This window comes from Callithrix jacchus, chromosome 14 (assembly GCF_049354715.1).
Source record: "Callithrix jacchus isolate 240 chromosome 14, calJac240_pri, whole genome shotgun sequence".
In the NCBI taxonomy this organism is placed as follows: domain Eukaryota; kingdom Metazoa; phylum Chordata; class Mammalia; order Primates; family Cebidae; genus Callithrix; species Callithrix jacchus.
The window spans coordinates 28,885,614-29,029,792 of NC_133515.1; the positions used below are offsets into that span (position 1 = coordinate 28,885,614).

The 144,179-nt window shown below is 37.8% G+C and overlaps 1 long non-coding RNA gene across 4 annotated transcripts; it reads right to left on the bottom strand.

The window, feature by feature from the left end:
* Positions 1 to 13,477: 13,477 nt before the first annotated feature.
* On the bottom strand, positions 13,478 to 114,071 carry LOC118147258 (uncharacterized). Of its 4 annotated transcripts, XR_013526066.1 has the most exons (11): positions 113,908 to 114,071; positions 84,855 to 84,901; positions 48,279 to 48,381; positions 39,803 to 39,949; positions 35,146 to 35,291; positions 28,261 to 28,339; positions 25,738 to 25,770; positions 23,938 to 24,047; positions 22,353 to 22,423; positions 21,262 to 21,338; positions 13,478 to 13,615 (listed from the first exon to the last, which is right to left on the bottom strand). It is a non-coding gene; the product is annotated as an uncharacterized LOC118147258 (long non-coding RNA). The 4 variants fall into 4 exon arrangements; XR_008476248.2 differs by lacking the exon at positions 23,938 to 24,047; XR_013526067.1 differs by lacking the exons at positions 23,938 to 24,047; positions 25,738 to 25,770 and adding an exon at positions 108,852 to 108,958.
* Positions 114,072 to 144,179: the final 30,108 nt, after the last annotated feature.

The window sequence follows — 144,179 nt, forward strand, 5'->3', positions numbered from 1 at the left end:
CATCCTGATTTTGAGCTCTACTTGGGATGAATTTTCCTCCTGAGCATGTTAGAGAGTCAGATATTCTTGCTATATCATGTAATCATGGGTAAGTGATTTTCTCAACTCTTGTTTAGTCCTCACCCGTAGAACAAGTTGGATTGAATAGTTTATAACAGAGGTCTCTTTAGCTGTACAAACAGATCCTGTCTTGAGTTCTTTTTTCCAGAGGACAGAATGAGTTAGGAGCTATGTAGTCATGAGTATGTGGTATCTGTCCATATATGATTGTCCCTAGTTACCAGGTGGGAGGACAGCTGCCCAGAGTTGGTGGGGCTTCAAACCCTGAGTCCAAACAGAGCTCAGGGGAGCACCACCATTTCAGGGTGGAACTGGCAGACTGTGAAGGGGAACTGTGCAGAAGCTGTGCACTCAGAAGGTGAGACAGGTGAGGATACCTTACAAGTGGCTATCCAGGATGTACCTTTAAGCCAGGCATCCACATAAAACCTCAAAGGCTGGGCTGACATTTCACATCTGACTGTGGGGCCTTGATTGACCCTAAGCCACATCAGATCCTGCTGTCGCTGCTGCTGCTAAGCACACGGTGTCAGACATAACTGGCTTACAAACAAGGCCAGGGCCAGGCCTACTGCTGAGGGGCACCAGTGGTACCAGTAATAGGAGTTGGAGAAGCCACGGCAAGGTGACAAAAGTGAGGCCGTGGAGTGCTGATATAGCCTAGAATTTCATCAGCTCTCAGGCCTGGACTAAAGTGCTGCCTTTCTTCCTTCCTTTACTTCTCGTCTAGTTATTAAGTGGTTCGCCTGTCACCTGGAGGCTGGACTGCTTTTTGGTCAGTGATGCCTGTCTTCGGTGTTTGAAATGTAATTTCTCTGCTCTTCACATACATGACAGCTGTCAAAATTCATTAGCCAATCATCATTCCGGCAGTGGTTATTGAAAACTTGTCAGGAAAGATTGAAGGGCTTGTCTGTGGATTTCTGGGATCGTTTTTAAGGCTTATCACTAGCCTGCCCCTTAAAACCTTCACTCAGCTACGCCACCTACCACTCCACCCCTCATGGCTGTTGACAGTCCATGTGGACTTTCTCTCTTCTCTTCCCTCATCCCCTCCCCTAAAGTCTCATTCATGATTTGGAAGAGCTATGCTTTTCCTTCTAAGACCAGCCCCAGAACAACTCTTTCAATTCCATATTTTCCCAGGGGAATTGATTTTCTATTCTAGTTGTTCCCAGCATGACTGTTTGTAGCTTTCCCTTAGCACTGATTATAAATTGGTTTGCAGCCAACATTTAAAGAGCATTGACAAAGTTACTAATGTAACTATTAGTACAATTAGTATTAAAATGATACTAAGTTACACTGTGTTGGGCTATTAACTACCTGTTTATCTCATTGATTCCCCTCAACAATTCTATCCAGTGGATACTGTTATTAGTCTTATTTTATATGAGAAAAAGGAGTTTTAGAGACTAAGTGGGCACAGATATGGCTTATAAACCCAGATACTCTTTATTTGTCCACACCCTGGCCTGGAGGTCATACAATTCACTTACGTGTTTTTGTTGTTGTTGTTGTTGTTTGTTTGTTGAGATGGAGTCTTGCTCTGTTGCCCAAGGCTGGAGTGCAACAGAATGGCATGATCTTAGGTCACAGCAACCTCCACCTTCTGGGTTCAAACAATTCTTCTGTCTCAGCCTCCTGAGTAGCTGGGATTACAGGCGTGCACCAACATGCCCAGCTAATTTTTGTATTTTTAGTAAAGACAGGGTTTTACCTTGTTGGTCAGACTCTCAAACTCCTGACCTCATGAACTGCCCACCTCGGCCTCCCAAAGTGCTGGCATTACAGGTATGAGCCACCGTGCCTGGCTGAATGTGTGTTTTTTTTTAAGATATTTACAAATATCTTTTTGTATTCACTAGTGTGCTTCCTATTGCTGTTTTCACTATGACCCTGTGGCACTATGACCCTGTTCCTGAATATCCATGTTTATTGAATTGTTTTGACTTATGTAAACAGAAAACCTGTGGACTTAGGAAAATGCAGTGATCAATGGCTCCCATGAAAACATTTGCTTATGTTGAAAATGTACCATTTTTTGACCACTGTACTACATTTTAGGTACATTATACATTTTAGAAATGCCTCTAGAGCGCATATGAACAAGCAAATATACCCCAATTCAGCATATTGGCTCCATCTGGCAACCTAATCTTATGCAATTCCACTGAAGGAAAACCAAGTAAGACAGTGGAAGTGATGGGCTCCAAGTTGGAACAGGAGTCCACTCAGGACCTAGCTGGGCTCAGCGTCCCCCACTTAGATGTCCAAATCTGGCCCTCTCAGAGGGAGGTCTTAGAAAATACTTTAAAAGGCGCTCCAAAGCAAGGAAGAGCCATGAGGTGGGGACCAAGGCAGGATCCTATTGGCCTGGGTGTAAAGTGTGGTGCTGACTAGAAATATGTGATAGGCAAGTAATGGTTAATAATTCTGATAGGAGACTTTATAGGCATATGTCAAACTCTGTATTCAGTGGGTACTTAAATACCAAACTATATTCAGTAGGTGCTTAATAAACACAAAGTATCTGAGTATCACACAAATTACTTTTGAGTACTAAGTTTATATTCAAGTTCTTGCTTTTGCACAAGATCTGTGATTGGACAAACAACTGAGTTTTCTGAACCTGTTTGCTCATAACTGTAATGGACAGTGAGAGCTCCCTGACAGGGCCATGTGCACAAGTGCTGTTGTGATTGTAACAGCCTGCATTATTAAATTCCTGGGTGCCAAACACTGTTCTAAATGCCTTACATAGATTACCTCTTTTATCCCTCACAATAACCCTTTGAGATAAATTCTCTAATTTTCTTTTCATAGATGAGAAAATGAGGCACAGAAAGGTAACTCCATTTGATCTGTGAGTTTAATGCCAGGATCATCATGCCATATCACCTGGCTCAGGCCTTCCCATGCCTGGCTGCATGGTAAAATTGCTTGAGCAGATTTTTCAAAGGTACCAGTGACCAGGCATCACCCCCTCAGAAATTCCACTTTAAAGGCCCTGAAGTGGAGCATGGGCATCAATCCTTTTTACAGCTCCCTGGGTGATTCTTATGGCAGCCAGAGCTGAGAGGTCATTGAGAGCAGGCACACCAACCATGAACTCGAGTCGCATCTCAATCAGGGTGACTCAACCTTGACAACAGATAATTAGTGAGTGTTCCTGTGGGCATTACAAAAGTAAGTACTTCGCAATATAAGAAATTCTCAATCAAGTAACTGCTTTTACCACTGGATATATGTTAAGCTTGTACTTGCCTAGGGTCCACTCTGTTAATTCCACTGAGCAGAGTATCAGATATATACAGAGCATCTCTGAAGCAGTGGCATGAGTGGGAAGGCTGGGGAGATGATGGGGTTGTGGAAGTGGTCTGCTACAGTGGAGAGACGTATTTTATTATTGATAATGTTTAGAATTGCTATGGTGATATGGTTTGGCTTTGTCCATACCCAAATCCACTTTGATTTGTAATAATCCTCATGTGTTAAGGGTGGGACCAAGTGGGGATAATGTAATCATGGGGGTAGCTTCTGCTATACTGTTCTTGTGGTAATGAATAAGTCTCATGAGATTTCTTGGTTTTATAAATGGGAGTTCCCTTGCACAAGCTCTCTTGCCTGCTGCCATGTAAGACATGACTTAGCTCCTCATTCACCTTTTGCCATGATTGTGAGGCCTCCCCAGCCATGTAGAATGGTGAGTCAATTAAACCTCTTTCCTTTATAAATTTCCCAGTCTCAGGTATGTCTTTATTAACAGTTTGAGAACAGAATAATACACAGGACATGGTGATAATAGGATCTAAATAAACTCTTGGTTGGTTTTATTATTGTTAGAATTCTCTGCAAACAATGCACCACATTTATTGCAAACACCTGGGGAGGACCACATCCATCCTTTCCTCTTTGGTAGCTACCTCTTGGTATGTTATTGCTACTACTTCTAAGTATATCAACAAATGATAAATTTAATGTATATTTGTATATATAAACATTCAAATAAAATTATCCATAATTATATATCAATGCTATGTACTTTATAATGTTAACATTATGTTTATATGTAAATTATTTATAATTTTATTTATTCACCTTTACTATGTAAATATATGAATAAAATTAAATAAGCAAAAATGTTTATCACTAAAACCTTTAGAAAAAAGTACTCTTTTCTGTATTTTACAGATAAAGAACTTGAAACAGAATTAGTGCCCAGTGCTAGGAAGCTTGTAATAAGTAGGAAACATTTACTGTGCATTTATTGACTGATTTCCCTGTATTATTTCTCTGAATCCTTTTAACAATCCTATTAAGTGATACTATTATTGGTCTTTTTTTTTTTTGAAAGAAGAAAGCCACAAGAGAAAGATAAAAAGGAGTCAAAGTCACAGGTTAATTTTCCCAGACTAACCCAACCAGGAAGTGGGTGAACCAGAACTTGGCCTATGTGGTATGGATCTGATACTGTTCTTAAATTTATACTATATTGTCTTTTGTGTAAGGTAGTAAGAGGAGGAACTCAAACACTTTTTTTTTGGTTACTGCCCCTTCTACTTCACCCTCTCCACTGTCTTCTTTGATTCTTTCACCTGGTCTTTTTCCCCTAGATCCCTGTCAATATTGCACACAGCTTATTGGGTCCCCATTTAATCTTACAACCTGAGCATTTCTTTCTGGTTCAACCATGGCTATCTCATTCAGGGTGTCAGAATTGGACTCTTGCCTGCCCTTCCATCTGCATCTCCTTCTGTATCGGGATCCTGGTTAGCTGCATCAGCATCCATGGGCTCTTGCACTTGACTTGCACGTTTCGTCTGGGAACTGTTTTATTGCCTCCTTAGGAATGTGGCTGCAGGGCACATAGAGCTGGCTTCCATGCTCTCTCTCCTAATCCCTGTCTGTCTCCTGAGTACCTCATACTTACCATAGTGCTGAATCTTGTAGATTATAGTACAAGGATTATAATATATACTATTTTATAAGACTATAGTAACAGGATTAAGAAGAATTTGAATTGAAATGTAGTGGCTGTGTGACTTTGGAGAAGTTAACAAACCTCCCTCCTAGATCCTTTCATCTCCAAAATAGGGAGAATGTTAAGACTCTGAAAGAAGTCACAAGTTGAAAAAGTGTGGTAGAAAAGCATCATTACTGGGCATGGTGGCTCATGCCTGTAATCCTAGCACTTTTGGAGGCAGAGGTGGGCAGATCATGAGGTAAGGAGTTTGAGACCAGCCTGGCCAATGTAGTGAAACCCCATCTCTACTAAAAATACAAAAATTAATCAGGCGTGGTGGTGGGCACCTGTAGTCCCAGCTACTCCAGAGGCTGAGGCAGGAGAATAGCTTGAACTTGGAAGTCAGAGGTTGTAGTGAGCCAAGATTGCGCCACTGCACTCCAGTCTAGGTGACAGAGACTCCATCTCAAAAAAATAAAAAATAAAAAAGAAGTCATTATTGCAGGAGGATACACTTCCTTGCAGGGGAGAGAGGACATACTTATTTTGCCTGTTTTTCCCTCTTGATTCAGTGTGAAATGGAAGCATGGAGTTTGGAGATGTGTTTTATTTCATCTGTGTTTAGAAGTAAAAAGTTAATATGATCACTGTTATGGACTGAATTGTTTCTCCCCACTTCCCAATTCATGCGTTGGAGCCCTGATCCTCAAGGTAATTTGGAATACAGGACTTTGAAAGAGGTAATTACAGTTAAGTGAGGTTATAATGGTCTTAATCTGATATGACTAAGATCCCTAAAAAAGAGATAGAGCCAACAGGGATGAAAGAGTAAGCCACAGCAGGCACAGTAAGAAGGCAAGCCAAGGAGGTAGGTCTCAGGGGAAATGAAAACTGCCAATACCTTGATATTGGACTTCCAGCCCCCAGAACTGTGAAAAAAATAAATGTCTGTGCCTTAACCTATTCAGTCTGTGCTATCTTCTTATGGCAGCCCCAGAAAATGGATATAATCACCTTTGTGCTACAAATCTTATTAAAATGTAATTGTTCCAGTGTGTTTGTAACTGCTTGGCAGCAGCATAGTTGTGAAAAACATTCAGTGACTCTCATCATTGCATTATAAGAAAGAAATGATCACCTTAATTTACATACAAAGAATTTTATCTCTAATGACCCAAACTGCATAAATATCATCTTTTTGGAAGGAAAAAAAAATCAGTTTTTTCCTTGTACTATACTTCTGGTCTTTTGTGTCATTTTAGGGATCTGACCCTTTAAAAATACTTTGATGTTTGTCCCAATTTTATTTTTATTATTAAATTTCTCTGCCTGGCAGGGATTCGAAGTGGAAGCTTATGCCATCCTCCCCTTTTTAATTAGATGTAAAATTGAGTGACAGATCAAATGATCTTAAATTAATAAAAATGACAGATTGCCCTCGGATGGCACTTGTACATAAAAGGAAACGCTTCTATTAAACAAATGTTATGTCATCAAGAAACCCATTAATAGTGCTGCCAGTGATCATAGCTGTATAATTTTTCTCATCACTCTTAAGAACCAGCAAAGTTATAATTGCATATTGAGCTTAATTAAAATTTTCTATCCTATTAGTGAGTGCTCAGGCTTTAGATCTCCCATTAAATACTCTGCAAAATTTAGACCATATTTCTTGAGGTCCAGATTTTTAGAAGACATAAAAAAGTATGGACAAAGATGAGATTGGATTATAAAATCTCAATATGCTGCAATTACCAATTGTTGGATATTAGAGGTGGAATTGGCTTTAAACATTATGTAATCTAATTCCAGTATTTTAAGCTGATTTTTATTTTACATATTTATATCTTTTAAAGGCAACATAATATGAATAATGAAGAAAATTTTTATTTATTTATTTATTTATTTTGAGACAGAATCTCACTGCACTCCCAAGCTGGAGTACAGTAGCATGATGTCAGCTCACTGCAACTTCCACCTTCCAGATTCAAGCACTTCTCTTTTCTCAGCCTACCAGGTAGCTGGGATTACAGGCATGCACCACCATCCCTAGCTAATATTTTTAGTAGAGACGGGATTTTACTATGTTGGCCTGGCTGATCTAGAACTCCTGACCTCAAGCAATCTACCTACCTCAGTCTCCCAAAGTACTGGAATTACAGGCATGGGCCACCATGTGTGGCCTAAATTACCTATTTTTAAGTAATTTAACCTTTTACTTAGCAAGTAAACCTGTCTCTTTATAAACTTTTTCATTTTTACATCTTTTCCCTATCCATTTATTTACATATTGTGGCACAGACTGGCCATAAGCTCACCAGGCCCACCTTCACTTCTTCCTGGGCATGCCCCTATATTATATCTTATTGCCCCCTTCATCAGGTTGGAGCCAGGGACATGTGACTTGTTTTTGCCAATGTCCATGAGCAGAAAGCATGTTTGTAATTATAGGTGGGGGCAGTTAAGAGCAGGTACACCTCTCACTTTCTATATCTGCCTTCCAAAGGAGGAGGATCTAGATAATGAGGTGCTAGGAAGTGGTAGAGCCACTAGCTGGAAGAATCTGGGATCCCTGAATCACTGCGTGGAGCAGAGAACACCCAGAATTCCTTGCTGACCTTAATTAGACTATGGTATGAATGAGAAATTAATCTTTATTCATTTCAGCCACTTAGATTTCAGAATAATTTTATAGCACTTAGCCAACCATGATGCATACATTTTATCTAATTTCATAAGTAGTTATAATATTTTGTTTTACTTGTTTTACATTTGAAATTGCTGGATATAGTTGCTGTATGCTATATAGTTTTCCATGTGCTATAGAGTTATAATTTTTATGCCTGGATAACATTCTCTGTTAAATGATATGCTGAGTTAACATAATTAATTTTTACATATTATATAGATTATCCTTATGCTTTCTTCTTTAGGAAATATTTTCATTTACAGAACACATTTCTTTTGAATTATGTTACCAAATTATTTTTTACAGTCATGTTCAGTTTGCATTCTCCTTTGCCATTATGAGAATATGAGTTTTCAAATTAAAAATTTATTTGTTCTTTTAAAATTTATTCAACATTAAATTATACTTTATAAAAAATACAGTATATAAATACATTACATTTAGCCTCTTTATTTATAAATATGAAGACACACATAATTTGTGTTTCTCTGATAACTGGTGAGTTTTATATTTTCCAAATACATTTTCTTATTACTAATAGCTTCTTTGACATAGAGAATTTAATTCTTTCCATTGGAGAGCATACAACTCCTCAGTTTAACAGATGACAGAACTGAGAGGTGAAGTGACTAGTGAGAGGAGGCAGTGTTGAGATAATGAATGAGTTAGTACAGAATACTGATTTTTAATTTAATACAGGAATTTTTCTATTATAGCAAAACTTCTATATTTATGAAATATGGTGTGTCATTCTAGACCTTATGACTACCATCCTGGAAAGAATGATTATGATATAAATAAAACATGTCTTTCACCCTAGATCATCTATTTTCACTTAATAGACAAGATGAATTCAATAAAAGCCTCTGGCCACCCAGTGGAAGCACAGATATCATGATCCAGCTCACTCTAGTCATATACAGAGTCAAGTACAACAATGTATTTCACAATCTAGACTCCTAGGTTTTGTCTATATAACATAGGAATGAATGTTTTAGATGAGTGATAGGGTATTAATGCTTGAATAATTGAGTACTAGAAATGGCAGGAAGAAGGGCAGAGGCTTATGATATTTTAGCATTCACTGGTCAACCTGTGTGGAGAGTTTATCTAGAAAAGTTAGAGATAAGGGTGAATAGACAAGTTAGACTTGGAGCAATTCAATTTAGTAAATGAGCATTGAGTTCTTATCAGGAACTGTCCTAGTTATGTATTGATGACAGTCAAATCAGATAAAGGTCTTGCTTGAGTTGCTAATCAAATAAGGAAGATTATAGGTTAGTGAAGAAGACAAGATGCTTTGGAATTAGCTTTGGGTTTGAGTCTCAACTCTAATTTTGTGAGCTTGGTGTGTTAGTCCATTTTCACACCCCTGATAAAGACATACAGAGACTGGGACATTTACAAAAGAAAGAGGTTTAATGGACTTACTGTTCCACCTGGCTGGGAAAGCCTTACAATCATGGTGGAAGGCAAGGAGGAGCAAGTCACATCTTAAATAGATGGTAGCAGGCAAAGAAAGAGCTTGTGCAGGGATACTCTCCTTTATAGAACCATCAGATCTCATGAGACTTATTCACTATCATGAGAACAGCATGGGAAAAATCTGCCCCCATAATTAAATTACCTCCTGCTGGGCCCCTCCTATAACATGTGAGAATTCAAGATGAGATTTTGGTGGCAACACAGCTAAACCAAATCATTCTACCCCTGGTCCCTTCCAAATCTCATGTCCTCATATACCAAAACCAATCATATCTTCCCAATAGTCCCTCAAAATCTAAACTCATTTCAGCATTAACTCAAAAGTCCACAGTACAAAATCTTATCTGAGACAAGGCAAGTCCTTTCTGCATATAAGCCTATAAAATCAAAAGCAAGTTAGTTACTTCCTAGGTAAAACAGAGGTACAGGCATTGGGCAAATATAGCCATTCCTAATGGGAAAAATCGTTCAGAACGAAGGGATTACAGACCCCATACAAGTCCAAAATCCAATGGGGCAGTCATATCTTAAAGCTCCAAAATGATCTCCTTTTACTCCATGTCTCACATCCAGGTCACCCTGATGCAAGAGGTGGGTTCCCATAGTTTGGGGCAGCTCTGCCCCTGTGGCTCCCTCCTGGCTGCTTTCACAGGGTGGCATTGAGTGTCTGCAGCTTTTCCAGGAATACGGTCCAAGCTGTCAATGGATCTACCATTCTGGGGTCTGGAGAACGGTGGCTTTCTTCTCACAGCTCCATTAGGCAGTGCCTCAGTAGAGACTCTGTGTGGGAGCTCTGACCTCACATTTTACTTCTGCACAGCCCTAGCAGAGGTTCTCCAAGAGAGCCCCACCCCTGCAGCAAACTTCTGCCTGGACATCCATGCATTTCCATACATCCTCTGAAATCTAGGTGGAGGTTCCCAAATGCCAATTCTTGACTTCTTTGCATGGGCAGGCTCAACACCATGTGGAAGCTGCTAAGGCTTCACCCGCTGAAGACAGGGACCAAGCTCTATGTTGGCCCCTTTCAGCCATGGCTGGAATGGCTGGAACACAGGGCACCAAGTCCCTAGGCTGTACACAGCATGGGGACCCTGGGCTCAGTCATGAAACCACTTCTTCCTTCTAGGCCTCTAGTCCTGTGATTGGAGGGGCTGCTGTGATGACCTCTGACATGCCCTGGAGACATTTTCCCCGTTGTCTTGGGGATTAACATTTGGCTCCTCATTACTTATGCAAATTTCTGCAGCCAGCTTGAATTTCTCCTCAGAAAATGGGATTTTCTTTTCTATCACATTGTCAGGCTGCAAATTTCCCAAACATTTATGCTCTGTTTCCTTTTTAAAACTGAATGATTTTAACAGCACCTAAGTCACTCCTTGAATGCTTTGCTGCTTAGAAAGTTCTTCTGCCAAAAACCCTAAATCATCTCTCTCAAGTTCAAAATTTCACAAATCTCTAGGGCAAGGGCAAAATGCCACCAGTCTCTTTGCTAAAACAGAGCAAGAGTCACCTTTGCTCCAGTTCCCAAGAAATTTCTCATCCCTGAGACCACCTCAGCCTGGATTTCATTGTTCATATAATTATCAGAATTTTGATCAAAGCCATTCAAAAAATCTCTAGAGAGTTCCAAACTTTCCCATATTTTCCTGTCTTCATCTGAGCCCTCCAAACTGTTCCAACCACTGCCTGTTACCCAGTTCCAAAGTTAATTCCACATTTTCAGGTATCTTTTCAGCAGCACCCCACTCTACTGGTACCAATTTACTGTATTAGTCTGTTTTTATGTTTTATGTCACTCTCAGAATAAAGACATCCTGAGAGTGAGCAATTTACAAAAGAAAGAGGTTTAATGGACTTACTGTTCCACGTAGCTGGGGAAGACTCACAATCCTGGCAGAAAGTAAGGAGGAGCAAGTAACATCTTACATGGATGGTAGCAGGCAAAGAAAGAACTTGTGCAGGGAGACTCCCCTTATAAAACCATCAGATCTTGTGAGGTTTATTCATTGACATGAGAACAACATGGGAGACTTGCCCCTACAATTCAGTTACCTCTCACTTAGTCCCTTTCACAACACATGGAAATTCAAGATGAGATTTGAGTGGGGACACAGCCAAAGCGTATCACCTGGACAAGGGACATAATACCTCAGTATAACTTTCCTTATATGTAAATTCAGGATAACTGCAGTACATAGGGTTATTGAAAATCAAACCTAGGACTTTACCCATAAAAGCTCTAATGCACTTCCTGGTACATAGCATACCCACTAAAATGCTAGCTATTATTTTTAAAGTATAATTAACTGGGGAAACCAACTGTCAAAATAGTTATAATATATCACGATTAAAATAGTTACTATATATCATGATTGAATGTAGACACACATACAAGAAACAGAGTTAGCAAAGAAAAGGCCTGGGAACATAGTTAAACTGAAAGATTGAATTATTGGTAACAGTTTGTGATTCCTTCTGTGTCCCTGGCCTTTGCCATATGACTTAATGCAGTTCACCCTGTCTTCACAGGAAAATTATACTTTCTTTTCCCTTTATTTGGCCAACCATCCTATTTATCTTTGATGTTAGCAAACTTGAGGAAAATAGAGGCTTAAACTGCACTTGAAGAATTGTGCATGCTGCTCTTGCACTTCTGCTGAGCCCTGAGAAGAACATGTCCTGATAACTGGATTGTTCTCACAGGAAGATGAGAGACTTGTAGACACAGGATGTAGACCCACAGATCTGTAGCTTGAAGCAGAATTACCTCTCTAAATCCAGTTTAGATCAGCCAAGTTCCAAACTTATGAGCAGGAAATAAATGTTCATTGTTGTATGCCAATTAGATATAGACATTTTTCTTTCTACAACAATGTTGGGCTGATATAGGGTGATGTTCAAAGATGATCTTTCAGAAGAAGTAATTTATAATTTGGATTTTGAAGGAGGAATAGGAATTCATTAGGAGGAAAAATGATGTAAGGATATTCCAGATGAAAGAATATAAAGTAGAAAAATTCTGAGGTATGAAATGCCAAGATTTAGCATTTCAGTATTTGGGCCTTGATTAAAGCATTTAGATTAATAAGGGAATCAAAAAAAAAAAAAAAAAAAAGAAGAAGAAGAAGACAAAATGGACATGAGAGTTAAATAGAGACATTAGGATAATATTTTCTTTTCTTTGAGACATAATCTTTTTGTGTTGCCCAGGCTGGAGTGCAGTGGCATGATCACAGCTCAGGGCACTGTCAATCTTCTGGGCTCCAGTGTGTCAGCTTCCCAAATAGCTGGGACCACAGGCATGCATCAGTATACCTGTCAAATATTTAAATTTTTTTTTGTAGAGACAGGGAGGGTCTCACTCTGTTGCCTGGGCTTGTCTCAAACTCCTAGGCTCAAGCAATCCTCCTACCTCTGCCTCCCAATGTTCTGAGATTAGAGGTGTGAGCTATACTCCTGACAGGATAATGTTTCATACATTAAACAATAAATGGAAAAGGTTATTAGATCACTTACTAATTTAAATTATGAGCTATCTGGGTTGCCTTCTCTGGGTTGTGGTTCTCTAGGTTTTTTGTTTTTTTTTTTTTTAATGTAAAACAAGCTTAGATTACATAAACTTCAAGGCTTCTTACAGCTGTAACAGTTTATAAATTTGTGACAAAATGCTAGCCTTAACTTTTTGTAAAAGTATCCTCTAGGCCTTTCTTTTATGCTATGGGGTTTAACTAATGGCAAATCAATATATCCTGTGGTATCTGAGAGAGCAGTTTATTGCTAAAAATTACATCTCAGTTCACCCATACACAAAATCCTAAAGGACATTTGATGTTGAACAGGTATTTGAATCCACAGCTTCCTTTTCTGGGGTTGACTGACATAGACCCACCATTTTTCAAGTTTATTTTGGAACAGTAGCTAATCAGATAGTTCTGTTGCCTCTTGCTGGGGGTTTAAATGATCACCTGATGAACTATAAATATAACTAGATTGACATTGTAGGAGTAAAATCCTTTATGAGTTCATAATCATAGATAGCCTATTCTCTTTCAGGTTCTCAGGTGGGATTCTATAAATCACTGAATGGCATAATTGCTCCCTGAATAGTAAAGTAAACTCATTAGGAGCCCATGAGAAATTAACTCTCATGCTGAAGAAACTATAAATTGGCCAATTTCCTAGTTATTTCCAAAGATAATGGGCACCCTATTGGCCAGCAGCTCTTAAACTTTTCATCAGAGGACTATATACAAGGCAAAATATAATAATGACCTTTTTTATTTTGCACAGTTTCAAAAGGAGATTTTTTTTGTTTGATTGTTAAGAGATTTTACTGTAGATGAAAATTTTGGGGGAAATTATGTATCCATCTTGTAGCAATGGTGGTAAGCAGGAGATGCATCATCTTTTACCTGAAAAAAATATATAAAGCCTATTTATTTAAATAATCAGTAAAATATCTTGATAAACATATATATTACTATGCATGGTATATTTAGAAAATAACCCCCAACAAATGTAATTGATAAGGATAAAATAAAACTCAAAGTGTTTCAAAATTAGAAAGCAAGAATGTCAGCCAATGAAAATGCTAACCTATTGAAGACAACACTGGTGATGTATGGACAATCTTGTCTTATTGTATTATCAAAGATCTCCAAGTATATATTGAATTACAGATTTTCACAGAATTGCCAATAACTACAGAGGCATTAAGAATTTGAGGACTTAGTCAAATACTTACTAAAGATATGTTTTCTTTTTAAAAATAGCTTTATTGGCATATAATTGATATAAAAACATCACATATTTAATGTGTATAATTTTTTTAAGTTTGGGCATATGCAGATACCTGTGATACCATAATCCCAATCAAGGCAATAAACATACCCATCATTTTCTAGAATTTATTTTTCTGTGTGTGTTCAAAATACAAAATGAAACCTATTTTCTAATAATTTTTTATGATCACAATACTGTATTGTTCACTATAGGCACCATAACGAACGATGTGTCTGTAATTGACTTATCTTGCATAACTGGTACTTTGTACCCATTGAACAACAACCCTTTTTAGTCATCACCTGAGATAGAGGAAGAGACAATCACTGGTTGCTCACTAAATATCAGGCCTTTTGCTAGATGTTTAAAAGCAATAGCATGTTTTACCTATGCCATTGTGTTTAATATTTTAATAAGTTTATGAAATACTTATTATAGATTAGAAGGCAGAGGCTCAGAAAATTAATTACTCAAGTAAATTTACAACTAGTAAATATTGAAGCTGATAATTGAACCAGTATTTTTTAGTTTCAGAAGCCTGTTCTTTTCACATTGTTGTTTCCCACAAAGGTTACAGACATCCTTCCCCAATATTTAATACAAGGAGTTTGCAAACACTCTTACCATCAGTCTGATAGATTTGCCCATAATCTTGCTCGTGGTCAGGGGACTACAACAAACATGAATGCAGAACCACAATGAACGACCCACATTGAGGTTTAACACATGATGTGAGTGTCTTGGGAAATTTTTTAGAAATAGAATTGACTAATTTCAACCTCTTCACATGATAACACAAGGAAAATTATGTCTTTCTTCTTTTTAAAAAAATCAAAGGAATGGAGAACTTGGTAAGTACTACCAACTAATCCTTTGAAAAGAAGACCAAGGAGAGGAACATTTAACTTCCTGGGAATATGAAAAAACTTTCAAAGCCAGTAATATCACATTTCATCTGCTCTTATCCCATAAGTCTATCCCACTAAGGAATGTCACTGGAGAATTCTGATGATCTTTAGAGCAGAATATCAAAGAATAGGTAATGAATAAGTTATAAAATTGGAGAGAGTGTTTAGCCACTTTGCTTTCAAGTAGGATGCTCCAGAGACAGCTCTGCAATGAAGACAGGTGAAAATAAACATCTTGCTCCTATGAGCATAACACCAGCAGCCCTGCCAGTAATTTATGTGCATAAGTGTCTATAATTACACATGTTCATACATATTCATTCACATGCTCCTAATTTTAGAGAACAGAAAAGTGAATAAATTGATTAGTGATTTGATTGTATTTGATTCCTCTGGCTCTCCAAGTTCCTTATAAATGTCCCAGGGTAAGTTTCTACTAATAGAGAATTTAGCCAGAGACCTTAGGGAGCAGTCGATTGACTGATGATGAAGTGATTGAGCCATTTGTTTATTTAAACATTTTATTTATTCATTCAACAGTTAGGCTCTTCTGTGCCCAGGCACCATGTCAGGTACAAAAGACATCCAGTTTGATAAGTGATTGGATCTGACCTGCAACTTCTATCCTTGTGGGAAGATGGTCTAGTAATGAACTCATTGACTGCAGGATAATGTGGCCAAGCACTAAAGATACCCAATGCATGCTGTAGTTTCAGGATTGATTCCTTAGAGATAGAGAAACCTGAGCTGCTTTTTGAAGGAGGGTTAGAAGTTACCTGGATGGTGAAAGATAGAAGGCATTTCAGATTGAGGCACAACAATAAAAAGAGTATCATATTTCCAGCATTTTTTTTTTTAACCATTAGAAGGAATTGGGGAGGATGGCTGAAAAAGAGGAAAGGTCAGATATTTTGTGATATCTGAGGAAAAAGAGGAAAGGTATGATATTTTCTGATAGAGTTGTAGTTTATCTCTCCTAAAAACTAGGGTCAGATCAGGAAGGTTTTAAGTCTAGGAGTGATATCTGGGTTTTAAGTCTAGGAAATCATCTCATGAAAATTAAGTTTGCTTCTATGAGAAAACCATTCAGGACATAGGCATAGGCAAGGACTTCATGACTAAAACACCAAAAGCAATGGCAACAAAAGCCAAAATAGACAAATTGGATCTAATTAAGCTTAAGAGCTTCTGTGCAGCAAAAGAAATTTTCATTAGAGTGAACTGGCAACCAGCAGAATGGGAAAAAAATTTTGCAATCTACCCATCTGACAGAGGGCTAATAACCAGAATCTACAAATAACTAAAACAAATTTATGAGAAAAAAACAACCCCATCAGAAAGTGGGCAAAGGCTATGAACAGACACTTCTCAAAAGAAGACATTTATGCAGCCAACAAACATATGAAAAAAAGCTCATCATCACTGGTCGTTAGAGAAGTGCAAGGCATCTCTCTGAACCTGGACTAGGGAGACACAGATGCAATCTCTATGATTTACAGCTCAGGTGGTAGGCTTCCCCTTGTAGAACATTGACTTGAAAACTTAGCTAACCACCAGCTATGAATTCTAGTTTCCCCCAGAAAATCCTGGCTGCCTGTGAAGATCACTCTCAGAGAAGCCCACTAAATTTCCAAACCGAAGAAAACCCATTTGGACTCTGATGGTAGCAACACCTTGCTTGGCCACAGCAAGTTGTGTCCACACAAAGTCTAGTCTTGGATACTCTGTGCCCAGTGGTCAAAGACTTGGAGGTAAGGAGCTCTGGGTTGATGACAGCAGGCTCTAATGCTGCCCATGTGCCCAGTCCCAGTGAGTCTGCCTAACCAACCATTCTTCTAGCTGGATTTAGATTTTTGGGAGGATTAGACCATTTGGCACCTTTGCTTGTCAGTTTCCCATCACAGAGGACCTGTGATCCTGGGGCTTTAGGCTGAGAGCCCAACCTGTTTTTTAGGTGTCCTTAAGTTGTGACTACTTTTTGTGTCTTAACTTTATGACTGACCTTTGCTTCTCACAATCTCTTTACATCACTGTAAACCCTATTCAATAATCATATTCTTTCTCACTGTGAAAACTGCTTTGATGGATGTGCTTTCTACTCTCTCGCTTTGGCCTGGCTGCTCCTAAGACTCTTAGACCTTTCAGACAAGGCTCTTGGAACTCTAATATTGGCTTCAGCATGAATTCTTCCTGCCTTCCTACTTCTAAGTAATCTCACTTTCCCCCAACTGCACCCTGGACAAGCTGTTCCTGGGCGCTGTCAATTTATACTGGCTTCTATTTGCTTATATTTTTCTCTGCCACTGCAAGAGCATCTAACTAGCAGAGCAGCCAATGTCAACACCTGTCTCTTTTCCTTATATATACAATGGCCATCATTTGTTGTGTATTCATTTATTACCCTGGAGTTTGTGAAATGAATGTATAAAGAGAGAACAGAGGCATGTGTTCTGCAAGGGAGATGGGGAAGCTGGATCTGTCACATCCTCCTTTGTAAGCCATGCTGGGCAGAAGCCAGCCTGCTTAGTTAGCTTAGGGGAGAAATAGAGAACATTCACATAACAGGCATAGGCTCTGGAAGTATACTGCCAAGACCCAGCAGCCAGCCTTTTGGAAAAGGAGGTGTAGAAAGACCGTAGGGAAATGGAGAAATCAGCTGAGCCTGACAAGATAGAGGAGAAGGAATGTGAAGGGACAGACATGTGGATTAACCCTACTTGAGATAGGTTTGCTAGGACCATGCCACGAATTTGAACTTTATAGACTCACAGAACATCAGAGCTAGGAACACTGCGAGATCATGTTAGAGCATCTCACAAGGGCAAGGGGGGCAACCTAAATAAGTGAGTCAGTAGGGATGGCAGCAGACAGTGCGTGGTCCTTCTCCACACAGACAATTGGTAGCATGCAGTAATGTGGGCCAGTGTTGCAAGAACTTCATAGTTTTCCAAAAAAAGCCAGAAATCCAGATTTTATATAAAGTTTCCTGACTTCTATATGCTATCAAATAATTAATGTTGTTTTAACACAGAAAAATCAAAGCACATCTGTGGGCTGGATATAGCCTTCAATCTAAATGGGCCCTATATTTTTAAGGTGATAATAGCTGAAGAACAGGAAATAAGTGTTTTTCTCTGAAGTCCAATAATTTACTTGGAGAAAGAGAAGTACTTGATGGCTTAGTATACTGTCCTCATTCTCTTCCTCTCTCCGATTCAACACCCTATGGAGATGTGGGAACATAAGGTGTTCTATTCCCTCCTCAATAACAGGTGATGGAGTAGGGCCAATGACCTGCTTTTGCATCTTGACTTTTTACTAACTTGGCTCCTCCCCTGTGAGGTTGGTCCCCATTCAGTGCAGTGAGAATGTGAAAAGACCTGGGTTATATTATAGCCCAGGCTGAACTATTTACCATGTGGCCTTGGAAAATTCTCTTCTATTCTTTGGACCTTATTTTCCTCACAGACAAAGTATGGCTGTCAGCTTATGTAAATTCCAAGTTCCTATATAAGTCAACCCAAGTGAACCCAAGCTTGCTTTAAATATCTGTCTAAGTTCTCATGTCATCACCCTTCATTACCACTTTCTTCTATTCCATCCCTCCCTCCCTCCCCACACATGCCCTCACACCCACGCCAACATCATGAGTACCTGGTGTTTTCAAGCTGCTGCTCAACCCTGGAGTCCCACTGACATGCAACATGGAGATCCACCCTTCATTGCCCATGTTAAGATTCATTCAAAATCACTTTACCAATCAAAACTCACCACCAGGTAGAGAACTGAGATGACTAAATATTGGAAATGAGTAAATAAACTTCTCAGTATATGAAGATTTAACTGAAAAACTTTGGAAAATCATTAGAACTGATGAAAGAATTGAATAAAATGGTCTGTTGTAAAATAAATACACAAAGTCAATAGTTTTTCTCTAGCTAAGCTGTAACCAGTTAAAAAATACACACATACACTCTTCTCCTAAAAATGATCATTAAAAAAATGTATAGGACCTACATAAGTAAAACAGCACACCTTTACCATTGTGCATAAAAGAAGATGGGACAAATGCTTATGAGAGAAACCATATTGTGACAGATGTTCTGGAGGTTAATCTATAAACTCAGTGGCTTACTTCCAGTTTGGTACATTAATAGACTGCTAGTAAAAATCTTAATCACATTGTAGATGTGGTGTAGAGGAAGTTATAAAACAATTCTTAGTTTCATTTGGAGTAATGAGGTACTACATTCTAAGTATACCCAGGATCCAGTCACTTATTTCCACCTCCTTTGGTCCAAGCCCTCAAGGTTTCTCATTTCAGTAGCCTTGTAATAAACCTTATACTTTGATCCTTGCTCTTTTCAATCTGTTCTCAGCACAGCTCCTAATGTATTCCTATCAAAATGCAGGTTAGATAATGTCACCTTCCTGATCAAAATCTTTCAATGGCTTTCTATCTTTTAGCAAGTAAAAGCAAAATTATCCTGATGGCCTGCAGTGACCTACATGATCTGAACCTTGTCATAAGACTTCCTCATCTCCTGCCTCTCCACCACCCACTTAATCTAGAAACACTGTTTTTCTGGGTGCTCCCACAGGCACCCTGTACATTCCAGCCTCAGGGCCTCTGCACTTACTGTCATTGCTTCCTGGAATGCTTCGACTCTAAATATCTATGTAGTTTACCTTCTCACATCTTTTGGTATTTAACCCATATATTATCTTTTCAGTGAGATATTTCTTGTATATCCTACATGATATTTCAAACCTCTCCCCTCAGACATCAATTACTATTTTTCTCTGTAGTCATTATCATAGTTTCAGCACACTATATATTTTATTTTTGTAAAGTCCGTGAGGGCAAAGAGTTTTGTCAGTTTTGTTTACCGCTGAATTTTCAGTGCATGTGCTTAGCTAATCATAAGCACTCAATAAGTACTTGTTAGAAGAATAATGAGGAAAAACATACTACAAGACATTAAAATTTATTTTAAAACTCAAATAATGAAAAGGGCATGGAATCAGTAAGCTGAATAAAAGAAAAAAATCCTAGAAGAGACACATTCTAAATATCAATTCGGAACGTATCAAAAGTGGCATAATTCTTATTTAGGGCCACTAGAATCATATGACTCATTTCAATCAGTGGAATTAAGAGAACTAGTTAGGAATAAGAATGCATAACTATCTTGTAATATGTATACATCAAAATAAATGACAGATGGACAAAAATATTTACCTAAAAATCATCTTCTACAAAGACAGGCCCAGGAAAAATTGGCCTTATTTGTAAATTCTAACAAACATTTGAAGAATAATTAATTCTAATTCTTCACAAACATTTCCAAAAATAGAAGAGGTAGGAATACATCTCAACCCATTCTATGAGACATTGTACTGTGATATAAAAATCAGACAAATAAATTGCAGGAAAATAAAACTACAGATCAATTTCGCTAGTGAAAAAAGGACTAAAGAAATTACAGAATCTAGCAATATGTGAACAGGATTCCACACCACAACCAAGTGGAATTTATCCCAAGTATCCAAGAGTAGTTAACATTTAAAAGTAAATAAATGTAATAAAACTTACTAATAGAATAAGACAAACCCAACATAGTAATTTCGAAAGACAAAGAAAAAGCTTTGGCAAAGTTTATATAATAAACCTTTTTATAATAGGGCACTCCAAAAGCTAGGAATAGAAGGGAATATCCTCAACCTGATAAAAGGCATCTACAAAAAGAATCCTACAGCTTATATCATTCTTGTGAAATACTAGATGCATCTTTTTAAGATAGCAATCCTTCCTAAGTTGATCTACAGATTCAATGCAATCCCTATCAAAGTCCTAGCTATCATTTTTACAAAAATCAATAACCTGATTGTAAAATTTATATGGAATAAGGGACCTAGAATAGCCAGAGCAATGTTGAAAAATAAGTACAAAGTTGGAAGACTAACATTTTCCAATCTCAAAACTTACTACAAAGCTGTAGTAATAAAGATGGTGTGAGACTGGCATACAAAGAGGCAGGGAGATCCATAGAGTAAAAGTGAGAATCCGGAAGTAAGCTCCTACAAATGTGACTGATTTAATTTTATAAATTGTGGTAACATTTAACATGAAATCTACCAGTTAAACAAATTTTTATGTGTACAGTACAGTATTGTTAACTATAGGCATAATATACAGCAGATATCTATAATTTATTAATCTTATATAATTTAAACTTTATGCCTATTGACTCACAACTCCTTGTTATTAATAACAGCCCTGACAACCACTATTCTACTCTCTACTTCTATAAATTTGAATCTTCTAAGTCGCTCATGTAAGTAGAATCATATAGCATTTGGCATACCTGGCATATTTTATTTAGCATAATGTCTTCAATGTTCATCCATGTTGTTGCATATTGCAGGATTCTCTTTTCTAAAGCTGAATAATATTCCATTATATTTATATGCCACATTTTAAAAAGCATTCACCCATCAATAAACATTTACATTCTTTCCAAATCTTGGCTATTACAATGTATCAATTTTTGACAAAGTTCACAATTCATTGGAGAAAGAATTTTTTTTCAACAAATGAGATTAAGATAACCAACTATTCACATGAAAAAGAATGAAGTTGGACACTTCTTCATTCTTTACTAAAAAAACTTAAATGTAAGAGCTAAAATGATAAAAACCTTGGAAGAAAGTATCTTCATACTCGGTTTTGGCAATGCCTTCTTATATGATACCAAAATTACAACTGACCAAACACAAAAATAGATAAATTAGACTTTTTCAAAATTAGAATCTCAAAGGACATCATTAATAAAGTTAAAGCATAATTCCCAAAACAGGAAAAAAATTTCAAATCAAATATGGTCTAGTATTCAAATTATGTGAAGAATTGTTTAAAAGATGAATAACTCAATTAAAAATGGGTAGAACATTTTACTTCTCCAAAGATTTACAAATGGTCAATAGACACTTGAAAAGATGTTATTTTATCCCCTTCCTTACACAAATTTTTATTTCACGTTCCTTTGATTTCCACTTTTAGACCTGACCTGTGATCACTTCTGATTAGCCCTTCATCCTCTGTTTGCATTTTTTTAAACTAGAACCAGTATTTAATTATTCATTCATTGTGAAACATAAAGGCTAGTGTCTTGACTGACTGCCAGAAATCTGAATTCCTTTACATCAACAGTTTTGAAAACTCCAAAAGTAATGGTCTTTCATGAAAAATACCTTCTGGTCTGTTTATTGTGCAGTCAGTCTATAGCTCAGTCAGCTGATCTAACTGTCAGGAAATGTAACCTCGTATGGCCTTGTCTGGATGTACTTATTTGATGTCATAGCTGTTTTCTTAAAGTCTTACCTTAGTGACACCCTGCTTAAGCTGGTTAGTCTGACAGTCTGCATCCATATAGCTCTAATACTCAAAGAAACTTACTTCAGGTCTTGTCTTTTTTGCTTCTTCTTCCTCATTCCTTCTTTCTCCTTATGTGTTTTTCATTCATTTTCCTAATATTGAGGAATAAATGGATGAATGAATGAATGAATACCTGGCACACAGGATTTTAAGAATGGCAAGGCCAATTTTTCCACTTAGGGGATTATCTTTAGTGGCAGATGGGAGGATGCCCTAGATAGAGAAGAGACTGCACACTGAAAAACCATTCAGTGGACTATTCTTATTTTTGATAGTTATGGTGGTTTATTTTGGTGACTGAAGGTCTGTCAAAATGTCACAGTGCCATTCAGAGCATCAAAAATTCAAGTATGTTTTTTGTGCTTTGACTTTCAAGATCACTAACCTTGAAATTAGCAATAAAGCATCCATTTGAAAACCATAATACATTCATTCATTTATTCAGCAAATTCTTGTTTAGCATCTACTGTGCTTTGGCATAGCTAAATTGAATACGCAGCAAAGGAGAAAAACAGTCACAGTTCTGGATACTACACTCTGGCAACAGACAGTAAGTAAACCAAATAAATGTGAAAGTGGATATGTGAATAGACTACAGTTATGTGAACTGGAACTGAAGGTCTGGAAAAAAAAGTAATGGAAAAATAAAAGTAGTGAGGTTAGGAAGGGCTGCCAAAGAAAGATGAGCCTTGCAGGCCAAATGATGATGATCCTGTTGCTGCTGTAAATGTTAGCAGTACTGCTTGGTGTTCAGGTAATACTGTCACCTTCATGAAGTGTTCTCATAACTGTTTAATAATTGTGCCTTTTCTAAATGAAATGCGAGTTTCACAAAAAAGTAAAATTAAGTCATCTGTGGTTACAGATTTGCCAGAGGCAGAGGTGGTGTTCGAACCATCTTTTGTGATTAGCATCTCTAAATATGCGTCGCTGCAGAACAGCTTATTAACACAAAATCTCACGCATAAACCCATTCCTCATTTTGACCCTACCTGAATATTGCCCTCTATCCTCCTGTCCCCCACCCCCCAGGGCAAGGTCTAGGCTCCAAGGAATAGAGTTTGGAAATTCTTTTTTTTTTTTTTTTGAGATAGAGTTTCGTTCTTGTTGGGACTGAAGTGCAATGGTGCAATCTTGGCTCACTGCAGCCTCCATCTCCCAGATTCAAGTGATTCTCCTGCCTCAGCCTCCCAAGTAGCTGGGATTACAGGCACCAGCCACCATGCCCAGCTAATTTTTTTTATTTTTAGTAGAGACAGGGTTTCGCCATGGTGGCCAGGCTGGTTTTGAACAACCTGACCTCTGGTGATCCACCCACCTCGGCCTCCCAAAGTGCTGGGATTACAGGTGTAAACCACCATACCCAGGCCAGTTTGGAAATTCTTATACGTTATGCTTGCTATGGAGACCTGAAATACTGGGAAATGAATTTATCATGTAAGTCTAATAAATGTACTCTGGTCTATATGCAACCTCATGCTTTCTATCTAAGCATTGCTAGAGAAACGTTGTCAATGAATGTAGTATTGTTTGATCCCCATCATATCAAATAGGGCTGTTTGGCTAGTTACAAGGGAGAAAATAATCTAAGGAGACTTATATGTACCGCTCTGTGCTTGGTGAGAACTTTTCACTCTGCTCTGGTGATGCTGTCCTTGTGCGAGCTCTAGGATGTGCCAGCTTTCCTACTGTGCTCCCTGGTTGCTGCATATTAGCCTGTAGTTCAACATTTTAAAGTCAGGACATTTCTTTCTAAGCCCAGGAAAATTGATACTATGGAGTTCCTTTGAAAACTGCCATTCCTGGCAGAGGGTCCTCCTATTTCTTACTTTCTTACAGACAGATGGTAATTTTTCTGGCTAGATTTAACCTATTTAGGGAATAATCAACCTTTGCTAGCCCTCTTTAGACTGGCGTCCCCACCTGGCCCCCTCTTTGACCACGAGGAACACCGTTCCTTCCTGTCTTTTGAAAAATGACGTCATGACATTTTTTCTATTTGAGTTTCTCTCAAATTGATCACTCAGACAACCTCAGACTCACTCTCCCAGAGATATCATTTTCCCAATAAGAACTCTGCTAGTTAGCAGCTCCTGAACCAGATGCTATCCCACTGGCAACCTTGGATCTATCAGTGGAACAGGTATGAAAATCACAGTGTCACAGAGTAGACCTTATAGTGTGGACAGGGCTGCCCGATGCCCACATGCCATGGGCAGAAGGCAATGTCTCACCCCAATATGTCTGCTGAGTATCTATGAACTTTCAGTAATTAGCTGAAAATCTCTCCGTGCTGAGTTCTATTGTGTCCCTTTCCCATTCATGTTCACCTGGAACCTAGGATGTGACCTAATATTGAAACAGTTCTTGTGGATACAATTCATTATGATGAGGTCATACTGGATTAGGGTAAGTCTTAAATTCAAAGGCTAGTGTCTTTATAAGACGATTATGTGAGGACACAGAGACACACACAGAGGGAAGAATGTGACAACAGAGACAGAGATTGGAGTGGTGTGTCTGCAAGCCAAGGAGCAACGAAGATTTTCAGTAACCACCAGAAGCTAGAAAGAGAGGAGGAAGGATTCTTCCTTAAGCTCCTTCCTAAGGAGCGTAGGCCTTCTGGCGCCTTGATTTCAGACTTCTGGTTTCCTGAACTGTGGGAGAATGCCTTTCTGTCATTTTATCCACATAGTTGGTGGTAACTTGTTACAGAAGTCCAGGGAAACTAATACAGTCTCTGTTCCTCTGAGGCCTTTTTGACCACTCTGATTAGAGCTGAGAATTTTCTTCTGAATGTCCTGTGCTGGTTAATTTTTTTTTGTCCCCACATTATTCTTTGCACTTCCATGCCCTTTTCTGCTCCCTGAGATGTGAACATAGAGGGATGATATCACCCAACTTTCTTGCCTTCTGGCTACTACTTGGGTTGGTCAATGAGAGGCTGGAAGGAAATCTAAGGGGGAGAATAGAGAGACACCAGTGGTTTTGACTTGGCTGGCTCCCTCTACAACCAAGCCTTTGTCAATTGGCCTTTCTTCATGGACCTACTATTGGAAGAGTTTTTGTAGATGTATTCATTACGATGAGGTCATACTGGATAAGGGTGAGTCTTAAATCCTTTCTTCTTGGAAAAAAGGCCAATTAACAAAGGCTATAGTTGTGGAGGAAGCTTCCTTCCCCTAGCTCTCAAATGGGCTCCAGTTATATTGTTTTTTCCCCTTGACCCTTTCAACTTAGGATGGTAACTGCTGGTCCTCAACATCCCCTGCAGATGTTCTTAACCTTGCCCACAGTTCCATAAATATTTTCTTGACTTAAAACTCTACTCACATCTCTCCTCATAGCATGCACAGACACAGCTGTCTCTATGCCTCTGTCCAGTGGAGAACTTGAGAGCACTCACCTGTGCTTATGTCTGTCTCTCCCAGACCATGGGCTGTGAAGCACAAGCATACTTGGACTTAATAGTTTCAGCATTTCTCACAGAGACTATTCCATAGTAGTTGCTTAGTAAATTAATAAATGAACACATGAGGAGGAAAGCCCTTTCACAATCTAAAAGTACTTAATTTAGAAGTTCATGTTCCTGAGCTCCTAGAAACGGTAGGCTGGGTTTGGGAGACACGTCAGAGTACACTGTGTAGATAATAAGAAATGATTATTGAAGCCCAGTATGTTCACAGAGCGCTGATGCATATTTCATAACACTTGACCTTAATCACAACCTTATGAGAGAGAAGAGAAAGTCAGATATGATTTCAGTTCCCCAAAAAGATAACATACCTAAAGAAATTAAATATATTATCATTAAGTACTTATATTTCAATTACTATTCAAAGTCACGATTTAAGTTTAATTAATAAACCTTAAAATTTTTCAGCATAAAGTGAGATATATAAACAAAAGAATTTTATTTGGAAACAAATACAATACTGTAATTGGGGAAAGAGACCATCTTTGAGGGGAGCTATTATTAATGGTCCTTCATCCATTCGCCTTCTACTCATCTTCTATTGTTTTAGTTGAGAACTGAAGGATAAATAAGGAGTTACTGAATTGAAGGCATTACAGGTTGGGGTGAAGAGGATTTTGTGCAGAAGGACTAGTTCGTTCCAAAATTGAAACAAAGATTAGTCCATTTGAGGAGTCAGAACAGTCCAATGAGGCTGAAGTTTGGTAAGGTCGGAGCAAAGCCATGGCATTGGGAGTTCTCACAGGCTCCACTCTTCCCAGAGGCTCACAGCCTCCCAGCACGGAAAAGAATGCAACCGATTATTCCTTTCTACCTGGAGTCCTTGCACTAAGAAATTTAACAAAACTTTCATTGAGGGGGAAAAACGCTTCAAATCCTTAATTTAATAAAATTAGTTTTTATTATATACTTGACCCTCTCAGTACTTAGAAAGATCAGGAGATACACTAAAGTTGTTGGAAAATTAGTTATAGATGCCTACATTTTCCATAACTAATTTTTATAAACAGAATAGAACTAGTATCCTAAATGAAAAAGTTGCTGTACCATGTCAAGAATCAATTGTATTATAAAGAGAAAAATTTTATTATGTGAGAAGTATAATGAAAAATATAGTGACATAGTAGGATGTATATGGCCCAAAGTGAAGTGGAGATTAGAAGTTGTGGTAGTCAGGGTGCTACTGGGAAACAATGGCCCAGGCTTATTGAAAAGTTTAAAGAAAGGACTTTTTCTAGAGTGTACACAGGCTTAAGGGAACTCATGCAAAATAGGGTCATGGGGATGTGCTTTTATGGTTAAGCATTTTTGTCCCCTCCAAAAATTTAAGTTGTAATTTAATTCCCAGTACAACAGTGTTGAGAGATGGGGACTTTTGACAGGCATTTATATCATGAGGGCTTAGTTTTCATGAATGGATTAATGCTGTTGTAAAAGGGCTTGACAGAGGAATTTTGTCCCTTTTTTATCTTCCTGCCTTCTGCTATGTGAGGATGATGCATTGCTCCTTTCAGGAGGATGCAGCATTCAGGGCACTCATCTTGGAAGCAGAGACAGGACCCTCCCGAAACCTGCCAGCAGCTTGACCTTGGACTTCCCAGCCTCCCTCTAGAGCTGCAAGAAATAAATCTCTGTTCTTTATAAATTACTTAGTCTGTGGTATTTTATCACTTTCACTACAGCACAAGTAGACTAAAACAGAAATTGGTACCAGAGAAGTGGGCGTTGCTATAACAAATACCTAACGATGTGGAGGCAGCTTTGGAACTTGATAATGGGCAGAGACTGAAAGAGTTTGGAAATAAATGCTGGAAAAAGCCTGTATTGCCATGAAAAAGGCATTGAGGATGATTCTTGTGAGTGTTCAGAAGATACGATCTTTAGGGAAAGCCCTATTTTTGTAGTTACTTAAATGGTTATGAACAGAATGTTGGTAGAAGTATGAACTGGGAAGACTATTCTGCTCTATACAGTGGTTTTCAATTTTGCCTGCACATTGGTGATTCCAATGTGCAGGCAAATTTAAAATACATGTACACACACACACACACACACACACAGAAACAGATATAGATATAGATATAGATATAGATATAGATATAGATATAGATAGATATATAGCCAAATCCCACTGCCAGAGATTCTGAGTTAATTGGTTTGGTGTATGGCCTGCGTATTGAGAGTTTTAATAGCTTCCTGAATGATTTTGATGGGTATGTGGTATTGAGAACTAGTTTTCTATATCTTAACATTTATTTTTCTCCTCTGAATTGCTGCAACATTGTTGTATCTCTTACAATATAATATAAAACCTTTAAATTTCTCTTACCTTGTTTCTTATAATGAAGCTCAGTATTTCACATTGAACTCTGCTTTCTCTAACAAAATGACAATGCATGTCTTTAGATTCTCTTTAGTGCTGATTCCATTTCTGAGCATATAGTAGCTACTTACTAAGTATCCAGTGGGTCAGTGTACTGGAGATCACTGAGTACCTTCACACAAGGTCACGGAGTACAGTCTCTTCTTCCTCCTATTGGAGACAGGTTTCCATTCCAGAGAGAACGACAAGCCAGAACATCAAGAAGACAAATTGGTTTTGAGAATGTCAACATGAAAAATGAGAAAACTACTTTTAACAGTTGGAAACCTATTTAAACTCCTAATCCTCTTATTAAACCTGTTTGGAGACAGCTTGGAGAAGCCAATGCTAGGGCTGCTTCCATTTACCATCCAGATGTACAAAATAAATAATGGAATTGTAATCAGCTGGAGAAGCTGCAGAGCCCTAACACCTGATGAGATTTTTAAATTCATTTTTCCCCTGGGAAAGCTAATTACAGCAAACTATTTCATCAAACTGTCCTGGAGAGTGGTTGTACTTGGCAGTGCCACCCTTAGAGACAAGTTTACTTAATAAAAGGATATGACCTTAGTTCCACTACATTAAGGTAACAGAAACCAATTGTTTGTGTGCATTTGTCATAAGGGCTGTTTTTATGAGTAAGTTTTCAGAAGAAGAAAACCATTATTATTTGGAGAATATTGCCTCAATCTTCAAAAGCATAGGGGTTATAATTGTTAATAATATACCTCGATTCATTTTCATGTATATACAGGTTTTGACACGTTTGGCAAGATACATAGATAGACACACACACACACACACACACACACACACACATTTATTTCATAGCAACCCTGAAATTTAGGAAATAATACCCCTTTTTACAGGTAAGAGACTCAAGACCCAGAGAAGTTACTTGCTCAGAGTTAAGTAAGTGTTCAGTGTTAGAACTAATATGAGAACTTAAGCCTAATTTACTTCTATTTTTTTCCAAGCTGCTTCCGATTATGGTGGCAAAAAAAAAAAAAAAAAGAAAAATAACCTAAGACTTTCGACTTTCTTGGGAAAATGGTACACACGTAACATTTGTTCTTTTAAGACACATGAAGGTAGACATTGGATTAGGACCCTTTGATAAGACAATGAGCCAAATGAGAACCATCCTGGGGTGCAGATGAAGAACGGCTCCTGTGAGGAGTGGTTTTTATTTTTCCCTTTGGGAAAAAGCTGGACTGAGACACTCTGATGAAAAGAGACCATCTACCTCATTTTCTCCCTCTCCCTTTCCATTATCGTGCCAGGCACATCTGCCTTTAATGCCACTAACTTTCTGGGTTACTTGATGCTTCCAAACGTCCCACTGGCTCCTCGCACATCTATCCCCTCTGACTCACAGTCAAGTCTTCTCTTCCCTCCACCAGGATCTCACTGTTCTCTGTTACTCTCTCAGGTGTTCCCTTTGTTCCAGACTTGCAGATTTGCCCTCTGCTTTTCTTTTCTTTCTTTCTTATTTTTTTTTTTTTTGAGACGGAGTTTCGCTCTTGTTACTCAGGCTGGAGTGCAGTGGCGCGATCTCAGCTCACCGCAACCTCCGCCTCCCGGGTTCAGGCAATTCTCCTGCCTCAGCCTCCCGAGTAGCTGGGACTACAGGCACACGCCACCATGCCCAGCTAATTTTTGTGTTTTTTAGCAGAGACGGGGTTTCACCATGTTGACCAGGATGGTCTCGATCTTTTAACCTCGTGATCCACCCGCCTCAGCCTCCCAAAGTGCTGGGATTACAGGCTTGAGCCACCGCGCCCGGCCTTGCCCTCTGCTTTTCTGCCCTCATTCATTCCTTCCTTGCTACCCCTTCCCTCCTGCGTGCTCCCTCCTTTCTCTTTCTCTTCTGCATATAATGATGCTGCACATTTCCAATTCCTTTTTTATTGCTGGTCTATCTCCTACTGAGCTATGCCTTCTCCTGAATGTGTTGTTAACAATTATGTCTTCTGCTTTTCTCCATTGTTCTCATGTATGTGCTTGGCATATTTCCAAAGGTGCTGAAGGCTCAGTAGATATTCAAAAAATCTTCCAGTACTCATTAGGAAGAGGGGAGACAGTGAGGTAAAATGTGTCATAAAACATTGAGACTTCCACATTTTTTTTCCTTTCTTTCAACTCGGGAAGAAATAAGTAAATAAACAAGGATAATTATATCTGAAATAATTTAATGCTGTCAGTCACTGTTTCAGAACATGCTCCTCTTCAAGGCTAATCATTCCAAAGATAGGTGAAAAAATATGTTGATGTATTTATTCATTCAGTCAGTCATCCACACTCCTTTGTCTTCTAAGAACATAAAGGTAATGGCCATTTATGGTGCTTAAAAGCACCATTTTTAAGCAACTCATCATTTCCACACTGATTTGAAGTAACTCCTTTATTATACACTAACATCTCATTTATCCTAGAGTATTTTCTTTCTGGGTTAGGTCTTCAGTAGTTTTCAGACTTGATTTAATATATCTTAGGGAAAAAATCCTTAGTTTTTCTTTTATTTAAAAATATTCTTGGCTGTATTCACTCACTTTTTCATATAAAATGTAAATTTACTGTGATTAGTTAAACTATTATGATTTTGATTGGAATTTTATTAAACCCGTGCATCGGTTTGAGGGAGAATTGACATTATCACTACTTAAAATGATCTCATTTAAAAACACAGTTTCCTTCCGTGTTTATTAAAATTTTTTTTATACTTTTTAACACAAAAATGTTATTTTCCTCATTTGTTAAGATGAGGATAACAGGATCTATGTCACAGTGTCATAGTGAAGATTAAGTGACATGATACTTGTAGAGCCCTTGATGTGTTCCACAGATAGCAAGCTGTCAGCGAGGATTATTAAGTATAAGCTCTGATCATGATGGAAATAAACATGATGCTTGTTTTAGTTTGGGCTGCTGTAGCAAAGTACCATAGGCTGGGGAGCTTATAAACAACAGAAGTTTGCTTTCATAGTTCTGGAGGCTGGAAGTCGGAGATCAGTGTGCCAGCATGGTTGGCTTCCAGTGAAGACCCTCTTTTGAGGTTGTATCCTCACACAGTGGAGCGGGAGAGAGAGTGGGCTAGTGTTCTTCTTATATGCTCACTAACCTCATCATGACCTAATTATCTCCCCAAGTCCCCACCTCCAAATACCATACTACTGGGGCTAGGGTTTCAATACATGAATTTGGGGAGTACACGAACATGTAGTCCATAGCATATCCCATCCTTCTACCCCATCTTCATCCTAAGAGATAAGGTGTAGGAAAATAAATATTAATAATATGCTGGATTCCTCTTAAAATCCCAGAAGTATTGTATAAAATATCTCTGCAAGTCTGAGTCTCTGCCTGAAATCAGTGGTAGGAATTCCTAATGTGGATCACCGGGCAAGAAATAAAACAGAATTCTGTATGATCCAAAGTTCATTCTCTCTAAGAACTGTCTGCCTTCAGGTATCAGATCCCACCAGCATTTGTTACTATAAATTCAAGTATTTCTCTTTCCTCTTTATTGTGTTTCACTTGACATTATAAACATTTACCCATTTTTAAGTTATTATTTTCAAAGAATCATTTTCTTCATTTATTTATCCAGTCTACATTTCTTTTCTGGATATTACTAATTCCCCTCTCTTACTTTTTCTAGAATTTTGTCCTTGTCTTTTTTCTAATTTGAGTTCAAGGAACAATTTATTTTCATTGTGTGTTTTTTTTTGGTTTATTAATGAAATCATTCATGTTTATAATATTGCCTCTGAACAAAGTTTTTATTATCTGGCTTGTTAGAATTGATATATCCATATGGTCATTCATTTCAATTTTAATTTTATTGAATTGTAGTCAGAGACCATGGCTTGTGTGTTTCTGATTGGAATAATGTATAGAGTTTTCCTTAGTGACTGGATATATGATACATTTTTGTAAATGCTCCACAAAGTCTTGAATAAAATATTTATTTCTCTTGAAGGTATTTACAATTGTTCCCTTTCCAGTACCACCCAAATCCAACTTGTTACCAAAACCTGCCAAATCTACCAAAAATATATTTCATATCAGCCTCTTTGTTTTCACCTCTGCTGACCCCACCTCCACTAAGCAGCCACCAGAATTGTTCCCTCACCACTACATTGATTTGTGGTGTTTTCCAAACCCTGCTCCACCTGCCAGCCAGGTGATTTAAATACGTCAATCAGTTTGCAACCCCCAGCCCCCCTGCAGCAAGCTGAATGCTCTCCATTTGTTTCTGCTCAAAGGAAAGAATTGAGACCTAAACACACTGCAAAACTTGGCCCCTTTTTTCTCTCTCACTTGATTACAGGCCCCCCTTTCCTGTGCTTACTGAGATGGAGCCATAGAGGGGACAGCCCTCTGTTTGGTCCTTGAATCTGTCAAGCACTTTTTCGTCTCAGACCCACAGCACATGGTGTCTCCGATCTGCAAGGGTCTCTATTGTGTTTGCTTGTGTTTTAACTTAAAAACCACACCATTTATAAGTGTAGAAAGGAGAGCTTTACTTATAAAGGCAATTACAACCTCAGACAGAACTACAGCCTTGGCCAAAAAATCCAAAAGTAAGCATTTTTGGAGGGGGAGGGTGGAATGAGGATTTATGCTGAATGGATTGACTAAGAATACATATTTAATAGATGTAGGAGGAGTTACAGATATTCATGAAGGCGTTCCTAATGCATGCATACTAAAAAACATGCATGTTACATACAACCTAAGTTCATTTAGGAGTGGAGACTTAACATTACAATTAGGCCCCATGTGCCAAAAGGTGAAGCAGGGACACAAAGAACTCAGTGTGCAGCCTCTCTAAACAGGCCAGAACCAGTCCATGGTTGGGGGTCTCTTATTAAGAGAAAGTTACTGAAATCAGTCCCTTGTCCAATCAAAACTAGTTAATGGCTGTGGAAAGGCGGGACAGTCAGTTAGCCAGCATCTGGCAGTGAGCTGCAACTGTTTAAATATTGCTTATCTCAAAGCCAGGGCCTATTTAGCTGCTAGAGAAAAAGACAAAGCTAGTGGCAGTTAGAACATAGTTTATTCTTTTTTTAAATATTTTTTTTTTGAGATGGAGTCTCTCTCTGTTGCCAGGCTGGAGTGCAGTGATGCGATCTCGGCTCACTGCAACCTCTAGCTCCCGGGTTCAAGTAATTCTCCTGCCTCAGCCTCCCAAGTAGCTGGGACTACAGGCACACGCCACCATGCCCAACAATTTTTTGTATTTTTAATAGAGACGGGTTCCACCAAAACATAGTTTATTCTTTAAGTGTAGGAGTATGTGACTTAACCCCTGCCTGGCATGGCCTGATGTCTTATTGCCATGAAGTTCATTCAATCCATCTTATGATCTCCATTTTAACATTAATGCTGGTCAGTTGTTGCATCTAAACTGAAAAGAGAGAGGGTATAATGAGGTGTGTCTGACCTTCTGTCCCATCGTGGCCAAGAGAATTCACCTTTGAACTTAAGAGCTTTTAAAGGTTTCTCTGGGATCCCCTTGGCCAAGAAGCGATCTGTTCAGTCAGCTGAAGGGACTTAAGATTTTATTTTTGTTTACATCTGGCTTGCTTCTTTGCCTGCCCCAGGCCTCTGTCTCCAGAGAGCTCTTCCCAGACCACCAGACCTAAAGGAAATCTATCCCTCCCCCTCCAAATTCAATTTCCTCAAACTCCGTACTATTCCTTTACAGCACTTAATGCAATTTATAATTGAATATTTGTTGCAAGTCCCAAAACTACCTTATCTACTAGGCTGAAAGCTCTATGAATGAAACATCTTTATGTCCCTCAGAAAACCTATTGTGTAGCACATTTTCAACATGTAAGTCTCTTGAAAATAGGTTTAATGGAAAACTGACTTGTGTAGAGCACAGAGTATGATATATCTCCCCAAATTTACCTTATTATTTGTAGTATTTGGAACAAACATCCTTATTTATTTATTCTTCATCAGTCAAGCGAGGAGCCACAAGTATTGAAGTTCCTACTATAGTTATGTTTCTGTCAATTTCTTCATATTTCTGGTATGTTTTGCTTTAGAAATGCCAAAGCAATGTTGTTCAGACTGTGAGTGTTTTTGGACTGTTGTAATTGTGCATGATCTAGGACTCTTGGTTGTAACTAATAGGATCCAATGTGAACTTGTAGCAGTGGACTTTAAAAGAAGAACTTGAGACCAGCAATGCAGCCAGGCCTTAGGGTGTCTCAATATGAGTGTTTGTTTGTTTGTTTGTTTGTTTGAGACAGAGTTTCACTGTTGTTAACCAGACTGGAGTGCAATGGCACGATCTCGGCTCACCACAACCTCCACCTTCTGGGTTCAGGCAATTCTCCTGCCTCAGCCTCCCGAGTAGCTGGGACTACAGGTGCGCACCGCCATGCCCAGCTAATTTTTGTATTTTTAATAGAGACGGGGTTTCACCTTGTTGACCAGGATGGTCTCAATCTCTTGACCTCGTGATCCACCCACCTCGGCCTCCCAAAGAGCCGGGATGTTTTTGTTCACCTTTAATTGATTTTTATGTCTATGTAGCTCTAGGCCTTGTTTGTAAACAATGCATGTAAATATTCATTAGTTTTTTTTCCACTGGTCACCAAATGGCTTGGACTCTCCCAACATCATAAACAAAAGATCCATGAATATGGTCACCCCCAAAAGGAATTTTTGTGTTCATACCATGTTTTCCCTCTGCTTGATGGGGCAGCCTCTCTGTGGGCTAACCCTGTATGCCTGGCCTTCTGTCTGGCCAGATTTCCAGATGTTACTGAGCCAAGGACAGGTTAAACCTGGCTTAGTATCCTCCTTCCAGGTACTCATGACTGCCATCATTGGGCAAACTCCTTGCTGGGTTTCTGGAAGATACCACCATTTTTCCCCAATGCTGTTGAACTGCAACAGCAAAACAGAAACCAAAGTTCTTGGCCCTCATGTGTTCCACAACCCACTCTCACCTCTGTTTACCAATCCCAATGTGAGTCTGTGATGGTGGGGATGAGTTAGTCCCCTTTCCTCCAATCTCCGTAGCCCTGCTGGCTTTCTGCTCAATTTAGCACCTCTTTAACCCAGATTCTTCCAGGGTTGCGTCTTCATTCAAATGCTACTTCACAGAAAGAGATTTTGAGGGTTACATACATACGCTATTTTCTCACCTTATTACATAAGAAAAAAATCCAAACTTAGTAAGGAGAGAATTTATTCAGAAGTATTATTGCAATAGGGCCAGGGAGATTATTGCAATAAAGAGAACTCGTGATGATAAGACCTGCAAACAACTCATGGGATAGGCAAAAATAACTTTTCTTTTACAGAAAGGAGTAACAAGGCTAGAAAAAACTGGGTATAGGGAAGTGGGAAGAAAGGGTGACATGATCAGATGACCATGAGGCCATCCTATATCCCTGGAGTGGCCCTTAAGGAGCAACTACATGTTGGCTCAGTTGAGGTTGGACCAAAGGCCAGAGAGTTGGGAGAAGGAAAGAATCTTAACCAAAGTGTAGTTTACAAGTGTTTTGTTCCAATTGATCAGAGGGACAAACAGTTCAGCTAATAATTTATGAGACAAATAATGGGAATTTAGAGGATCTTTGTCTGCCTTTATCAATAGACCAATAAGGGAGATATCTATTTGTCTTTTATTTTTATTTCAAACAATTTATTGTGGACAATTTCAAAAATGTACAACACACAAAGATAGTGATATATCCATCACTCAGCTTCAATTATCAACCTTCACTAGTTTTGGTTTATATACGGTAGTACCCCCCCCTTATTGTCCTGTCTTGCTTTCTTTGGTTTTAGTTACCTGCTGTCAACCTGTCCAAAAATATTAAATGGAAAGTTCTGAAACAATTTATAAACTTTAAGTTGCATGCCATTCTGAATAGTGTGATGGAATCTCTTGCTGTCCTGCTCTGACGTGAACCATCCTTTTGTCCAGTGTATCTGCTTTGTACGCTCTCTGTCTGTGGTTTACTTTGCAGCCATCTGGATTACCAGATCAAAAAAAAAGTAGTACATTTGATACTCAAACACCATAGGTTTTAGCTGTGTGGGTCCACTTATATGCAAATTCAAAATACAGTATTCTCTGGATGAGTGAAACCCGCATATATGGAACCTGACTTTCCTCTAAGTGAGTTCAGCAGGGCAGACTATAGGACTTGAGTGTGCATGGGATTTTGGTGTATGCAGAGGTGCAATCTTCTATGTATAGAGGAATGATTGTATATATAGAGTTTAGTACTATCCATGGTTTTAGGCATCCACTGAGGTCTTGAAACTTATGCCTCCTAGATAGGGAGGAACTATTGTATCCTACTACTTGATATTGGGTTGGGGTTGGCTTCAAACAAGTTTTAGATTAGTATGTCATTTCACCTGCTAATATTACAATATATATCTATAAAGGATAACTTGTTCTGCATATTACACAGAACTAAATTAACAATAATTTCTTAATATCATTTAACTTGTTCACATTTCCCAAGTCTGAACATACTTTTACAGTTGATTTATTCAAGACAGTATCCAATGAAGGTTTATAAACCATATTTTTAAAGATCACATTTTTGAAACTTTAAAAAATAAGTTTTTATTTTAAAATATTGACATAAAAGTTTCTGTATGTATCATGTACAACCCGCTTCTGGTTGCCACCATTGTATTATCTACTTCTATGCGATCAACATTTTTAGATTTCACATATGAATGACCTGGCTTACTTCACTTAACATAATGTCCATTTCCATTCATGTCACACATGTCAGTATTTCATGCTTTTTAATGCCTTAATAATATTCCATTGCTATATATACCACATTTTCTTTATTCACTAGTTTACTGATGAACACTTGGGTTGATTTCACATCTTGACTATGGTAAATAGTACTGCAATAAACATGGGAGTACATATATCTCTTGGACACATAAACTTTGGGTATATCCCACTCAGCAGTGGGATTGCTGGGTTATATGGTCGTTTCACTTTTAATATTTTGAAGAACCTCTATACTGATTTCCATAAAGGCAGTACTAACTTACATTTCTACCAACAACCTCTAAGGGTTCCCCTTTTCCCACATCCTCACCAACATTTGTTATCTTTTGTCTTTTTGATAAATAGCAATTTTAGCAGGAGTGAAGCTATATTTAATTATGGTTTTGATTTGCATTTCCCTGGTGATTAATGATATGTATCATTTTTCATGTACCTGTTTGTTGATATTTACTCAGGGTAGCTGGCAAAATATTAAGGAGAATATTAGGGAAAATTAAAGATTATAGTCTCAAACCTTTTGGAAGACTGAACCTCATCCAGAGGTTTACTCAAACCTTTTTATTAGGGTAGGCCAAAGTCTGCCAGCTGGTCCATTAAGTTAGGGAGAAGATGGGGACAATTACAGGCTTTCCCAGTTTAAGTCTGTTTACCCCACATCCCTTTGTGTATACTCTGTTTACTTTTGTAAACTTTGCGCTGGATGGATCTCTCAGGTGGAGATCAAACGGAATTACCTGTTAATAGTGTTTACGCTGAACCTGGAACCTAAAGCTTTTATCATTCGTAAAAACACTCTTTTAATCATGTTAATTATCCACAGTGTGTTGACTTAGAACCTCTGTTTTAAAATTCATACTGAATAAATGTAATGATGGAGAGGGAGTCTTGGTCCATTTCACCCTCTGAAAGCAGCCAACATCCATTGCTAGTCCACTTGAACTACTGTAACGGTGTGAGAGTGCATTCATTCATCCATTGTTGAGTCAGGCTCTGCAGACCAGACCTCCACAGGTGGTGGTCAACGTCTCACCCGTTGGCCATTTGTATGTCTTTTTTTTTTTTTGAGAAATGTCTATTTGTTTTGCCCATTTATAAATCAAGTTATATGTTTTCTTGCTATTGAATTGAGTACCTTACATACTTTAGATATTAACCACTTATGAAATGTATAGTTTGCAAATGTTTGTTCCCATCCTGTATGTTGTCTCATCACTCTGCTGATTTTTTCCTTTGCTGTGCAAGTAGCATAAAAAGACATAGGGAAAAAGCTCCATGACATTGATCTGGGCAATGATATTTTTGGATATAACTCCAAAAGCCCAGACAATAAAGGTAAAAATAAATACGTGGAATTATGTTAAACCATGAATGTTAGCTTAGTCTCATGGAAAAGGGTGGTTCTTTGTAGTAAGCCATTTTCTGGAACACAAAGGGTGTGAGGATTTCTTATCCTTTGCTGTTTGACGGTATCACAGGGATAAGGTAACATTCACTACTGACACCTTCCATTCATCTTCCACCCACTCTGATCTGTGTTTTGCACTTAACCTCCTTTTTAAAATATATATGTGTATGTTGCCAGTGACCCTCTTCCTTGCCAAATTCAATAGACTTTTCTCAGTCCTGCTAGTCCCTAGGTCCCCGGAGCATTTGGGGCAACTTGCCATTTTCTCCTTTCTTAGACTAACTGCCCTTGGGCTCCATGAAGCCACAGTCTCCTGTTTTTTCTTTCTCCTCTGGCAGTGATGCTTCTTTCTTCTTTGTCTGTTTTTCTTTCACCCAATGCCTAATGTTGGGAGAGAGAAGCCCTATTTTGTAGGGTTCAGTCTGTAGGCCTCTTCCAAAGCTTCCTGCTTTCTTAAATTCATGTCATTCATTTCCATACATTTAAATATTATGTCTTTGTCTGTTGCCTTCCAATGTTTATCTCCATCCCACAGCTCTTTCCAGAACTCCTGACTCATGTATGTAACACTTGAAATCTGTATCTTATATATCTGTATCTTATATGTATATGTATATGTATATATATGTGTATATATATATTATTGCACTTTAGGTTCTGGGGTACATGTGCAGAACATGCAGGATTGTTGCATAGGTATATGCATGGCAATGTGGTTTGCTGCCTCCATCTCCCCTCTTACCTATATCTGGCATGTAAAAGGAATTTCAGACATAAACTATCCCAAATGAAGTTTTATTCCCTATGTGTGTCTCAAACTTCTCCCATCCACTTAGCAGCATAATCTACGGATCCATCCATCCTTTCCTTACTCATCTCTTTACAGCTATTGCCACCCCCTGTTCGTAGCCTTCAGAACATGTACTGATTATGTCCACTTTTCTCTATCTCCACTGTCACAGTCATAGCTCAAACCACCATTATCTATCACTTAAACTACTGCTGTTGCTTCTAATTGTCTTCTCTTATCCTGCCCTCTCTTTGACTCAGTCAGTTTACCATGTGATGGCCAGAATAACCTTTTATATCCCTCATTCAAAACATATTAGTGACGCCCTTAGGTTAGAAGCTATAATTTGCAGCAGAATTTTTTCAACCTCAGCACTATTGACATTTTGTTCTGGATAATTCCTGGTTATGGGGGACTGCTCTGTGCAAAGCAGAAAGTTTAGCAGCAGCCCTGGCCTCTATCCACAAGATGCCACTAGCATTCCTGGTTGCTATTATTATTATTATCATTATTACTGTGTGTGTGAATGCCTTGTTACTGCTTTTCACAACTTAATTATCTGTTAAAATTCCACTCAACATCCATCTTCATCATGCCAACTTCTTCATGAGTCTTTTCTGAGATTTTTCAACCCACCTTAAAACTCTCGGCAAATTAAATTGTTCCCTTCTCCATCCTTCAATAATCTTCCATCTACAGCATTTATGGGGTTGCATTCATCATAACGAGTTAAATAGATAAATATTATTCTTCCTTATTTCAATGTAATACTCAGCATAACATCTGAAACATTTGAAGCATAACAATTTTAATGAATTTAATTATTTTATCATGTTTCTACAAAACAATTGCATCTCTCTGTCAATCTTGCCATTATCTCTCCTTGCATACAGAGATGCACTTATATTCTGTTCCCTTTGGAGCCATTTTTCCCCCTGATGAGACTTTCCCTTAATCCACTTCTTCCCCACAAAGATATTTCAACAACCAGTTTTTCTACCTCCAATACCAGTCCTCTTAGTCACTTTTCTAGCTGCTCTGTAAAATAAAAAAAATCACCAAAAAACTAAGTGGCTCAAGGTCAGTTGGCTTGTCTGAGGCAAAGCTACTCAAACACATTCTGCAAACCTGCACTTCCTACACTGTCTTTCTAACAGATGGTCTATTGGAAAGGACAACTGAGACCAAAAATAGACCTGTAATGGCTTATTAAGATGCATTTAGGGAGAGAGAAAACACATTTCACAATGATATAAATACAGTACCTTGAAGTTGGGTAAAACTTTTTGAAAGCATTTTATCTATATGGCTGTCACATCAAATGTTCTTTGCGGCCAAGCTCCCCTTCTAATGCAGTGGAAATGTGCCTGTTGCTGTTATATTGTTACTGTGCTTTTGGGAGCATCTCTCCATTTTCCAAAATTCCTTTTCTTTAGCTATGCAGATACCAGACATATCACTCAGTGCTTTTATGTGGACTGTAGCTAAACAGGAGCAGATGCTCTAATTCCAAGTAAAACAAAATTCTCATAGGAGGCCTTGATATATGTTGGCTCAATGAGAGTGCACACAATTTGAAGAAATTAATAGATATATTTGAAGCCCCTTTTGTTTATGTTTCATCATATTTAAAAAATCAAGATCAGGCTTTAAATAGGTGGTTTAAAAATAGAATGAGAGTCTCTCAAGCCAGAATTTAGCAAAGGGAAAAATGTTAGGAGAGTGTGAAGACCCAAATACCTCATTAACACAGTTGAGGGGACCTTGATCTCCCTAGGAATAGTATATATGCTTTGAGACTGAAGGAGAGTAAGTAAGAAAGCAGAAAACCACCATTCACAATTCTGGCTCAAGTTTGGACCTAGATATTTAGATCTTATGAAATGTGAAAATGAAGATTCAAGCAGATACCAATCCCAGCCTCTGGATGAACTGCTGCTGTGGCATTTATGAACAAATATCTTTTGTGAACATTGTGGAGCCTGGAGCCAGAATTTGCATTTGTTAAATCATCATGCACAAATAAGAAATGCATATCGGAAGGCACTCCATTATTTTGATATAGTATCTGTACATATTTAGCTTCCTCTTTTTTTATCATAACTTCAAACGAAATACCATTACTTGCCAGTGGGTAGAGTTCACTATACATTTATCACTAGTGTTGTTACTCTAGATATCTGCATGTGTAATTAAAGAGAGGAAAAAAGATAGATTGTAGTTCTTCATATATGAAAAAGATGGAATGAGAATAATTATTTTTGGAATTAATGAGATGATGTTTGCTAATGGTTTGGAAAATAAAATAGGATTAGATATGAAAATAAGATACAGAGTATTCTAGTCTTGGCCTGTTAAGTTATTATGGGGAAATATTTGCCAAACTAGGAATTTTATCAGTTTCTGTACTCAGAGCATATATAAAGTTAACTCATGAGACAGCAAAAAGTTTAATTTCATGTACATATCTACCTACTTACACACAGACACACACACAGACTCTCTCTCTCTCTCTCTCTCTCACACACACACACACCTCTCTCTCTCTCTCACACACACAGACACACACACACACACACACACACACACACACACACAGTTTCAATAAATACTGCAGACTGCCAGAGTTCAGGATTTATAGACCATTAAAAAAAGACACAGAAAAATAAAAGGGCTTTTTTTTTTTTTAGGTCGTAAAACATCTCCATTGATCTCTAATCTTTTCATTCCTCCTACCACTAGAGTTCTGCTCACCCTTTTAGACTTGTGATGACTGAAAAAAATCTGGGTAAAGAGGAGAGAAAAGGAAAGATAGCTCAAGAGGTCCTGGAATACAGACTGAAGTCTCTACGTTGCCAAAGGCCAAAGTCAATTCTATTGGGATCTTCTAGTTAAATGACCTCTGCAGTGGTAAGATGCTCAGAAGTCTCTCCGAGCAGAGTCTAGGGTTAGAGGTAGACAAAGCTAATCCAGAACTGAGGATTCAATTCTGTGCTAGACACTGAAGGGCCATAAATCATCTCTGCCCTATCTCCTAGGAAAGATACTGAGGATGAGCAAAGCCACCATTTTGGATAGCTGCTTTATTCTGTACATGTCTTTGACTGCCCCAAGGGTGAGGCTCCTTCTCAAAGTGAGCCCTTTATTGTCCTCCTTCTCTCCCAAGTACTCAGAGAGTATCCAGGTACCCAGTTTTAGCATGTTTATTCATGAAGCTCACTTTCATTTGACTCCCTGGATTGTGTCACCTCCTGTCATCACTCAGAGTATTCAGCTGCATAATAGAAGTTCCAGCAAACACTTTTTATGTGGCAAGATTTTCTTGTCTATTCTATCACCCTTTCTATTTTGACTCTCTCACCTTTTCTCCCTACTTACCTACCTTATAGATTCCTTGTAATCTCAATTGTAAAGAACTTGGTGTTAGTTGGAAAAGATATTTGGGCTAATAGGAATAGCAGGAATTATAATTTGGAGAAATTCTAATTTTGTAAGATAATAGTCTTCATTGATTCCTTAAAGATTGACAATTTATTCATTTCTCTAAAGCATGGCTTTCAGCTGGAAAGGTGCATTAGGCTTCCCCAGAGTGCTTTTAAAATCCACAATTTCCTAGTGGTCACCCAAATCTACTACTGGGCTTTGAGGAGTAAAAGCCCAGTGGTTTTTTTCCCCTCGGAAAAATATGTAGAACTAGTTTAGGTCATCTGAATTTCACTCCAAGACCAAACAAATTTAAAATCTAGGGACTTAAACTGTGTTCTTTAGTTTCCCCTAGAATTGTATTCATGAATTTTTTTTAGCCTTATGTGCTCAGGTTATGAAAATTGCTAATTTCCATTAAGTTTGATATTAAGGATATTGTTATGAATTCACAAATTGTCTCATATCATAATCCTGGGTAAAAATTTCTCTGAGACGTAAATGCTACAGTTGAGGTAGGGGTTAGTAGAGGAGGCAGAGACAACTATTTTTCCTGAGCACCTTTTACTTTTTGGATTTTAAGTTTTGTAACTTTCAGTTTTCTTGCTTTTCTTTGTAGTCTACTATAAAGCTCTTAATTCAAGTTCAAGCTCAAAGTAACCCAGTTTTAACAATTGTATACATACTTTTGGTGTACATTACTGTGTATGTCCTTGGCTTCTTTTTATTTGCCAAATTGTATTTTCCTTTGGCCTTCTTTTCTCCTTCCTTCCTTCCTTCCTTCCTTCCTTCCTTCCTTCCTTCCTTCCTTCCTTCCTTCCTTCCTTCCTGTTTCCTTCCTTCCTCCTTCCCTCCCTCCCTCCCTCCCTTTCTTCCTTTCTCTCTCTCTCTCTTTCTTTCTTTCTTTTACACAGTTTCACTTTTGTTACCCTGACTGGAGTGCAATGGTGTGATCTCAGCTCACTGCAATCTCTACCTCCTGGGTTTCAGTGATTCTCCTGCCTCATCCTCCCAAGTAGTCGGGATTACAGACATGTTTCACCACTCCTGGCTTTTTTTTTTTTTTTTGGAAATGCAATCTCACTCTGTTGCCCAGGCTGGAGTGCAGTGGCAAGATCTTGGCTTACTGCTACCTCTGCCACCTGGGTTCAAGCGATTCTCCTGCCTCAGCCTCCCAAGTAGCTGGGATTATAGGCACCTGCCACTGCACCCAGCTAATTTTCGTAGTTTTTAGTAGAGAAGGGGTTTTACCATTTGGCCAGGCTGGTCTCGAACTCTTGACCTCAGGATCTGCCTGCTTCGGCCTCCCAAAGTGCTGGGATTACAGACATGAGCCCCCATGCCTGGTCTGGGCTTTGGTTCTTAATAGGCTTCAGTATTTTGGATTTATTATTGGAAACCGCCAATTCAAATTTTGTCAGAATTAAAAATAACAAAACTTGAGAGCATATACATAGTAACACTGCATTTTTCCCTTTTATGAAGTTTATTATTAAACTTGGGAACAAATATTCTAGACTTTAAAGTTTGTAAAGTATAATGGATGACAGATGAAGAAACTGAAATTAGAAAGGTTATCTTCATACAGCCTTTCATTAATGGATATGATAAATTGTTAACGCTATCTTTTGAATACAGTTATTTCATTTCTATACTATGGTGACTTTTTCTAGATCATTTTTTCACTAATATTATCTGGTTTGCTTTACATAACTGTTTTTTATTGTAATTAGCATTACAATTATTATCTTCATTTTAAAATTGTCTTTGTCAAAAGATGTTATAATGTCCTCAGAAATATTATTCTACCATATTGGGAGCTTTTTGAAATCTTCTCACTAGTGTTACAGCTAATAATTTAAGATCAACTATGTCTACAAAATTCATTTAATAATATTTAAGTAAGATGCATGTAAGTTTAATGGCAGTGTGGTAGAGAGTAAGGTAAAAATATAGAAAGAATTATGTAAGCCCTAACATCCAGGCATTTATAATTCCATTGGAGAGAAATATATAAACATTTTTAAGGAAAATTAAACAAAATAAAATAAATAGTATGCTGAATTATTAGTTTAAAACTAGCTGACCGGTCACCGTGGCTCACACCTGTAATCCTAGCCGTTTGGGAGGCCAAGGCAAGCCAATTGCCTGAGCTCAGGAGTCTGAGACCAGCCTGGCCAGCACAGTAAACCCCATCTCTACTAAAATACAAAAAAAAAAAAAAAAAAATAGCCAAGTATGATGTCACTTGCCTATATTCCCAGCTACTCAGGAGGTTGAAACACAAGAATCGCTTGAGCCTGGGAGGCGGAAGTTTCAGTGAGCTAAGATAATGCCACTGCACTCCAGCTTGGGCTACAGAGTGAGACTCCACACACACACACACACACACACACACACACAGTTATTAGTTCAAAACTAGCAATGATAGAGAAGTTAAAACAATGTTATTTTATTCTTTACCTAGCAAATTGATAAAGATAACACACACATTGTATTCAAAGTTATCAAGGAAATGATAACCTGAATATATCTGAATTTACTTCTGGACAATATTTTTTAACAAATCTTCTGAAAGAGAGCTTGTCAATAGATATTAGAAATCTAAGATAGGTTTTTATCTTTAGAGCCAATAATTCTAATCCTGTGACTTTAACCTGAATAAATAGAAGACATAATAAAAATATATTTATGAGAATATTTAAGGCTAGAATATTCCTAACACTTTACACATAAAATCATAGAAGGTGAGAGAAATAAATCAAATGGTTTTCAATGTTTGTCACTGAATTCAAAAATGTTTATGCTTCTTAAAAGATTCCAATTTTTTATAAAACTGAGTATTACTTTTATAACCAGAAAAAAATTCCAATAAATATAATTTTTTAAAGTTTTACTGGAAAAACTAGTTCATCTGTGTAAACCCAGTTATCCAGATGTTTGGAAATATCCAGTTAGTAATATCCCATTTTAATTCTAGTTTATTGCAGAAGAAAGAGTGAGAAGAAAAAATAAAGTTTGGATCCACAAAACTCCAGTGCAGGATCAGTAGCTATGCAAATGAGCTATTTCAGGGAGAAAGCTTAGTAAGGGCATTAATGTGCACCAGCTTCTCTGAGATGGAGTGAACTCTGATCTGCTCCTTTCCCAGAGTCACAGGAGCTGACACAGACTACGTGGGGAAGAAGGACACTATATTCTGAGTGCAGCTGTCAGGCCACAGCTGCTCCTGCCATCTGCTCTGCCTTTGATTTATATTGTTTGTCATCTCCCTTGTGCCTTTTTTGTGCGCTGCTGTCCAGTGCTCATTTTTAGGTGACTTCTCAGAGACAAAGGGATTGCTAGTCATAACAGCATGATTTCAATTGTATTTTACCTGGAGGGCTTTGGTTTCAGAAAAAGAAATCCAAGCAATACATCAGCAACCCATAGGGAGCATTGAAAGTCCAATTCAAGAAGTTAATCAAGTTTTTGTGATCCTTTTGCTCTGATGTCCTATTTAAGTAACTTGAGGATGCTAGTGGAGGTATATTTGGCTTGAACATAGACTGAAGGACAGGCATGATTTAGTTGGTAAACAGAAGTCAAGTGACAGCTAGGAATTGGCTAACTTCTATCAAATCAGTCAACTATATCTTTTGTGCCTTAATTACTCTCAGCATAATTATTTATTTGATTGAAGGTTTTTGTCTTTTTTAGAACAAAAAGAAAGTTGTAAATAAAATAGGAACCACATTTATTCATTTGTTTGTTCAAACACCTGGACATTTCCTTTGATCCTGGCTCAGGATTGCATTGGAGGAACAAAGATGAGCAAGGGGCATTCCTTCCTTGAAGATGTGAACAGAGTCCAGCACAAATTTGTTCCTTTTCTGGGCTAAAAACACCATGAAAAGGTTCAGCAACTGTCTCACTGAGGCAGTGGCCGCAAAGGGTGAACAGAAGAAAAGCGCCAAGGAATCTGCATAGGAAGAGGGAGAGTAAATGAAAGGGAAAGTTGAACTTAGAAGAGAATCATCGAATCTTAGAACAGAAACCCTTATGGATTAGGACAGCATTTGCAACTAAAAAGGTAAATCAATTGGCAGTCTTCTTCCAAGTCATCCAAAAGGTGGTTTATTTTTCACTTCCTGGACATTGCATGTGGAAGATAACTTGAGACAGCCCTGTAACAGCCCATCACAGGAATTTTCCGTTACAGAAGAATAATGTCTCATTCTCCCTCTGACAAAACTTTCTTTTCCATGCCCAACCCAGCTTCTGCTACGAAAGACTGCTATGATGTCTGCTATGCAAGACCCACTTCTTACTATGCAAGACCAGTTCCTCCTCTATAGTAATGGCAACATCTGCAAACAACATTTGCAAACATTCAGTGTGCATTGTGCCAAGCCCTTTGCATTTTTGAAAAAATTATTTAATCCTTACAGCAAGCCTGAGTGGCTAAAGGTTTATTATCTCCATTTCATAGATGAGGCCATTCAGACTCAGAGAATTAAGAAAACTGTGAAATACTACTCGGCAAAGGAGTAAAGGGCATTTTTGGTCCAGATTGGTCTGACTCAAGAGCATGGTTTAAAGAACAGATTATTTTAAGTGTATGAAGAATAACTCTGCTTATCATTGATACCACTCACAGAATATTCCTAGGTCTTTCTCCTTCTAATAAACTGCTAGGATTGTATTTCCTGGCTCCCTTGTGATATAGCAAAGCCACACAAGTAGCTTAGCTCATGAGTTGGGATTGGGGGATACTTGTTGCTATGAGATATTTTCCAGAATTTTTTTCCTCTTGGATAAAAACTGACAATGTTCAAGATGATGGCTATTCACTTAGCCTGGGTCTCAGGGCGACTGTGAAGAAAAGAGTCCCAAATGACATGTAATGGTCATATAGCATAAACAAGAAACAAACACTTTCAGTTTTAATCTATTGAAATCTCATGAGTTGTTGCGACAGCATAAATTTGCACATCCTGGGCAGCAAATTTCTAATCTGTTATTGCTCCAGACAGGAACATGCTCTGTGCAAGTGGGATTCTTTCTTATCTGTTCTCTTGGGCACTGGATTCATGACTGAAATTAGCAACCAGGTTCATTCAGGGTTTCCTCTTTTAAGATTTTATTAAGCCCATAAATAGATAATTTAAAAATGGCCATGTTCTCATCATGAAATAAACTTTATACATTTATTGAATAGTTAAGGTATACATTTATTGCAAGTACTCACTGGGAAACCCAGTGGTTATTATAAAGAATGTCTCTTTAAAGGGATTGGAGCAGAGGTAAGATAACTCAATTTCTGTGTGTGCTTTGAGACCAAAAAAAAAAAAAAAAAAAAATCACCACTGGGATATGGGATTTTCTCTGGGACTCTTTCTAGGAACACTGTTGTTAAATGCCAATGATTAAGAATATTCCTAACTTCATTCCCCAAACCCGGATAGACTCAGAACCATCTAAGGAGCTTTTATTGATTCAGGTATTTAAATTCAGGCCCTAGATACTCTAAGTCAGAATGTGAGTGAGGAGCCCAGAGAATCTGTACTTTAACAAATGAAAGCTTTTCAAACTCCCCGAGTTTGGGAGCTTCGGCTCTGGAAATCCCCCTTCCATACTGCTGACAGAGGCAAGCTTGGGTGTTTGAAAACCTTCTTCCCTTCTTAAATCTTCCCCAAAGCACACACACCTTGAGGTCCTTGGTTGAATTCTGTTTGGCAGAGCCAGGGTTTTTTCTTGCAGTTTTCACAACAGGAATGTTTTGGGGTCCCAGAAAAGCAAGGCAGAGGGAGCTGCACAGGAAATAAAGAACAGTAAGTACTGGCAGTTCTACTTATCTGTTGCATCATAGAGAAAGGCACTGAGTAAAGATGGCTAGGATTCTTTGCAGAGCCTTTATCTTCACAGTCAGAAACATACAAACAGCATATGCATACTAAGCAGGAATTTGAATCAAATGACCAGTTTGATTTATTGTTTTGGAGAAAAGAAGTATCTATTTCATTTATTCATGTTTTTTTTTCCTTTTACACTAAGAAAAACCAGACCTGGAGTCTGTAAGAACACCCGAAGGCAGAACTTCACTGGTAGGACTCATGCCTCGGTCTGAGCGATCTGCCACTGTCCACCTAAGTGACCAGAGATGTGCAGTAGCCCCCTAAGCAGCTGCCAGATTCCATGCTGAATGGAACCTTGAAGCTAGGAATCAAAGGACCAAGTGATGGTAAAGATATTTAGGCAGTGAAAAGAAGGAGGAGCCTGTATCTGTGTATCCTTAATTTTTACAAAACTAAGAAAACAGGCAATTATAAAAATGCTCACAGAACACAAAGATATGTGTAGAATACTGAAGAGTGGGACAAAAGAGAGATGTACGTAAGAGAAAAGCAAGCAATAATTTCTAGAAGTTCAGGTCTATTCTGTTGTACAAGTTAAACCTCTCCGGCTCTATCCTCTGTTCCTTTTTTCCTCTTTTTTTTTTTTTTTTTTGACCATTCTCCATTAGGTCCATGTTCTTTACTATACAGAACAATTTACCTATTGTGTTTGTGGCCTTAGAGTCTAAAGAACAAATCCTGAGGATCTCATTCTCTATTCCCAAGAGGATGATCAAAGTATATTTCTAAAAAGATATAATTCTTTTCTTAACAGCCGAAACTAGCTGTTAAGAATATATACATATACACTCACACAAAGGTATACATATTTCTCTAAATATAGAGGTTGTATTTTATACTTACATGTATATATATTTCTGTGCAAAATTACAAAACATACAATTGTGAAGAAAATTGGAAGCTATGTTTTGTCAACATAAATTTTAGGAAGAAAACATGGTCACTGTTCAGACTGGAGGATAGCATATCCCTAAAAGGCAGAAGAACGGAATGATACAATGAAAAGAAACAAATCAAAGCATAACATGACAATGATATTAACTTGCATCTCTGCATAATTAATAGCATGCCATCAATGTTAAGGAAACAATATAAAGCCTAAGATGCGTATAATTTCTTATCTAATACCTGACTCTTCTATAGCAGGCTCTTCTCACCCTAATCTTACCTACAAACCCAGATCTAAAAGCTGGACTTGATGGATTTCTTTGACACTGTGTTTTTTCAGTTACAGTGCTCCTTTTTCAGCTCATGTTTTACATCGCTAGGCTTGGCTGCAAAGCATACTTGTAACAAGAGGAGGAAGCTTGGATGCCAAGCAGTCTGAGCCAGGCATAGGATTAATCAGAAAGTGCCGGAACTGCCCTGATCTGGGCAGATGAGCATATCCGGAGAGGTCTAAGCAGCAGTGGGGACTTGGCCACAGTGATACTAAATGAATGACAGAACAAGGCTTCAGGCAGATGGCAGTGTAGTTCTCGTCAGAAAAGGAGAAAACTAGTGAATTCCCATGGTAAGTAGGATTCTCTTTTCCCCTGACCCTCTGAAAGAGGAGCCTGGAAAAAGCTAGACAAGATTAAGTCCCATTAAGATTATAAGAATTAAGCAATATAATAAGAGTGCTGCATGCAGTGCCTAGTGTTTTCTAACAAACAGAAAATGATCTAAAAGTAAGAAGTAAGGCAAGGCCATCAATGTGCTCAATAAGTCATAGGACACTAGCTTAGTGCTCCTTTGCAAGGGTTGAGGTACAATGTCTCCATCGCCTATTTCAGGTTCAAAATGCACACTTGCAATCTTTCCTGGCCAGCCTTTATTTTTCTTCTTGATGTCTCCAATGGCCTTCCCATATTAAATTTGTTTGCTCTCTATTTTATTTGATGCTTTCTCATTTCATAGTTTAAACCCTGCAGCTCCTTAGAATACATGGGGCTTGATGTCCTGTTGTCTTCCACGTTGAAAATTCTCCAGAATGCACACTACTCCACAGGTGGCTGTCTCTGCAGTCAGCTATTTTATTTTTACAGCTTTCTTCCCTCAAGCATTTCTTTGTTTCAGAGGAACTAGGTTTTTAAAATGGATCTGTGCCCAGAGAGTTTACATATCTTCATAAAAAGTATCATGTACTAAATAATGAGTGTGTGAATGCCAAATACTGTAGATAAATTACATAGCAACCTGCTCTCTAATGAATCAGAGTGTTTTTATTCCATTTAAATGCATTAAGACTCCAATTTCTTGGTCTTTTAAGGATAAGTGAAATTCCAACCATTTATTCTTATTATTTAAATCTAACGCTTGACATGCACTTGTTAAAAGTTATGTACATGTTTTTGGTCACTTTTAAAAAGATAATCATCCATCACTTAGCCTATTTAACATGAAAAATAATGACTGAAATGTATGATTTTGAAAATAGAATTTTGGTGTGAGGATATATTAAATGTGAACAGAATTATGTACTAAGTTTCTGGTGAGCTAAAATATTCCAATTTTTTTTCTTGGATATCACTCAACCTCATCATTTTAGTTTTATAATTCAATAAAAGTAGGAATATATTAATAAAGTCTCTTAATGCCAAAAGAAATGGAGTTGTATTGGAGCCATTAAAAGAGAAATTGGTAAGAAATTACTGAGTATGAAAGTATTATAGGTATATTCTTTGAGTTTGATTCAAAATTGTTCTCCTCAGTGACTGTTAATAGTATCTCATAATTTGGTCAATATTTCTCTTGTCCCAAAGAGAGAGCAGATAACCGCTTCTTCTCTGACCTGTATATATTCCTAGCCCTCCCTTAAATTGAGAACATTTCCAAAGTTATACTTACCTGGAAATTAAAGACCACTTTCTACCCATAAGGATATTAAAAATGGCATTTTATAGTTATTTTAAGGATAGCATCATCAAATGTTTAAATAAAAGGATAAACCTTCATCTTCCGATCTGTTAAAACCAATGATACTGGCATAAACAACATGGCCCTTTCATCTGCTATGACTGATTTCTACTGTGGTGGGACTAGGTTAATTTATACTGAGCTCAATTATATTCTCTATGCTGCAAGTTCCAGTCATGACTCTTATAAGCTACTTGTCTTATTTGCTAGGCAATCTTCATAAGGCTGGTTGCCGGTGTGTACTTTAACTTCTGTGTGTTCCTTTCCTTTTCTCACCCATATAAAACCATCATTCTTTGTAAGCATGAAATCGTGCTAGGAGTTTAATGAATATAAAATACAATAAAGCACATATAGCAAATATTAAAGCGTCCGGAGGGTAAATGAACATTGACAATGTTCATATAACCTCAGGCTATTTGCCTTATTTTTTAATGTTTAATTCATCTACTACCTACCTTCCTAAGATTTGGAAAATACAACTTTTTGGAATGGACTTCTTTGTCTGAGCCCACATAGTTCCTGAATTCCCAGAGCTATTCCCATTGTAATGGTTTGAGAGTCTTTCAATGTCCTGGTTATGTACTTCTCAGTGTTCATTCTTCTTTAGTGTTAGCTGAGAGACAGATGTGAACAAACTCATTCAGAATTACATCAGCAGAGCATTCTTGTCTGCGGCTAAAACTTAGGATCTTTTTCACCAATCTGTTTCTCCTCCAGGGTGCTTTCTATTTATAAATATCTCAAAAGGTTGTCCTCTACCCACTTGTACTAAAGAGTACTTGTACTAGAGGGTACTTGTACTAGTACCCTCCAGGGGTACTTCTAGAAAAAATTCAAATTCCAAGACTCTTCCCTATAAATCTACTAAGGCAGAATTTTAGAGTGTGGACTCGGGAACTGAAATAGTTAAACACTCTCCAGGTGATTCCTATACACATTAGACTGTGTGGACTGCCACAATAAATGGCGCCATTAACCGCTCAATTGTTCATGCCAAACCTTGGCAGTCAATCCCGACGACTTTATGTCTTTCACCCTCCCCACATTTAATCAATAATCTAATCTACAAATTTACCTCTTAGGGATATCATGATTATAAGAGATACAGTCTGAGAGAGTGATTTATAATCTGATTAGGTGGGACACTGAAGCATTAAATTAATTAATTCCTATGTGCAATTTACACTCTTCCCACAAAACTTAAAGATAAATACTCCTTAGGGAATAAGATGCTTCGTGGTTAAACAAGATGCTAAATCAAAGTGTGAGAGGTCTAGTCTATTTGATTTCCTCATTGCTTTCTGGTTCTAGCTCCTGTTGCCTATCATTTCCTTCTTATCTTCCAAATCTTAAAGCAGACACTGTAACTTTCCTTAATTCTTGTTTTACATCAAAAGACACTATGTGTTTACTCTACTGCATTAGAGATCACAATGTTAAATAATGTATTCTGCTTTCAGGTATAGAAACTAATATTTTAGAAGCTTAAAATAACCCAGAACATTTTATTTTTCTTGTAAAGTAAGAGACTAGAATCTCCAGGCTGATTTTTCTTGTAATTGTGTCTTACGTTAGTGTTTGCTTGAATTGCTTTCTGACAGAATCCCTTCATAATGACCGTTATTATAGCTAATGCTTCTGAATACATTACTTGGTTTCTCTACTATTTGTTTTGCTACTTCAACCTTTATTTGATACCACGATTTTGCTTTCTTATAAATGTTCAACATTGATTTGTAGATTCTGAAAATCAACTTATTTTCTTCTGATTATAATAAAAAATAACTAATAGATATGGGTTGAAACAAAGGTAATTATAAAGACAAAAAGAAAATCAACTATAGTTCTATAAAATATATAATTCTGTGTACAATCAGGCTTAAGGAGGATTCTATGGAACTCTAAACATTTAGAAGTTGCAATAAACATTTATTAAACATGTACTCAGTGCCAGGGATGTGCTGAAAACTGAGTAAATAGAAGTGAATAATTTCAGGTACAGATGCTATGGGTCCCCTGTGGAGTGGAAGAGTGTACAGTTCTTTATTTTCTTTTTTTGCTTCGTTTTAGCAGAAGTCACTGTGAACATCTTATTAAGTGAAATGATACCCTATTTTGACCCAGTTTCCTCATCCAACAAGCATTTTACTGAGTATTATTTTACTCAGCATAAGTAACACTACTTGTTTTAAGAAAAATCCTAAAAATATTAATGGTTTAATATAATAGAACCTCTTTCTGGTTCATGTTTTAGTCTAATGGCTGTTGGCCCTCTCTCCAAGCAATGCCTTTGGGATTCTGACTTAATCTACTGTGAGATGCTGCCATTTTTGGCACAGACCTTCATGAAGGAGTGTGACCAATCATGTGAGACTTTTATAAGACCTGGACCTGATGTGGCTGACATCACATAGGCTCACATTCCTTTGGGCAGATTTAGTCACATGGCCCCCAACCTAACTGCAAATAAGGGGTCCAGGGAAAGGAGAGGGAAAGGGTATTGTGTGAACATGTCATTTCATCTCTGCCCTAGCTTGCTAAATGTCCACCTTTGTGTTTTCCCAAACATAGAACACCCACTGCTTCCATCTTTTCCCTAAGGAAAACAACCTAAAGCCCCATTTAATCCAGGTACAGTATCCTTGGGTAAGGTGAAGTTTGCCTATTATATGTGTAATGCTGTCCTTTTAGCTTAATGATGTAAAGAGTAAAGAAACAAATTATCTACCTCCCCCATACCTATATGCCATTATGAAACAGGGACTATTTATATGTAAAAGTAATAGATACCCACAGGTAGAAAGGCAAATAATGGGGACACACTTTTGCCTCTGGTCAGCAACAATCTACAGTCTTGCTGCACAGACGCCAAGAAGTCATCTCACCTTGAACATGATAGCAAGAATAAACATTCTAATTAGCACAGGAAATACTTATCCCTGAAAACGATTTTCAACAAAATAGAAGTAAAATGTAAAAGACACTAAAAATTTCAAGTTTATATGAGTGGTTGGAAAGGGGATACTATCTGTAAAATATCTAGAACAATGTCTGTCACGTAATAAGCATTCACTTAACACAAGGTAACAAGATCAGTTATACACATTTGGCTGCAAGTAATAAAAAACTATTTCAAACTAGCTTTAAAAATTAGAAAATTATCTCATAAACTCTGATATCTGGACACAGTGCAGACTTTAAAGCTGGATTGCTTAATGACTCCATGTTCTTTCCTTCTCTTTCCCTCTTTTGGGGGGCTCCATATAAGGAGGCTGCTGATGGCAATAGGGGCAGCACACTTTCTTACTCACGTATTGTGGGGAAAAAGCAAACACATTTTCCTTAACTCTGGAATAAGCTCTTTGCCATTAGCTTAATTGGAGCAACTGTTCCCATGCCCACCTGGAACCAGTAACAATCCCCTGGAGAATATGTGCTAATCAGTTTCCTCTTAGGCTCTCCCCTAGTAGATAACAATGAGCTTCCTATCCTCTGAGTTGCCTGCCCTATAGTAAAGGAGGAGTTATGACTTGGTGGGCAACCATGAGTGTGTATTTAACCTATCATGCGTCAAATATTATACTAATTACTAGACATATAAGATATCTGTGATATAAGTAAAAAGAAAAGGACTTTCTATATACCATTTGCGGAAGAAAACTCAATGTGCTCTGGAAGTGCATGAAAGAGACACATAATTTGCAGGTGGTGAGTCAGGAGGGCACAATAAGGGAGAAATGGTAACCACAGTGGGGTGGAATGTGAAGGGAAAAGGTGGGAATTCCAGCCAGAGGAGCAGGTTACGAAAAATTCTAGAGATTGTCAAGCGTAGGGAAGACGGGAAAATGTAAATGTCTTAGGCCTACACTGTCTGGTATGGTAGCTGCTAGCCAAAAGTGGCTATTGACCACTTGAACTGTGGCTAATGCCACACGTTGAAATCATAATACTTTGGATATATTAGGTTGAATATGGTATTTTGTTAGAATGCATTTTACCTATTTTTTTTTAACTTTCTTTGGAGTATGGCTTATGCTATATTTCTATTGGGCAGTGCTGGCTTAGATTGAAATGAAAAGTACCAAGAGGAATGTGGAAAGAGGTGCTTGCTGTCAGGTTAGTAAGCAGGGGCCAGCCCATGCAGAGTCTTGAGTGCTGCGTTATAGAGTTTAAATGTTATCTTATCACTGGGGAGTCATGGATGTGCATTTCTGCAAGTTTGCTGGCTGCTTTTGGAGAACGGATTGAAGAGGGTAAAACATTGGCAAGGAGCCTAGAAGACAGTTGCAGTAATTCAGGCAAGAAATGATGAAGCCGGAAAAAGTAGCAATGGGAAGATGGATGAACAGATTCCAGAAACTGTAAGGTGATAGAATCAGCAAAATTTTGTGATTGATTAGATGCTTGGGCAGAGCTGAGGGAGAATCTAGTGGGACTTGTAGGTTTCTGGCTTGGATAACTGGGCACCTGTGTTTATGGATATAGGAAATACACAATAGGTAGGCAGTTCGGGGTAAAAGTGAAAGCAAATGCCACGTGGTAGAGGAGGGAGACAAAGCAGAACATGACTGCGGGTAGGGATTGGAGATGGTTGTCTCTGGAGTATAGCCAAAATGGGTTGTAGGATCAATAAGGTCGTTCTTGATATATATTTTTTAATTCAGTTGTGTAGGGGTGCTCTTGTTCTAAGTTACTTTCTTTCCTGGACTAAGCTTGTTTTTATTACTCCAGTTTCCCTAGTAAGTTAGCTTATACTCTGACTTCTATTTATGAATAAAGAATCATTGATGAATAAGTGTTTAAGAGTTTCTCAGTTTGTCTCATTATCATTAATGGGCAGGTAATTTTAGTTTTATTCACTTTTAGTAAGAACTAAATTATTTCTCTGCCATTCAGTATTATCTGTGCAGTTTTAACTCATCAAAGCAAAATATTTGGCCTGTTGCAATTTTCTTTTTAGTTATTCAGAATGAAAGAGGATTTGGAATCCTAACAGTTATGTGTATTTTTCTTGCCATATATCCTATACTATATTATGCTGTATGCTATTATGTAGCTATCTATGTTTACAAAAATATGCACAACAAATATGGTTTTATTTTCCTTGGGAATGCTGAAGACAGACGAGTTTTCATGTTCCTCTTGGTGTTTGGACTCTTGATGGAACTGCTGTGGCAGCAAAGAATGCACATGCCCCACAGGGCCTGCCTTTGAGAGCGTAGCTGTTGGAACAGTAAAGCATTTTGACTATAATGACATATTTTTCCTGAATCATTTTGATCAGAATTTTGTTATTTTTAAAACCAATATTGGTGAAACCAGAGGAGAAAAAATTTTAAAGATATATTTTTTAGTATTTTGAATGGAGCTAGGTCAATAAGATTAAAAATAAATTAGGTACTCTAAAGGATAAACAGAGATAGTTTTATTGATGAGGGACCTTTAATCAGCCTTCTTTGCAGCTAATATAAATTCAGAAAGTTATGTGGTCATTTATTTCAAAATGAGTTCATTTTCTCTTTATTTCTGGGTTCTCTAACCCAGAAATAAATGACCACATAATAACTTTCTGAATTTATATAGAAAATTATATATAGAAATAAAGCTGTACACTGACAACCATCTGATATTTGACAGAGCTGACCACAATAAGCAATGAGGAAAGGGCTCCCTATTCAATTAATGGTGCTGAGATAACTGGCTAGTCATATGCAGAAGACTGAAACTGGACCCCTACCTTTTATCATATACAAAAATACTCCAGATGGATTAATGACTTAAATGTAAAACCAAAAACTCTAAAAGCCCTAGAAGGAAACCTAGGAAATGCCATTCCGAACATTGGCCCTGGCAAAGATTTTATGATGAAGACTCCAAAGCAATTGCAATAAAAACAAAAATTGACAAATGGGAGCTAATTAAACTAAAGAGCTTCTGTGCAGCAAAAGAACTAGCGACAGAGTAAGCAGACAACCTATAGAGTAGAGAAAATATTTGCAAACTCTGCACCTGACAAATGTGTAATATCCAGAAACTATAACGAGCTTAGACAAATCAACAAACAAAAACAAAGAACTCCATTAAAAAATAAATAAAGGACATGAACAGACACTTCTCAAAAGAAAACATACACATGGCCAACAGGCACATAAAACGATGCCTAATATCACTAATAATTAGGAAAGTGCAAATTAAAAGCCACAATGATAATACTGTCTCACATTAGTCAGAATGGCTATTATTGAAAAGTTAAGAAATAACAGATGCTGGGGTGGTTATGGAGAAAAGGGAATGCTTATATGCTGCTGTTGGGAATGCAAATTACTTCAGCCACAGTGGAAAAAGGTCTGGAGATTTCTCAAAGAATGTAAAACAGAGCTACCATTCAACACAGCAATTCCCATTACTGGGCATATACCCAAAGGAATAAAAATTATTCTACCATAAAGACACATGCATGCATTTATTCATTGCATCATTATTCACAATAGCAAAGACATGAAATCAGCCTAGATGGCCATCAGTGGTGGACTGGATAAAGAAAATGTGGTATATATATATGTCATGGAATACTACGCAGTCATAAAAAAGAATGAGATCACACCCTTTGTGGCAATATGGATGGAACTGAAGGCCATTATCCTAAGCAAATTAATACAGGAAAAGAAAACCAAATATCACATGTTCTCACTTATAAGTGAGACCTAAACACTGAGGACATGTGGACACAAAGAAGGGAGCAATAGACACTGGGGTCTACTTGTGGGTAGAGGGCGAGAGGAAGGTGAAGACTGAAAAACTATCTATTGAGTATTATGCTGATTGTCTGGGTGTCAAAATTATCTGTATACCAAACCCCCATGACATGCAGTTCATCCTTGTAACAAGCCTGCACATGTATACCTTGAACCTAAAATAAAATTTGGAAAGAAAAAAGGAAGAAAATGTGGTATGTCAATGCAATGGAATATTATTCAGCAACAAAAAGAAACAAAATATGGAGACTTGTTACAACATGGTTAAACCTGTAAAATGTTATGATAAATAAAAGAAGCCAGGCAAAAGGCCATATATTGTATGATTCTGTGTATATAAAGTGTCTTGAAAATGCAGATTTATACCGACAGAAAGCAGATCAGTGGTTGTTTGGGCCTGAGAGTGGGAGTGAGTGGGCACTGGCTGAAAATGGGCTCAAGAGAACTATGGATGTCAATGACAATCTTCTAAAACTGGACTGTGGTGACAGTAGCACAGCTCTATAAATGTCTTTTAAAATTTCTCAATTTGTAAAATCAATGAATATTTTAAATCTCACCTATCAATATGTCATGTATATGCATATATAAAAAACACCATAATGTGCGTGTGTGTGTGTGTGTGTGTAGTACAGTTTTGTCTTACATATACAAATTTGTAACAGTTTCATTTTTGTTTTTTTGTTATTTGTTTGTTTATTTGTTTTTTGAGACAGAGTCTTGTTCTGTCGCCCAGGCTGGAGAGCAATGGCACCATCTCAGCTCACTGCAACCTCTGCCTCCCAGGTTCAAGTGATTCTCCTGCCTCTGCCTCCTGAATAGCTGGGATTATAGGGGGCCGCCACCATGCGCAGCTAATTTTTGTATTGTTTAGTAGAGATGAGGTTTCACCATGTTGGTCAAGTTGATCTCGAATTCCTGACCTCAGATGATCCACCTGCCTTGGCCTCACAAAGTCTGAGATTACAGACGTGAGCCACTGTGCCCAGCCTGTAACAGTTTCCTAACTTTATAAAAGGGTTATCATTTGAATATAATCTAGCATTTCCCTTTCTGACAAATTTTATATTGTTAAGATTAACTTTCTATTTGCTTAGCTGTGCAGCTATAATTCATACAATTTTGCTAATGTCTAACAATCCATTGTATGAATAAACCATATTGTACTTAACTATATGCCTATTAATGCTTTTTGCTCTTGTCAAAAATACTGTCAGGAATAATCTTGATGTCTCCTAACATAAATTTGTGATTTTTTTTTGAGAATGTAAAGACCTCTGAATATATTTATAGTTATTACTAGACACTTAACATTGTTTGAGACTGTTGTACATGATATGTTTTTAATTGTTTTCTAGTTTTGTGATTGATGCATAGAAGTACAATAAACTCCACATATTTCTCATATCTAGCCACCCTGATGGGGCGAATGGATGCAGCAAACCACCATGGAACATGTATACCTATGTAACAAACCTGCTTACATATGTTTGTTACATATGTACTCCAGAACTTAAAGTATAATAAAATAAATAAATAAAAATCTTATTATTTTAATCAATTTGGATTTATTCTTTTATGTTTTTAATCCAGTCTTGATGTCGGGTTTATAATGACTTCTTTGTTAAAGGATTTGGAAAGAATTTCATTTTTTGTTGTTGTTGTTTTCTAAGGAATTTGTTTTAGATGGGGATAAAATTTACCTTGCAAGTTTGATGGGAGCTACCTATAATAAAATCATCTTAGCCTTGTGTTTCCTTTATATACATATTTTTAAACTATTGCTTTAATTTATGTAATAGTGATAGAACAACTCATGCTTTCTATTTTTCTTTAATGTTTTGCATTTTAAGTAATTAGCATGGAAAATACTGAGTATATGAATAATTTCCTCTGAAAAGTCTCTTTTATCTGTAGTTTTATCCACTTTGCAATTAATAATACTTAAAAAGACTGGTTTTTAGAGCAGATTTAAATTTATAGAAAATTTATGCAGAAAATACAGAGTTCCTATATGTCCCCTTGCCACCCCTGACAGGGTTTCTCCTATTTTGTAACCCCTTGCATTAGCATGGTACATTTATTAAAACTGATCAACCAATATTAATATATGATTGTTAATTCAAGTCCAAAATATATGTTAGAGTTCATTCTTTGTGTTGTACAGTTTTATGGGTTTTGACAAATGTATAATGTCATCTGTTCACCATTACAAAGTGGATTACATTAGAGTTACAGTACATGCAGATTAGTTTCACCCCACAAATGCCCTGAGCTCCTTCTTTTCATCCCTCTCCACATTTTACCCTGGCTTCCTGGCAATTGCTGATTCTTTTATTGTCTACACACAATTTTGCCTTTTCTGGAATTCACATATCTACAAGCATACAGTATATAACTTTTGTAGACTGGTCATCCAAAATGTTCTTATTTGTCTTTTTTTCCTTGGTTTATTTTGTAACAGGGTGATTTTATTATTTTCAAAGAACCAATTTTTGACTTTATTGATGTTCTCAATTGTGTTGTTTATCTATTTTATCAATTTCTGCTCTTATTTTTTCTTTCTTTGTAATTTCTTTGGTTTTATTTTGTTTTGTCCAGCGTCTTAAGTTTTACCCTTACCTTGTTAATGTTTAGATTTTCTTCTTTTCTCATATAAGTAAATGATGCCATAGATTTCCCTCAAAACACTTCAGGTGTAGTCCACAAGTTTTAAAACATAGTATTATCATTATCAAGTAGTTCTAGATAATTATAATATTTTCTAATTGTTAATTAGGTACAATTTTGTTAGATTTTCAAAATGTGTGGGATTGTTCCTCCTTTTATTTTAATACTTCTAAAATGTTTTCAATGAAGTACTTGTGTGTCAAAATTTTTAAAGCCTTTATCTGCTAGAGAGAGTATATATATTCACGTACATATAAACACACAAATACATACATATGCCCACATTTGAAAAGCAATTTAATTTGACTAGATAAAAAATTCCAGTTCAAAATTATTTTCCTTAATTCTTTAAAGCATTTTTAATTGAACTCTTACCTCTAGCATTGCTGTTGAAAAGGTCTGAAGTCAATATGATTGTTCCCTTTAAATATAATATCCTCTTTGCTTCAGAGCTTTTAGAATTTTCTACTTAGTTTTGATTTTCTTAAACTTTCCTATAAAATGTTTTTCCCTTCTCTTCTGTTTGATATTGCATAGTTTCCAGTTAGATCTTCCCTTCCCTTCCCTTCCCTTCCTTTTTTTTTTTTTTTGAGACAGGGTCTCTTTCTGTTGCTCAGAATGTAGTGCAGTGGTGCAATCATTTGATCATGGCTCCCTGTAGCCTCTACCTCTTGGGCTTAAATGATGCTCTTGCCTCAGCCTCCTGTGTAGCTGGGATCATAGGTGTGCACCACCAAGCCCTGATAATAATAAAACAAAAATGATAGAGATGAGTTCTCACTTGTTGCTCAGGCTGGTCTCAAACTTTTAGGCTCAAGTGCTCCTTCTGCTTTGGCCTTCCAAAGTGTTAGGATTACAGGCATGAGCCACTGAGCTTAGCCCCTTTCATTTTTTATTATTCTGAAACATTTAGCTCAATTATCTCTATTTTATTTTGTTTTCTGTGACTCCTATTATTCAGATATTGGCACCCCAAAATTTTAATTTGTTTAATCTTGCTTTTCTTGTGGACTAGGTATCAATAAGATGTTTTCACTCACTAATTTGTTATTCTGTTGTGTCCACTACTTATTATTGCCAATGCGTCTGCCCTGACTTAGCTGTGAAGTTAAGGGCATGGTCCTTCATACTGCCAAGTCTGTGCAAGACTTCTGACACTAGCTGTTCACAGGTATTTAGATCTACCCTAACTTCACACCAGCTGGCTACAAATTCAGGTGTCATCATAGATTCCCTCAGATTTGATATTTTGCCAGAATGACTCATAGAACTCAGGAAACTGCTGTATTTGTAATATAGTTTTATTATGGAAAAAGGCTAAAAATTCAGAACCAGAAATAAAAAAGGGATTCAGAGAGTGGAATGTGGGACTGGCAGGCTCCCAAATGTACAGGTCTTAGGGATGTGTTACCCTTCTGATATTTGCACGTGGAAAAACAGAGTATTGTCAACTCCAGAATCTTGACCAAGCATCAATATCCAGAGTATTGACTGAGGCTTCATCATGTAGGCAGTATTGATTGAATTTTTGCACATGTGGTTGAGCTCAGTCTCCAGCCTCTCCCTTCTTAGAGTGTCTGCCTCCTTAGAGGCTGTTTCATGTGGCTCAAATTCCAACACTTTAACCACTGGGTTGGTCTTTCTGGCACTGCCAGTCCCCAGCCTGAGTCATCGTATTAGTATAAACTTTCAGTTGTGTTTACAGGGGAGAGATTTCCATCATTTGGAAAATACCAAGCATTTACAGGTTACTTCCCCAAGGTCTATCAGTCTTCTCTTCAGATAAAGTTAATTCTTCACTAAACAGAATTAAAATTATATTAAAAGTATCATTTCAAAAATTATACTTTTGTAATAAATATTTTTAATTGTATAGTTTTTTTTTTGAGACGGAGTCTTGCTCTGTCACCAAGGCACCAAGGCTCGAGTGCAGTGGCTCAATCTCAGCTCACTGAAACCTCTGCCTCTGGGGTTCAAGCAATTCTCCAGCCTCAGCCTCCTGACTAGCCCGGATTACAGGCATGTACCACCATGCCCAGGTAATTTTTGTATTTTTAGTAGAGACAGGGTTTCACCATGCTGGTTAGGCTGGTCTCAAACTCCTGACCTCATGGTCTGCTGTCTCAGCCTCCCAAAGTGCTGGGATTACAGGCATGAGCCACTGCACCAGGTCATCTTTTTAAAATAAGATTATGTTTGTTATTCTTATTATAAATTTTTTGTTCCATGCTCTTGAATATCTTTGCCTCTGATGGCATCTGTCATCTAGTTTTCTGTTTTCTTTTAAATTGGTGGTACTCCTTTGTACTCTAGGTCCATGTTAAGATAAAAAGGGCTGAATACCAGAACTTTTTTTGGTGATGATTTCAGTAAGTTCAAAAGAGTAGTGAAAACTTTAAAGTGAAGAGTTACAGACTCATTATCCACACTGAACAACTCTTCTGGCAAGGATTTTATTCTCAGCTGTTTCACCCCACCTTCATGATGCGGAGAAGAGATTCCTTAGATTATATCCCTCCATTGTGGTTTGAAAGGAAGGGGTAAAGGATTGAATAGCCTAGGCATTCAATCCATACCTACTTTTCTGAGCTCCTGTCTCTATGAGAGCTTTTGTGGACCTGCATACCTGCCCAGTGGTCTGAATTATGAGGCAGAAACACTGATGGTCTGAAGGCAAGTGATGGGCTCAAATGGCTTTTCCTAATTTATCTCTACTTCATTGACTGGTCCTTGCCTTGTGCAGGAGCCCCTACCTCCTATGCAATAATTCACATGGTTCTGCCACTTTCCCAGTGTTGCCCACAGTCATCTCAGTTATTTCCTAGGTTTGTAAAAGTTTCTTTCAATAGGTCCCTCACACCACCATCTATGTTCGGAGTAGGAGATAGCAGCCTGGGCTAATTCTGCTTCTTCTTGTGAGTCAAAATCAAATGCAAGTTTTTGATCCACCTCATAAAGATGAGGATCACAGGCCAAGTTAAGATGAGTAAAATGTGCAAGAGTTTATCACTAATAAAGAGCTAAACCACATTTCAAGCCCCACCTGACTGAATCCAAAGACTATGCTCTTTCTCTTTCACTTTGCTTTGTCTCTAGGAGTGTTTAGACTAGGCTAAATCTAAATTTCTGTAGCTTTGTAGCAACCAAGTTTTTTTTCTTACACTTTCATTCTGACCTGAAGAAAAAGCAGTTGGCATAAGTTAAAGAATGTCTTATAGAGTGACAAGCTCTCTGAAACTCTGCAAATGAGCAATTACAATGAAAAGTGCAGCATGGTCCCCTTTGTGCTTTTCCACAGAGCAAGTTCACTATTGGTTTGTCTGACCTTGAAACCTTTGTGTCACTGCTTGGCGTAATTAGCAGAATCTAAATGGATATTCAGGTCACATCTGTGCTGAATTGTTTTATTTATGTTGATTGATTGTGGATTATGACACAGCATCTCTACTTATTCAGAATAAGTGTAGTGAGGAGTTTTAAGGACAGTGAACCAGCTGCAGAAAGGTCGAGAAGACAGAAGAGTGTAATATTGCAACTTGATAATGTAAACTTCAAGAAGGAATTTTTATTAAACCATAAAGAACATCTGTACCATCTTAAGGCTGTGAAAGTTCAGGCTTATTAGGCACTAGCTGCATAATGAATTTTGCATACAGTCATCATAAAACTCTCCTCCACCTGCCATGGCTTCTGAGGAGCACTTAGTATATTTCTTACCTGGAATATGTTTCAAAACTTTTCCCTCAATTTCATCTAATGGCCAAAAATAGAGTAAATGAAAATCTTCAGGTTGTTTGACACAACTTGAAATAGCTGCAGAAAATTCTTATTAAAAAATTCAAAAATAATTTTTATTTATATGCAGACTTCGGCATATATCTGTAGAGCTGGACAAGGGTTTCTTATGTATGGCCAAGTTGAAAGCCACTGCTGTAAAAGGATGTATCTTAGTTGTGCAGCATTATATTCCCCTGGGCATACTAATAAGCAGTTCTGCTTGAGAAGTAAGGAACTAAACTCTGAAGATTGAATTCTATTCTCTAATAAATCTATGGAGTCATTAAAGATATGGGGCTACAAGGACAAAACAGAAAAGTGTGGTTAAGATTTTTGATGAGCTTCTTAGCAGGGAAAGAGTATTGGACTTGACACCATTAGAAGGAGACAGCAAAGTCCCTGGCTAAGTCATTGATAATATGAGTTGTAGCTTTGTCTATCACAGGCCACTGAATTTTAATGAAAACGAGCCACTTTTCAAAATGTCCGTCGTCAAAAGGCTTATGATAGTGGCTTGGTCTATTGCTTATTCAGAATCACAAACAGCAACAACAAAAATTGTTCTCTTTGCCTTCCTTTTAGGGCTCTTTTCAGTTAAGTACAACCCACTATCTCAGTCAACAGTGGGACTACTTCATGTGGATTCTTGCCTATGACCATCAGGGAAGAAGTAAAAAGAAGAGCAGAAATGCCTTCTAATAGGAACTTTCTCTGGTAGTGTTCCCAGCACTAGAAATTGTGACTTTTTCTAAGAGAAAAATGATTGAAGTTTAGATATCTATCACTTCCGCACATGACTCAGCAAGCTCTGATTAAAACATGAGGATCTCAATCTCTTATTCAGTGATTTATTTACAATAAGCATGTGACCTGTTTCTGGCCAAAACCCAAAAGGACAGGCCCTATTAAAGGGCTTCTCCTCTTAAACAGATTTCAGAAAGCATTGTCTTTTTTTCTTTTTTCTGCCTTAGGCTTTTGTTGTGTATGGATGTAATATTTTGAATTTCAGAAGCCTCTTACTCTTTAGGGGAGCCAGCCCAGGGCAAAGTGAGCTATTGCAAATGGTGGAGAGATGAGATGAAAAGAAACTGTGTAATGCCATTGAGCTGCAAAATCAAAACATTCTAGAGCCCTGTTTTTTATTTTTTAAATTTGGAGCAGCTTTAGAATTGAGCAGAAAGTACATATTCCCTGCCCCTCATACCCCAACTCTCCCAGTATTAACATCCTGAACTGGATGGGGGTACATTTGTTACAATCTATGAACCTGCATTGATATAACACCACCCAAAGTTCATAATTTACGTTAGGATTCACTCTTGGTATTCTACATTCTATTGGTTTTGACAAATAAAATGACATGTATCCACTGTTAGAATATCCACCTATTTGTCCCTCTCACCCCCAACTCCTGGCAACTACCATCTTCATAGTTTTCCTTTTCTAGAATGTTGTATATTTGTAATAATAAACTATATAGGCTTTTTGAAACCAACTTTGCAAAGTTATACCAATGATAGAATTCAACATAACTGACTTTGTTTTGCTTCTCACCTCTTAAGCTAACTACCTTAGCTTATTCCTGTGTGTAGGTCAAGCTAACTATGGGAGGAAATTACTTTATAATTCAGCTGAGTAATTTAGTTTATCACTTGACTTTAAAGCAAAGATACAACAGCGTCTTCCCAAAACATATTCCCTCCCCACTTAGAGATGGAAATCACCCTTGGAAAACTAATGAAAGGCCACGGGTTAAAATTATAATAGGTGCCTGAATTCTGTAACACTTGCTGTCTCACTGTGTTGGCTTTTTTTGTGCAGAAAGTGTTATAAATATATAAATCTTTCAAGAAGAGCAAGGCAAGCCTATTGGGCTATAACATTTTCAGATAAGCTTCTTTCGTTTTGTAATATGCATTTAAGTTTTTTTGTGACTCATAGCTTATTTCTCTTTGAACTCTTTTTATGTTATATATTTATAATATAATGTTATGCAATAACTTGGAAGCCTAAAAAAACCTAACCAATATGGTTTCCATGCTTAATACAGTAAGAAGAGGAGTCAGGGGGTTACAGAACCTGGGCTTCAGTTCCAGGTTAGGCATGAATTACCTATGTGATTTTAGGCTGAACATTTTCTTTCTGGAACAAACAACACATGCTTACCATGGGGTGTTGAGATGAACTCCCCAAATAGGTTTTGCTCCAGATAATTGGTGTAGCCAATCAGCTTGTGGCAATCCCCTGGTGGGTATCAATATTATTGGCCTCATTGTGAGCACATACTAATTTGATCTAATCAGATTGAGGAGAGATATTATGTAGGTTTAATAAAGAGAATCTCTCTAGCTGTATGGGCCAAAGCAGCATGTATTCCCATTTGTTGATGGTGGCTGTCTTGCAACTCTGAGGAGAGTAAGCCACGTGAAGGAGTCCATGCTGAGGACAGAAGGTGAGAGAGATGGAAAGTACCTGTACTTTCCATTGTTTATTGATCAGGCTATATGTGGAGTTTATTCTGCCTCAGAAACTTCCATAAAGAAACATAATGAATTTATTGTTAAAGCCACTTCGAGTTTAGATTTTGTCCACCATGGTTTACATTATCTTAATAGATACGAAATACTTTTCTGCAGCTTAAATGAGAAATATAAGTAAAGATGCTTTGAAATATTAACACTATATGCATTTGAGAAAGTATTGCTATTTTTTAAATTGTAATAAATATGTACTTCTCATGGGCTACTGGGAAAGTGAGTAGATAACATTTATTGCATATCAGCCAAGTGAAAGGACCTCTGCATAGGTTCTTAATGTTATTATCATGAAAAATGAATGAGATATTAGTAACTTCATTAAATAGACAAGTAAGCCAAGACTCACCAAACTTTTCTAGCATCCAAATGTATATGACTGACACAAATACAAGCTGGATAGTTTATACCTACCTGTTTTCAAAGTCTGTGTTCTCTTCACTGCCATGAGATACTTTCAGCTTAGTTGTTCACTAGCAACAATACCATAAAAATGGTATTTGAGCTAAGAAGATTCATCTAAAAGGGTTAACAGTTTGAGTAATGGCACAAAGATGTAAAAAAAATTATGGTGTCCAGGGAGTGGAAAAAGATGCTGGAGCACATAGTGTTTCAGGGAGTGGCGAGGTAGAGAGGGAAAGCTTCAGGAGGCAGAGAGGAAAGGTTAGGCCAAGTTGGAATGAAGGAGCTGCCATGTGTGCAATGGGAGTTAACAAGGGAGAATAAAAGCTTCTAAATTTGAGCCTGAAGAGTAGGAATGTATTGTCTAGCTGGTTTTTTGTTTTGTTTTGTTTTGTTTTGTTTTTTTGAGAAAGGTAAATCTGGCAGTTATGTACAGAATAAATTGTAGAGGTCAGGGTAGAAGGTAGCAAAGAGTCTCTCACCTTCCATGTTTCAAATGTGCATCACGGTTTGTCTCTGACTTCACCTCCTTTTGCCCTTCCCTGCTATACTTCACCATACTACCTTTGTTGTAGATCTTATGTTATCTCTTCCATTTATTTATTCAATCAAAGATGAAAATTATATAGACTTATGATGTACAACATGGTGTTTTGAAATATGTATACATTGTGGAATGGCTAAAGCAAGCTCTTTAACATATGTATTACTTCACATACTTACCTACTAACTTAGCAACTTTCAAGTATATAATACTGTTCTTTCTTGGTATTCATAGAAAGTTGGTTTCAGGACCCCCCGTGGTTACCAAAATCCATGGATGCTCAAGTCCCTTATATGAAATAGTGTAGTGTTTGCATATGACCTACACATATCTTCAGGTATATTTTAAATCTTCTCTAGATGACTTATAATACCTAATACAATGTAAGGGCTATGTAATAGTTGTTATATAGCATTGTTTAGGGAATGATGATAAGAAGAAAAGTCTGAAGATGTTCAATACAGAATCAACCATCCTCTTTTTCTTTTTCTAATATTTTTGTTCTGTGGTTTGTTGAATTCACAGATGTGAAACCCATAGATTTAGTAGGCTGACTATATTGTTATTGACAATAGCCACTACGATGTACAATAGATTTCTTGAACTTATTTCTTCTTTATAACTGAAATTTTGTGTTTTTTGATCAAAATCTTCCATATCCCACAACACCCAGTCTCTGGTAGCTCCCTGCTTCTGTGAGTTTGACTTTTTAAGATTCCACATATAAGGGAGATCATACAGTATTTGTCTTTCTGGATGGCTTATTTCAGTTAGCTTCGAAGGTTCATCCAGGTTGTTTTAAATGACCAGACTATATTTTCCTTATCCATTAATCCATTGATTGACACTAAGGTTGTGTCCATCTTGCTACTGTAATGCTGTATCTAGGCTATTGTAATGATTTTGTATCTTGAGTATTGTAATGCTCCAATAAACATGAGAAAGCAGATATCTCTTTAATAAACTGATTTCATGTTCTTTTCATATATACACATAACTGGGATTACTGGAGCCTATGGTAGTTCTATTTTTAACTTTGTTTGAGGAACCCCTTTACTGCTTTGCATAATGGCTTTACAAATTTACATCTCACTAATAGTGAACAAGTGTTCCCTCTTTATATCCTTACCAACACTTGTTACCTCTCATCTTTTTGATAATAGTTATTCTAACATGTGTGAGGTGATTGTCGTTTTAATTTGCATTTCTCTTATAACTATGTTGAGCATTTTTTTCAACATGTCTGTTGGTCATTTGAGTTTCTTCTTTTGGAAAGTGTTAACAGGTTCTTTGCTCATTTGCCAATGAGGTTATATGTTTTCTTGTTATTAAGTTGTTTTAATTTTTAATATATGTTGGATAGTACCCTCTTATCAGATAAATGGTTTGTAATTTTTTAATCCAAAGATCATCACTTTATTCATTGTTCCCTTTGCTGTGCATAAGTTTTTAGTTTAATGTACTTTCATTTGTCTATTTTTATTTTTGTTGTGTTTGCTTTTGGGGTTATATTAAACAAATCATTGCCCAGATTGATATCATGGGGCGGGGCTTTCCTCCCTATGTTTTCTTTTAATAGTTTTATAGTCTCAGGTCTTACATTTAAATGAACTAATTCATTTAAATTAACAATGAATTTAAAGGAACAAAAACAAGAAAACAATTATATCTATAGGCACTCCAAAAAATTTAGAAAAAAAATTAACCAAGGTGGTGAAAAATTTATATCCTGAAAACTTTAAAACATTGATGAAAGAAACAAAAGTACAATTGATTAAATATTTAATCCATTTTAGGTTATTTTTGTATATGATATAAGGTTATGATTTAATTCTGTTTTTTTTGCATGAGGGAAATATTTTTCCAACACCACTTCCTGAAGAGACTGCTTTTTCCTCATTGTGTATTCTTGACATCTTTGTTGAAAATCAATTGACTGTAAAGGTGTGTATTTATTTCTGGACCCTCTGTTCTGTTCCTTTGGTCCAGGTGTCTGTTTTTATGCCAGTACCATGTTATATTTGCTATAACTTTGTAGTTGATTTTCAAATAAGGTCATGTGATGCCTCCAGCTTTGTTCATTTTGCTCAAGATTGCTTGGGCTATCTGGAATCTTTTGCAGTTCCACATAAATATTATAATTGCTTTTTTTAATGTCTGAAAAATGTCATTGGAATTTGGATAGGGATTTTATTAAATCTATGGATTGCTCTGGATACTGTGGACATTTTAACATCTTCTAATTCTTGAACATGAAATATCTTTCCAATGATCTTGTCTTCTTTTGTTTCTTTCATCAATGTTTTATAGTTTTCAGTGTATAGATTTTTCACCGCCTTGGTTAATTTTTTTTTCTAAATTTTTTGGAGTGCCTATAAATATAATTGTTTTCTTGGTTTCTGTTCTGGGAAATTCATTGTTAATGTATACAAATGCTACTAATTTTTAGAAGTTGATTTCATATCCTATAATCTTAATGAATTTAATAGTTTTAACATTCTCTGTGTTTGTAATCTTTAGGACTTTCTATGTATGAGATTATGTTATCTGCAAACAGAAACAATTTAACTTCTTGCTTTCTAATATGGGTGCCTTTTATTTCCTTCTCTTGCCTAATTGCTTTGACCAGACCTTCCAGTACTATGTTGAATGTGGTGACAGTGGGCATCCTTGTTTTGCTCCTGATCTTAAGGAAAAATATTTCGGCTTTTCACCAGTTAGATGTTTGCTGGGTGCTTCTGAAAGATGACCTTTATTTCCATTTATTATTTACTTTATTTATTTTTAATTTAAACAATTAAAAGTGAAGTTCAAATGACATAAAATTAGTCATTTCAAAGTGAACAATTGACTGGAATTCAGTACATTTACTATGTATTGAAACCAACAACTCCGCCTAATTCTAAAACATTTTCATTATCTCAATGATGATGAAAAGGAAACTCTATATGCATTAAGCATAAAAACTCCTATAATACAACTCTATCTCTATCCTTTATGGGTTTTTTTGTTTGTTTGTTTTAATTACATCTTCCTACATTGTGTGTCCATTACATAGCTTTATAATTACTGTGTTATGCATTTCTTTTTTAAATCATTTAGACAATTAGAAGAGAAGTGATATAGTTGGGCTCTATCATCACTCAGATCTCACGTTGAATTCCACATGTTGTGGGAGGGACCCAGTGGGAGGTCACTGAGTCATTGAATCATGGGTGCAGGTCTTTCCCATGTTGTTCTCGTGGTAGTGGTTAAGTCTCATAAGATCTGATGGTCATAAAAAGGTGAGTCTTCCTATACAAGCTCTCCTCTGATTGCTTGCCAACATCTATGTAAGATGTGGCTGATTCCACCTTGCCTTCCAACATGATTGTGAGACTTCCCCAGTGACATGGAACTGTAAATCTAGTTAAACTTCTTTCTTTTGTAAATTGCCCTGTCCCAGGTATATGCTTATTAGCAGCATGAAAATGGACTAATACAGTACATTGGTACCAGTAGAATGGGGTGCTGCTGAAAAGATACCCCAATATGTGGAAGCAACTGTGGAACTGCTTAATAAACAGAGGTTGTAACAATTTGGAGGGCTCAGAAGAAAGAAAATGTGAAAAGGTCTGGAACTTCCTAGAGACTTGTTGAACGGCTTTGACCAAAGGCCTGATAATAATATGGGCAATAAGGTCCAGGCTGAGATCATCTCAGATGGAGGTGAGAAACTTGATGGGAACCAGAGAAAAGGTAAGTTTTGTTATGTTTTAACAAAGAGACTGGCAGAATTTTGCCCTTGCCCTATAGATTTGTAAAACTTTGAACTTAAGAGAGATGATTTAGGATATTTGGTGAAAGAAATTTCTAAGCAGCAAAGCATTCAAGAGGTAACTTGGATGCTATTAAAAGCATTGCTTTTATAAAGAAAGCAGAGCATAAAAGTTCAGAAAATTTACAGCCTGACAATGTGATAGGAAAAGAAATCTCATTTTCTGAGGAGAAACTCAAGCCAGCTGCAGAAATTTGCATGAGTAATGAGGAACTGAATGTGAATCCCCAAGACAATAGGAAAATGTCTGAAGGGCCTATCAGAGGCCTTTATAGTAGTTCTTCCCATCACAGACCTGGAGACCTAGTAGGAAACAATGTTTCATGGGTCAGGCCAAGGGTCCCCATGCTGTATGCAGCCTCAGGACTAGGTGACCTCCATCCAAGCCGCTTCAGCCATGGCTGAAAGGGGGCAATATAGAGCTTGGGCCATGACTTTACAGGGTGCAAGCCTCAAGCCTTGGCAGTTTCCACATGGTATTGAGCCTGCAGGTGCACAGAAGTCAAAAATTGAGGTTTGAAAACTTTCACCTAGATTTCAGAGAATGTATGGGAATGCCTGGATATCCAGGCAAAAGTTTGCTTCACAGAGTTCATTGAGGTACTTGAGTATGTAGATTTGCATCTTTTGTCAATTTGGGAATTTGGCATTATTTCTTCAAATACTTTTTCTGACTTTCTCCTATTCTCGAATTCCCATTATGCATGTGTTGCTATGCTTGATGGTGTCTCGTAGGTCTCTTAGGCTCTGTTCATTTTACTTCCTTCATCTTTTATTCTTCTCTTCAGACTGGATAATTTCAACTAATCTCTCTTCAGTTTCATTGATTCTTTCTTCTGCTTGTTCATGTTTGCAATTGCAACCTACTACTGAGTTTTTCATTTCAGGTATTGCACTTAGAGTTTCCGAATTTATGTTTAGTTCTTTGTTATAGTTCTTTTTACTTTATTGCTATTCTCTGTTCCTACGTTATTACCCTGGTTTCCTTTAGCTCTTTGTCTATGGTTTCCTTTAACAGTTTGAACATATTTAACATTATTTATTTATAGTTTCTGTTGGTAAGTTTAATGTCTGTGCTTCTTGAGGGACAGATTTTTTTTAAATTTCTTCTAGGAATGGCCCATACTTTCTTGTTTCTTTGCATGATTTGTCAACTTTTGTTGAAAACTCGACATTGTCACTTTACAACATGGTAACTCTAAGAATTAGCATCTTCCTCTCCTCCAGGTTTTCTTGTGTTGTTTGCTCTGGGCTATAACTCTTTGTTTTACCAACTTTTCTAAATATTTTTATAAAGTCTGTGCTTTTCTTCCTGCATGGTTTTTAAATTTCTATTCCCTCAGCTTGCTTTGAGCTGATGTCTTGACAAAAGTTTCCTTGAAGGCCATTTGCCAACAGAGAAAGAGAGGATTGTGGGTGGGGGGAAGAGAAAGAGAAAGTGAGAGAGGGAGAGAAGAAAAGAGAGAAGAGAAGAGAAGGAAAGAGAAAATTCAGAGACAGAGAGAGAAGATTCTCTCTCTCTTTTGAAGATTGGTTCTGTGCTGGGTACTCTTGGGGAGGTGCTTTGTTGCTTAGCCTGGCTGTTTACCATTCTGTCTTAGGCTTCACTTTCTGCTTGTGCTTAGATTGGAGATCAGCCAAAGATGAAACCTTAGAGCGTAAGGTATTCTCGAGTCTTTTCTGAGCATGCTCCCTGTGCTAGGCATGTTTGTGACTTCCTAAGGTCCCTAGTATATATTCAAGCACATTTTAATGCCCTAATTTTCTCAAGAAACTTCATTCCCAGTTTTTCCTTCCATGTTTCAGGACTCCATTGTATGTCTCCACCATGGTCTTTTGCTGATGTTGCAGCTGTGTGTTGTTAATTTAACTTACCATGTTTTTGAGTAATATCTAATGCTTTTCTCCCCAAGAGAGTTCTTAATTAGTGAAACAAACACAAGTGCCTTGTATCAGGCCTTCAGATAGCCTTCAAACAGTTTAGGACGAACAAACCCGATCCTTTTAAATAAAGTTTGCTTTACTCCAAAGTAGAAGTAGGGTTCAGAGGCCTTCACTGGGTATGTGGACGGATGTCTTCAAGTCAGCTACTGAGCTGAGCCAGGGAGGGGATGGGCAAGGCGAATAAAAATGTCACAAAGCTTTCCTACCATTTTAATGGTGCATTTCCTTGATTCAGCAACCACTTGGTTGCTGTAAACTTGTGACTGTTTATCAGAGTTCTGATAAAGTTGATTCTGACAGTTTTCTACACGATTTTTAAATCTTTCTGTGGAGAGATGGGTCCTTCCTTGGGACTACCTACTCTACCAATTCCTCTTTTATTTATTTTTATAATCTTCCTTTGATCATGGCTCCCATTTTCCTCTCCATCTCAGCCTGCAAATATTCCTCTAAGCTACTGAAAGCTGTTATTCTGTTTTGTTTTATTTACTGTAGTATTTTTTTTTCGAGCTGCTTTATGTTATGGTTGCATACGTATGTGAATACTGAGTGAAGTTGAGTGATGGCAAGTTAGAAGATCAAGTTGGAACATAAGAAATTTTAAATTAGCCATAATGAGGTGTCTCTAAAGATACGTTTCTGCCTACACTGAATGCCATGTGATGGAAGGGACTCAATTTTCTCTTGAAGAAATATTTTAAAATAAGATTTTGAAAACATTAATAATCAGAAACTGATCTATCTAATAAAAGGCACAACCGAATGTTTATTGAAGCTTGTCCCTGTCAAACTTATTGTGTTCTGGTTTATAGGGAGTAAGAAATAACCATTATGAGGGAATTAACACAGCAAAATATAAATCTTGCAAGTAATTAGGCAGCTGTATATTTATCAGTCCAGAATGTATTTTAATTTTTAATCAGGGCTTTTGTTCCAACTGACAAAATAATGGCTTGTTTGCAATCTTCTACTGAAACAGACTTCCCAAAATGGGATTTGGTGCATCAGTGGGCCCTTCTGTGTCTCATTTGCCATCAAGTCTGATGCATCCTGCAATTCCTTCAGTAAAAGACCCCAAGGAAATGCTGTGCTGCTTTCAAATTGGCTGTATTTTTTTCATATATGACTCACAAGGTAAATAAAAATGGTCTGTTTGAGCAACATATCCCCATTTACAGGGAAGTAAAAGAGAATTATTATTACAAATGTGTTAGAAATATTATATGAACAGCCAGAATTGTTTTTATGGCCCTAGAATGCAGATTAATTCTCGAGAGAAACCTCAAAATTGAAGAACTCCAACTCAGATTGTTATTCTATAGCTCGTGGCAGAAATCTTTCCACTTATCTCCACCCTAATCATAAACTACATATATATAATTTAGATGCAAAGGATAATGGAATTTCAGAAACATATCTCTGTATCCCAAGTAATCATTTTCTAAAGCAAGATTATTTGCTAAAATGAGTAGCTATGTAGGTGTCAGTGGGGCATTTGATAAAACACCAGAGGAAGCTGCAAAAGTTAATCAGAAAACTCAATCTGAATCCTGACTCTCCAGTTTACTAGTTTTATGGATTGGCAAATAGTTTTGAACCTCCATGCTTTAGTTTCCTCATGGGTAAAATGGGATCGATCAACCTTACCAATAATTTTGTTTGCTTGTCATAGGGATTTGATGAAACTTTACAAGAGAAAAAAACAGCATAATGTGAAGCAAACTACTTGAATTCTGACTTTGCCACTTACACTCTGACCTGTGGCAAGTTACTTAATCTTTAAAGAAATTCAGTTTACTTATATGCACATGGAGATGATGATGCCCATTTCACAGGATTCTTGTGAGGATTTCCCATAATCTAGGTAACACTTTTTGGACATTTTAGAGCTGCCATCAGGTTTGTTGAATCAGTGACTACTGTAAGACCTTTCCATTTTTAAGAACTCACATAAACTCCACTGATAAAAGTACAATTGACTTCATTTCAGGATAATTTGGGAAACCAGAAAACGTTTGTTCATAAAGAATTTGAAATGATATCTGCCCCATGAACAAGTGTTAAGTCCATGAAAGACTGATTAGTGAAAGCTCTGAAGAAGGAAGGGGTATGCCTTTCTAGAGAACCCATGAGGATGTCTCTTTTCTCTATTGGGAGTCAGGCCCAGGTGGGAGGAAGGGCCTGACACCCAAATTGCCATTTGGGGTGACTTAGATACAGTTTCTTCATTTCTCTCCACACAAATTTCCTCCTTTGTTAGATATGGATAATAACTATCATTGTGAAGGCACTTTGTGGAATACAAAGCTCTGTGCCAGTGGTAATTATCTTTAGTGGTATCTGATGAACTAATTTGAGCTAAGGTATCAATGAGAAGGGACAAACTCTCTGTACTCATGGAGATGAAACGGAGCATTAAGAGAACAGCTCACTCCCAGCCGTCAGTCCAGTTCCCCAGGGTTCCAGCCCCTAGTCTGTCTGCATCCAAAATCCATGCATTAGTCACTGTGCCATGGGTCATAGGGTGATAGAAATTGTACTGCAACCTGGCATCTGCCACTGTTGTATGACACCCGGCCAGTCACCTTCCCTGTTTGGATTTCAATATGTACATCTGTAGAAGGAATGAACTGGAGTAGAGGATCAAAGGGATCCTGGTATGTTTTCCCACTTAATCTATCCTATGGGATGTGATTGTGAGCACTGGAACATTACTGTGTTTGTGGAGCTTTTGATAGGCATTCTGTCTTTCAGACACTCCTCAAAAGTGTCTGAAAGACTGAATGCCTTTGGATGAGACCCCAGACAGGCTGATTTTTTACTAAATTTCACAGTGTAGTGAATGATATCAGTAAAATTTTCCTTTCAAATGATCTAGAACGTAAGTTCTCACTCAATCCCTTGTTCCTCTTCTTCCTCATCACCCCATTGTGACTCATTTACTCTTAGCCCTGATTTTTTTCTGGAATTTGCAGAACAAATTTTCAATTGTCTGAACTGAATCTTGCAAAGTGGAGCTGAGGGAGACAGTGAAGTGTCTTAGTCACTGCCACAAGCAGTAATGTCAAGGAAATGGGTTTTAATCCTTGGTTTGCCAGTTGTTATCTATGTGGCCCTGCTGTGCCTTGGTTTCTCACCTGTAAAATAAACAAGATACCTGCTTCTTGGGGGAGATTTTGGTGATTATGTGTGACAATGGCAGTACAATTATAAGCATGTCAGTGAAGTCTTTGAAAATGATTAATTTTTAAACCCTCTGTTTCTTCATAGAAACTTGTCATTTTCAGTATTAAGGCAGATTTATATGCTGTTTCCCATTCCCTTTTATTCCAGTTTCCATAATTGTCTTCTGTGCTCTGTAGTATCCTTTGTAAGAATGCTCCCTCTTTGCCAGGCGCCATGGCTCATGCCTGTAATCCCAGCACTTTGAGAGGCTGAGGTGGGCTGATCATTTGAGGTTGAAAATTTGAGACCAGCCTGACCAACATGAAGAAACCCTGTCTCTACCGAAAATACAAAAAAATTAGCTGGGCGTGGTGGCATGCACTTGTAATCCCAGCTACTTGGGAGGCTGAGGCATGAGAATTGCTTGAACCAAGGAGTTGGTAGTTTCAGTGAGCCGAGAGCATGCTACTGCACTCCAGCCTGGGTGACAGACCTAAAGCTCCATCTCACTGAGCATGGTAGAGAACACTGATTGTGGCAAACATGAGCAAACACACTGTGTCATGTGATGGTACCCTGTGCAGTTTTTTAGCTGCGAATGTATTAATTAATCCAAGAGGAGACATAAGGCAGGCAGTGATCATTTTTCACCCCAGCAAAACAAATGCTAATCAAATAAGACTTACAGATATATTTTTAATAGATTGTGCTATGAAGCAGGGTATTAGTGGTTGTGGATACAAGATAGGTATCTCAAGAATCTAAAAAAAAAAAAAAAAAAAGGAAAACTTTGAAAGATGAGGGAGAAATTAGAAATTCTAGCAAGTCCAGAGCAGGGAGGCAAGGTAGGGGACTAGTGAAGTGAACGGTTCGGGGAATACAAGAGGTCTAAAGCAGGAGTTGCCAAGCTTTTCCTACAATGGATTGGGTGAGAAATATTTTAGATTGCTGGACATTATGTGTCTCTGTCATACCTACTCAACTCTGCTCCTGTGGAACAAAAGCAGGGATACAGCAGGTATATAATATATGTAACTGAATGAGCATGGCTGTGTTCCAGAAAGCCTTATTTATGGCCATTGTTACCCTGTTTCTGGAGCTGCATTTATAGAGTTGCAAATTATAGAGAATTGAGCAAGACAGAATATCAAAACTATAGAAAAACAGCTGTTGGACTGGGCCAAACTCCCTGAGTATTAGATTGGCTTGCCCTGCTTCACACAGAAAACAGAGCTGTGCCATACTTGAAGGCACTAGCTAAACCTTAAACGTGGCCTGAGGCCATCAGTATTTGAGGAAGAACCTGAAGGAGAATGAAGGCTGCTTCAGCAGGTCCTGACCTCTTTTTTCTATTATTTGTAAAATATTTTCTCTCAAAGCCACCAGTCTTTCCTTTTCTGCTGGTTTTGACCCATCTCTTCTTTTTAAAAACCCTTTCTCTATCTTTGTGGTGTCTTCCTGAATAAGTGTACTGAGGCTTTGTTAAATTCCATTTTGCTCTATAAGGAGATTTCATGTAGGGTGGGTGCCCCTTTGTATTTTAGAGGAGGCGTGCTTACGAAACAGCAGCACTGAGCTCCTGACAAGAGAGTCTCACCCAAAATGAATGGTGCAGAGCTGACTTTCTGATAGACAAAGACATTGACTGTTCTTAAATGTCCTCTATTAATTAATCCCACTCTGGAAATCTGTGCTTCTCTCCCTTATTTGCATATAACACCTGAAACAAGCATTGCTGAAGACAATGTCAAGTCTGGATAAACATGAGCTCAACCACATGCTAGCTAAATGACCTTGTACACAGTTTCTGAAGTTTACCTGATGTACATTTTTCATATGCATTTGATAATATCTCTCTGTCTGATGATACAAGCATTTACTAGTTTTTAGAATGTATGAAAATAAATGGATTTAGCAGGTTTAATTAGTCTGCATATTTAAGGATGTGCATTCCAAATCCTTATTTCCAATTCCAAATTTGGAAATGCATTTATATTTCACAGTGTCTTTTAAATACATTAACATGCACATACACGTCCACTGCAGTTGAGGGGATAGAAAGCTAAAACATTTATAAATGAGTTCTGATTTTAAGAGCTTTGAGAGAGAATAGTGGAGCACAGCAGAAAGAGCACTGGATTTAGAGGCAAAGAAAAAGAAGGCATTTTCAGGCCTGGATCCATCCCTAATTAGCTACAAGGATAGAAAAGTTACCTAACATCTCTGAATCACTATGTTTTCATTTTTAAAAATAGAGATGTTAACTCTTGCCCTCATCACAGGATTATTTAAACAATCAACTGAAATAATAAAAAGCATTTTATAAAAAGTAAAATGCTATGCAGATTTTAGCCTTGCCTCATTGGCATTATTTTCTCTCCTGTAGCACCTTGAAAGTCTGCCCAACAATTTTGGGAATTCACAATTTGAAAGCCGCTAGCAGCAAGCACCAGTTAAAACAGTGAACCTTCACTGTCAGGTGTATTTACTGAATTTGTCTATATATGACTAGGAGATCCTCTTCAAAGTTTGCTTTATTACAATTCAAAAAGTACTCTCAAAGTTCAACAATTGAATTTTCACTAAATCCTGAAATAAGAGTTCCTTCTCGCATATTTTTCTTGAACCTGTTAATGCAACAAAATGTTGGGTCACTTAAGCACCAGGAGTGTGATGTTCCCCTTTGATCTGGAGAAAGCAGAAAAAATATCTTTGCCAGACTCATGGGGGCAAGAACATTTCTTCCCAGGTTCTATAGAAGGTCAGACAACTGGCCAATTTTACCAGAGCAATCAAGCAGTTAGTTGAACTAATTGCCTCCATGAAATGACTTTCTCAGACTGAATATACTAGATGTTTAAGTCCAGAGGGCTGATCTCACATTACTTGCCTGACCAGGTGACATCCAAAACCTCAGGCAATATAGTTTAAAACAAACAAAACAAAAATAATTAGAAAGCAGCGGTAGGCGATCTTTTGTGTATCGACTCTCTTGTTACAGCTTTATTTCTTTCCCTTCATTGCATCAAAACACTCTGGATTTGAATATAAGATTGACAAAGAAGACTGTATCAAGTCATCAAAGGAAGAAGAAATATTTATTTCTTTGTCAAATCAATGGAGGACTCCCAGTATAGTCTTTGCTTACTCATGATGAGAAAATATAAGTGAAATGAAAAAAGAAATACTAAATGTTAAGAGGAAATGGGTACTGGTTTATCTATGAGTGTAATTTGGTGAGTAAAATATCATACACAGACATTATTTCAAGAATACTTTTGATATTTGATTGAAATTGAGTAGACTTAAGGCAATGCATGATCCAGGATGCTTTCAGAAAATAGAAACTGTGCAGACAATATTTTGAGAGAGACATGCAGATGAAATACTTTCATCCTGGAGAACCACAGGAAAGTATTATCAGGCCATGCCCAAGCCTACCTTTATGCCCGTATATCCAGTTCCTGATTGTATGCCAATTATATTACTTATATTTCTGTGTCTAACACAATTCTGTTTTCTACATTCTAAACCCATAAAATCAGTTGCCATTTTATATCTTCACATGGAAGTCTCAAAGGCATATCCAAGTCCACTGTTTAAAATTCATGCTCTTTCCCCTAAGACTGGTCTTCTTTTAGAATCCCCTCTCTCAGTAATTGGCATAGCCATCTGTCAAGAAACAAACCAGAAACTGAGGGATGATTTTTGAAAGTTCTTTTCTCTTCACACATCACAGCTAATCCATTCCTTCATTTTTCATTCATCAAGTGTTTATTGAGCACCTCTTAAGCACCACCATTTTCTAAAGTGCCTGGGGCATGCTGGTATAAACAATGACTTTCTTGTCATCATGCAGCATATGTAGTGAAAGGAAGGAGATGATAACAAGCCAGTAGATACATATTTTGAAAAATGTTCAGAAGGAAACCAAACACGCCATAGGGAGACACTGGATGGAATAGAAGAAGCCAAATTTAGATGTCATAGTTAGGGAACACTTCCTCAGGGAGGTGATGGTGAACAGGGAAGGTGTGAGCTAGGAGTGAAGATAATTTCAGGGAGAGCAAACAGCAAGCACAATGGTCTGAGAGCAAGAAGAAGATTTGGTGTCCAGAAGACCAACATGGCTGGAACATTGTGCCTAAGGGGAAAAGAGAAAGCAGAGAAGGAAATGTAAAGGGAAGCAAATGAAGGGCGATAACATGGCTCCCGTGATATGCAGAAAAACATGGTAGGGCTTATATTTTTAACTATCACTCCGACCCTATTTTTAAAATGGACTGGAAGGTACAGAGGCAAGTACTCCATTTAAGCATTTTTTGAATTAACTCAGGTGAGAGATGATGGTGGTTTGGACTTGGGTATTTGTAGTTGAGGTGAGAAAATAAACAGATTAAAGAAGTATTTTGAAGATAAAAAAAAAACAATAAGTGGGAAATTGCTCATTGTGGGGAATGAGGAAAAAAGAGAAATCAAGATGACCCCTAGGCTTGGACAATTAGATAGAAGGGTGGTGTCACTTACTGATGTGGGAAAGGTGTCAGTGGTGATGGTGACAAAAGTGGGGTGGTGGTGGTGATGGATAGATTGGGCATACCTTTGAGACTATGAAATAGAATGAGTGTAAATCAGAGTTTGAAGAAGAGGTCAGGGCTGGAGGCCATATTTGGAATGAGATGAGATGTTCTAGGGGAAGGGTGGACAAAAGAAGAAGGCCTAAAATGAATCTCTGGTGCAGTCCAACATTTAGAGGTCAGATTTGGTATCATCAAGACCTATCCATTTCAGATCCCAAACATTTCTCAATTTATTTCTATTTTTCCCTATTTCTACTGCTGTGACAGTGTTGCATACTGGCCCAAACAAGCTCACATCACCTTCTCATGGACCACTGCAATTGCTGGGTTTGTTTTCTTAGCCAAAAGAATACAAATTTATTGTCATACAGTTCTGGAAGTCAGAAGTCTGAAATGGGTCTTATGGGGCTGAAGTCAAATTATTTAGAAAACTGAGTTTCTACTTGAGAATCTAGTGGAGATTTCATTTTCCTACCTTTCCCAGCTTCTAGAAGCCACCCCTATTCCTTGGCTTTTGGCTCCGCATCACTCTGATATCTTCTCCTGTCATGATGTCTCCTCTGTGACTCCTGCCTCACTTTTTCACCATTTTAAAAACAAGTTTTATGATGGCTTTTTAACTGGTTATCCTGTACTTGTCATTGGATCTATATATTATGAATAGTGTAATCTCAAATACTTAGTTTATCATGTCATTCTCTTGCTTCAATCACTTTCATGATATCTAGTTTCTCTAACAGTAATGACCAAAGCCCTTACATCTGACTCCACAGCTGTGCACAGTCCTTTCCATCCTCACCTTACTATGTTCTGTCCCTAGTTCTTTGTGCGCTAATCGCCCTGACATTTTATCAGTTTCTTTCTTTCGTACACACCACATTCTCCTCAGCCATATTTCCTGGGTACCTGTTATTTTTTCTGCTTGGAAAGTTACCTCTCTGCTTTTATTCCAAATAGTTAATTCCAATCTATCCTTGGACTTCAACTAAAATATCACTTCCACTAGAATATCTTCCTGAAACATCCACACTACATTTATATGTCATTTGCAAGTGCTAGAAAAGCAAACCCAGCAGCTTTTAAAAAAAGGAGATGTAATATAAATCCCAGAGATAGTTGTTGTCAGGAGAGGCTTGATCAAAGACTGTATTATTTCCTCTGGACCAAGTTCCTTTCTGTCCTTTGGTTGTGTTGTTCTTAATATTGACTCTAATCTTTAAAAAGATTAATTCATCTACATCACAAAGTAACAGCGATAATTTTAATAATCAAATCCTATGGGAAAGAGTGAGGAAGCTCTTAGGAGGCACAGGTAGTTTTATTGGTCATTTTGGGTTAAATACTCTTCCCCTAGAACCAGAAGATGAAGCCTACCTTACATGGAATGAGAATGGAGAAGAAGAAAGAGGTGAAGGGTGATGGGTTTTGTGCAACCTGGACTCAGGAAAAGTCTTCTGCTCCTATCAGAAGATGCTCACTGAAGTCAGCATCTTCCATTTATAGAGCAGGGTATCTTACTTGTTCCATGTACTTGGAAGGGAAAAAAATTATACTTTATTTTCTCTAACTTGTAATTAAAATTTAACATTTCATTTAAATATATGTGTAGCCAATAAACCACAGTAGCTTTAGCAATAACTATGACTTTGCCACCAATAGGAATAACAGATATTTTCATATTCACTAGTTCCAATCTTTAAATATTATTTATGTTTATTTCTTCAAAATTATGGTAGTTGTAGCAAGATTGCCAAAATAGAAGGCTCAACCAACCATCTCCCCTACAAGGACACCAATTTAACCACTACCTACACAAAAAGGAACCTTCATAAGAACTGAAAATCAGGTGAGCACTCACAATACCTGTTTTTGACTTTATATCACTGAGAAAAGCATAAAAGAGTGAGGGTAGAAAAGGCAGTCTTGAATCGCTGACACCACCCTTCCCCAACATTCTGGCAGTGGCTGTGTGGTGTCGAGAAAGTCGTGCATTTGGGATGGGGAGAGTGCAGCAATTGTAAGACATTATATTGAACTTAGCGCTACCCGGTCATGGCAGAAAGCAAAACCAGGGTGAACTCAGCTGACACCTACCCATGAAGGGAGCATTTAAACCAGCCATAGCCAGAGAGGAATTGCCCAATCCAGTGGGCAACTCAGAGCACCCAGGTCACTATTTGAGTTCCAGAAAGCCTCACCACTCTGGGCTAAAGGGCTCTGACACCCTAAATAAACTTGAAAGGCAATTTAGGTCACAAGGATTGCAACACCTAGGTGAGCCTTATTGCTGAACTGGGCTCAGAGTCTGTGGACTTGGCAGTGGGGTGGTGACCTACAGAGACAACAGATGGGGCAGCTAAGGGAGTGCTCATGCCACTGCTCTCCCAACCCCAGGCTGCATAGCTCATGGGTCCAAAGAAGCTTCCTTGCTTCCACCTGAGGAGAGGAGAGGGTAAAGTAAAGAGGACTTTGTCTCACATCCTGAATACCGGCTCTGCCACAGTAGGATAGGGCACTAGTCAGAGTCATGAAGCTCCCTTTCTAGGTCCTAGCTTCTGGATAATATTTATAAACACACCGTGAGCCAGAAGGGAACTCACTGTCTCAAAGGGAAAAACCTCCTCCTGGCAGGAGACATTACTTGCTGACTAAAGAGGCTTTAGACCCTGAATAACCAGCAGCAATACTCAGGTAGTATGCCATGGTCCTTGGGTATGAGTCTGGCACTTGCTGCCTTTAAATGAGACTCAGCACATCCCCAGCCATAGTGGCTATTGGGAGAGACTACATCTGCTTGAGGAAACTGGAGGTAAATGTAAAGAGGACTTTGTCTTGCACCTTAGATACCAGCTCAGCCATAGGCGGGTAGAGCACCAAGTGGAGAAGGTATCATAGCAAAGGACGCTGACAGGGCTCAAGAACTGAACCTTGAATATTGGGTTGGTTTTGTATCAGTTACCAACTGTATAAACAGCACCACCACCATTTACTTAGCCAATCGAGGATAAAAATCCAAGAATCAGTCTTGACTTTGCTCATTACTCATTTATTACCTGTAACTACTGATTAGCAAAAATTTTGCTGTGGTCCATGTTGAGAGAGTAAGATTTGAGTGATTACTTCAGACCTCAAACACTGTAATCTGGCCCCTTTTTTCAATTGCCTTTGGCCTATATTCTATTTCTAATCACTCTTATGCTAACCAGAAGTTGTGTATTCTCTGGAAAATAATACAGATTTTGCAGTCATAAATAGGTTTTGTATAAATAGTCTTCTTACCACTTTGCGATTGAATAGGTATCTTATTTTGTTCCCAGGTTTTGCATCTGTAAATTAAGAGAATATCGGTTAGGATTATGCTTAGTTTCAGATAACAAAAACCTCCAATGATGTAGCTTAAATGAGATAAAAGTTTATTTTTACTACATGGAAAATGTTCTGAAATAGGAGATCCAGGGTTGCTATGTGGCTCCGCGAAGATGTCAGAGACTCAGGTCAGTTTCAATTCACTGCTCTGACACATTGTCAGGCTTCAACCAATACATCTGGAAAAACGGTATGGAAAAACGGTAATGAAGAAAGGTGCAAACAGCACACACTATCATTCTTTTTAGGGCATCTTTAAGGAGTGGTAACACAACATTTCCACTTCTATTTTACACACCAGAACTCAGTCACACATCCACACCTTAGTTTCAAAGGAAGCTGATAAATGTGTTTTATAGTCCTGTGCCTTGTACATAGCTAAAAATTGACAGTTTTTTTTTTATTAAGAATAACAACAACAAAAGCCAAGAAGGTCAATAAAATGTATAGCTCATAGTGTTAACTTAAATTAGTGTTATTTTGTCTTTCTTATCCACTCCTATTTTTCTTAAATCCTGTTTTTTTTTTTGATCATATGGATTCTGGTGTTGTTTGCATTAAATGTGTCCACATTCTTTGTTAGATTGGTACCACATTAGTTTGTGTCCGTACAATGCAACTAAATAATAAAGTTATATTAGAACAGACTAAAATTTGCCTCAGAGTAGGTATTTCATACACATTGTATGCTTCTTCATACACCATAAGAAGAAACCAAATATTTCAGTTTTAGGAGAAAATATAAAAAATCCAAACAGCAGAGTAGGGAAGAGAGATTAGCAGTAGGCATGAATATAGCCTGTGCTGCACAAGTTTAATTTGCTTTGGGTATCATCGCATTCCTGTTTAGACTCCTCCCACTACTGCCTTACACAGATGCAATTTACCTCTTGTTCCTGATACTGAGTCCTGGGAGATCCTACTTATTTCCTCTACCAAAACTTGCTTTCTTCTTTGTTTCTAGAATACTGAATAAATAAATAATGGGAAAAAGCAATTCAATTCTAAATGAGCAAGCCTTCAACACAGATGCAAGATCATACTTGCAGAATTTCAGATGGCATGGAGGACTTGTCAACACCAAATTTTCATGGACTTACCCTTCCTATGTCAAAGGTAGGCTTCCAGAGCGGTCGGGGCAGAGGATTCCTCTCTGTGGGTCTTAGTTTCCAAATTTATTAAATGAGAGGTGGATGTGATATTGCTGATTTCATGCTGCAGGGGGCACCATTTTCATTGTATTCTATGTATCATTCACATGTGCCAGTCACATAAAATGAAGAGAGGTGATATCTCTATTATTTGATAACATAATGGTCCCAGATAATATCTAAATTTTTTCCTTTCTAAAAATTCTGACTCCCAGAATCTATATAATTGCCTATTTCCCTCAAACTTTTGCTGGAACAGCTGGAGACATTTTGGATAATAGACATGTGCATACTACATTCCTAGTGTGTATTATGGTCATGTTCAGTCCTTGGTATAATAGTTCCAATTATGTTGCTTTTCCTTCCTTTCGAGAAAACACACCATAAGCTAACTAGATGGGAGTTTTATTGCTCTGTGGATACCCTTATATTTGCTTTGCTCTATACACTAAGAAAATAATTTATGAATAGGTGCTCTATATATGTTTAATTACAAATTATAGCTCACTTCATTTTGAGTTTGAAAACTCATCTCCTAGTACATAAACTACAGATTATATGACACAATTTTAGGGGGGTCTGGTTAAAGGAGAACTTTTATTAATTACACAAAATAAGAATCTATATGATGATGACAAACTTGAGTTTACATGTTTTTTTCATTTGTTTTTATATATTCTATTGACCTTATAAATTAAGACATTTACTAAACAAGAAATAGTTTATGTTAGTCGATAAAATGTAACTTTTATTAAATGGAACAAAATGGTGGAAGTTTATGATCATCAGTGGAGTCATGGTGTATTCAAGGTACAGCTGAAAAACTTTATCAACCACCATGATCATTATTATTCTAGGTTGTGAGCAGATGATTCGTGATTCCCAAGCAATATGTAAATATATGAACAGAGTTTATGGTTGTGATAAAATAAAACTTTCAACGCAGTTTATCTGACTTTTTATGGAATATATAATCCTCATTTTGTTGCAGAGTAAACAGACATACATTATAAACAGTTCGATTTAAGGTTCATGATTAAAATACTTTTACTCAGACAAATAATATTTTTAGTTTGTTGTATCTTTAATCAGCATCAATTGTGTTGCAATCAGGGAATTGATTAGAATGGGGGTATTTACCACTACTTAAAAGCGTAATATATCATTCTCTAAATTTACTGTATCTTTAGAGGAGGGAAGAAGAGAGAGACTTTTCTTGTTCCAGAAGCAGAAACACAGAGCGCGTTAAAAGGAAATTCATACTAGTGTAAATCTGAAAGCTTGAGTGTCTATTAGAATATGGGATTAAAAAATAAAACTGTAATAATTGCATTCTTTACTGTGCTTGCTAAATGTCTAAGCCAGGACGATTTGAAAATTTACTCTGTTACCTCCCCAGAAGACCTGGGCTTTAGTAGAAGATAAAAACTTAGCATAGTAGATGGATCTTTTTATGTTAAACTATTTGCTGCCCTCTTCCTGTGACAGGGGTCTAGCTGTGTGTCTTGCTTAGTCCAAAGAAGTATGAGTGAAAGTGATGTCTTACACATCAGAGCATGAGCTTTAAAACACATTGTGAGGGTTCACCATGTTCTCTTTACCTTTCGTCAAGAGACTGGCATGTTTCAGATATGCTCCCTTAGGCTGGATCCCAGAATGGAGATAATGTGGACCAGAGCCATGGACCACCTGCACAGGACCAGTGACATAAGCAAGAAATAAGGCTTTGTTATCTTAGCCGCTGAGACCCTGTGGATGTTGGCTTCTACAAAGTAACTGAACCTAAGCTTAGAGACATACTATCCAATATGAGACAATGTGCTGTGTGCTCCTTGTTGACATGGGTCAACAAATGTAGAGGCAATTAAGTTGTATAAACACATCACAATATAAGTGACAATACTGAAATTCCAGAGAGATTGTAAAACAACATAATTAAAGCATAAATTGTGATTACTTTTACAGAGGCATTCTTTCATTGATGAACATTTAGAAGACACCTTCAATTGTAGCACTATGAGAAATCTTTTGAACAATATTATGTCTTCTGTACTCAGGGAAATTGATCCCTAGGGAATAAGCACCCCCATGAAGGAGTATGGATAGGAAACTGTGGTCCTAAAAATTTGGGGAAACCTGCAAATCATATTCCCTCTTCGAAATTCATAAGATATGTTAGGAAAGTAAAGTTTTGAAAAATTCTATACCAGACACATGCTTTTTCCTCCCACAGTATTTCCTTTTTTGTTGTTGTTTTTGTTGTTTTCTTTCTTTCTTTTTTGGAGAACCTGAGAGTCTGACTTTGTCATCCAGGCTCAAGTTCAGTGGAGCAGTCACAGCTCACTGTAGCCTTAACCTCTCTACCCTCTGGTGATTCTCCCACCTCAGCCTCCTGAGTAGCTGGAACTACAGGTGTGCACCACTATGCCTGGCTAATTTTTCTGTTTTTTTTTTTTTTTTTTTTTTTTTTTTTTTGTAGAGATAGGGTTTTGCCATCTTGTCTAGGATGGTCTCAAACTCCTGGACTCAAGCAATCTACCTGCTTTGGCCTCCCAAAGTGCTGGGATTATAGGCATGAGCCACCACACCTGACTTTACTGCTGTATTTCTGAACTTTATTGGGACACAGTGTGGATAATGTTGTCTTAAAGGATTCAAAGATTAGTAAGACATGGTCTATTCCATCGTGTCCTACTTTATCTTGTGGGGAATTAAAAATGTCTACAAATTCCACAGGGGATGCATGAGTGGTGATAGGTTAAAATGACAAGAAAACAAATATGCAGATAGCTAGTCTCAATTTTAATTCAGAGCATTCGTGCTATATGGGGAGAAGTATACACTTTAAAATTCTGACCAGTAGTGAGGGCATTCCTTTAATGCATCACAGTTGAGCTACAACTGTCTCCTAACCGTCCATTTTGTCATTTTGTCCATTTAATCGCTCCCGTTTTATTCTGTCCTGCACTTCTATACTATTTAATCTTTCAAGGACCATTGCTTAATTTCCTTCTCAAAATATTCTATGGTTTTGCATTCCCTTCATGATAATAACCATATAATAGATTGATTTGTAAGAAGTTTGTATTATCATAATACAGATCTCTGCTTGGGTGACTTTTATTACATTGTCATTGAATTATTTTTTAAAACTATTCATTCATCTAGTAAGCATTAATGAAATGTCCTTTCTGTATCTAGTATGATGTTAAGCAATGAGTTTTTTAATGGAAAGAACTCAGAGCTTGATGTTAGGACCCCCATATTCATATTCAGTCTTTTACCCTCTATAATGATTTAAATAGTGACCAAGTCTGAAAAGTACAAATAGTAATATGTGTATCTCAGTGTCTTACAGATTTGATTAGTGTATGTGGAAAAGCTCCACTGGATGTCTCCATCAAAGTTGATGGTCAAATGACAATAATTGACTCTGAATCAATATCTAAGTAATACAGAATATACAAAGCGATAGATTCAGTTCTTGGAATTTAAGGATTTAGAAGCATTCTGAAAAGGAACAATAGAAATGCAAAAGCAAACATACCAAAACCAGGGAAGAAGTCAAACTGCAACTAAAAGCGTGGATATATTTTTCTCTGTGTTCTAGTTTGTCATGTGAGTGCCAGAGTTGCCTTTTGTAATCAGATCCTGTGGATTCAAATCCTGCCTCTATCTCTTGCTAACTCTATGACTTTAGTAAAATTTTGGTAAACTTCCTGAACTAATTCTATTTGCTAAAATGATTTAGACAAAACCTTATAGAGTTGACATGGAGGTTAATCTGACAGTCTTGATGGGAGATATAAAACTTTGATGTGTGTCTTTAAAGTATAGATATATTTGAGAAAAGCAGACAGTCTTCTAAATGAAGAGATGGGGAGAAACAACAAATGTGTGAGGGCTGTAAAAGGCTGTAGAGGGAATATATCTTGAGCAGGATACCTGGGACTCTGTTGGGAAATGGTGAGAGCTGCAGCTTCTCTCTATTGCTGAAGGGAATGGTCATTGCAGGGAGAGGGCAAGAATACGAGACTGAAGAGTTTAGACTTGTCATGTTAATCCAGGGATGAGAAAGTAAAATTCCTTTGGATACTGCAGATGACAGATGTGAGCTGGGCCAGGCAAAGTGAGTAGAGTCGACCATTGGAACAAATTGGAGACGTGTGCCCCATGTCATGGGGCATCCACTATTCAGCTCTTTTTTTCCTTTGCCTCAGTACAGTTAGATCTGATTTCTTGGGAGTAGCCAGAAAAATGTGGAATATCTGAACTTCAGAAATGTTATTGTTTGCTTCTTCATATCATTAAAGGTTGCTGTTTCCCTTTGGTATAATAGCCTGCCCTTCTCTTATCCTTGGCTAAATTCAATGTCATGAGTCCCTATGACTCCTCTCAGACACTACCATCTTTCTAGGACCACTTTCACCTCTTGAGTGGTTTTGTCCTATCTCTATTCCAGCACTTAGCCCATCACATTGCAATCTTGAGACTAGGGGCTGTTTCTGAGTAGATAGGATCACATGCATGTGCGTTGAGACTAGAGATGTCAGGCACAGAAACTCACAAGGGAAATGCGCCCTGGGAATCATGCATAGAGGAAGCCCTGACGTCTAGAGCTGCCTTAGGATCCTTGTTACAATGTCCCGTATAGTGTTTGACATGGAAGCCCTCAATGAGGGGTTACTGCACATCTGAATTCGGCCTGCTTCTTGAGCAGCAGAAGAGAATTAGGTTACTCCCCGTTTCTGCAGCTGAAAGAAGACTGAGGAGATTCAAGTTTCTTTTCATATTTAAAAAAAAGTTGAGCTCAATTTAGCATAAAAATCTCATTTTGACAAATTCTAAAACAAATTATTTTTAAAAATTTTATAATCATTTAGTCTCAGCTATATCCTTCTCTCTCTCTCTCTCTCTCTCTCTCTCTCTCTCTCACACACACACACACACACACACACAGATTTCTTATGTGTTGGGCACATGGAGTATTCTTATGCATTAGGCAGTTGTATCCATTATCCAGGGAGCACATATAAGGCTATATTCCAGTAGAAGTAAAAAAAGGAACACAAACTTTGAAGATGATGATGAAGTCATGGTTTCCATGTTAAGGTAAAAGTTTTTGAATGGCAAGAGTTGTTAAAAGAGGATATATTGTGAAGGGAGGACACTGGTATCCAGAAACTGTTCTAAATTAATGGAGAACTTGATTGATACATCAACCATAGGAAGCTTTAGAGGCCAAAAACAACATCAGCTTGCAGCAGGGCTGCACATACTTTGAATCTTCCTCTTTTGTTTCTTCCCTTTTTCTTTCCCTTCCTCTTCCTTCCCTCTCCTGCCCTTCCTTCCTTTTTTTTCTTTCTTCATTTTTTCTGTCCCTCCTTTTCTTTTTTCCTTTTTTCCTCACTTCCTTTTTTAATTTTCTCCTTCCTTTCTTCCTTTATTGCTTCTCTTTCTTTTTCTTTCATCTCATTCTGTCATTTTATTCTGTCTTTTCTTGTTTTTCTCTTTCCTTCCTGACTCCTTTTTTCTTCCCTGCCATTATTTCTCCTGCTCCTACTGCATCTTTTTCCATTTTCTCACCTTCCTCCTCCTTTTCCTTATTCTTTCTCTAACAGCTGGTTATAATCTCCAAAAACACAATTTCAAACCTAACAATCCCAGACATTAAAATTCCAAAAGCTCAAAAGCTCAAAAATATTATTCTGGAAAAATAATTTAGCAATTTTTAAAAAGATATTTGTATATATTTTTTAAAGGGGACTTGATTGAGAAATATATAAAAACATGACAGAACACTTCATAGGCCACTTACACAATAAAATAAATAATAATAGCTTACATATATTTGCAAACATAAACAAGTACACTAATGATAGTAGAACGAGTATAACAGTTATGAGCAGACAAACTGTATTCACAAATAGGTCAAAAAGGAAAATATGTAAATGGATATCACTGCAGTTGCTAATCTTACACACTCAGCTTTATAACTGTGGTTATCTGAAATACATGACAAACAATCCAAGTTTTCTAAGATTTGTCAGCACCACATATGTAGTTGTCTAAAGAGCTGAGATCTTGAGAAATTTTATCTTTCACACATGAAGATGTACAAAAAGAATCTCTCTGCATTTATTGAGGAATTTTCAATGTTTTTACAATGAGAATCAGGGAACCTGATGGTAGAACTCAGTCTAAACCTGAAAGCCTCAGGACCCCTGGAGGCTGCTGGTAAAAGTCCTGCAAAGGCCAAGAAAGCCTGGAGTTCTGATGTCCACGGCAGCAGAAGAAAACTCTGTCTCGGCTCTCAGAGAGAGACCAATTTCCCTTCTGTTTTTGTTCTCTCCAGACCGCCAATAGATGGGATAGCGCTCACCAGTACTGAGGGCAGATCTTCCCCGCTAGATCGCTCTGACTCACAGTAATCTCCTCTTGGAAACACCTTTGTAGGCATTCCTTAATCCAGTCAAAACTGACACCTAAATTAAGTCCACACATTCACCCCTTGTCAACTTGGCACCCATACACATCATTTTTTAAAATATAATTTCAACTTTTATTTTAAATAAAGGGGTACATGTGCAGGCTTGTTGCATGGGTATATTGCATGATGCTGAGGTCTGGGATACAAATCCTCTCACTAAGGTAGTTAGGATAACACCCAATTGGTAGTTGTTCAACCCATGCCCCCTTTCCTCCCTTCCCCTCTAGTAGTCTGTGGTGTCTATTGCCCCCATCTTTATGGTTATGTGTACTCACTGTTTAGCTCCCACTTGTGAGAACATCACATGTTCCTAAGCCATACTTAATTCCAAATAAAGACAGCAAGGTAATAGTTCTGCCTAACGTGATTCAATGCTCCTGTGATTGTGATTTTATAGACCTTAGATGCTAGAAATGTAAGACTTCAGGGACTTAGATCTTTAGGGATTCTGATCTTTTGTGATTTAAACATTCAGGATTATGGTGTTTGGATATGTGTCTTTCAGGATTATGATTAAAGCCCCTTTCTCCATTTCCTTGCACTTTCTCTTTCTCCCTTGTCTTCTCTTCCTCCTTTTAGTCTTCCTTCTTGCTTCTCATCTTTCTTCTTTCTCCTGTTTTTCTTCTCCTCCTTATCTTGTAAGAATACACCTCTAATTTGGAAGAAAGTGAGGCAGCAGAATTCATTTGAGAGTCAATTTTGATAGGTTGCATCTATTCTAGAATATGAAGGCTGGTCAAAATTGAAAAATATGATAGGGCAAACTTTGACAGATTAATTATATTTTAGTTAATCCTAGTCATTTCATGGTGATAGCAAAGTGTCTATACATCCCATGTCACATTTCTTTAGGCCTTTCACATGGCTCAGAATAATTTAATTTTTAATGAACTATAGATAGCCAATGAGCCAGAGTAGCCAATATCTTCTCATGTGCCTTATTTTGTCTTTTGAACATAGATTGGAGCACCAGCAAATCCAATATCTTGTTTGGTTTAATTTAAATCGTTAATTTTAATTTCTTAAAGACTCCCCTGTTCCACATATCTGGGACATGATTTAAAATATTTTCTAATCTCAATGATTAATACAACCATTTTCCTGAAATTCAATTATTTTCTGATAAATCACTTCTCTCTAATCTTAAGATACTAACATTTCTATAAATTAAATTCTCTGTAGCTGTCATTTAATAACAGATCTCATTAAAATCCATATGGGTTGCTAAAACTGCATGTTATGCTTAAAACCTGACAGTACACATTTTTATAAAGTGAAGTGGAATGAAAGATATGTAAATGACTACAGGCGAATCTTGGAAATATTGCAGTTTCAGTTCCAGACCACCCTAATAAAACAAATATTGCAATAAAGTGAGTCACACAAATTTTTCTTCTTCCCAGTGTGTAAACAGATAATGCTACTAGCCACAATATTGCACACACTATTGAAATTAGGCCAACTGATAACCCTACAATGGCCTCAAAGTGTTCACATGAAAGGAAAAGTCATAGGTCTCTCACTTTAAATTAAAAGCTAGAAATGATTGAAGTCAGTGAGAAAGGTTATTAAGCACACAATAGCATTATGTCTATAAAACAACATGCAAACCTTAATTTAAAAACACTTTATTGCTAAAAATGCTAACAATCATCTAAGCCTTCAGTTGAATTGTAATATTTTTGCTGGTGGAGGGTCTTGCCCTGATGATGATGGCTGCTGACTGATCAAGGTGGTGGTTGCTGAAACTTGAGGTGGCTGTGTCAATTTCTTAAAATAAGACAACAATAAAATGTGCTGTATTAATTTGACTCATCCTTTCAGGAAAGATTTATCTGTAATGTGTGCACAGTAGAACTTTCAAAATTGGAGTTAGTCCTCTCAAACCTTACCACTGCTTTACCAACTAAGTTTATGTGATATTCTAAATCCTTTGATGTCATTTCAACAATGTTCATGACGTCTACACCAAGAGTGGATTCCGTCTCAATAAACCACTTTCTCATCGCAAAGAAAAAAATCCGGTGTTCAAGTTTAATCATGAGATTGCTGCAATTCAGAAACATCTTCAGGATTCACTTCTAATTCTATTTCTCTTGCTATTTTCCACGACACATGTAATTACTTCTTACACTGAAGTCTTGAACACCTTAAAGTCAGCCAAGAGGGTTGAGATGAACTTCCAAACTCCTGTTAGTTTCTTTTGACCTCCTCCCATGAATCAAAAATGTTTTTAATGACATCTAAAATAGTGAATTTTTTTCAGATTTTCAATTTACATTGCCTCAATCCATTAGAGGAATCAGTATCTATGGCAACTATACCTTTGAGAAATGTATTTCTTAAATAAGACTTGAAACTCAGAATTATTCCTGATGCCTAGACTGCAGAATGGATGTTGTGTTGGCATGGATGAAAACACTAATCTCTGTACATCACCGTCAGCATTGGCTTGTGAAAATTGAGCGTTAGCTTCAATTTAAAGTCACCAGCTGCGTTAGCCCCTGACAAGAGAGTCAGCCTGCTTGTCTTTTGAGGCTTTGAAGCCAGGCATTGACTTCTTCTCTCTAGCTATGAAAGTCCTAGATGGCGGCTGGGCACGGTGGCTCATGCCTGTAATCCTAGCACTTTGGGAGGCCGAGGTGGGTGGATCACCTGAGGTCAGGAGTTCAAGACCAGCCTGGCCATCATGGTAAAACCCCATCTTTTTTTTTTTTAAAAAAAGAAAGCACTACATGGCAGCATCTTCTTCCAATAGAAAGCTGTTTTGTCTACATTGAAAATCTGTTGTTTAATGTAACCAGCTTCATCAATTATCTTAGCTAAATCTTCTTGATAACTTGCTGAAGTTCTACCTCAGCACTTGCTGCTTCACTTTGCACCTTTATATTATGGAGATGGCTTCTTTCCTCAAACTTCATAAGCCTATACTGCCAAACTTCTCCTCTGCAGCTTCCTCACCTCTCTTAGCCTTCATATACTTGAAGCAAGTTAGGTCCTTGCTCTGGGTTAGGCTTGGCTTAAGGGAATGTTATGGCTGGTGTAATCTTCTATCAAGACTCCTGAAACTGCCTCCATATCAGCAGTAAGGTTGTTTTGCTTTCTTATTTGTGTGTTCACTGGAGCAGCACTGTATTTCATTCAAGAGATTTTCCTTTGCATTCACAACTTGGCTATTTGGTGTAAAAGGCCTAGTTTTTGGCAATCTCAGTTTTGACATGCCTTTCTCACTGACTTCAATCACTTTCAGCTTCTGATTTCAAGTGAGACACCTGGACTCTTTCTTTCACATGAACATTTTGAAGCCATTGTATAGTTATCAACTGGCCTAATTTCAACATTGTTGTATCTCAGGATGTAGGGAGGCCCGAGGGGAGAGAGAGATGGCAGAATGGCTGGTCAGTGGAGCAACCAGAGCACACATGATATTTATTAAGTTTGCCATAGGGGCACTGTTCATTGCACTCCAACACAATTACGATAGTAACATCAAAGATCACTCATCACAGGTCACCATAACATATGTAATAATAAATAATAATAATAAAGTTCGAAATATTGTGAGAATTGTCAACATGGTGCACAGAGGCACAAAATGAGCACATGCCGTTGGACACATGCCACCGATAGACTTGCTTGAGGCAGATTTGACATAAACCTTCAATCTGTAAAAAGTTCAATAACTGTAAAGTACAATAAAGCAAAGCATAATAAAATGAGGTTATGCTTGTAGTTATCCCTTCAGCTGTGATAAAGTGTTTGTTGGTTGTTCATACTGAATAATAGAAACTTTTCACTTTTAATAAGAGTAGTGAATAAGCCAAATTTTTATGTTGGTTTTACATAAACTAACATTGCCACATGTACATAAAAATTTTGCGTTATTAAAATTGCTTTATTCTGCACATAAAGTATATCTACTATTTTGAGACTCTTGATTCTCTCGGTATTTCTAGGTATTTGTCATCTATTTGTTTTTCCAATTATATATTTCATGCATTATATTTATGACTATAGAGCAATTTACATCTTATACATAGTATTTTTAATACTTAGTGATGTTACTCTTACCTTGATGAATTGTAAAATGGCTCCTGCGTTTTTACTCCCATTCACTTTTGTTCATTGCTTGTATTCCTTAACATTAGATAAAACTACCAAAAAATAACAATTTTGACTATAGAAGGGAGGGAAAGATTGAGTGCTGAAAATAAGATTTAGGCGTCTTTGGTGGTGCCTTCCACTTTTAAGATTCTGATAGGCACCTCAGCTTTCCCAGAACAGCGGAAGTATTTGTGCAGCACACCATATCTCACCCAGGAAATTACATTTGTTTAGGCAGTGGATGAATGGAAATTCATCTCAGTGGAACGTCTGTAGAAAGAATATGTCCAGAAGGAGAATCTGAACTGAGCAGTGTTTTCAATGCTCTTTGTTTATTTACTTTTATTGAGACAGAGTCTCACTCTGTTGCCCAGGCTGGAGTGCAGTGGTACCATCTAGGCTCACTGCAACCTCCATCTCCAAGGTTCAAGTGATTCTCCTGCCTCAGCCTCCTGAGTAGCTGGAATTATAGGCATGAGGCATCACACTGAGCTACTTTTTGTATTTTTGATAGAGATGCAGTTTCACCACAATGGCCAGGCTGGCCTCAAACTCCTGACCTCAAATGATCCACCCACCTCAGCCTCTTAAAGTGCTCAGATTATAGGCAGGAGCCACCGTGCCTGGCCCACAATGCTGTTTTTAAAGAGGTTCTTTCTATATGTTTGCTTGAAATCATTTGAGAGTGTCTTCTTTTGATTCAGTTTGCCAAAAAAGTAAGTAAAAAACCATTATAATTTACTTCCATTTAAATCCAATAGTTTTCTCCAAATAATAAAACAAAGAAATTTTTTTTTCATTTGGTTACCCTTTAAATAGTATTTTGTTTCTGCATTCAATATTTAATATAAAGAGACTAGTAATCCAAGCATTCTTGACTTTCTAAGACGTCCCTCTAGACATTCACCTTTTTTTCTAGCAGTCTCAGCCCCCAGCTTCTAATCTAATTCTGGCCTGGGAAGGCAACATTTTTGTCATTTCCAACCTTTATATGTGGATCAAGTATAAAATTAATCCTGCTGTTAAAGGTTAGAAGCTTATTATAGTCCACTCTTACAGAGAACTTCAGATAGCCATAGATTCCAAAATTCCCTTTTTAAATGACCACATCAATATTATTTTTCATATGCCTAAATTTTCTAGGACTCAGAGAAACAGAAAGAAAAGAATAATAATAATTGCGCACTTACAGTTTTCCAAACACTGTGCTATAATACTCAAACACAGTGATTTAATACTCACATGATCCCATAAGACATAATAATCTATTAGAATCTCCATTTGATAGATAAGCAAATTGAAGTTGAAAGAGAATAGGAAGGTCATCTAAAGTCATACAGAAATAGGGGGAAAAAAGAGGGATCCTATATTCCAGCACACTTTGACTCCGATAACTAAGATCTTTCCAAAGCCCCAAATAAATCCTACCACAGCCACTTGTAATTCCCATACCTTGGATGTGCAGGCTGAACAATGTCTACTGACTGGAGATGAGCTCTAAAATGAATGAATCTATCAGATCCATAATACAGTTCTTCATCAGAACTTAACTGCCACCAGCGAACACACTTAGGCTCATACACAAACACACTATTTCCCTTCACTGGACTTGAATGCTTCCTCAATTAAGACTGGATTTGTCACAGTTCTATATTAAGTTCATTAGATCAATGATTAACGCCTTAAAGACCATTCGCTGATTTGTTATTTTGTTCCTGTCAGTCCCACAAAGTCTTGTCTTCCTATCTTATTCTTCTGGTCAAATCTGACTATAAAAGGACCTGGTGTGCTCAATGGTCCTAACAATCAAAGGACCTGGTAAGCTAAACCAGAAAGTCCTCCAATTTCACCATTGCGTCTTTCACAGGGTAGAAACACATTGTCTTTCCTTTACTCTGTGTAATTAAGGTATTTCATAAATCTTAAATTCTGTAATTTAAGAAATTCTCCAATTAACATTTCTTGATTTTTTACCAAAATTGTTTTCAGTAAAAAAAAACAAGATTTAGTAATCTTAGTTACCATACTTATTCAATTACTCACAGATTATTGCATTTTTTAATTGCCAATCCAGTTAGCTCTTTTTATTTTTCATCTCTCAACTTTTAAATATGAAAAATGTAAACCCCAGGAATGAGTGACAGAAGTATTCAGGCTTTCATTATGAGGTTGACAAAATAAGCCATTTTATTTGTTGAAAACACTAATATTATACCAGGATCAAAGGGAAGAATATTTGCGCGCGTGTGTGTGTGTGTGTGTGTGTGTGTGTGTGTGTGTGTGTGTGTCTCTTTCCTGAAGGGACTGAGAATGACTTTTTTAGTTTGTATATATAGCACCCACAAAAGTGGTGTGAAAATTTTAATGGCATAGGATGTACAATGTAATTATGGCCTTTTTGGAGGGGGATGACAGCAGTGTTAGTACCTCTAAAGGCTGAATTGCTTCATCTGAAATATTTACTGCTGCTTTTGGATTACATTTACTCTGGGAGAAGCTGTGGTAAAGACCATCACAGTAGAGCTCTGTCATTCTTTCTAAAAACCTTAGAACTTAGACATCTAAAATGCTTCAGGCACAAGAGAGAAAAAGCATCCAACATATAGAGGATATGAGAAATGTTTGCTACCCAAAAGAACAAACATTTTCTTAAATATAAATCCACTCTCTTCATTATTTGCTTATAATGATTTCTTTGCCTGAAGTGACTGCTGTATCTTGGTGGATGCTTTATTATCCTTCAAAACTTGCTTAGATATTACTTTTTGCTGAAGTCTTCTTCAATTTTCCTCTTCTCCCAAATCAGTGCAAATTCATTCACCCAATTTATTCAATACTCTCTAGATTACCCACCAGGAACTGGGGCTATATATACTAAGAAAACTTAATCTCTATTCCCCAGAAGTTTAATCTATTTGGAGAAGTTATACATGTTGAGAAAAATAAGTGTAATGTTTGTCAAAGATTTTATTAGAGTAGTCTTTATGAAGGACGATGAGCTCATAAAGGCAAGAACTGTTCATCACTTTTGGGAATTAACAAACGTATCATAAAGAAGGTGGCTATTATATATTTTTTAAAAATTTGGTCTTTAGGTCTCTCTATAGAGAGTGGCTGTAAACTCTATCCCTACCCTGATGGGGCTCCAGGGAATGTGGCTCTAGATGTTTACTCTGTGCCTTTCTCAGGATGCTCTTCTGTCCTGGCAGATGGCCTAATGCCCAAACATCTGACCCAAGACCAGGGAAATGTTCCTCTTGTAGTAAATTTATTTATTTATACTGGCAGATGCCCTTGTAGGTTTTTTTTTAGATGGAGTTTTCTCATTGCCCAGGCTGGAGTGCAATGACACGATCTCCGCATACTGCAACCTCTGCCTCCCAGGTTCAAGCAATTCTCCTGCCACAGCCTCCTGAGTAGCTGGAAATACAGGCATGCACCACCACACCCAGCAAGTTTTTTAAAATTTTATTATTATTATTATTATTTAGTAGCATTGGGATTTCACCATGTTGGCCAGGCTGGTCTTGAACTCCTGAACTCAGGCGATCTACCCATCTCAGCCTCCCAAAATGCTGGGATTACAGGTGGGAGTCACCATGCCTGGCCCCTTGTGTCTCTTATCTGACCTGTGTCAAGTTTGTTTCCACCAAGATAGCCACTCTCTAGGAGAACCCTGAACAAGAAAGAAGTTAGATTCAGGTGTGTTGCTCAAGTGAGGCCAGAGTAAGCAGTTCAACAAAATACATGAAACAGCAAAAGTAGTTTATTTCTTACAGGTCAGTAAGAGAAGAGGGGTACTGGTGAGAGCTGATAATCAGATTGTGGAAGCACTATGCTGAACCAGCAGCTGGGACCCAGAAAGAGACAGACCTGTTAGCTAAGGCCTATACTGGGGTTCAGGCTGTTACCCAAGCAGGTTTCCCATGGGTAGTTCTAATTAGGGAGTTTAGAAGAAGCAGACATGAGTCCTTCTCATAAGTGACACTATAACTTATTAGTGGTCACTGTAGCATATCCACACAGTCTATGCAGCATGGAGGGGTCAAGGGGTAAGTCTGGTATGTTGTATCTATATGTCCCATAGAGAAGCAGTTACCAGGAAGCAATTATATAGAGAAGATATTTGGACCACATTTGAGATACTAGGAGGAGGCAGAGAGCTAGGAGCTATATTAAGGATGACTAAGCCCTGCTTTTGGTAGGAGATGGTTAACCTATACTCAAAATGAATGCTAAGGCAACATAAAATTACAAGTGTTGATTATGGTCGTATTTTTGGTTATATTGAGGAATGTGTATATTTGCCTAATACAGCTGAAGCTGTTGATGGCCTGCCCAGGGTTTTTTTTTTTTTTTCGGATAACATTAGTGCAAATTGGCTCAAATGTCATTAGAGCTGTTTTTTTGGTCACTGTCGCAACAGGCTGGACATGCTGGAAGTTTCTCACTCCCAAGCAGCCTTCAGTAGATATATGGTCTATGATCAGGAGAAAGGTCTAGGCTGGAGTGTTTGGAATAGGAGTTGGTGAATAACTATCATACTTTCACCCATGGATGACATAACTCTGAGGTGTGCTTGGGAATTCTCCATGGACAGCAAGCTCCCGTTACTCACAGTGGTAACTGGATTTAAAATGTACATTTACCAGCTGACTTCCCTCCCCTGTCTCACTTTCTTACTCCCCTGCTTTCCAAAGAAACTAGTTGCATGTTGTTAAAGGGACATTTTTTAAAATGTAAAATCAAGACTATCAAGTCAATGAATACATATCAAAAAAAATTTTTTATTGCATTTTAGGTTTTGGGTACATGTGAAGAACATGCAAGATAGTTGCATAGGTACACACATGGCAGTGTGATTTGCTGCCTTCCTCCCCATCACCTATATCTGGCATTTCTCCCCCTGCTATCTCTTCCCAACTCCCCACTTCCTGCTGTCCCTCCCCTATTTCCCACCAACAGACCCCAGTGTGTAGTGCTCCCCTCCCTGTGTCCATGTGTTCTCATTGTTCAACACTCATCTATGAGTGAGAACATGCGGTGTTTGATTTTCTGATCTTGTGTAAGTTTGCTGAGAATGATGGTTTCTGGGTTCATCCATGTCCCTACAAAGGACATGAACTCATCGTTTTTTGATGGCTGCATAATATTCCATGATGTATATGTGCCACATTTTCCCTGTCCAGTCTATTATCGATAGGCATTTGGGTTGGTTCCAGGTCTTTGCTATTGTAAATTGTGCTGCAAGGAACATTCATGTGCATGTGTCCTTATAGTAAAACGATTTATGATCCTTTGGATATATACCCAGTAATGGGATTGCTGGGTCAAATGGAATTTCTATTTCTAGGTCCTTGAGGAATCGCCACACTGTCTTCCACCATGGTTGAACTAATTTACACTCAAAAATTTTATTTCATTTATTAATAAGGGAACTTGTCTGATGTCACAATTGAATCAAAGATAGAACTGCCAGAGGCAGATAAACAACTTAAAATTTTCAGTATGAGTACATCCCAAGTATTTTGTGAGACTATATTTATGCTAAAACTTGTTTAAACTTTAAATATAACTGGACATCTTGTAATTCTATTTGCTAAAGATGTCAACCTTATTCAATGGAGAGTTCAAACTACTGCAGGAGATGCCAGATGCAAACTACAGCACACAGATGCCATGAAATAAATTTACAAATAGATGCAAAACTGGCAGAACTGGTGAATACCTACAGAAAAATATTCGATTGCATTCTACTGGATATAACCTTGTTGTGTACTGATAAGAATCATTTGCATTACTACGTTTTCTACAACTTGCAAAGTTGCAAAATTGCTCAAAGACAATGATAGGTGGAGATAATTTAGGAGATTGAGCTAGACAGGGCACTTAGCCGTCTTTTAATTTGCTATTCCCCTTTTATATATTTGTATATATTTGACCATAGGAATTCTTGTTTGAGAGTCTGCTTCTAGAAAACACAAACTAAGAAGCTGTTTTGGGAGCAGGTGGAGAGGTAATTTTAGAAAATGGGACAGAAGAAAGGTGCACTGTAGAAACTGGATGCGGTACATGGAGAGTTCTGTTGAATGAATGTTAAGAGTATAGTGGCAGATTGAGTACCATGCTGAGTATATTGAACTATATCATGTAGCAAATCTGGAGCTACTTGAAGAGATAATAGGATCAGATATGAATTTATAATAATCAATAGGGTAAAGAACACATTTCTGGAGGTGGAAAGGTGGAAAAAGTCATAGGTAGAGAAATAGAGAAGAGAGGAGAGGAGGACAAGGGGAACAGTTAAGGAGACAGAATGCACAGCAATGACTCCTGATGGAAGGCAGGAGTTGAATTAGAAGGAACAATTTGGGGATTACTGTTAGAATTTTGCTTCAGTGGTGGCAGTGCTACTAGCAGAGATAGACTATCAAGTCCTCAGTCAAAGATATTGAGTTTGGCTTTGAATATATCAGTATGTCTTAGCAGGCAGCTGGATATATGGTCTGGGATCAGAAGAAAAGTCTGGACTAGAAAGGTAGATGTGGAAATCTTAAGTACAGATTAGAATTCTGAGCGTGAATAAAATTGTGGAGGAGAAGATGAGAAAGGGTAAGACCTTAATGGATGGGCAGGCATAGAAAATGCAGCAAATGACATTGAGAAACAACGAAGTAACACTTCCGTTAGAAGAAGCAGAAGGACATACTCTGACAGAGATCAGGGAATGAGCATATAGTTTCAGGAATCAGGGAGCAAGCAAGTATGTCAAAGGCAGGAACCAGTGTGCCAGTAGGAATAGCACACCACCCTAAAGTGATGAGTGTTGTCCATGAACAACATTGGGACAGCATTTTCCAAAGTATGCTCTGAAGTACACAAGTTTAGGGGTTATGTTTAAATAATCCTGGAAACTGTTAGGGACCATATTCCCATATTAAAATAACACAATCTAGATGACTGAGAAATTCTCCCATGTTTCATCCCAAGTAAAGGCATAGAGGGGAATGATTTAACATTATTTAGTCTAGAAATTCCCAATCTGACCTGACTTTGAAGCACTTTCTGTGACTTACTAACAATTCATGTGCCATGGAACATATGCTTCTGGAAACAATACACTAGAATTGATGAGAAAATAAGAATATTGGGGGAAAAGTTGATGGGTAAAGAAATGGAGATCGTTTAAGATCAGTGCTAACGGGCCGGGCACAGTGGCTCACGCCTGTAATCCCAGCACTTTGGGAGGCCAAGGCGGGTGGATCACGAGGTCAAGAGATCGAGACCATCCTGGTCAACATGGTGAAACCCTGTCTCGACTAAAAATACAAAAGATAAGCTAGGCATGGTGGCGCGTGCCTGTAATCCCAGCTACTCAGGAGGCTGAGGCAGGAGAATTGTTTGAACCCAGGAGGCAGAGGTTGCGGTGAGCCGAGATCGCGCCATTGCACTCCAGCCTGGGTAACAAGAGCGAAACTCCATCTCAAAAAATAAAAAATAAAAAAAGATCAGTGCTAACATAAGCCAGGTGCTGTGGCTCATGCCTATAATCACAGCACTTTGGGAGGCCCAGGTGGGCAGATCACCTGAGGTCGAGAGTTCAAGACCAGCCTAACTAACATGGAGAAACCCCGTCTCTACTAAAAATACAAAATTAGCTGAGTGTGGTGGTGCATGCCTTTAATCCCAGCTACTCGGGAGGCTGAGGCAGGAGAATCACTTGAACCCAGGAGATGGAGGTTGCAGTGAGTTGAGATCATACCATTGCACTCCAGCCTGGGCAACAAGAGTGAAACTTTGGTCAAAAAAAAGATCAGTGATAGCAATTTACGATTACTGGTGCTTGGTCAATTTGCCAGAATCTCTATAAATATTATTACATTTAAACTTCACAATGATTCTACAAGAATAATATGCATACTGATATTACCCCCATTTTACTGATGAATATACCAAAGATATACAGAGAAGTTAACTAACTTGTCCTGGGTCACACAGATAATTAATGCCAAAGTCAGCATTTAAGGCAGGCAGCCTAATCCTGAGCCTGTTTTATTGGAACACAACCAATTCCATTTGCTTACACTCTGTCTGTGGAGCTTTCGGGCTACAATAGCAAAATTGAGTAGTTGGAATTGACAGAATGGTCTACAAAGCCTTAATTAAAAATGTACTATCTGGCCCTTTACAGAAAATGTTTGCTGACCCTTGTTCTCTTAGAGACAGCACATTCTGTAAAGAAAAAAATGAAGGTAAAAAGGTAGAGGCTTAAAGGTTAGTGCCATAGTTGCCATCAGGGCTTTGAAAAATAGAAGCATTCTGTTTAGTTGATATAAGCCTGCTATGAATGCTGATATAAACAGTCAACTCACAAGAGGGGTACTCTAACTCAAGCAGCACTGTTCAGTTGCCACAGAACAGAAATCATTAACAGCATCATTGTATTTTCAGGATAGGAGAATTTCAAGTCAAGGAGATGAATTTCAGGAACCACAGCTAGTCCTTCTGTAAAATGGATAGTCATCAAGCCTTCGCTTTCACCCTCTTTCACACCATGTGATCTCCTGTCTCTAATTTGCTTCTGCTTATTTTTTCTCCATAGGGAAGCTCTCTACTTACTCATCTGCCTTCACAAAGCTGCCTTAAAATGATAGTCTATGGAACCTAGAGGCCTACGTGACCCTCTGGGTTGGCTGCACACTACAACTGTATGCCTGTCTTAAAATTCCAAAGAGAAATATTGCCCCAGTTTGGGGAGGTACATGACACAATCCAATCAGTTGTAACCAGAAGGTCAATTCACATGATCTATATCCCTTCTGTTCTGAAAATGAAAAGTTTAAGGCATTCATTCAAAAACAGTTTTTACAGCGTTCCTATTACATGCCAGGCCATGTGGCAGGAACACTGAGGGGAAAAAACAGCCATCATCTGGGGGTCGTTGGTGAAGGAATATCCCAGAGCCAAGCAGAACCAGGCTTCAGTTGGAATGCATGAAAAATGAAGGCAACATTTAGAAAGGAATTAGATTTTGTTGATGATGGGTCATGGATTTGAGAGAACACATTGGAAGGGAGTTTGGCGGAGGGGGGGCGCAGTGGAGATGGAATCACAATGGAAATGGCTTTTGTACATACATGTTTTATTAGGAATGCCCATTATGTTCTCACAATGATGTTGTAAGAAATATTATGTTAAAGAAACAGCATTCCCAGCAATGTTCCATGAACCTACGTATATCCTGAAGGCCTACCACCACCTCTCTAGGCCTCTCTTTTCCACATTCACCTTCATATTTTTTATTGTATTTAGCATTATTAGGTATATTACATACTTATTTGTTTTGTTTCATATTGACTATATTCCCTTCAGAATACAATCTTCATGAGAACGAGATTTTTTTTTTCTACTGATACATTTCCAATCTCTAGAACAGTGCCTGACACACAGTATATGCTCCATAAATGTTTGTGGAGTTAAAGAACAAATAAATACATAAAGTAATAAAAGTTGAATGCATCCTTTAGGATGCCACGTATTTAAGACTGGTCTGCCAGCAGGATGGCTTATATGTGATGACTGAAATTTGACGACCAACTATACCCATCGTTGGAGAGTAAGCAAACAAGAGAAAAATGGCTAGGCAAGTAGGAAAAGTATATTGTCATTTTGAGAAATGTTCAATAAAGAAAAGTGGTGGGCTAAGATAGAGATCTTGGAAGTCAAGCAGAGAGTGGCATTATAACAAAGCAGAAGCTGATAGTAAAAATTCCTACCAGAGAAACACAATTTCTTAAGGATGCTAGTGCCTGGAGAGGGGTAGAGGGCCAAGTGAGACTCCAGCCCTGACCACACTGGATTACCAGCAAGACCACCCACTAAAAACAGAAACTCAAGCCTGGAGGGCAAAACCGCATTTATCAGAACTTGGATAAAGTGAAGATTTCAACAAGGCAAGAAGCCAGTTACTGTAACTGGGTTACAGGATAAGCAGGGTCTATTCCATCTCTGGCTTTTTAAACTCAGACATATGCAAAAATAGGCATATACATCTGTGCTTATTCCAGGTATATTTCTCTTCTCAATTTTCTTCTTACATGCCTCCTCCTGCCTCACTTCTCCTTTGTATCAGGTTCGGGAATTCCTTATCTGCTTCTGCCACCTTTCACTGCTTCCCTGTTTGGTGAGAGTTTAGGACAATGGAATAAGCTGTCTAGTCTTCTTTATTGATTGGTAATTCTCCACATCTGGTTGACTTGAGTTGACTGCAGTTATAGACAACAGATCCTCCTCTGTTCCTAGATAATTCTCACCCACTTAGGCAGGAGTCACTGACCCCTGTAATTGATGTTTGGAGTCTTAGTTAAGACTTTTTCTTTCCTTCAATGGATATGGTAGAAGTCAAAGCAGAACTCAAATTCCTTAATTTGCTAAAAAGCCTTTTAGGTTGCAAGTGTAACAGGATATTCAAGTGAGACACTTTAGGTCTTGAAATTTTAGTAGAGACCTTAATACCTGAGGTGTCAGACACACTCTTATCTTAAAATAAGGAGCTAGAACGCCTATGAAGAACATGCCAGGAGACTGTAGAATAAGTTCTCCCTGCACAAGCCAAACAACCACTTCCCAGTTACACAAGGATTTCCAATTAGATTTGGGAGACAGACTTTGTATGGGGAGAGCTGTTACAGTATTGAAAACATTCTTCTCTTCTTTCATGATGACAGAGGAGGCTGAAGGCTTCTTACATTAAGCCAAGTGAAAAGGCAACAACAAAACAGCTCAAGAGAGCTGTATATGCATTTTTCAAATCTGAAGAACAGACACTTCTGTTTCATTTTGCTGGGAGGGGGCCAGATAACAAAAGGTTGGGTTATCTGGGCATTAGTGGGGAGAGAGAAGGTAGGAAATGTAAGTGCCTTATGAGCAAGCTGCTTCGTTCCCATCAATGGAGAAGCCAATATGCGTGTATTCTAGAGTCTGGCCCCAGAGCTGACCTGAAATTGTCTTTTTGGGGATCTCATCTAAGATGCCAGTCCATAGGAGCCAAGAAACCCCGGCAGAAGGGAAGTCTAGGGGAAGCCCATGGGCTGAGAAGCGGGGGTGTCCAAAAAAGCCTGTTAGTGGTCAGAGTGTTTAGCCAGGCATTCTTCAGCAGAAGAATCTCTGTGAAAACCATGTGAGCTACCTAGGAGATTTACAAAAAGAAAAAGATCAAGAAAAAAGCAGTAATTATATAAATTACAATTGTATCAGCATCATGAGATTATGCTCATGCTTCCTCTGCCTCTGGGTTCTGAAGCAGCCTCCAGCAAGTGGGGAAGGAGTTAGAGCAAGAAATATTAACAAAACCGACCTGGTGCTTTTGCCTTACTGCAGGATTTTGGACCCCAAATGGCCTCAGCTAAAGGAGGGAATCAATTTGAAATCAAGTAATATTTTGGAATGTTATCACTTTTATTGGACTCGGTTCTTTAATTCTTAGGAGTAAAAAAATACTTTCATCTATCTAATTTTTAGTAAATTTTATGCTTCTAAAAATAGCAACATTGTTCAAAATAGCAAAAGCAACTCAACAATACAAATACTTATTGATAGAAAATAGGCCTGGCGCAGTGGCTCAAGCCTGTAATCCCAGCACTTTGGGAGGCCAGGCGGGTGGATCACGAGGTCAAGAGATCGAGACCATTCTGGTCAACATGTTGAAACCCGTCTCTACTCAAAATACAAAAAAATTAGCTGGGCATGGTGGCGCGTGCCTGTAATCCCAGCTACTCAGGAGGGTGAGGCAGGAGAATTGCCTGAACCCAGGGGTGGAGGTTGTGGTGAGCCGAGATGGCGCCATTGCACTCCAGCCTGGGTAACAAGAGTAAAACTCCGTCTCAAAAAAAAATTTAAAAATTGTTTGTAGTATTTTGCTGAGTAGAATATTATATAACCATGAAAATGAATAAAATACAGGTACATTTAATAATAAAGTTGAATTACAGTTATATACCATCAAGGGGCAAGCATGTTTTAAAGGACTACCTATAGTTTACTATATTTTCTTATAAGATTAAAGAAAGTAAAACTAAGCAGTATATTGTTCATGAATGCGTTGCATTCTACACTATAAAGAGGAGACAAAGGAATAAGAAGCATATAATTCAGGGTCATGCTAACCTCTGGGGGTTGGGCACCCAAGCAAGGAGGTAGATTTGGAGTAGAAGTAACCTCTTGACAGTGTTCTAGTTCCTGAGTTGGCTGGGTTGTTGGGTTATTATCTTGAACTATAAACAAATAGATAAAATATAATGCAATAAAAATGCACACACATGAAGCAATAATAGGTAATAAACATTTATAGTTAATCTAGTTCTATACATCTGTGGTTTACATTTTAAGAAGAAGTCAGAAGCTTAGAGGCCTAGTGGATGTTTCCAGCCACAACTGGGGAAGAATGAGGCTATAAAGTAAATTTAATGAGGAAAAGGAAGAAATGTTCCCTTTGCTTCCATCTAAGACATCCAGCTTGTCCAGACTTGTCTTTGCCCTAGCTCATGACATGTCAGGGGAGAAGCTTTGGCTGGCTGTTCAAAATACAGTGACGTCCTGTCAAAGTCTAAGGGCAAGGTGGAGATGAAAACTAAAATGCCAGGGTTGTATTTGTATAAACCAAGTGGAAATGGTTTGAGGCACTAAAGGGAATTTTTTAGCATCAACTTAATTATGGATCTTGATGTTAATGCTGACGTTTGTAGTTTTTCTCTTTTTCAAGTAAAGGTTATTCTGTCAATGAATAAAGAATAGAGGGTGATCTGCCAAAGATAAGGCTCAGAGGTGGTTCTAAATGACCTAATTAGATAAAACTAGAGGCCACAGAAAAACAGAATAAAGAAAAAAATTCTAGAGCTCCTTAAAGAAGACACTCCTCTCAATTTGACAGAGTGATTTGACATAAAAATATCTTATAATATAGTGGTGGCAGAGGCACTAGGACTTATTATTAAATAGCGTAGCTTTCTTTAATGTTATGTTTTAAGTGCCTGAGAGGAAAGAGACTTAGACATACCTGAAATTGGGGGGACAACAGAAAGGATTTTGGTAGGTCTATTTGGAAGGACCTCAACCAAGAGAGGTTTTAATATCAATTAGAATCCCCATTGCTAAAAAGTTTAGGTCTGACTACTTTTCTGTAAGGTGATGTGTGGCGGGTGGGGGGGGGTCTCTGACACTCCCTAATCACTGTGCACCCTCCTGAGCCGGAGGGCAACAGAAGGGAGGGCTGTAAAGCAGCACAAATGGCAGCCTGGCTTTCTCTCTGAGCATCTGTTCCAGGAAAGTGCAGAGCTGCTGCTGGCCTGAGAGTCCAGGTAGGGGGTAACTAGAGTCCCAGGTTGGGAGGCCTGGTCCGTGAGGAGCAGTAGGGTCAGGGACTCATGTGGAAACCAGTCTGGCTGCTTTTCCATAAGCTGTTTGTGCTGCTGGGTGTCCATAGTAGTCCCCTATCACTGTGTCTCCTCCTGAGCCTCAGTAATGGGAGGCTGGGATCCCAGGGTGGTACCTCTGACGAAAGTCTAGTATCCAGAATCTATAAGGAACTTAAATCAACAAACAAAAATAAACCACCCCATTAAAAAGTGGGCAAAGGACATGAACAGACACTTTGCAAAAGAAGACACACATGCAGGCAGCAGGCATGTGAAAAAATGCTCAACATCACTAACCATTAGAGAAATGCAAATCAAAACCGCAATGAGATGCCATCTCACGCTGCTCAGAACAGCTGTTATGAAAAAGTCAGTAAGTAACAGATGTTGATGAGGTTGTGGAGAAAAGGTAATACTTACATGCTGTTGGTGGGAATGTAAATTAGTTCAGCTGATGTGGAAAGCAGTTTGGACCTCTCTCAAAGAACTCAAGGCAAAATTACCTTTCGACCCAGCAATTCCATTACTGGATATCTATCCAAAGGAATATAAATTCTTCTGCCATAAAGACACATCCATAAATATGTTCATTGAAGCACTATTCACAATAGCAAAGACATGGAACCAACCTAAATGCCCATCAGTGTTCCACTGGATAAAGAAAAAAGTAATATATATACACCATGGAATACCATGTAGCCATAGAAGAGAATGAGATTATGTTCTTTGCAGCAACATGGCAACTAAGTGAACTAACACAGAAACAGAAAACCAAATACTCCCTTGTATGTTCTCACTTACGAGTGGGAGCTAAGCATTGAGTACCTATGGACACAAAGAAGGGAATAATCAACACTGGAGCCTAAGTGAGAATGGAGAGAGGGAGGAAAGTGAGGATTGAAAAACTACCTGTTGGTTACTGTGCTTATTACCTGGGTAGCAAAATTATCTGTATAGAAAACCCTCATGGCACAGCACATAATTTATCTATACAACAAACAGCATGTGCACCCCGAACCTAAAATAAAATTAACAAACAAACAGACAACCCTAGGTTCTCACTCTCTTGACATCATCCTGAAGACAGGACCTTTTAATATTAGCTTGTTAGCAAAACTAAAAAATGGTGTTTGTGGCTTCGGCATAATGATGCTTCAAAGAGATAGGAAACAGATCTCATAGGGCCCGGATAAGGTAGCAGTGAATTCGCAAACCCACTCTGCAAAATTAGGTGAAGAATCAAGATTCTTTCTTTTAGCACCTCTTATTCGGTTGAGAGTGGCAGTCTTTCTCTGGGCTGCAAGGTTTGCAGAAGAAAAAATTCTGCCAGGCTGGTGTCAGATGTACCAATGTCTGCATATTTTCTTCCCCCATTTTGCTCTGGCTCCAAGATGACACAGCATTCTAATGAGATTTAGAATTGGATAAATAGGTCTCAGCCCAATAACAATGAAAAAAAATATTCACATGTTGCTCCTGAAAGGTGAGGGCAATGACTATGACATATCAATTACTGAAACATTCACAAAGCCGCTGCATGTGAAAACTGACTGAAGAAATTGGAGATAACCCAGATCAATTTGAAAGTGACTCCTCAAGCATTTGCATGAAGTAGTTGACCAGTAGTTGACCATTTAATAGAGCAGATGGGCTCTGCAATGTGGCAAATGGCATGTGGCAACATGAGTATGCTTTCTCTGACTTCTAGTCATTTAAATTTTACATTAGGGCAGAAGAGAAGCAAAGAGATGCAAAACACTGCCTGATTCCAGAGAATTCTGTGGATTTTCCCCTGCATTCAACAGATGCTTACCTTGGGATGTCACTCCCTGATCAGTAATTAGGTGAGGTTAGCCACACTGATTTCTAGGCAGCCATTATGGGCATTCAAGTGTTTTCAAATGGGCAGCAGCATTTAGTCACTATATAAAGAAATGTTTAAATAGCTCAGCAAATATGTCACATTGCCTTGTTTTGGCACCCATGACAGAAAAGCTCAGGAATAATTTACAGCCACTGCTAAAGCTGTATGGTATATCTGCCAGGCTGGAGTTGGCTAAGAGGCCTAAGTGGGGAACCAAGTTCATTCAGATACATGGGAGAGACAGTAATATAATCAACTGTTCAAAGAAGATATCGCATGGGCCATTTGCAGTGATTGTGGCAGTTTGTCCCTTGTAGTCAGCTGGAGGGAAGCTATGCTTCATTTCTGCCAACCCTTTACACTCCCAGGTAGAAATCTTAGGACTGGGAGGACAGTTGTGTGAGGTAGACTACTCCTGAGAGAGAGAAGCTTGTACTACCCATGGTCCCTGAGAGTAAACGCAGAAGACTACCTCAGCTGACAATCTTCTAGCCGTGATCCTTTCCATAAACCATTGCATTTACAAGAAAGAGCATCAGTTATGTATTTTAGACATTTAAATTGACTTGTGAGAGTGGTTCAGGCATGCAGAGGTATTTGACAGACAGCAGCTATCAAGGCAGGTAAAATATTATATTTAATGGAGGTTAGCAGCGGTGGGGTTGGGGGAGGTCCAAGCAGACATGGTCCATGTCTGGGAAACAGGTCATTCGGAAACAGCCACTGTCCTTGATTCAATTTATTCTGTTTCTTTTATGCACACACCAAGTCTAGTTTTATTTTGTGATTATAGAGGAAACAATGAATCTTGACAATTGTACAAATGTGCAAAAATTGATAGAATTTTTGTTAGCACAAAGTTGAACTAAAATATCTATAATAGTTATTTGTTAAGTGTTGAATGGCTGGTGATGGCTGACCCTTGGCTTACTTGTGAGATTATGGCCAAAAGAAGATTAAAGACTCCCAGGTAAACCTTATCTCTGACTAAGGCTGGGAAAGAAATGTGATGATTACCTGCCAGGCTGTCTTTTGTATGCTAGGTATGAGTAACTTCTACAGAACAACAAGAAAAGGATACAAGCAAACAGGTTTACGTGTGTTTTCCTTTGTGGAATTGTATTCCCCCAGGGAAAAATGAGAAGGAATCTCACTTTTTCTTCATGCGCTTCTGTCTTGTTGTATATATATATATATGTATGTGTGTGTGTGTTTATATATGTGTGTGTATATATGTGTATATGTGTGTATATATGTATGTGTATATACATACACATATGTGTTCACACTCAGATGTTCTTTGTAAGATCAGAAGCTGGTTTTGTCATTGTTTGTCTCCTTTTTTCCCTTCTGACCTCGAGGATATGTATACTCTCAAATGTTCTTTAGGGAAACAGAAAAATTTAGTCTAAAATCTGGGTGCCAAATATTTAATATTTGAGTTACATGTAATCAGTAGTACTCTAACTCCTTTGAAAGCAGTTTTTCATCTTGTATTTGGCTTAAGATATATAAATAGAATACTGTACAAACTCAGTTGAAAACATATCATTTAAAGAAATTAGGCTGATGAAATACTAAGAAAAACTTCATTTTTGTTTAGTTTTTCCACTCTTGTGTGCTCACTCACTCTTTCACTCAGTTCCTAGTATATGCAAAATATTATACGAATTACCGTAAGATGAATCAGATATAAATAAATGCTGCCCTTTAGAAGTTTGCTTCTAATTTGTGGAAAATACAAGGTTTAATAAGTTCTACTGATCTGTGGGGATGCAAAGGAATGAGTCATAATGCTAAGGAATATTTGACTAAAGATAAAATTTTTTTTGATGTGGTTATTGTTTCCCAGAGAATGATGTACTTTATCTCTTGTAATAACAAAATGATTAATACTAAAGGTTTTAGAGGACTAGAAATAGCAGTGGGCTGGTTATCCAAATACCTGGATTTCCGTCGTAGTTCTTTTATGTGCCAATTGTACAGGGTAGGTGCTTGGCTATCATTAGGCCCAAGGTCCTCTCTTCTCTCCTCTCTTGCACCACTTCACACTCAGGATGGGGCACTGACATAGGTTAATGTAGGTCTAAGGATTGTTATCGGACCACTGAGCTATGGAAGAGTTTGCCACATCATAAAGGGAAGGGTTAACATTCTGAGCCCTTGGGTTCAATGGAACCTTTTTGGAATTCAGACCAATGGTGACTTCTTTTCCTTCTCTACCAGTGGGTAGTAGAAGATTTCAGAGTCTCTTTTGATTTAGGAGGAAGAAATTAGAAAGCCAATGAGAATTGCAGTGCTTCCCAAAGAAAGGATGCCTAAGATTACCTTAGGCCTGTAAGTTCAGGTGTTTAGGTGAGACCTTTCTTTCTTCCATCTTTTATCCTGAAATTTTTTCAGCATTGGGGTGCTAAGGTCTAGATCAGATAATTGAAAATTGGATATAATTGAGGGGGGAAAAAAGTGGACAAAGCCAATGAAGTGGCTTTTAATTTCATTTCTAGTCTCATTTATTAGGGGCCAAAGGCACCTTATACCTCTATGGGGACTTGCTCAACCAAACAGGTAAGTCTGACATGGTTTGAGAAACATATCACATTCAGGTAAATAAAATAATTTTGCCTGAACTATTGTGTTATTTCCCTTGGGAAGTCAAAGCAGTGGCTATAGGCTGGCTGAGGATATGTGCTACCAGGATAATATGACTGACCATTTTGGGTTTTGCCTTTTTGTTCTAAAATAAATCAGATTGACCCAACTCTAACATTTATTGTATGTTTTTCCTTATTTTTTCTTTTTCTTTGGTTTATAAAATATGTCCACTTTGTAGTTTGTCATAAGCAAAGATAACAAGGTACTAGTTAATAAGTAACTTTCTTCATATATACTCAAAGTCTAGAAATAATTTGCATATACTTATATAGCATTAATAAGATAGACATTAATCAGTTAATTAATTAAACTAGTATATGTTGAGTGTCCTTCATGTGATGCTATCTTCTACATACTTTAACTTAGGATTTCTGACTAGAAGCCCTTGGATTCTTAGAGAGTTCAAGAATAATCTTCAGAAGGCTATTAATCCCCTGAATTTATACACAAAGTTTATGTATGTGTTTATTTTAAAAATATGGGTCCACATAGGATTTCCAAAGGAGTCTGTGACCTCAAAAATATGATAACTATCTTAAAATCTAAATTATCTAAGGCCACAGGACTTATTTTTTATTTCCCTGATGTCATCTGGTATAAAAGGTAAGGGCCTAGCAAGGGAGGAGATTCAGAAATATCTGGGGAGTTGTTCCCAGCTAGTACCTAGTGAACCAGAATTTCAGTGAAAGGGATGGGAACAGGTGAATGAACCACAGACAAGTCTTTCCAGGTAGTCCTGTACTTTCCTATACTTTCCCCAACCACTGCCCCTAGTCCAGGTTGAAAATCACTGACCTCATAGGGAAGATAGAAAAATAAGCATTAAATATACTTCGAGACACAATGAACTTCATCCTAAGAAGAGATCTCATTAGTATGCACTGGAAAGCAGAGGAACAGTGTGGATTTCGGAATTCCTGTGGCTTTAAGCTAGACCTTGAAGCCTGAGAAAATTTCAGTAAGAACAGAGTGACAAGACTTGAAAATCCTGTGTAAAAATGTCATTAATAGAAAAGGGAGAAAAATCAGTGTTTATGATTTTCTGAATATACAGATAAGGAATATGTAGCACAGAAACCAGGTAAAAATACACTGTTGCAGACCTGCAAGCAAAGGCCTATGCAAGTTAATTTATCTGAGTTTGCTGACAATGCTTTCACAATTGATGTTGCTTTACCATAAATTCACTTTCTTTTTATTCATACTCAAGCCTACTGTAAATAGCATGTACGATCTGACTAGATTCAAACAAGTTGATGGGATTTGCAAGAGCCAATTCAATATAATCAATGTAAATTTTAAAAAGAAGCACCGCCATTTATCAAATCTTCTCAACTAAAAAAAAAAAAACTCATTATGAGAAAAGTACTTAGGATTTCTGGAATATCCTGACAGGGCCAGTATTTGTCATTTCCACTGACAATTCAGTCTAAATGATTTCCTGCATCTTGATGTCATTAGCCAGTATTTGGCTAATTGCATAGTGTTTTCTTCGGGAATTTTGCCCCCAACACTGACTGTTGAATATTGTATTAGTTTCCTCTGGCTGCTGTAACAAATGACCACAAATTTGGTGGATTAAATGAACAGAAATTTATTATCTCACTGTTCTGGAGGCCAGAAGTCCAAAATCAAGGTGTCGGCAGAGGCAGCATGGGGGAATTTTTTCCTGGCTTCTTCCAGCTTCTGGTGGCTACAGGCATTTTCAGCTTGTGAACACATCTCTCTGCTCCATGCCTCTTCCTCTGTGTCTGTTTCCTCTATGTATCTCTTAAAACTCCATTTTCTCTTCTTTTATAAGACTAGACTATTTCTGATGGCATTTTCAATTTCATTGATTTCTGCTCTAATCTTTCGTTATTTCTATTCTTTTGCTTACTTTGGGTTTAATTTCCTTGTTAAAAAAATCCTAAAGTGGAAGCTTATATTATTAACTTTAGATTTTTTTTTCTAATTTGTACATTCAATGCTATAAATGGCCTTGTAAGTATTGCATTCACTGCATCCTTCAAATTTTGATGTTATATGTTTATTTTCATTTAGTTTAAAATATCTAAAAACTTATTGAGATTTCTTCTTTGAATCATGTGTTATTTACAAGTGTATTGTTTGATCTCTAAATATTTTGGCATTTTTCCAGATATCTTTTTGTTATTGTTTTATAACTTAATTCCTCCATGGTCTAAAGCATACATTGTATGATTTTTATTGCTCAAATTTGTTAACATGTGTTTTGTGGCTCAGCATATGATCTATGTTGATGAATGTTCCATGAGAGCTTGAGAAGAATGTCTATTCTGCTGTTGTTGGATGAGCTATTCTTTAAATGTCAGTTCGATCCAATTATTTGTTAGCACTTATCAGTTCAACTTCATACTTCACTGATTTTCTGCCTGCTGGATCTATCTCCAATGATAAGGTGCATACACTTTAGGGACTGTTGTATCTTCTTAATAAAATGACTCCTTTATCATTACGTAATACCCCTCTTGAACTTTGATAATTTTCCTTGCTGAAGTTGGCTTTGTCTGAAATAAATGTTATACTCAATTTCTTTTGCTGAGTGTTAGCATGGATTATTTTTCTCCATCCCTCCATTTGTTCGTACCTTTTTATTTAAGGCTGATTTCTTCCATTGTTGTTGAGACAAAGTCTCACTCTGTCACCCAAGCTGGAGTACAGTAGTGTGATCATGGCTCAGTGTAGCCTGGACCTCCCAGATACAAGTGATTCTCCTATCTCAGCCTCCTTGGTAGCTGGGACCGCAGGCGTGTGCCATCAACACACAGTTAATTTTTGGTATTTGTTTTTTAGAGACAAAGTTTTGCCATCTTGCCCAGGCTGATCTGGGACTCGTGAGCCCAAGTGATTTGCCCACTTTGGCTTCCCAAAGTGCTAGGATTACAGGCATGAGCTCTGCCTGATTATAAACAGCATATAATTGGTTCTTCTTTTTTTTTTTTAATCCACTCTAATTGTTTATCTTTTTACCATTGATATTTAAAGTGATTATTAATGGAATTAGGTTAATATTTATCATATTTGTAACAATTTTCTATTCATTATCCTTGTTTGTTTCTTTTTGTGGTTGTTTTTGCTCACTCTTTTTCTGCCTTCTCTGCTTTTGAAGAAGTATATTAAATTATTCTATTTTCTCTCTTCTCTTGTATATCAATTACACTTCTTTTAAAAATTATCACAGAGTTTGCAACATACATTTACCACTAATCTAAGTCCACTTTCTATTTGAAATAAAAAACACTATACTGCTTCATGTGCAGTACAAATAACTTTTAACAGGAAGTTCTTAATTCCTGTTTCCCATTTCTTATTATATTACTGTCATTATTTATATCCATAAGCTATAGTCAATCAATACATTGTTGCTATTATTTCCAATAAACTGTTATCTGTTAAATCGATTAAGAAGAAAAATAATTTTTTACCTTCATTTATTCCTTCTCTAATGCTCTTTTTAATACAGATCTGAGTTTCTGAGCTATCATCTTTCATCTCTCTGAAGTACATCTTTTTAACATTTCTTGCGAGGCAAGCTTCTTAGCAGCAAATTCTCTCCCTCTTTATTTGATGAGAGAGTCTACTTTTTCTTCACTCTCTAAGAATAATTATACTGTGGTCCATGAAATAGATACACAAATTCTAGTTTTTTTAAATTTTTTTTCTTTCAACACTTTAAATATTTCACCCCTTCGTCTTCTTGTTACATGATTTCTGATGGGAAATACATGATAATTTTGATTCTTGTTTAAAGGTGTGGTGGGTACCCCCACTCCTTCAGCTTCTTTCAAGACTGTCTCTTAGTTTTTATTTACTTCAGTTGGAATATAATTTGCCTTGTTACAGATTTTTTTGAAATTTATCCCGCTTGACCTCTGAACTTCCTCAGCCTGTGGTTGGTATTTGTCATTGATGTTGGAAAATAACCATTATTGCCTCAAATATTTCTTCTGATCTGTTATTTCTTTCTTCTCCTCCTGGCATTCCTATTATGTTTATGTTACATCTTTTGTAATTTTTCCACAATTCTTGGATATTTAATTACATTTTCCACAATTCATGGATACTTAATTCTATTTTTCTCATTCTTTTTTCTTTTCACTTTTCAATTTGGAAATTTTCTACTGACATATTTTCAAGCTCATTGGTCCTCTTTTTGGCTATTTTCAGTCTACGTGTTTGTTTTCAGTTTGACCTTCAGTCAAAGGTATTTTTCATTTTTGTTTTCTATTTTTTTATTATCTCTTAAAATTTCGACCTCACTGCTATGTTACCCATGTGTTCTTGCATGTTGTACACTTTTCATTTAGAGTTATTTTAAATTCCTGGTCTGATCATTGCAAAATCTGAGACTGCTTCTGATGCTTGCCTTGTTTCTCCAGACTGTGGGTGTTTGGTTGTTATTGTTTCTTAGCAGACATTTTTGTTGACAGTGAGACATGATGCCCTGGGTACAACTAACTGAGACACACAGATTTTTAGTGTTAGGGTTTTTGTTTACCTGGCTAGGAGTAGACTGTGTTTACTATTTGCTGTCGTTGTGGTTTTAGAGGCTAAAACATCATTAATATCCTTTTTATCTCCCTAATTATCCTGAGTTTTCCTCTAAATTACTTAAATAGAGTATAAGCCTCACTGTTGTTTCAGCTGTGATACTTGGTTTTTTATTTTATTTTATTATTATTATTATTTTTTTTTCAGAGACAGAGTCTTGTTCTGTAGCTCAGGTTGGTGTGCAGTGGTGCAATCTCAGCTCACTGCAACCTCCTCCTCCCAGATTCAAGTAATTCTCCTGCCTCAGCCTCCTGAGTAGCTGGGATTACAGGCACTTATCACCATGCCCAGCTAATTTTTGTATTTTTAGTAGAGACTGGGCTCACCATGTTGGTCAGGCTGGTCTTGAACTCCTGACCTCAAGTGATCCACCTGCCTTGGCCTTCCAGAGTGCTGGGATTACAGGCGTGAGCCACTGTGCCAGGCCTAATCCCCTGTTATTATACAGGAGCCCTAGTGGTATCTTTGTAAGGTTTAGGGCAAGAGGAACTATTCTATAATCATATGATTAGGTTTCAATCTTTCAGTGAGCCTGTGTTCCTGGGCTGCGGTCTTCACAAGAGCTTCTCAGTTTACCCTTCCTCCTTAGGGTGGGTGAGACAGGATGGCACTTAGATGAGACAGGATGGCAAAAGGAGATTGGAGTTGGGTAATTACCTTCCTCCTTGTCACATAGAATCTGATAAAACCAGAGTTACTTTGGCTCTGGTAAAATAGTTTTCCTTGAGGACAAGTAGTTGTTGAGGGGAACAGAGCACTCTGGACTTACTTCAAAATGGTTATTCTTCCCTTTCCCCTGCCAGAATCATAATGGGATACTTCTCAGATCACAGTGAGAAGCCATTGGAGTGCTTGTAGGTAAAACTCAAGCAATTAGTTTGCAATATGTTTGGAGTAAATACCCTTTACATTTTTCTACCAGGCTCCAGCAGTGGCTTTTTGCTTCTGGTAAGCTATGATTATCTGTGCTCACCTGTCTCTCTCGTTTTCAGGGTGGCAGTTTGAAGTCTTATGACTTCAATTCTCTGAAGGAACCAGGAAGAGTTGTTGATTTTCAGTTTGTTCAGTGTTTTCATGGTTTTTTTTTTAATTTTTTTTTTTTTACTTGAAGTGCATACTATATCTGGCATTTCTCCCCATGTTATCCCTTCCCACCCTCCCCACCCCTCCACTGTCTCTCCCCTTCCCCACAAACTGCCCCCAGTGTGTGATGCTCCTCTCCCTAAGTCCATGTGTTCTCATTGTTCAACACCCACCTATGAGTGAGAACATGCAGTGTTTGGCTTTCTGTTCTTGTGTCAGTTTGCTAAGAATGATGGTTTCCAGATTCAACCAAGTCCCTACAAAGAACATGAACTCATTGTTTTTTATGGCTGTAGTATTTCATGGTGTATATGTACCATATTTTCTTTGTTCAGTCTATCACTGATGGGCATTTGGATTGGTTCTAGGTTTCTGCTATTGTATTCAGGGCCGCAATGAACATATGTGTGCATGTGTCTTTATAGTAGAATGGTTTATAGTTCTTTGGGTATATACCCAGTAATGGGATTCCTGGGTCAAATGGAATTTCTATTTCTAGATCCTTGAGAAATTGCCACACTCTCTTCCACAATAGGTGAGCTAATTTACACTCCCACCAACTGTGTGAGAGTGTTCTTATCTCCAGCATCTGTTGTCTCCAGATTTTTTAATGATCGCCATTCTAACTGGCATGAGATGGTATCTCAGTGTGGTTTTGATTTGCATTTCTCTAATGACCAGTGATGATGAGCATTTTTTCATATGTTTCTTGGCCTCATATATGTCTTCTTTTGGAAAGTATCTGTTCATATCCTTTGCCCACTTTTGAATGGTATTGTTTTTTTCCTTGTAAATCTGTTTTAGTTCCTTGTAGATTCTGGATATTAGCCCTTTGTCAGATGGGTAGATTGCAAAACTTTTTTCCCATTCTGTTGTTTGCCGATTCGCACTAATGATGGCTTCTTTTGCTGTGCAGAACCTCTGAATTTTAATTAGATCTCATTTGTCTATCTTGGCTTTTATTGCCATTGCTTTTGGTGTTTTAGTCATGAAGTCCTTGCCTATTTGAAGATGAGAGTGATGACCACAATCTTTTTACATGTTGGACTAGAAATCAGGTAATTATAAATCAGATATTATGAAGTAAGTCTATTCATCAGGAAAAAGTGTTCTGCTTAGTAATCTCTAAAGTCTCTTTCAGCCCTGAGTTTTGTTCCAGTTTTTGTTTGTTTTAACAAATTTTTCTTTGAAAATTCAAGAGATGCAAAGTTATCATATTTCTTTGATGTTACAGTTTTGAAGCAAAATGCAAATAGGGTAGAGAAAGTTGAATATGATCAGGAGTGAGCATCTGGGTCTCAGCTTGCCACTTGTGCTGTGGTCTAGAGCAAGTTGCTTCATGTTTCTGGACCTCAGTTTCTTCACCTATGGAATAAGGCAGCAGGTTTAAATCACAATAAGTGCTAACAGTCTTTTATTTTAGAGGATGGTTCTTTAAAGAACTCACAGAAAAATGTGCCTAATTTATTACTCACAACCTTGATTTTTAAACATAAAATATTGTATTGGCATTAAGAAATCGCTATTTAAATGTCAGCTATTGATATGGGCATAGTATCTGGCAGCCTTCCATTTTCTTAGTGGAAAAGAGAGGACTTGATGGTGCTTCCATTTATTTTAAACATCAGAAATATGGTTCCTGATGGCTGACAAATCTCCTGAAATCTGGAAAGACTGACTTCACTTAAGCAAGATAGATTTTGAATAGCTGATTAACTGAAATGGTTACAAAAATACAGGTGTTAAATACTTACTTTTAACTCTTAATATTCAAATTGTTGAATTTGCCAACAGAGTCAATTAGAACACAAAAAGCTCAATTAGTTATCTGGCTATTTATGCTATCATGCTCCAAAGAAGCAGGTCTTTTTCCTCTTCCACTACTTCTCCTTATCTTTCTTCTTCACAGATTTGGATACATTTTGAATTAATTGACCAAATAGACTTTCTTTTGTTATTATGTAGGCACTGAATGATTCTAGTACTTGTTTTTAAGCAATACATTGACATTCATCTTGTGCTTTCATCTTCTAATCAATTCAAATAGCATTTACTCAATAACTACAATATGTCAGGTACTATTTTATTTTATTTTATTATTTTTTTTTATTTTTTTTAAGGAGTAAAGGAGAGGAAGAGAGAGAATGGGAATATTGCTTTATTCTAAAAATGGGTATTAATAATGGCCGATCAATATTTTGTGTATTTAAAGTAGAGAATGTATATTTTGTGTATTTAAAATGGAGAGCTCTATAAATATTTATTAAGTTTACTTGTTCCGGATCTGAGTTTGGGTCCTGGTTGTCCTCATCAATTTTCTGTCTCATTGAGTCTAAATCTTTTTATGGGTCTTATGTATCTGGGTGTTAGGATCCTTAGCTCTTTTTGTCGCATTGATCCTTTTACCACTATATCTTTGTTGCTTTGAAATCTATTTTATCAGATGCGAGAATTGCAACTCCTGCTTTTTATTTATTTATTTATTTTTTCTCTCCATTTGGTTGGTAAGTCTTTCTCCATCCCTTTGTTTTGAGTTCTTGTGTATCCTTACATGTGAAATGGGTCTGGATGTAGCATACCGTTAGGTTTTGGCTGTATCTTTTGATTGGGGGATATAGTCGACTTAAATTTAGGGTTACTGCCATTTGATATTAACTGGCTATTTTATCCATTCGTTTATATAAATTCTTCTTTATGTTGATGCTCTTTATTTTTTGGTATATTTTTAGAAAGGCTAATACTGGTTGTTCCTTTCTATGTATAATGCTTCTTTCAGAAGCTTTTGCAAAGCAAGCCTGGTGGTAATAAAATCTCTCAGTACTTGCTTGTTCATAAAAGATTTTGTTTTTCCTTCAATTGTGAAGCTTAGTTTGGCAGGATATAAATTCTGGGCTGAAAATTCTTTTCTTTAAGGATGTTGAATATTTGCCCCTGAAAGGTCAGGTTACCCACAAAGGGAAGCCTATTAGACTTATAGCAGATCTCTCAGCAGAAACTCTATAAGCCAGAAGAGAGTGGGGGCCACTGTCAGGTACTATTTTAAAGTTCAGAAATAAATAAAAAGGTAAAGGCCAATTCTCCAAGAATTCAGTTTTGTATGGAACAGAAATATTCTGGTGATATTAGATTTTGCAAGATATTCTAGAGCTAGAGAAACTGATCTGAGAGTTATTGGCCTATAGATGGTAGATAGAAACATGGATGACCTCTACAAAATAATAGAACCTTAAATATCTATATTTAAAGAGTTCATAGAAGATGATTCAGCAAGGAAAAAAACAGAACAGAAAAATTCAGAGAAGAAATTACAGAATTAAAAGTTTGTCTTTGTTCAGATTCCCTGAGAAGCTGACCCAAGATAAGATGCATGTGCAAGAAAATTATTTGGTGAATGATCTTAGGAAGTAATAACAAGGGAGAGAGAAGGTAAAACAGAGAAGAGGAAAAAGCAATGATGAGTGTGTTATCCAGCAAGTTACAGTTGTGAGCAACTAAAGCTCAACTTCGGTGTGGAACTCTGAGAAATGACGTAGACTTGTGACCCAAAGATGTCTTGCCTAAGGCGCGAAGGCACTTGCATACTTGTACACCAGCTGTAGTTAGTCATTGGTTAAGGGCTGTTCCCAGGAGTTGTAATTTCTCTGGCACTTCTGGTTTATCAATGTGTAGTATGAGTGGGTTCTAGTGGTTAAAGAAAATCCTCGGCAAAAGAGTGTCTGGTGCTGATGGTTGTTAAGTCTGGGCTGTCATGCACAGAAGTATTAAAAGTTTAAGGAGTTTGAATGAAGCATTGATAGATCTCCTACCGTTTAACTGTGAGAACCAAGAAAAGAGTGTCTGGTAGGAGGAAATGGTAAACAATGCCAACAAAATTGACAAATCAAGTAACTAAAATAAGCACTGAGAATTGTGGGTATCTTTAGCATAAGTCATAAGCCAAGGGGAAGGTATTAATAGAAATGGATAAGTAGAGATAAACAAGTAGAGAATGAATGAATAGATTATAGACTAAGATGCAGGAAAAGATAAAATGAGTGGGGGGTATCAATTTTATAATTAAAATGGAAAACTTACACAAATTTAAATTAAATAGAATTATAATTAAAACTAAAAAAGTAACCTTTTATGATTTAATTCATATATCAATTTATCCAGGAGGCTCTCCTTGAACTGACAAAATTGCCTCAAGTGTCATTTTTCTTTCCAATGCACCCTTTGTTCATTTAAAAATATATACAATAGATTTAATCAGAAATAAATTTACAACATTATTTATCTGATTATCTTACCAAATCATTTATCTGCTGCTTTTGCAGGGATAGTATTAGACACAGAGAGAAATTAGAGCTCCATTTGGTTCATTTGAGCTGTAAAGCATCAAATTACTTTGTGCTTAGCAATCTTAGGACACATTTATAGCAACCAAACCAGCATCCTGGGGGACATAAACCCCAGCACACAATGTCCCTCCGAAACTGAGGTTAGTCATGTTGGCGATGTTTTCTCCTGACATATTAATGAGCTGTTGCATTGCAGCCCATCATCAGAATGCGAATGATTTCTTTTGAGCAATTACATTTTTCCTAAACAGGCTCTAGATGGAGATATTCATCTATTGTTCTTTTGTTTTCTCAACAGTTGAGATGAACAATATACTCAACAATTGAAAGAAAGTAAGTTAGAATTACTCATTTTTAAGTTTTTCAAAAACTCATAGAAATGATTTAGAATGTTATTTAAGGCAGATAAGATATGAAAAATATTTTTTTGAATTGCTAATCCAGATAATTTATTAAAGTGGGACACTGCTGTATGTTACCTCTTTCTATATACCTACATTTTCTTATGAAGATAGAAACCAATTACCTTTTAAAATATAAAATAGATTTAATCAGAAATAAAAAGGAGTTAAAATATTTCAATTTTTTACAACTGCATTTTGTAAATAGCAAAGAAAGACTGAACAGTCAATCCACAATAGGGAAAGAATTCAAAATTTGCAAATGTTCTTGTATGAATTTTAGCATTATTAAGGGTTAATTTTTGTTGTGATTATTGAAATAAAATAATCATGTGCATCATCACTTCCCCAGCAAATGGGCTCTTCTGAACTCTGAGTATACAAGTTTAGGACAGAAAAGGAAAGGAAAAGGAAAATTAGTATAGAATCCAGAGAGACATGGAGTGATGGAAGGGGAAGGAAACCAACTCCTTACACACTGGGCAAGCACATGACCTCTGTGAGCTCCTGTTTTCTCCTTGTAGAATACAGAAAATCTTCCTGCTGTACTGAATCTTGCAGACTGCACTAAAATGAGCAAAATGATTATGATTGGCAGCAGGGCAGGGAAGGAAGGACGTGCAGAGCAGAGCGGCAGGCATGGGGGATCTCTGTGGAGACGCTGATGCCTGCTCCTTCTGGGGCACTGCTCCAGAACCCTGTTTTGCTGGTTCCTTGCATTGGGGTAGCCAGCCCAAAAGAGGGCTGACCCCCACTATCTCTGTAGGCCTGGCCCTGCAGAGACTGGTACGCACCCTTTGACCAGTCAATCTCTCATCCAGGTATTGCCAGAGTGTCCTTCTCACCTAGGAGCTCTGTGACTGACTGAATCAGCTTAGAACTCTGCATGTTGCCTCCCCACCCATGCTGCCAAGCCATGGCCATCATCCTGAGCATATTGAATGGTTCTGAGAGGGCTGAGTTGTACATCACCTCCAAGGAACCATATCCCCACTGCATTCGATGCACCAAGGTGGCTAACGGAGGTTAGCCTACATGGCTCCGCCAGGGCTGCTGCATTGAAGCCCACGACAGTGTATTCAGAGTCCCTGGTACTGAGAGCAAAAAAGGCTTTGAGAACCCATGTGGCGCCAAGACCTCCTTCTGTGGTTTTACTGAGAAGATGATAAACTCCCTCATCTTCTACAGCACCTGGGCTTCACCCCTATGCACCAAGGACAGGACCTGAACTCTGTCTTTACCCCTTCTGACACCAGTGCTGAGATGCCACACTCTGAGTGCATCTGCCCTCGAGGGCCTCCACAGATGGGACAAGCCTCAAACCTATTTTGTTCCAGCTACCCCTGACGGTAACTTTGAGGTAATACATGCTGACTTTATTCACTACCTGAGAGAGGTTTTTGAAGTTCAGGTTGCTTAGTAGGGATCCTAGAGACAGGCTAGCACTGGAGCCCTCATCCTGCTGACAGCTTTGCATACCTGTGATTAGGTTAGCAGTGCCCCTTGATATATCACAGAAATTACTGGAACTTCTCCGACCACTAATTTGAATGAACACAGAAGCCACTGATCATTTATCTAAACCACAATCTATAAATTCAGGCACTTGCACAAAGCTGGCATCATTCAGCTGCACCTTCACAGATTTCAGTTTCCAAGCTCTTTGTTTGTCCTTGCAAAGCTGCGGCTTTCATTCTCTTAGTGGCCAAAGTCTTTTATTCTTTCTTTCTTCTTTTTTTTTTGTCTTTTCAACCTAAAACAGGAGCTCCAACTCCCCATTACTGTCACATTCTTCCCAACAGGGGACGTAAAAGATGGGTTCACAGCTCTCCATGAAGCCTGTTTAATGTGGGACACCCAGCTGCTGCTTGACTCTTCCAGGGGTACTCCATTTGGGCATTAGATAGACATTCCAATCTTGACTGAGGAAACTGGATTGCTTTGCTGGATTTGTTAGAAAACTAAAGATAACATTCCCACAAAGATAAGATGTACCCTAAGCTAGTAAGGGACAGATATACCACAGAGTTGAGCATCTCGAAGCCAGCAATTGGCATTGCATTACTTCAGGAAGGTCAACAGAAACATTCAAAGCTGAGTGTTTAACACCAAGCAGCAGTACGGGCAAATGCACACCGTTTAACCCCAATCCCCTCACTAATTATGTACAATTTCACAGAAAACGCTCAAACATTTATTCAGAACTCAAGGATAAGTCTTAATAATCTTTCCATAAGATATTGAGTCTCTGAGGACATAATCAACTTGCTTCTACTCCGGGGGGAGGGAAGACAGCCTAACTGATACAGTGGGAGTCCACAAAGAAGCAGGGGGCTCGCACTGCTTGGTTGCTTTCCCAGGTTGGTTTAAGGAAGTCTTTTAACATATTATCACCATAAAGCCCATTTAACCAAGACTTTTGATTTAATGCCTTGGTGATTAGTAGTTTTGGACAGTTTCATGTGCTACACCCAGCACTGTAAGTAGTCTCCAGAGGGTGGGCTGACATGAGACCCTCCAAGGCAGAATTTTTCTTGGTCAGCTCACCAAGGATCAGGACTGGTCCTTCCATTCTGTGACTTCAGAAGACAGATTTTAGCAGCACACATTTAACAAAAAGGATTAACTCAGTAACCAGAATGAAGAGACTTACAGGAATCAAGCTGCTACTATAATATAATAAATTTAATAAATTTATTGAATATAATAAATACAATAAATTTACAAAGACGTGCCAGGCGCAGTGGCTCACGCCTGTAATCCCAGCACTTTGGGAGGCCGAGGTGGGCAGATCACGAGGTCAAGAGATCAAGACCATCCTGGTCAACATGGTGAAACCCTGTCTCTACTAAAAATACAAAAAATTAGCTGGGCATGGTGGCACGTGCCTGTAATCCCCTCAGGAGGCTGAGGCAGGAGAATTGCCTGAACCCAGGAGGCGGAGGTTGCGGTGAGCCAAGATCGCACCATTGCACTCCAGCCTGGGTAACAAGAGCGAAACTCCGTCTCAAAATAAAAATAAAAAAATCAATTTACAAAGAAACAGAATAAACAACACCATGATTCTGACAGTGTTATAAAAGATGTTCTATATAAAGGACATACAACAGCTTTGAATGTAAACAGAACATTCCGGACAGACCGAGCCTAGCAGTGGAAGCTCAATTCCTCGAAATAAGAAAGTTGTGGATCTAACTCCTTCATCTGTTCTTGATCTTGAAAAGCCACTGACTTTCCTGTCTTTTTTGCTACATAAGCTGCAAAAGTGGGCTGCAGGTAAAGCAGCAGAGGTGAAGTGATCTATAAGTACAAAGTGCTAAGATAATTAGCCACAGGAGATTGCTTTGCTCAAAGAATTTCAAATTTTTTGAAACTCCAGTTGGTGAGATTGTTCTTTGGCTTTTCACGTTGGCATCTGAACTTCTGAGGAAGAAAAAAAACATTGTCTCTCATTTATAGGTGAGGAAGACTAGGAATTGGTTAGGATTTTCTCTTCTTCCGGTCTCCTGCCAGCTTGACATGAAGTCAGGACAATGAGCAGCAGAGTTGAATTGATTCTTTACAGCAGACTGGGCAACCCCACTACTATACCTTTGTGTGTTGTTCAAATGAAGTGATTTTTTTCATACTATTTTAGAGGGAGGTGGAACATAGGATGCTATTTATAACACTATTATGTGAACACACACACACACACACACACCCTCCATATTTATTACTTTACTAACCAGCCCACTTAGTATCTACTTTTTTCTTATCACTGAAAATGGCGATGAACATTATCCCATTAGCTCTGTGTAAACTGAAACCCATCACATGTGAATGACCTACTGACTCCGTTTGTTGCCAAAGATCTCTAGGACACGTACTGCATTTTCTTTCATCATCTTAAGTGACACCAGTCTCTATGTTTACTTCCCCATAGTCTTATTTTCTGTCATCATTTTGTGTTTTAATAAATGCTTTTGACTCATAAGGATATGCATGTGGTAACATTGGAAGTGTCACAAAAGGCAAATTACATAGAAGTTTTGCTATGTATATTATATACACACATGCCACCCACATACATACATGTATATACATATATGTGATATATACACACATGCATATACATACACACACATATACACACACATTTATATGTATATATATGTTTTATAGTGGCTCAAAGCAAGTGAGGACAATTAAGAAACCGTTTTAGGCAGCAGATAGTCAGAATCAGCCTTCAATTTTGATGAATATTTTGACTCATTAGACATGCATGTGGTAACACTGGAAGTGTCACAAACGTGCCAAGGCAAACTACATTAAAAGTAGAAGTTTTGTTATACATACACACACACACACACAAATATATTTATACACATACACATACACACACATATATACACACATGCATATACACACTATATATGTACACACATACATTTATGTATATATATGTTTTATTGTGGCTCAAAGCAAGTAAGCACAATCAAGGAACTGTTTTAAGCAGCAGATGGTCAAAATCATCCTTCAAATAAGGGTTGAAGAAAGCCCTTTGAATAGAGGGCATCCAATCTTAAAGTAAATGGAAACTAGTACCACAAAATACAGAGACATGTCATAATTCCAAATATATGCTGCCCAGAATATATTTTCATGAGGACTGTATTTTGACCTAAGTATTGCAGATTCACTTAGCAATTGCATTTCCAGGAAGCCATTCTTGCCCCTTCTTCTGCATCACGGCAGAGTTACTTGTAGAATATGAAGGGGAACATGGATTTGGAATTGGAGAGATCTGGACTTGCATCATAACTGTGTGAGCATGGATAAGTTATTTAATCCCTTGTAGTGAATTCTGTGGAACAGCACTCAGATCCTTCAGGCCTGCAGCATCCATTCTTCCAGTTGATGAGAATGTTGGTGGGTGGAGACTTCTATTCTCTCTGGGATTGCCCTCAGCTAAAGGGAACCACCTTATCTAAGGTTACATTTCCTCTCTGGTGATAGCCTGCTTGCAATGATTTGTTGATTCAGGGTAGAAAGCTCTTCTCCTTTGCCATGAGTTGGGAAAATCTGAAGGGCCATTCCAGTTTCATACCTTCCTATGACAGTATCTGAGGTCTTTGTTGAAACTGCATACCAGTTCAACTTCTTCCTCTGCCCAGTTCTCTGCCCACTTCCTCACATATTCTTTTCTCAGTAAAATCAATCGAGGCAAACATCTGTCCCCAGCACATAGACACTGGGGACAGATGTTTGCCTCGATTGATTTTAATAGATACTCAGCCCCTCTTTGAGTATCTATTTTATCATAACAGCAATGACAATTTCACAGTTTTAGAGATATGACAATTTATAGCATGTCACATATTTCCTGACACAGAGTAAGTGAATAAAGATGTGGTGTTATGGCTCCTGTGAGAAACTGGAGGGAAATTGCCCCACCAAGTTTTATCTGCCTACCATCACCTTTCTTTATTCTTTCCTTCCACCATTGAGTTTCTCAAACAACTATTTTGTGCTCGCCATGGTTTCTTCCTTTCCAGACACCGTTCTTAGCTGCTGTAATTTGCTTTTTATTTCCCCATCAAAATCCTTGTTCTTTCATTTGAAATTAGTCTGACAATTAAGGCCCACTATTATGTGTTCCCTGGCATCTAGGGCAAACCCAAAGTGCCCCAAATGGCCTAACTGCAAGTTCCCCTCCTTATTTTCCTATAAGAGTCTTTACAGGAGATCTTATTCCCAAGAGCAGAACTAAGATATCCTAGCCAAGTCACCCCCCTCTTCATGGGGAGCAGGCACTCATTCCTGCTTATTGCTGAGGAACAGGCTTGGTTCCTTGCCTGCCCAAATGGCTCAAACAAGCCAACCACCTTTTCTTGGGATCCAGGAATCACCCCACCCTCCTGATACTGCAAAACCTGCCTCCCACTTCCCTGGTGGTTTGCTGTGCTCCTGGATGCAACCCTCTGTGACCCCTGCATGGCAGTGTCCCCCTCCCCAGGATGTGAATGTATATGACTAGTAAACTGCCCTCAGTCTTATCTGTTCAGAGGCAGGTGTCATGTGTCATCCATTCTTATAACCCAAGACAGGAATCCATTCTTCATCAATGAGATGAAGAGGAGGCAATTATAACAGTCCACTCAGCTAGAGGGAAATGACTTTTACAGTAGCCTATTTCATTGTTGTAAGCCTCCATGTCTGAGATGAGAGTAGTAAACAAGGCTCCAGTCAGTTCTACCACGTCTTTATCTACAATAATACGGGTATGTCAGTCATTGGCATCTTACTTCAACAATTAGCCTTGGTTACTCCTACAGTTCTTTTGTCACCCAGGCCCTTAAACTCCCTCTCAGTCATGCCCCTAGATGTCTACATATTATACATTTTGAATGCCTAAAGTCTCCTTAGGGAAATTGGGATAAGTTTAGTGTCTTAGTTAAAATTTACAAGCACAAGAAATTTGTTCCCTCGGTCTTCAAAATAACCTTTCCCAGCTGTCAAGTTCAACTTTTTTGTAAAGCTTTGTTATTTCCATAGCTCTCACTTACGCACACTTCACTTTACCCCCTTTAAGCTTGTTATTCTTAAGTATCTCTCTACTTTAACTTCATTCCCAAGTTCCAGTTTCATATTTCCAACTACCAAATGTTCAGGTGGCTGTCCTGCCATAAACTCTAATTTTACATTTCAAACGAATATATGTTTTATTCAACACAACTTTTCTTCTATGGCTGACTTATTCCTTACTAATAATATGTTTTACCCTACTTATGTTTCCTAGTCTCCCTTGCAGATGGACTGGAATCATGCAACTAGTCTGGCCAATAAGCTGGGAGGGGAAGTGGCAGGTAGAATATCTGAAGCAAGCAATTAAAAGCCAGCATCTTTTCCCCGTTTTCTCCATAGTGCCTTATAAGCCAGTGTTCCAGATGACAAAGCTATGAAGTGAAGGAATGTCTGCCCCACACTACCTGACTGATTTTACCTGAGTGTGAAATAATTCTTTGTAGATTTAAGCTACATAAATTTTCATATTTATTTGTTACCAATGTGTATAGTGTCTACTCCTCCTAATAAGACTTCCCAGCTGGGGATGATGTCAACCTGGAGTCATCATGCACTATTCAAGGAAGGCAGCCACTGTTCTGCCATAGCAAATTATTTTCGTGCAGAGACGGGATTTTCTGTACCTTATCTGACATTTTTAGGTGAAGCCACAAATCCAGATTTTCATGGGGAGCCACAATATAAAAATATTGGTTCAAAATTTTAAAACACTATTTGCACCATGTAAAATGCCTGTGGGCCACATTCTGCTCAATGGCAGTTCCTAAAGAAAAAAGGTGATCTGGGTGATCTTCAAGTCTTTCTCAGCCTTTCTTCAAGTCTTTCTACATCTGAGTTGGTAAGATCCTTCACTACGAGGATACAATGCCGTATTCACTGGTCAAATGGGCAGATGTTGGTAGATTAGTCTGGAATAATATAATGAAAGCACCCATCTCGTTATATTATAATCTTGCTTTAAAAACAAAAACAAAATGAGAACAAGCAAACAAAATTTCATGCAGTGGTTCTGTACTTTCCATCTCTGTATGCTTCAATTCTAACTTCAGCTATTCAGAGCTTTTCTCAGTACGCAGCTGCCTGGTCTTTAGAACTTGGCAGTACCCACTCTAGGCACTCTTGCCATTACATAAGGGTGCTATGCTTATTTGTCATGTCTGCATATCTTTGCTACCATGGCAATCATATTAAGTGCTTTCTCTGCATAGTCAAATCATATCAATCCTTAGGAGCCATGCAGCTCATTCAAAGAAACTTTCTTTGATCGCTATAGTCATCTTTGACCACTTTTATTTTGAATCTTTGAAGCGTTTATAGCTCAGAACATTTAAGTTGCCTTTAAATACGTTATCATGTATTAATAGTACCATTCCAAGTACATTGGTATTCTCTCTCAAACCAGAATGAGGGCTGGGCTATATCTTGACTCATGCCACTTTTATATTTCTCCAAGTGCTCAGCAGTATATTTTTCCACATTATGTTGCAAATTTCCTTGTCTCACCAAGACTGAGCTTGCCTAAGACTGTGAATCACTTTAATACTCCACCGTAAATGTAATTGGTAATACCCTTTAGCTTGGATAGATGAGGTCATAAGTTGAAAGTAGACTGTGTCTGGTGTGGATGAAAGACAGAGGGAGTGGGAGACAGAATAGAGGGTAAGTAAATGTTAGAGGCATGAAAGATAGGACAGGGCTGGGAGCTTGGGGTCTATGTGTCAAGCAGCTTAATTTTTGCTTTTTGTTTTTAGTTTTGTTTGTCAGACAGCTGAACAAGACATCTACATTCTACCACCTCTTCTTAATAATCATTAGCTAAATGAAAGGCTATTTATATATAAAAAGACAAAGGAAAACATTTATGATTATCTAAAATTTGAACTCTCAAATAAATTATCTCATAAAAAATTCAAGTTTACTTTCCCAAACACTTTTCTACTGGCAAAAATAGTGAAATTCACATAGAAAAGAAACATTTGAAAGCGTGTATAGCAAGTTAAGACCACTATTTTTACACACAAAATGAATGCTTCAAATATTTTATGCAATTTAAGTTTTCAAAAAATAGGTCAAGTATTTACCCTATGTTTCTTTGGTACACTATAATTCCACTTATTAAACAGACATTACATGACACTACAAATTGTGTCCTACAAATTGTACAAGCATATCATTCTGGCTAGATAGGTACATTTGTATATTACATACATGTGAGATTGTGGGGTGCATCCTACTTTCACAAGTTGTTGTACCCTGTAAAAATCCTTTAACCTCTCTTGAATTGAATTCTAAAGAAACAACGAAAGAAAGTACATTAATTAATGTAAATAGTTGCCCAAGCATTCAAAAATGCATAAATTATAATGTTTTGTGAACTTAAAGATTATTGAACATGAAATAAAATTCAACTCTGTTTTAAAAACACCTGGATATAGAAAGTATATTCAACATACTCACATAGATTGCACATAATGAACATATTTACAGAACTCTGGCTTTCGTAAGTCTATTCCTATTATTAGATTTAAACATTTTACATGGTTTTGGATCTTTAAAAAGATAGAGTTTTAATAAAATATGGTTATGTTAAGTTTTTATGTTCTAATAACCATTAAAAAGAAATACAGTTGAAGGGTATAAGCCTTTATGAACTCATACACTTATGGCCAATTTGATTTTTGTTATGATATGATATTTTAATTAACACTATACTAAAAATAAAATTGATTGCATTATGGTTTTATCCACATGATCCAACTATCTTATTGCAAAAATATTCTAAAATGAATCCAATAAACATTTTCTATTTCCAATTGCCTGAGAGACAAATCCAACTATTTTTGTCAATTACAACTAAACTGGGTGAAGAGCAGCTGTGTTAAAACTTTCCAAACCAAAGACAGTTATCCAAAAAATCTAAAACACTTGACAATTTCCTCCAAGATAGAAAAAATGAGCAGTCCAATGTAAAGAGAAGCATACCATTGATCATGTAACCAATCAACACCCACTTTTTTGTTATTAGAGTTAATAGTTTCTTGATGCAATACTCTTTTATAGCGTCAAGGAGTTATTTGATGCTTTCTGATATACTCCTATACTGTCTCTTTTATCCAGCTGTCTCACTGTTTCAACTCTAAAGGTTATTGTCTGCCCACAAAAATAAACTACAGTGCTGAAGAAGGATTCAGAATCAAGCTGGAGTGATATAGTTCCTCAGTTGCTCAGAGTACACCCCTTAAGGCCAACTGTCCACTCAGGGCATCAATATGGAATAACCTCTCTGGAGGATGATCCAAGGACGCCACTCCTGGCAGCTGGTCCTGTGTCCTCCGGCACAGACTCTGAACTGATAACCAACACTGGGATCTGTGTACAGTGCTATAAATTCCGTTTCATAGCCTACACATACATACTTAAAATGACTTGAAGTACATTTATGGAGCTGGAATCTGTAATCTTGATCTGTAGAGTCATCATCTATCTTGCATCATCACACAATGATGCTTTCCGTTTTCTCTCTTAGTTCTTATATTTCTACTGGTAGGTGAGATGTCACCATTCCATGGTGAAAAATGTAGCCCTTCACTAAAATAAGAATTGGGTCATTCAACTGAGCAAATAAATAAGGCACATCAACCAGTATAGACACTTCTGGTAACCTGTGTAACTAAATGCAAGAGGCCTTTTTGGTAAAGGTTCACAGTTAATCACTCTGTTCTCCCATGCCAACAATGGTGATCTCACTTTCTTGGGCTAAGTCCTCTGCAGTGTTAATTTCATGCTGTATGACTCCTGGCAGTCAACTAGTGGCTTAATAGTCTCCTGCTTAATGGTGCCCAGCTCTTGCAAGAGACTTCAATTGCTCATTCCAGTGCCTCCCAAGATTTCCCTTTAAATTATTAAATGCTGTTTTAGGACACTATTATCTATGATGCTCACTGTGATCTTGTTTTAGTCATTATCCCTTACAAGAATCTTGAAAGAGGGTATAAACCCTATTCCCAGAAAAATTAAAATCTGTACCCGTTCCCTGTGCCTCCCACAGGCCCTGAAGCCTCTCCGGTCTAGCTTCGGCCAGTAGCTCTCACTGACTCCTCACTCCCTTGGACCTCCTGCAGTAGCAGCTCAGGCTCCAGCTCCATTTCCCCTTGTCAGGTTGTGTGGCCTGTTGCTTTAAGCACAATTCCTGACTACTCCAGAGCTTAGGAAGTGATCTAGCATCTTAAGCAGCTCTTTGTGAGGGAGAAATGGACTCTGAAGAGAGCCAAAATGCTTTTGCTCTAGTGTATTCTGCCTGAGTTGCCATCAGCATGACTTTTACTCTTTCTGGATTGATTGGTCAGTGGTGGCAATGATAAAACATTTTAGAAATGATAATTCCATTTGGTTGTATATGACATCTCTCAGCACATGGGAAAGGCACGGTATGCTTGGGGCCAGAGGCTCAGGTCAAGTAATCATTTTATAACAAAGAGGTCAGGGAGCTAAGCTCACCGCTTCCAATTCCAAATCCCATATTCACTTAACAATTCTTTTATTTTTCTTACTTCATTTACTGTGTGACTACTCCAGTTGGTTTCAGGGGGGAAAAAAGACCTTTTCTGGTTAAATTATATGCAACTTCTGAGGAGGAATATTTTAAAAAGTTACATCACAGGAATTAACACTGAAATGATTTTTACAAGCTTTAACAACATTATGACTCATGTATAACATAATAATTTTAAGTGCTTTGAATGCTTTACAGGGGGAAAATGAGTCAGGCACTCAAGGAAGAGTCCAAGCGTTGCCATTCTCTGTTGCATTTCTTGCAGCCCATACATTGCCTAGAGTGATGACCTATGGCTGCAGACGTTAAAAGAAAAGTACATGAGAGGCAGGGCACAGCGGCTCATGCCTGTAATCCCAGCACTTTGGGAGGCTGAGGCAGGCAGAACATGTGAGGTCGGGAGTTTGAGACCAGCCTATCAACTTGGAGAAACCCTGTTTCTACTAAAAATACAAAATTATCCAGGTGTGGTGGTGCCTGTAATCCCAGCTACTCGGGAGGCTGAGGCAGGAGAATCACTTGAACCCAGGAGGCAGAAGTTGCAGTGAGCCGAGATTGCACTCCAGCCTGAGCAACAAAAACGAAACTGCATCTCAAAAAAAAGCACATGATATAATATAGTAGATTGAGATGGTCACTGCTCTGTTAACTGGGTTGACTTAGGGATTCTGTGACCTGCATGCATTCCTGCTCTGTCTGCATGAGATGAGGTAGATCTATGTCACTGCCTCCACTGATCAGGGCTGTGTTATTTTATACGTTCCTGGGACTGCCTATTCCTAGAAGAGAAAGCAAATGTGGAGAAGACAAAAAGCTAAATCTCTATCGGGCCTAGACATTCTCCATGCTGTTCATGTCACTACCCTTGAAGACTTTCTAACGTCCTGATCTCTCATTTCTCCCCATCTGGGACTCTGGAGACCTATCTGATTGTTTCTTTCTTAGTGGACTCCCTCATCCTGGCTCACTGTATTTCTGGCCTGCAGAATCTGCCAGGCCCTTCTGCTCCAGACCCTCTTATTTTCTGGTTTATTTTGAACAAAGCTCAATGCAAATAACCACCATGTCCTTTGATCTTCCAGGATCACAGGCCTGTAAAAAAGTTTAGCTCAATGAACTTTCTCACCTTTATTGAATGTTTACTGTATGCCAGACACTATTCTAAAATGCTTTACTCATATAAACTTACTTAATTCTTGTGGTGACCATATGAGGTTGATATTATCATTTAATTGAGCAATTTGCCCAAGATCACACTGATATTAGATGGCAGATATGAGATTCCAATCCAGATAATTCGGATCCTAAAGGATGAACTCTCACACCATAAGGCCTTTTAAAATAAACAATCAGGTGGTTAAAAAAAAAAAAAGCCCGAGCAGCAGATTGAAGCATTCAGTATTTATTGTATTTGGGTTATGTGCCAGGCTCTTATGCATGCAATGACAGATCTTAAGTCACATCAGATAACAATTTTATAATCTGAGTTCACAATTTAGAGAACTATAAAATAAAGCAGAGTGTAACCAACACTAGATGAAAAATGCACCCTGATTTGCTAAGAGATCACAAGGGGAAAAGAGAGTGGGCCCAGGACAGAGAATCAGGAAATATTTCATGGTATAACTGGAATTTTATCTGGATCTAAGCAGAGTATTCAGGTATTAGAAGAGGAGGGAACAGGGGTACAGCTCTAGGAAAGGGAATAATACAAGGAAAATCGCTGAAGCACAGTGTATTCAGGGGGCAATAAGGAAATTTGAATAAGACCTAGAGCAGGTGCAGAAAATAGAGCTGAGAGGTAAAGGCCAGAATTTGGAAGACCTTATATTCTGGGTTAAGGAGTTTGCATACAGATTGGAAGGTGACATATGTCAGAGGTTTTGAGTGTGCTTCAGAAAGATTTCCTGGGCAGCAGAGTATGAAATACAATGGAGTTTGGAGAAACCAAACAAAAAGTTGATAGAGGCTCTTAGCTTTAAAGATTATTAGGCGGTGGTCAAGGGAAAGATGAATTTGACAGCTGTCATAGAAGCAGGGATAAAAGTCCCAGCAGATGTTCAAAGATGAGAGAAGCAGGAATAAAATTCCTAGAGTGGGTGTTTGGGAAGGGTGAATTGTTGAAGACAATGAGAGTCCAAGTGCCCAGGCCCTCTCATCCATGGGTAAATTACTTGATTTCTCAGCACACTTCCCCCAACAATTGTGCAATGCAGGGCCTCCACCACGACTCTGATGACTGATCCCCAACAGAGGAAGGGCGAAGCTGTGTTTGACTCTGAGATGGCATCTGCTTAAATCTTGTTTGCTATAAAATTGATGCTGACACGGGCCTCCACCATTTGGAGAAAATTTTGAGGCTATATTTAGAAATTGAATTACTCTTACAGTTATTATTCTCAAGAGTCAGGGGAACTCTCAAAGTAGCCTTGTTGGTCACAAACTGAAAACAGTATGTTCGGTTGGTTGCTTACTCAGACCTTTAATTTTGACCTGGGATCTCGGGAGCGGAGTGGGGGGGGGCTGGGGGGGGGAGACACAAAGTCCTATTTTGGGACTTTGAGAACAGGTGCATAGTAGCAAAGTTCGCGGTGGGTAGAAGAAAAGAAAGGCTAGAAATGCACCGCATACAAGCCACTACAGCTTACATCCAATTCTGTGAGGTGCTTGAGTTAAAACAGATAGCTGTCTGAACAAGACCCCTTGAAAATCTGTGGGGGAATTTGAGTGTGTCCTTTTCTTCTGTGAGAGCATTTTATTGGAGATGTCAGTACTTCTTATAAAATATACGGAGATTCTCTTGCTAACCAGCGGTCTTAGAAAACAAATGGACAACATATCGGATCTGGTTTCGGCAAACTGTTTTACCCTGTCTCTTCAGAGGAAAGAGTAGAACCTGGCTTAATGTGTGGGGATCCATGGTTGACTGAGATTTGATTCTTTTTAGATAACGCTACTTATTTGGTTCAAAAGATTCAATTGCCTCCAAAATTCCTATCTACAATACTTCACTACCCTGGGTCTTAGAAAGATGATAGAATGGGAAGAACTAGATGATGTAAACCTATCTCACCCTTCTTGGAAACAATGTCAAGCAAGTGTCCTTTTGGTACCGCTCTATGATCATGCATGGACAATTCCAGAGCCATAGAGTTGCTTCTGAAGCAAGCATGGACTGAGTCTAAAGCCGAATTCCCTCATGTCCAACCCATTGCCTTATTCAGAACTGCATATTGAAATATCCTAATGTAACAAATATTATTTACCTCCTTTATATCAGTCACTGTTCTAAGAATTGGGAAATACAAAATTTAACAACGACAAGAACGACAACAAAAAACCCTGCTTACATCAAACTTGTTTTAAAATGGGAGAGATATTATAAAACAAATCTATAAAATATATAAGATGACAGATGGTAAATTAGAGCATTCTAGACTATGTATGAGGTGCATATTTTTCAGGCCCTCCTCTTCCTCAGTCTCTAGGGATAATGTCTGAATTAAGGTTATTGGGTAGAGTGAACACTGCCAATTGCTATTTGATATTCCTACTGCCCTGTTTGTTACTAATCAAATCCTGATTTTTTTCTTGGCAATCCCATCCTTATTTTCCCAGACCCTTGCAGCTACAAGAGAAAATACAATTCAGTTCTAGCCGTGCAATACAGGAAAACATTCCTGGACTGGTTGTCCCTCTCTCAGTCCCAAAGCCAAAGGCTTTAGAGGAAAAGGGTCTCTATTGATTGCCCTTCTGCTATATCACTATTGAAAATGTGGATGAAGTTCCTAGGGTTGCAGGGGTTACCTTTGCAATCAGAAGAAAAGCATGTTCTAAGGATGCAGAGCAGGAAAAGGGAACTCAGAAGCCGTACCAGCCTTAACTGCCTGCTTATGTCAACACCACCACATGGAAGGGGCTCTTTCCACACTGTATCTACAGAAGGACCAATTCTAAGAGCTGTAGCAGAATCTTAAGGGCTATGATCTGAAGAAGGCCCTCAGGAATTATATAACCCTGCAGCACTCTATTTAATCCCTCCTTGGTTTATTCATAGTAGTAAGGTTAAAATTACATGCAGCCTAACACAATCTTAAGTGGTTCAACTAGGGGATTAATAACAGCCATACTTTCTCTCCGATCTTTTCTCTCAGGGTCCAGACATACATATTCGAGTTGAGTCCTAGGACAATTCTCGTATCTACATGGCAGCTACAAAAGTGGGTTGTAAGAGTGACTCTAGTAGTGTGATTTATCTGTCAAGTTTCTTGCCAAACCAATACCTTCTAGAGAACCCAAAAGGTTCAGAAAAGAGAATTTAAGAAAAAATGATATTGGAAATATTAGACTTTAGTAAACCATTAGCGCAAAATGCAAGGAGTGGCTGTTCCCCAAGCCCACATCAAACACACACACATCTATATCCTGGTATCTCCAGAGTCTTTGTCCATTGCCACCAAACTGATTCATACTGTCTAGTAAATATATAGTATATATTTATTTTTTTGTGTGTCATTACATGCCCCATGGCAGAAATAGCTTCTACTGCAGCTTCTTACTAACAAACCAAAGCACTCATATGTTAAGAGATTATACTGTGTAAGTGTATGTATTAATCTTTACTTGGCTGGGATAAAAAGTCATCTAATTAGATTGGATGCAAGTAGCACACACAACACACCTTGTTATCAAAGGAGCCTATTGTGTTTAATGTTGCTGTATGCTGAACATTGCATTGTCAATTAATATATGGTTCCAATAGTCACGGGTATGAACATTACTTTTAGTTGCAAGCCTGTTAATAAAGTTAAAATACATCAGCAAAAGCTGTTTGATACATGTGTGTGAGAATATTGAGTTTATAGCAAAATAACTGTTTAACATTTGACATATCCTATTCAAATGTACATTCCAGAAGATATAAGTGAGCATTTTAAAGATCCTACTCAGGAATACACACCTCAGAGGAGGCTCAAGCAGGCACTTCAATATCATTGTCTAAATATGCGCTAGCCTCTTGCTACTCAGAGTGTGGTCCAGAGACCAGAAGCATAGACATTATCATCCAAATTAAAAATGCAAAATTTCTGGTTCACAACTCAGAACTTATGAGTCTGTATTTTAACAAGACCCCCAGAGGATTCTGTAAATATTTAATTTGGGTAGCACTACACTAGACAGTTTTTAATTAGCATGAGAGCTATTAGAAATCATACTTGCATTGATGAAATGAGTAATGACCAAACTGCAGTTTTTGGTCATTATTAAAAATACTGCAGCTTTTGATGTGGCGTCACAAAAATCAATCTATAACTCATTTGGTCTACTGGCCCGAACTTAACAAAGATACTGACATCTGATCTGACTACAAGTATAGCTGGACCTCCTGTCAATCTACTGTACCATCCACATTTGCTTTGGATTAAAACTTTCATGAAAGGTGCTTGTGATTGTCGATGATGACAAAGAATGAGGATGTCACGTGAATGCTTTTGTACTTGCCTGGTAGTAAATGTTTGCATGTGTTTATAAGTTTGTGTCTGAGCCTTCTAACATAATAACATTATAGCATGCCACATGGTAGCAAGCTCATTAATCATTGCGGGCTTGAACATTCACCAGAGAGAGTCTTGTAGAAAGACCAGATTAGTTTGGGATAGTTTATAACAGAGACTTGGAAGCTATACAAGCCCACAGTTTCTGTTCACTTTTTTTTTTTTAACTGGTGATCTTGGCATACAGCCTTGTCTCGTGGCTGAGATTATGTCATATTGGAAGCAAACCTCCAGTCCAGGTCAGATTAGACTATGAATAATGATATTCTGTTCTGAATGCTGCTGATGGGATTAAAAGGTCATGTCTGCAAATGGAACCTGGCCTTGGATTGCTATGCATCTTCAAGGAATCATGTTAACTTCCAACAGATGGCACAAATAACCTTGTGCACTTTATACATTATTTCTGCAACATTCCCTTACTTCATCATTCTCAGGTGAGGGATCAACTTGTTTCTTTAAGCATCTTTAATTTTATTTTGAATTAGCATAATAAAGCCTAATCTATGGCCTTTCTACAATCTTTGGGTCTGTTTTTAAAACCTCAAAGTGTATTTAATTTTCTGAATGGCTTATTGGGTCCCAACAGTTAAATTTAGTCAGAGTGTTCATGGTTTTCTGTAGAGATAGTTGCGAAAATAAATTATTGTTACTTTAATTGCAAAAGAGCTGATAGGCAGAAGAATCTCTGAAAGTTAAAGTCTTTTTTTTTTTTTTCCAAGAAAGAGTTTCGCTGTTGTTACCGACTGGAGTGCAATGGCACAATCTTGGCTAACCACAACCTCCGCCTTCTGGGTTCAAGCAATTCTCCTGCCTCACCCTCCCGAGTAGCTGGAATTACAGGCACGTGCCACCATGCCCAGCTAATTTTTGTATTTTTAGTAGAGACGCGGTTTCACCTTGTTGATAAGGATGGTCTTGATCTCTTGACCTCGTGATCCACCCGCCTCAGCCTCCGAAAGTGCTGGGATTATAGGAGTAAGCCACCGCGCCCGGCCAAGTCTTTTTTTGTTTTTTAAAGCAAGCCCTGGAAGTAATTTTCTTGTAGGTTATTAGGTCCGTTTCAAACAGGATACTGGACTGATAATTTAGCAGATAATACTTTTAGGATCCCTGCTGCAGCCAGAGAGTTGAGAGAAATATTTATTACCTTGGTCACCCTTGGGAAGGCAGATCAACTTTAGGGTGCTGTCAGTATTTTCCTCTCTCAGATCAGCGTAGGAAATAGAAAGGGCTTCCTGAAGACAAATAAGATGATAGTAGCTCTTAGGATCATGGGAAGATAACTCTATACTATTCCTCAAAGTTGGCAAAACAAGACCCTTTTGGCTTCCACAATTGAAAAGGGAAATTGCACAGTTCTTGGAGTATGGATGGTTAAGATCAGATTGCCCTAAGAGGCGTGAGCTTCAGAATTCAAGTGAGAAGTACTGTGGTTTAAGCTTGGTGTCAAGAAAGGCCACAAAGGACCACAGTGATGGACCAGTGAGGCATCTTCTAGGGTTGTCATGTTGCCTCAGTTGGATGATGGACATTGTGCTTTTAACTGTACTATGAAGAGACATTGAGAACTGGTTTGTGTATGCAAAGTTAACCCCAGTAGGCTTTCCTTTTGGCTGTGGAATCTTCATCTTCATGCTTCTTAGTTCACATGTATTGTCTTCTACATTTGGCCTACTCATATTACATCATAAATCAAGATTTGAATAGTACAGTTTTTGTTTCCACCACTAATTGCTAATGATTATTGTAGTGCTCTGGCCTATACCTCTCCTTTTGAACTTTAACCCATGTATTCCATTATATTTAGATACCACTCTAGGGCTTTGAACTCAACATAGCTAAGTATATTCATTTAATTAGTATTTCTTAAAATTGTGCCATATATTACGCACCATAAATACTGGCTTCATTCTACTGCATCTTATCCTCAGACCACAGTCTAGGTCTTCTTATATCATCTTCAATCTGAGCTCTAACATCATTCCAACATCGAAGTCACAGAACACGAGCTACCTTTGACATCTTCCCCTTTCATATTTTCCCTGAGCTAATCATGTCACTATGTCCTGAAAATTCTACCTCCTAAACTTGTACCTCCAATCTACTTCAACTGGCTTACTACAGGCTTCCATTCTTCCTCACCTGGTTGATTGAAATAACCTGAAATAGTATATTTACCTCCAGTATGAGCCTTTTCCAGTTCAGTGATTTTCAAGTTGCTCATGCATAAAATTCACCTGGAGCAAAATGAAAAATGCAAATCTCTAGTCATCATCTCAAACTAAGTCAGAGACTCTGAAAGCTAAAGTCAATTTTTTTAAAGCAATCACTGGAAGTAATTCTCCCATAGGATATGAAAGTCTACATTTGGGAGATTCTATCTCATCATTAATAGGGTAATCTTTCTCGAAGGCAAATATTATTCCATTGATATCTTATATGCTACCTTCTATACATTTCTTAAGTGGCTTCACTTTTTCCTTTTTCTTTTC